Raw genomic sequence first — 124,576 nt, forward strand, 5'->3', positions numbered from 1 at the left:
AAACTCTGAAATTCCCTCCTTAAACCACTCCGCCTCTCTACCACTCTCTTCTCTTTCAAGACGCTTCTTAAAACCAACCTCTGTGACCAACTTGTCCCAATATCTCCTTCTTTGGCTAGGGGTAAATTGTTGTCTGGTTACACTCCTATGAAATGCCCTGGGACATTTTACTACATTGAAGGCGTTATATAAATGCAAGTTGTTGTTATTGTCTATTTAGCTAAGCCCTGAAAGCGCAGGTTGATAAGAGACAAGGTTAAGGGACCTCTAAGCTTGCCTTGAGGAGGACATTAATAAACTTGCAGAATGGGCATATAATTGGCAAATGAAGTTCAACACAGATAAATGTGAGGTATTACATTTTGGTAGGAAGAATAGGGAGGTCACTTATTACTTGGAGGGTGCGAGTCTAAGTGGGGTAGAGGAACAAAGGGATCTTGGAGTACAAATACACAAATCACTAAAAGTTGCGAAACAGGTTAGCAAGGCCATAAAAAAACAAACCAAACTGAGGGTTTATTTCTAGAGATACAGAATTGAAAAGTAGGGAAGTTCTGCTAAACCTGTATCGAACCTTGGTTAGACCACACTTAGAGTACTGCGTGCAGTTCTGGTCGCCATATTATAAAAAGGATATAGAGGCACTGGAGAGGGTGCAGAGAAGATTTACAAGGATGATACCAGAAATGTGAGGGTTTACATATCAGGAAAGGATGAACAGGCTGGGTCTCTTTTCTCTTGAAAAAAGGCTGAGGGGTGACCTAATAGAGGTCTATAAAATGATGAAAAATGTTGATAAGGGCCTTCCCCCTTGAACTGCTGCAGTCCTTCTGCTGATGGTGCTCCCACAGTGGTGTCAGGTAGGGAATTGAGTGGATAGAGAGAGAATGTTTCCACTTGTGGGGAAGAGCATAACGAGAGGCCATTAATATAAGATAGTCACCAAGAAATCAAATCGAGAATTCAGAAGAAACTTCTTTACCCAGAGAGTGGTGAGAATGTGGAACTCGCTACCACAGGGAGTGGTTGAAGTGAAAAGTATAGATGCATTTAAGGGGAGGCTAGACAAGCATATGAGGGAGAAGGGAATAGAGGGTTATGCTGACAGAGTTAGATGAGGAAAGACGGGAGGAGGCTCGAGTGGAGCATAAACACCAGCATGGACTGGTTGGGCCGAATGGCCTGTTTCTGTGCCGTATATCCTGTGTAACGCTGATGTCCTACTGGCTAAAACCGTGTAGCTTACCAGCACAGAGGATTGATGGGCTTCCTACTGCTTGTCTAGCTAGGACCACCTTATCCGGTGGGTATCTGGAGCTTAGTGAGAAGAACCCCAACCCCAGGTCTACCCGTTCAGATCTCTTGAATGAGCCACGCTGACTTGTCAATTATCAACTGTGCCCTGAAGTACTGTGAACATGACTGGCTGAGGTATTGGGTTACTGAGTCTAACACAGAGGATTGACACAGTTCCAATGCCCCATGTTAGGGACATCATCTTGTAACCAACTCAATCCCGAAGAAATGCGGTTTGCTAACAGAAAATAAAAGCAAGTTAAATTCCGAACTTTATTTCCCCGTGTGGTACAAAATAAAAACCAAACAAATTTAATCCAGTTTTCTTTCTACACAAAAAAATATTAATACTATATCATACACCTTAAAATAAGAATTTGTAAGTTTGTATTGTCTTTAAGACCGAGTCCAGATGTTATGATGTGGGTGCAGAAATACCACTACTTGTGCACCACCTGGTGGACTATTGGTAGAACTGCACATCCAAGATTTTTTCCCCCTGCTCCTTTAACAATAACTTGCATTTATATAGCGCCTTTAACGTAATAAAATATTCCAAGGCGCTTCACAGGAGCGATTATCAAACAAAATTTGACACACCGAGCTACATAAGGAGATATTAGGACGGGTGACCAAAAGCTTGGTTAAAGATAGGTTTTAAGGAGCGTCTTAAAGGAGGAGAGAGCGGTAGAGAGGCTGAGAGATTATAGGAAGGAATTCAGAACTTAGGGCCTAGGCAGCTGAGGCACAGCCGCCAATGGTGGAGCAATAAAAATTAGGGATGTGCGAGAGGCCAGAGATCTTGGAGGGTTGCAGGGCTGGAGGAGGTTACAGAGATAGGGAGGGGCGCAGAGGGATCTGAAAACAAAGATGAGAATTTTAAAATTGAGGCGTTGCTGGACTGCGGCCATTGCCAGCGAGCACAGGGGTGCTGGGTGAACGGGGCTTGGTGCGAGTTAGCATAGGGGCAGCAGAGTTTTGGATCACCTCAAGCTTACAGAGGGTGCAAGGTGGGAAAAATGCACTTTAAACTTTAAAATCAAAGGTGATCCAATCAGCACTTCACTGACATTAAAAAAACTAATGTTTATTCAGACTATGTACATCTGTATTAAGCAGTACCTGCACAGAGCTCCAATTTGCTGTAGTCATGGGCGCCTGGTGCTATCCGCTCCCACTACTCTGAAACTATAACTGCAACTATTTACGTGTTCACTAGTGTCCTTCAGGGAATGGGACCTGCCAACCCCTACATGTGACTCCAGTCCCACAATCTGTGGTGATCTCACTCAATTCTTAGGGATGAACAATAAATACGGCCTTGCCACTGTCACCCACATTTAACTAAAAGTATTTTCAGGATGTTGCAAGGTCCTATTTATTGTCTATCCTTAGTTGCTTTGAAATGATGGTGATGGGCCTTCCCCCTTGAACTGCTGTAGTCCTTCTGCTGATGGTGCTCCCACAATGGTGTCAGGTAGGGAATTCCAGGATAATGACCAAGTGACAATGAAGGAATGGTGATATATGTCTAATTCAGGACGGTGTGTGACTTGGAGCGAACTTGGAATATAGAAACAGGAGTAGGCCATCCAGCCCCTCAAGCCTGTTCTGCCATTCAATTAGCTCATGGTTGATCGGAGCCTCAACTCCATTCACCCACCTTTGATTCATATTCCTCTATACCTATACCAAATAAAAATGTCAATCTCAGTCTTGAAAATTTCAATTAACCCTGCATCCACTGCCTTTAGGGAGAATTTCACATTTCCAATAACCATTGGATGATAAACTGCTTCCTAATTTCACTCCTGAATGATCCAGCTCTAATTTTAAGATTGTGTCCCCTTGTATTGGATTCCCTCACCAGAGGAAATACCTCTGTATCTACTCTATCGAATCCTTTTATCATTTTAAACACCTCAATAAATTACCCTCAACCGTCTAAACTCAAGGGAATACAAATAACAGAAAATGCTGGAAATACTCAGCAGGTCAGGCAGCAGCGTGGAAAGAGAAACAGTTAACGTCTCAGGATGATCACCCTTCGCCAGAACTGATGAAAGGTCATCGACCTGAAACGTTGACTCTCTTTCTCTCTCCTCGGTGCTGCCTGACCTGCTGAGTGTTTCCAGCATTTTCTGTTATTTCAGATTTCCAGCATCCGCAGTATTTTGCTATTGTGTCAAGGGAATACAACTCAAGTTTATGCAACCTGTCCTCAATTTAACCCTTTATGTCCTGGTATCATTCTGGTGAAACTGTGTAATATCCACTCCAAGGCCAATATACTCTTCCTGAGGTGTGGAGCATAAACTTGGCTTGTATTCCCTTTAATTCCTAGTCCCTTGCCATTAAAAAAATATTCCAATTTGTCTTTCTTGTATCCAGAGGATGACCTCATACTTCCCCACATAGAAATCCATCTGCCATAGTTTTACCCATTCACTTAATCCATCTTGTCCTGTATTCATGCAGCTGGTATCGACCCACTACCCAGATGGAGGGAATCGTGGGACGCATTCAACATAAAGAACCAACACCTCAACACTGACCCAACAGTACAGGTCCCTGGCTCCGACCTCCCTCGGAGACAGTGGGCAGCGCTCAACCCAGCCCGCACAGGACATGGACGCTGCGGCCACCTGCTCCACAAGTGGAAGGTGAGAGATGGCCCGAAGTGCGACTGTGGCCGTGAGTCCCAGACCATGGAGCACATCACATCAACCTACCCACTGAGATCTGCTGCGGGAGGCACCTCATTTCTCCACTCGGCATCTCAGGACACCATCGAATGGATAACCAAACTAGACATCCCATTAGAAGCTTTTCCAGTCATTCAAAAAAACATCTGGTTCCTTTGGAGCTTCCTGCTCCCATCTACACAACTTACTGTGCCTCCTAACTTAGTGTCATCTGCAAACTTAGATATACAACTCTATATTCCTTCGATATATATGGTGAAATGCTAAGGCACATGGGGAACACCACTTGTCACATTCCACCAATCAGAGTGCATTCCTTTTATCCCTACTCTCTCTCCTATCTCCCAACCAATTATTACCCCATGTTATAAAGTTACCCTCAATTCCATGTGCTTTCATTTTTGCTAATAATCTCTTGTGCGGAGCCTTATCAAGGCCTCTGGAAGTCCATATAGACACTCCCCTGTCCACCATGTTTGTGGCCTCCTCAGAAAATTCAACTAGATTAGTCAGACATGACCTACACCTCACAAATCCATGCTCGCTCTGATCAGCTTATACTTGTTTAAATATTCAAGTCACTCTGTCCCTGATGATAGTTGCGAGGAATCTACTGGAATCTAACATGTCTGTAGTTTCCTGGTTTCTACCTCCCTCCTGTATTAAATAATGGGGTCATCTTTGCAATTTTCTAATCCAAATGGAAGTGACAGTGTTCCCACAACATTGTATCTCTTGTCCTTCTCAGTGGTAATGGGTCGGAGGAGGGGGAGGTGCTGGTGAGTTGCTGCAGTACATCCTATGGATCATACATACTACAGCCACAGTGCACCGGTGGTGGATCTTGAGTCTAGTGACATCCCAAGTGCAAATTAAAGTCCAATTTTCACTCACCTAGAGGACTGAAGGCAGCAGTATGGAGGAAGGCATCATTTCTTTATATATTTTCTTTGCATTGTTGGCTGTGACAAAAATGGACAGTAATTCGACTACATGGATTGACTCTAAACCTATTTTAAATTTTCCCAACTCCAACCTTGTGCTGATTTAAAAGATTGTCACTCCAATAAATTGCATGAAAGAGCCCCTCAAAGAACAAAATTCAAACACATTGGGGGCGATTGTGTGACTGGGGGCGCGTTGGGAGGCGGGACTGCTGCTTGTCGGGTCGATGTCCCGCCTCCATCGATTTGTGGCCAACCCATGCCATTTTCCCTTGATTGACCTTGGGGCGGGCTTAGCAGGCCAATTAAGGGGAAGCCGGTTGCAGAACACGTCAATGTATGACGTTTCATCTGTCAAAATGTTTTGACAGATGAATTGTTATCGTTTGACAGCTCTGTGAAGCTGTCAAACACTGACATTCTCTGCAGTTTGATGAAGTCTTGCATACAAGACCTCATCAACTTTCTTTCTTTTACAGAATGGAGATGGTTGTTGCATCTGTGAATGCAACGGCCATCTGTCATCTCCAACACAGAGGTCCGAGACTCTCCGCATACACACCGACTGAAGCCTGCAGGAAGAAACAAAGGTAAGTACACTTTTACTAACACTTTGCACTTACCTCAGATACTCACCTCCCCACTCTTGCACCCATCACTTACCTTGACACCACACTTTTGCACCCCCCTCCCCGACCCCCGCAGACCCAGTACTCGCCTCGCTGACCTGGCGGGTTTTGGAGCCTTTGGGAAGTCCGCACTTGAGGGCAAAAAGGGGATAATCCTATTTTCTGTCTGTTAACTGCCTGTTAACAGGCAGTTAATAGGCTTTAATCCCTTCCCGCCTCCAAGGAGACGGGACCCGGCGTGGGACGGCTACCCGCCTCCTGGGAAGATGGCATGGAGGCGGGTTGGGCACCCGCCCCCAAATTCTGTCATTTTCCCAGCAGTCCCGCCTCCATACCCACCTCCCCAGGGCTGGCAAAATCGCCCCCAATGTATTTTAATGGGATCACGGCTCCCCCGATTGCCTACTGGTTAAATGTACCACCCAATGTAGCTCTTAGCTATAGTGATTAGAAAGATCCCAAGTTCAACTCTTGGTCAGAGGCAAGTTAGCTAAATGTCAACTGAGATGGTAGTGGGGACAGGACAAATGGCTTCAGTGTCTGAGAGCTGGGGCGAGGGTGGCGGGTTTAAAACCCACCAGGGTTCCTGCCCTGCTAGCCGTCCTGTGACCCCTGCTCAAAGTGTCTATGTGTGGACATTGAGTGAGGACAGGGTTGGCTCAGCTGTAATACCTTCCATGGTCGAAAAGAATAAGCTGTCAACATTCACTGTCTCGGCTCACTCATATAGAATGGTCATTTGGGTGAGTTACCCAAACACCCACCGTACCTTCCCGGCATGAGTCACTGCCTTCACAAAAGGGAGAAAAGGATGGAAAAATAAATCAATTAAAAAGTGATCTCTGATAAATCTAAGCCCATAAAGAGCAGGTATCATCACTGTAGGTTTAGAAGTCGCAAATGGAGTTACAGTGTGTATATTTTTTTCTGATTTCTTGTTATATTTTGCACATTACTTTTTCAGGGTATTGACTGGGTCATGTTACTGAGCTGAATTAACATACATTAACCCAGAGTGTTTCAGTAACCTTACTGTTTTCACTGTACGCAAATTGAGCTTCCTTGGCTCTACAACTGCGTGTTTCCAATACCAGTATAATTCAATCAAGATAATTAATGGGAAATTAGGCCTCTTATCTTACCATTTGGTATGAATGATGGCTTACCATTGAGTATGAATGATGGCTTACCATTGAGTAAAATGGCACCTATCCGAATAACTCAAGAAGCCAAGATCTATACACGGGGGTCAAATTGAATTTGGAATAGATGCTAAAAAAGCAGATCCCTCGAGCATGATTAATCCTCAAACCCCACAGCCTGGAAGAGGTGCTAAGGAATGTGGTACAATGTTAGAAAAAAAAAGTCCATGAATATCAAGAGACGGTCAAGGAGAAGACTGCACAAGGCTGGCAGAAGGACCGGAGACTCTGAGACCCCCCCCCCCCGCCCCCAAGTCTATTAAGGGTTACTCGCCAGAATTTCCTTTTCATTAAGTTTTTGGAGGGGGTTGGTGGCTATAAGTTTGGTGATAACACCACTGATTCTGCCAAGCTGTTTTTAATATTATTCATTATATTGTGTCACCCAACAGTTTGAAAATACTGACCAAATGTACTTTAAACTAATGCAAATGGGTACCAATGTACAGCACATGAACAACTATTTGACTTTTTAATTTGTTCTTGAAATGTGGGTGAAACTTGAAGACCACATTTATTGCCTAATCCTATTTGCTCTAAGAAGGCCTTCTAATGAGAAGGTGCTAGTGGGGCTTCTGCTTCACAGCAATTGTTTGTACAACTGAATGACTTACTAAGCCACATTAAAAGTCAATGTAGAGTAGGACTCAAGTCACATGTAGGCCAGGTAGAGGTGGCCGGTTCCCTTCCCGGAAGGACATTAGTGAACCAGTTGTTTTTTTTTACAACAATCAAAGAGCTTCCATTTTTCTGGTGCTAGTCCACAAATTACCAGGATTTATTGAATTCGACTTCACAACTTGCCATGGCAGGATTTGAACTCACGACTTCTGGTGGTACCATAACCACTACACTACTGCACCTGTAATAATGTTCGTGCTCTTTGTCTGCACCGCAGAAAGCTTTATATGTAAACAGCAGAGTTCAGAATCAAAACAGCAGTCTTTTCCTGAAACAAGTGAACTTTGCAAATGATGCAATGGTCTAAAGTTACATGCTCATAAATCAAATGTTCGTATCTTCACAGTTAATTGATTTACATTCTTATCCATGGTGCATGCCTCTTAAAAAGAGCCCTTATCTTGTCTCAGAAAGCAGAGGATGAAAATAAGAGGGAAGAAGTGGGGGAGGCAGACACTAGTGGCACTAGGAAAGGCCAGCCAGAATTCATGTAGTGCAACGTAGGCAATGAGAAACAAAACCTGAGAGAGAAAGCTGCACTTGCAGGATCCTTCACTGCCCCTCTTCACAAAAGATAACGACATCTCAGTTGCTTGCACGTGGAAAATATGAAGTCATTTGTCAGCCACAGTCGTCTGCTCAATCTCTCCCCATCCTATGCCTCAAGACACTGGGAGACAAAGTTCCGCACAGCTCGAGGCACCAAAATGGCTCAAGGCCAGCAGCTCTCCATTTTGATGCTACATCCGTGTCTCATTGTGCAAAGGAGGTGGTTCTCTGTCAGTTTCATAACTACATTGGTCCATAACCTACCATTCTCCCCTGTACAGCTCAAGGCCGTTCGTTACCAGTTAGAGCTCGTTGATGTCATGTGATCGCCAATGTGACAGGTGGTTGGTCAGTTTATAATGACACTGCGGCTGATGTATTGTATCTTTATCCAGCTGACTGTGTTCACGCTCCTCAATGTGTGTAACAAGCAAAACCGTTAACAAGTACAACAATGATAACTAGTAACTATATATTGGCTTCTAATATTTATTTCTGGCTATGAAAAAATATCAAGAATGTATTTTTTTGTTGAAGGCTTATCCAGAAACTTTCTGCTTGATGCTGAAAAATTGGTTATGATTGTTTTCAATTCAATTCAATTTTTATTTGTCATATATGCAGTAGACGTGTGTACTGCACAATGAAATGTTGATTTTTACGAGTCCTCCCAACATTGGAATAAATATGGCATAACAATGATAAAATACTAATAGAAATACAGTAATAATAAAACAACAGTAATAAATAATAATAAATTATACGTTCATGAGTCTTATGGCCTGGGGGTAGAAGCTGTTTCGAAACCTGCTGGTACGAGACCGTATGCTTCGGTATCTCTTACCGGACGGGAGCAGGGCGAAGAGGTTGTGGCTGGGGTGGCTCGCGTCTTTAATGATTCTCAGGGCCTTCTCCCGGCACCTCTCGGTGTAGATATCCTGGACAGCAGGTAGTTTAATTCCTATAGTATGTTGTGCAGCTTTCACCACCATCTGTAGAGCCTTGCGGTCTGTGGCGGTGCAGTTGCCATACCAGGTAGTGATGCAGCCAGACAGGATACTCTCGATGGTGCACCGGTAGAAGTTGGTGAGAATCTGGGGGGGCCATTCCAAATTTCTTCAGTCTCCTAAGGAAGAACAGGCGTTGGCATGTGCCTTCTTTTTTTGATTTCAAATTAAATCAAAATGTAAAATAAACAAACTGAGATGGCCCTGCGTCCTGCACTTTCATTTTCTAGAATGTTCCAATACAGATGCTATGTCTTTTCCTTCTGGAATTCATTCCCTCACTGAATATATGTAGATGGTCACTTGCTTTGTGTCAGATATTTCACAGAAACAGTTGGATAGCTTGGAATGTCCATTTGTGCCATATTGGTTATTGCCCCTTTGGCTCTAACATAACTTCTTGTAGTTTTCATTCATAGTTTCAAAAAAACAGAAACTCCTTTGTTATTCATCTATGTTAACAAGTTCCTACAGATCTATAAACCATAGCTTTGTATGGATACAGATGGAAGATTTGGGACTCAGTATTGGTCTAACAACATGCGAGATTAACACCCCTACACATTTTAAGTGTGCAGAACAATTATGGGAAATGGAAGCTTGACTTACCTCAGCCAGGTCCACCGTCACTTGGTGGTTTAATTGTTAGTTCCCTGATTCTGTGGCAATCCAGTATGGCTGCATTTAATTCAATACAAAGATTGCAAACTTTTAATTACACCAAAAGCAAGATTTTACTGCCAGAATTAGCATACTGGTATGAGCAGTGACATTACCGCAGGCAGGAGAATTTGGCCTTGATTCTTAAGAGGGCGTAGTAATGGATGTCTGATCAGAGCCAACATTAACCCTCACAAAGCCCTTCTCCCGACAACAAATCGCCAAATGCTGCATAACACATTGTTAAAAGGCAACTCGGAAATTGTCACAAAGGTCAACAACTAAGCACAGTTTTCAAAATTTATTTTCATATATATACATATACAGGTTCATATGGCATCAAGTCCTGGACTTCAAAATGCAGCGCACAGATTCTGAAAACTTGTCACTGATTGCCATTAAAATACCCAGCCTGATGCTTGTTCCAACTCTGTACAGAAACCAACCCTACACCAGTTTCAGTAAACAGTTCATCTTCAATAAAAAGCAAAACTATGGAAATTTCAATAAAACTATATCTTATACTGTACAAGTAAATCCACAAGTCGATCAACACAGCAGCTCCAAAACTCCTTCTGATCATAAAATCCTTACCATATTGTGTAAAATCACCTGAGTTGAGATCAACATACACACAGTAAATTATTAGTCCTGAGAATAGACTGATTTAGTCTGTGAGTAGTTTATGTTTGGTTCCCAGGATTTTATTGGACAGTACTAGGTAGCAAACCACAGTTCATTCATTCCTGCATGTGGCACTTGTTTCCTGGTCCCCATTTTCATTGGCCATTATCTATCAGAATTGTATCCTGTGTCATTCCTTCATGCTGAATTGCAGCTGTTGCCATGCCAATAGCTTCCTCCAACGTCTGCTGTTCCTCCAACTAAAGAGACAAATAATAAAAAGAGGGGGGTCACAAAATCAGCAGCTGTGGTGAGGCACTGGGTTTCTGGTGATTTAAACAATACACTCGTGGTTAATCTTTCTAAACTGTACAAGTTATTTTATGAGAGAGGCTTAATGCCACTACTGTGTCAATCGGTCCTGACCAAATGTTCTTCCCTCAACTAACTGGCCACTGATCTCATTTACTGTTTGCGAGACCTTGCTGTGCACGAACGACAATGACTGCACTTCAAAAGTGATTCATGAGATGTGAAGCACTTTGTGACGTCCTGCGGATATGATTAAGCAATACGCAAGTGTTATGCTATCCACTATTATGGTACCAGATCATCTTCCTGGCTCTAAAATTAATTTATTTTAGAGATGAAAAATAATGACCGTGTACCTAATTGCTGTTATGACTGAAACTACTGGATTCAATGTTATGCAATAGCTTTGACAGCTGTATGTAGCTTTCTAAAATGTTCACCTGCTCCGATCAATCTGATCAATCAACCCTCCCTTTCGGTTTGGCTATCATTCAGGAAACTTGCCCGCAGCAGAAGGCAGCAATCTTTTCTGAACAGGGTTACCATTATCCCAGAGAAAACGTATACCCTCCACCTGCCTGTGACAATATTTACTTTAGTTACTGTAGAATCAACCAATGTGTTCAAATTAGCTTGTCCAAATTCTTCACATAGCAGTCAGTGAAGTCTGTGTGGTTATCGATAATCAGAAGGCAGTTCACCACCTATACGGTCACCTTCCTTGGGAGTTAAGGAACATATTGGTCCCAGCGACTGTTTCCCACACATAAATCGAGATAGATACCATGGGTGGATTGCATTAAACTCCCCTTTACCCTAGTTGGAATGTATACTTTGGTCTATGAACAAGCTGTTCAAGTATTTTCAATTCCATTGTTAAATATACTAATGTAACAGCACATCATCTCAACCAGCTGCTGTACATTTATTTTTTGATAGATTGAAGAACGCTTAAAAAAAATTAAAACAGGAAACTCAAGAATTAAAGGCAACCTTTCATATGCCATGCTTTCATATTCATTAAAATAAATGTTCTCATTTACATGTATTTTGAGTTATACATTATAGATACACAAGATTGGCAGCCCTGGTGTAATAAGGGATTCACTGCAAGTAAGAAAAATTCAACAAAGTCGTTTATGTCACTTTAACTTGCCAGGCCAAAAATGTAATAAGCAGGAAGTGAAGTAACAGGGATACACGTCCCAGAATGACGCACTGTTTTTGCACATGTTTCAAGACGAACCACTTTGCAACTAATCACTAGAAAAGAGACGACAATCCCAGATCTATCAGGATTTCCACATTTAATGGGAGCGGTGATTATCGGTAAGGTCATACCAAACCTTGCTGATCTTTATAGTTCTGTGCTACCTTCTTTTCAAAACTGAGGTCATGATAATTACTGCTCCCACTTCCAGCCGTTGTAAACCCACCTCATCGTCCGCCACAGTAAGTACCAGAATGGGTCTGGAGAGCACATGACAAAGAAATATAAAGAAGCTGAAGAAACAGCAGCAGATAGAAAAGAGCAGCAAGTGAAGTAACAGTAACAGAAGAAACAACATGACAGCACCAAGAGAAAAGCTCAATCCCAGTCAAGGGACAGACACATGGAGAGAAAAGGTAAACAACAAACAAAAGAGTGCAAAACAAATTCAAAGTATTGCACGCAATTTACTTCATCTGTACAAACTTATTCGCTCTACTTCCTTGATGATTTTTTCTGTCTATATACAACCCTGGATCAAAATATATTAAAACTTGTTTTATATTTCGCTTGGGACATTTCCACCTTCATGTGCACAAGCAGATCAGGAAGGAAAAAGAGCAGAAAAAGTACTTGGTCTACAGGAAAGGTCAAAGTGTGATCTGTGAACGCTTCTGCAAATGTCATTCTTTTTGTAGGAATAATTCTAGGATCAAATAATACTTGGGTTCAGTTCATCTTCCACAGAGAGGTAGAGGGGTTTAGGGAGGGAATTCCAGAGCTTAAGGCCAAGGCAGCTGAAAGTATAGCCGCACGATTAAAATCAGGGACGCCCAACATGCCAGAATTGGCGGAGTGCAGACATCTCAAAGGCTTGTTAGAGCTGGAGGAGGTTACAGAGATAGGGAGGGGCGAGGCCACAGAGGGATTTGAAAATGGAGGCGCTGTTGGACCAGGAGCCAGTGTAGGTCAGTGATGGGTGAACGGGACTTGGTGAGAGTTGACACGGCAGAATTCTGGATGAGCACAAGTTTATGTAGGGTGGAAAGCATTGGAATAGTCAAGTCGAGAGGTAACAAAGGCATGGATGAGGGTTTCAGCAGCAGATGAGCTGAGGCAGGTTCAGTGTCAGGTGATGTTACGGAGGTGGAAGTAGGCAGTCTTGGTGATGGAGCGGATGTGGTCAGAAGCTCATCTTGGGGGTCAAACACAACACCAAGGTTGCAAACGGTCTGGCTCAGCTACAGACAGTTGCCAGGGATGGAAATGGTGGCCAGTGAATGGAGTTTGTGGAGGGGACCAAAGACAATGGCTTCAGTCTTCCCAATATTTAGTTGGAGGAAATTTCAGCTTATCCAATACTGGATGTCAGTCTGACAAATCAGAGACAGTGGAGGGGTCAAGAGAGGTGGTGGTGATGAGATAAAACTGAGCGTCGTCAGCGTACATGTGGAACCTGACATTGTGTTTTCGGACGATGTCGCCGAGGGGCAGCATGTAGTTGAGAAATAGAAGGGGCCTTGGATAGATCCTTGGGGGACTTGAGAGATAATGGTGCAGGAGTGGGAAGAAAAGTCATTGCAGGTGATTCTCTGGCTATGATTCGATAGATAAGAATGGAACCGGGCAAGGGCAGTTCCACCCAGCTGGATGAGAGGAAAGGCATTGGAGGAGGAAGTTGTGGTCAACTGGGTCGAAGGCTGCAGATAGGTCAAGGATGAGGAGGGGTAGTTTACCACCGTCACAGTCACATAGAATGTCATTTGCTAATGAAATTGCCCCCAAAAACCTGGCTTACTACCACTAACATCATGAATAGAGTCTGATTCCCAAACCTTAACCAGAGTCAGACATTCAGTACACTAAACAAATACAGTAGATGTGAAAGAGGACGATCAGTTTGTTTTTACTTTCTGTTGTGTAACTGTGTCTCAGCAGTGTGGCCCAGAAATTCGGGTCTCCGCGGGTGAGTACGCACGGAGTACCAATGGAAGTGCCGGTTTCGTGCATGCACTGCGCATGCGCGGGAAACCGGAATTTCCGATCCATTAAAGGAAGGGGTTCAGAGGTCAAACATGTATGCCGGAGAGGCAGCGCATACGCATGGAACGTACGTTTTTTTTTTTTTTGCAGGTTTCTCCGGGAGGGTAAGTCTCCAGGAGTTACACATGTAAAAAGCAGGCGCAAGGCCTGCATTTAACAAGGTAAGTGGTGAATTAATTAAAATTAAAACATTTTTTCCCACAGGTTTATTATTTTTAAATACCTTAAAGGTAAGTTTATTTTTAGCCCTGTTAGAAAATGTAATTAATTTTTTCAAAAATTTAAATTATTGTTTAAAATAGTTATTTTATGTAATTTAGTTATTTTAAAAATGTGATTAAAAAAAAATTATTTGAAGTTTTAGTCATGTTTTGGGGCTTATGGTTTATAGTTTTGACAGCTCTGCCTGTCAAACTTATGAATGAAGCATTCCCTGCTACCATTGGCTCTCCATGGCCCACGTGATCCCAGGGGACGCATCGAACTAACTGCGCCCCTGGGATACGCAAGCACTGCGCGCCGGCAGTTGGAGGCCCAGGATCGGAATCCCACACAGGTCCACAGCTCAACGGCCGGCACGCTAGGTAAGTGCAGGTCGGGGGCTTGCACCCGCGGGAAGCCTCCAACCCGAATTTCAATTTATGGTAAAATTAACAAATTCCCATGTAGCATGTTAATATTCCCATAAATTGCATTCCCATGTCGTAGTTTGATTTATTCTGTTCTTCAAAATTATGTTAACTCTGCAGAAGACGATGGCCCCAGTCCTGCTGCAACCATGGAGATGTCCTCTGTGGACTATTAGGCTGAGGTTTGTTTGTTTTGTTGTTCAAATTCCCTTGGGGTCAAGGAACAACCTTGACCTTTTCTTGGAGCTTTCACCTGTAGTTGTTCATCTCCATCAGGAGATTAAAAGAAAGTTAGGGAGATACCATGGCAGTGCTAATCATACCTGGTCTCAGAGTGGATTCACTGGAAGAAATAGACTTCAATTGTTTTATGGTTTATGATGTCTGTGCTGTTTTTCACACATGGTCTTGCAGTCTTGGATACAGAAACATTATCCATTTTGAAGCATCACACTTACCCACCTGTACTGCTATCTGTGTACCATTCGCAGTTGCTACTAATGCTACTTGCTGATGGTGCTGCACCACTTCCGCTGCATGAAGAGCTGCTAAAGCCGAGTCCCCAGTTACCATCCCATCTGATGTCACTATAGCAACCTGGCAAAAAAAGGTTCACAAATGAAGGCAAGTAAAGCCTGTCCACTGTATAAACTTCATCAATCCATTAGTTTCATTCCATTTTATAGAAACAAGTTGTGCATACAGAATTAAAAAATCTTTTAGAAAATAAGCCAACACGTACTAAAGGAATGTGTTGTTTTGGCTAGTGACATTGTCCTAGTTGCCCCCATTTCCCCCCACCCCCAATTACACAACCTTTTTTGGTTGCGGGGTTCCAGCCCATGAGCATCTCCATGAAGGCCATCAGGACCCAATAGGAGATGTATTTGAGCAGTACAAGAAAGGCACCCCCTCAATTCAGCTACGCTGTCCGACCCCTCCAAGTTGACACAGCTGAAACCCACCTGCTAGAGACAGGACTGGGTGCGCACATCAGAATGGCCTACTGCTGTTCCTATGTTAGATGCAAAGTAAAGCTCCCACTACACAGCCTCAACAGTGTGGATCTTCCATTTTGCATCCCATGCAAGGCATCCTATAATTTGAGTAAAACTGCCAATTTACCACTGAACTGGGGTCACTTTTGAGCTATGAACTAAAGACTGGGTTAAGATATCCTAGACTCATTGGAAGGATTCTTACAGTTGGCAGTGAGTGTAGTCTTTCATCTCAATAGCCGGAGGTGGAATCAAACCCAATTCCCTGAAGTGAATGGGCAGAGTTCTTTTTCACCAACCCATCATTCCCTATTCATGCACCATATTGGACATCAAGTAAGTCAAATCACACTTTAGAAAATCTGAAATACAGCCTGCAGCACGGTGGCATAGTGGTTGGCACTGTTGCCTCACAGCACCAGGGACCCGGGTTCGAATCCAGCCTCGGGCGACTGTCTGTGTGGAGTTTGCACATTCTCCCCGCGTTTGCGTGGGTTTACTCCGGGTGCTCCGGTTTCCTCCCACAGTCCAAAGATGTGCCGGTTAGGTTGATTGGCTATGATAAATTGACCCTTAGTGTTAGGGGGATTAAATACGTGGGGTTACGGGGATAGGGTGGGATATGTGTTGGTGTAGGGGTTACGGGGATCGGGTGGGATATGTGTCGGTGCAGGCTCGATGGGCTGAAATGGCCTCTATCTGCACTGTGGGGTTTCTGTGATTCTGTGATTGTTAAATACTTAACAATAATATTGGCCCAGAACTTCGGGTCTCAACGGGTGAGTACGCACGGGGTACTCACCCGTAGGCCCAATGGAAGTGCTGGTTTCCTGCATGCACTGCGCATGCGCAGGAAACCGGCACTTCCGTTCCCCTGAACGAAGGGGTTCAGAGTTCGAATGCGTGTGCAGGAGAGGCTGCGCGTGCGCATCGAACTTACTTTTTTTTTGCAGGTTTTCCCGGGAGGGTAAGTCTCCAGAAATTACACATTTAAAAAGCAGGCGTAAGGTCTGCTTTTTACAAGGTAAGTGGTGAATTAATTAAAATTAAAACATTTTTTCCACAAGTTTATTATTTTTAAATACTTTAAAGCAAGGTAAGTTTATTTTTAGCCCCGTTAGAAAATAAAATTATTTTTTTCAAAAATTTAAATTGTTGTTTAAAATAGTTACTTCATGTAATTTATAGTTTATTTAAAAAATGTGATTTAAAAAAAAAATTATTTGAAGATTTAGTGATGTTTTGGGGCCCGTAGTATTTATAAGTTTTGACTTATGAATGGGCATTCCCTGCTCCGATTGGCTCCCCATGGCCCACGTGATCCCAGGGGACGCATCGAACTAACTGCGCCCCTGGGATACGCAAGCACTGCGCACCGGCAGCTGGAGCAGGCCCAGGATCGGAATTCCACGGGGGCCCACAGCTCAACGGCCGGCGCGCAAGGTAAGTGCAGGTCGGTGGCTTACACCCGCGGGAAGCCCCCGACCCTAATTTCTGGGCCAATTTCTTTTGATTCTGGAAAGTTAAGCTCTTACTAAGATCGATGTTAGTGACATTCACTCTTTTCATACTGCTTTCCTTAAGCTTTTTTTAACGCTTAGTGCTCTTCCCTTCTGCTGCCTCATTAAAAAGTTAATTCAAAAGATTTTTTTAAAAGATAAAATTGATTAGAAGGATTAGCAATTAATTACAATACATATTTGGAACATTTTTGATTATCTGCATTCTCAATTAACGATAGCAATGACGCAAGCCATGACATACCTGCTGTGCTTCTGTACCATCTGCCGTCACCATGGTAACTGTATGCGCACCCGGTGACCCTGTGAGGTCACCCTCGTGTGTGGGTACAGCAATTGTAGTACCATCCTGCGTTACCATGGTGATAGCTGTTCCCAGAGCCTGCAAGTCTTCATGCGATAGACTAACCTGCAATTAACAACATTATTCTTTTAGGAACATCCAGGATTGGTTACTGCTAAATGATAATAAACATTTTGAACTGACAAAAACATTTCCATACTGGCTCTACCCAGTAGTGTTAATGGTTAATCAGTTATCAAGTTGCTGACTGAAGTAATTGGTTGGAGGTTTAGAGGGGAGTTGAGGAGAAGCTTTTTCACCCAGAGGGTTGGTGGGGGTCTGGAACTCATTGCCTGAAAGGTCTAAGAGCATTAAAAAAACAAGCCTGAAGGCTTTGTGTCTTAATGTGAGGAGCATTCGTAATAAGGGATGAATTAGCTGCGCAAATAGAGGTAAACGAATATGATTTGATTGGGATTACGGAAACATGGCTCCAGGGTGGCCAAGGCTGGAAATTCAACATCCAGGGGTATTCAATATTCAGGAAAGATAGGCAAAAAGGAAAGGGAGGTGGGGTAGCATTGCTGGTTAAAGGGATTAACACAATTGTAAGGAAGGATATTAGCTCTGATGATGTGGAATCTGTATGGGTAGAACTGAGAAATACCAAGGGGCAGAAAACGTTAGTGGGAGTGGTATATAGACTTCCAAACAGTAATGCGGAGGTTGGGGATGGCATTAAAAGGGAAATTAGAGAAGCGTGCAATAAGGGCACAGCAATCATCATGGGTGACTTTAATCTACATATAGATTGGGCTAACCAAATTAGTAACAATACTGTGCAGGAGGAATTCCTGGACTGTTTACGAGATGGTTTCCTGGACCAATATGTCAAGGAACCAACTAGAGATCAGGCCATCTTAGACTGGGTATTATGTAACGAGAAAGGATTAATTAGCAATCTTGTTGTACGAGGCCCCTTGGGTCGGAGTGATCATATGATGATCGAATTCTTCATTAAGATGGAGAATGAAGTAGTTGACTCAGAGACTAGGGTCCTGGATTTAAATAAAGGAAACTACGATGGTCTGAGGCGCGAGTTGGGTAGGATTGATTGGGGAATGTCACTCAAATGGTTGACGGTGGATAGGCAATGGCAAACATTCAAAGACCGCATGGATGAACTACAGAATTTGTTCATCCCAGTTTGGCATAAAAATAAAACAAAAAAGGTGACTCAACCGTGGGTAACAAGGGAAATTAGGGATAGCATAAGATCCAAGGAGAGGACATATAAATTGGCCAGAAAAAGCAGTAAACCTGAGGATTGGGAGCAGTTTAGGATTCAACAAAGGAGGACAAAGGGATTAATTAAGAAGGGGAAAATAGAATATGAGAGTAAGCTTGCAGGGAACATAAAAACTGACTGTAAAAGCTTTTATAGATATGTGAAGAGAAGAAGATTGGTGAAGTCAAGCGTAGGTCCCTTGCAGTCAGAATCAGGGGAATTTATATTGGGGAACAAAGAAATGGCAGACAAATAACCTCCCAGAGATGTCGGGGAACATAGGGTCTGATGAAAGGGAGGAACTGAAAGAAATCAGTATTTGTAGGGAAATGGTGTTAGGGAAATTGATGGGATTAAAGGCCGATAAATCCCCAGGGCCTGATAATTTACATCCTAGGGTACTTAAGGAAGTGGCCCTAGAAATAGTAGATGCATTGCTGATCATCTTCCAACATTCGATGGAATCTGGAACAGTACCCATGGATTGGAGGGTAGCTAATGTTACCCCACTGTTCAAAAAAGGTGGTAGAGAGAAAACGGGGAATTACAGACCGGTAAGCCTGACATCGGTAGTGGGGAAAATGCTAGAGTCCATTATAAAAGATGTAATAGCAGAGCACTTCGAAAACAGTGACAGGATCGGACAAAGTCAACATGGATTTACAAAAGGTAAATCGTGCTTGACTAATCTACTGGAATTTTTTGAGGATGTAACTGGTAAAATAGATAAGGGAGAACCAGTGGATGTGGTGTATTTGGACTTTCAGAAGGCTTTCGATAAGAGATTAGCGTATAAAGTTAAGGCACATGGGATTGGGGGCAAGGTATTGACTTGGATAGAGAACTGGTTGGCAGACAGAGAGCAAAGAGTTGGAATAAACGGGTCTTTTTCCGAGTGGCAGGCAGTGACTAGTGGGGTACCACAGGGATCGGTCCTTGGACCCCAGCTATTCACAATATATATTAATGATCTAGACAAGGGAACTAGATATAATATCTCCAAATTTGCAGACGACACAAAGCTGGGTGGGCGTGTGTGCTGTGAGGAGGATGCCGAGAAACTCCAGGATGATTTGGACAGGTTGGGTGATTGGGCAGAAGCATGGCAGATGCAATACAACGTGGATAAATGTGAGGTTATCCACTTTGGTGTCAAAAACAGGAAGGCAGATTATCTGAATGGCAACAGATTAGGAGAAGGGGAAGTGCAACGAGACCTGGGTGTCCTTGTGCACCAGTCGCTGAAGGTAAGCATGCAGGTGCAGCAGGCGGTTAAGAAGGCAAATGGTATGTTGGCCTTCGTAGCGAGAGGGTTTGAGTACAGGAACAAGGATGTCTTGCTCCAGTTGTACAGGGCCTTGGTGAGACCACATCTTGAGTGTTGTGTGCAATTTTGGTCGCCTTATCTGAGGAAGGATGTTCTTGCCATGGAGGGAGTTCAGCGAAGATTCACTAGGCTGATACCTGGGATGGCAGGAATGACGTATGAGGAGAGATTGGGTCGATTGGGCTTGTACTCGCTGGAGTTTAGAAGAATGAGAGGAGATCTCATTGAAAATTATAAAATTCTGACAGGACTGGACAGACTAGATGCAGAAAGGATGTTCCCGATGGTCGGGGAGTCCAGAACCAGGGGTCACAGTCTAAGGATAAGGGGTAGGCCATTTAGGACTGAGATGAGGAGGAATTTCTTCACCCAGAGAGTAGTGAACCTGTGGAATTCTCTACCACAGAAGGCAGTAGAGGCCAATTCATTAAATATATTCAAGAAGGAGCTGGATATATTTCTTAAGGCAAAAGGGATCAAGGGGTATGGGGAGAAAGCAGGGACCAGGTACTGAATTTGGATGATCAGCCATGATCGCATTCAATGGCGGAGCAGGCTCGAGGGGCCGAATGGCCTACTCCTGCTCCTATCTTCTATGTTTCTATGAAAGTACTTGGATATACACTTGAAGTGCTGTAACCTACAAGGCTACAGACCAAGAGCTGGAAAGTGGGATTAGGCTGGAGAGCTCTTTTTTGGCTGGCATGGACACGACGGGCCGAATGGCCTCCTTCTGTGCCGTAATTTTCAATGATTCTTTGTGAAAGAAGGGTTTAACTATAGCGGCATAATACAATGTCTATTTTGTACCTCCCCCCAAAAAAGTAGGTATTTTAAAATCAATTTGCCTGATACAGGTACACTATCCCTTATCCGAAAGCCTTGGGACCGGCTGAGTTTCGGTTTTCGGATTTCAGAAGGTATTATTATAAGACTGGGAAATTTGTATTTAATATAAATTTTAAAAGTTCAGGCTACTTCTTGCGACTGTTCCGTGTCTCATTCCCCTTCCTGCTTCTCTGGAAAGCCGGATATCGGCTGACTCCTACTAAACTGGCCCGCAAATCAGGTCGGGGGTCGGGTCGGGTGGGTGGGGGGGGGGGGAGAAAAGAATATCGGACGGGCCGCGGTTCAGGTCGGGGGGGGGGGGGGTGGTGAAAAGAATATCGGATGGGCCGCGGTTCGGGTCGGGGGGGGGGGGGGGGGGGGAAGAATATCAGACGGTCCGCTGCAGCTATCGGACGGTCCGCTGTATTGTTGGGTTCACTCTCCCGGTATCTCCTTCACACTGCCCGGCTCGGCCTGCAATCTCCTACCCAGGAGGGAACTCTGTGACCCTCTGCCCTGCTCAGCGTAAGTCGTGCGCCACTCTGGTCATGTCGTGCGCACGACTTACGTTGAACGAAAAAACTTTCAGTTTTGAGAGGTTTTCGGAAGTTCGGATAAAGGATAGTCTACCTGTATTTCAATAATGATTTTACAACCCTATGCACAGTTCTGCTACTAATAGTATTGAGCATCTTTGGAAGACTTGCAATAGCACACCTCCAGATTTCTAACAGTGAACATGCAACCTTAAAACTGTTTATTTTTCTCCTTAGATGGCTTAGTGGGTATAGCCACTATCCGCTGTGGTACTGAGCTACACAGAGCAGGTCTCCGGGTCGATCCCCAGTCCTTGCTGAGTTGGTGAGATCAGTTGGAGAAACTGCTGGGGATACAATTGGTCTCAGACTGCTGGATTAAGGAGCAAAACATCAGCCAGCTTTCCTGCTCTTGAGTGCTATTAAATGGCACCTGGTGGAAAGTACAAGTGTGTTGGCATCAGATTTGGTTGTGATGCCTTCGTTGACCAAACAGCCTGTCAGTGCTCACCATTGGGGCTCACAGATGATGGATGGCTACCTGAGCAAGGTATCAGAGGACAGGCAGCACTAGCGGAAACATACTCCCTAAATAGGCAAAACCTTAGAGAAGGAAAGTTTGTAAAAAAAAAAAACTTTAAAGGAATGTTTATTTTGTATTCACTTTTCACCCGGCATCTTAAACACACTGAATTGATATTAGGGGTAGGAGAATAAATCACCATATAGCCCAACCATCCGGGCTTTATTCATACCTGCTGAGTGCCATCCTGTGATATAAGTGCTACCCGAGATCCCAGCCCATCTTGAGTTACCATGGTAACCTGGGTAGGAATTCCACCATCACCGTCAACCCCCGAGAGGTACGTGATGCGCGGCCTTTTCAATGCAGGTTCAATAACTGTGGCTAAGAATGAATGAAATATATGGGATGAGAGAGACCCGGTTAAACACAAATACAAAAACAGCACGTCATGAGCATATACATTCAGAAAATGTAAAGCTACAGTTAAAACTAGTGGCTACAAGATGTTAATTTTGTTGATTTTCATTCAAGATTTGACCACAGAATCTCAGTGTACCATTTCCAATCACGTCAATTAGACAGAGTTTGACCCAAGTGGGTGTACATGTCAGCGAAATAATAATCCTAAGAAGGATCTGAAGAAGAAGGAAAAATGTTGAGGGGGAAATGTCCTCAATGAGCTTAGCAAGTAAATTTGACTTCATTTTCAATTATCTTCCCACAACAAAGAGAAAATACTTAGTGACAAAAAGAAAAATCGTATGAAACAGGAACATTATAAAAGTAAACTAGCTCATTTAAACTGCTGTATCTTGACAGAGTCCTACTTGTGTACTTCAATTATCCGCTCTCGCTCTTGGCAACATTTGTCAACTTCCATTTATACGACACCCACCTCGAGGGGTGGCTGCATCAGGAGCCGAGACTGTGGCCAGGCACAGCCCGCGGGGCAGAAAGTATGGAATTATGCAGCAGCAGATGGAGGCACCGGGATCTATAATATCTTTGTATATTTATTATTAAGATTTAAGGCTAATGGTTGCGATTCCTTTGTCTTTAGTTAGGGGCTCTCAGCAAACTTTAGGTCTGGCCCCATTGTAATTAATAAGTCACGTAACGTTACCGTTACAGAGCCACCTACTGGTGCAATATTTTTAGGATCCTGAGACCACTCTCCATTTTCAGCATACAATAGCCTGCAATATAAATATACATTACAGACACTAGTAGGTCTCCCAATGCATTGCTTTCATGGAATCCTTTCCTCATCTGATCTTTGCGAATTGCTCATTCTGTCACCATGACTTCTTTGAGTGTCTCTCTCTTCCCTCCACATACTGTCTTTTGTCTCTCAAATCTCACTTTCCCACAATGATCTGAATCTACCCTGATGACTATATCTCTGTCTGTCACTTGATCTTTCACTCACTGTCGACACATTTACCTCTCCATGCTCTCCCGGTCACCCTAATCGACATACAAAATGCTGCCCAGCAAGCCTGTCCCAAACAGTAATGATGCAACTAAGCACCATGACCCTCAGTATTCACTCCCACCAGCAGCCATGTAATCTCCTCGGAGAGGTAAAGAAAGATTTTAAAAACCCTAGGCCAATTCAAAGAAAAATATCTGGGAAATCCCTCTCTAACTCCGTAAAGCAATCAAAACGAATTTAGGAAGCCACAGTGACCATGAGGTACAGACCCAATACCCCACCTACCCTTTGTATGCAGTGATATTAGCCACAGCAGGGATCTTGTCTAGCTTCTTTTTGCCTCACAGCGCCAGGGACCCGGGTTCAAATCCGGCCTCGGGCGACTGTCTGTGTGGAGTTTGCACATTCTCCCCGTGTCTGCGTGGGTTTCCTCCGGGTGCTCCGGTTTCCTCCCACAGTCCAAAGATGTGCGGGTTAGGTTGATTTGGCTATGATAAATTGACCCTTAGTGTTAGGGGATTAAATAAGTGGGGTTACGGGGATAGGGTGGGATATGTGTCGGTGCAGGCTCGATGGGCCAAAATGACCTCTATCTGCACTGTGGGGATTCTGTGATTCTGTGAGTTGCAGCAAATCCACTTATTCCAAGTGTCAATAACCCTCTGCGTAAAGAAAAACCTCCTGACATCTAACCTAGTTCTATGCTTACATAACTTATACGCATGAATGACCACTTGTTTTCCCTAACCTGTCTAATTCAAATAGTCAGTCCACACCGACACAGTCTCGTTCCTTCAACATTTTAAATACTTCAATTAAATCTCGACGAAGTCTAATTGTTTCTAGTGTAAAAAGCCCCAGCTCTCTAAGCCTATTGTGATAACTAAGGGTTATTAAACCAGGTCTTATTCTAATGGCCCTTGTTTGAATATTTTCCAGGCCCTCTATATCACCCACCATGCGAGATGACAAAAACTGGACTCAGCTCAGATTAGGATTAATCGGGGTCCAGTACAAGGACACTTGGTTATTTTAGTTTTATAATAGATCGTCCTCACTATACATCCTAGTACTCCATTTGTCTTCACAATACCCTCTTGGCACTGGTCGTGCACCTTCAGAGACTCATGTACTGTAACTCCTAGGTGCCTTTCCTACTCCACAGTCTTACTCAGCATGGTATATACCTGCTTGGCATTAGTTCTACCCATATGCATGACACTACACTTATCTAATTAAATGACATCCGCCAGATGCGGGCCCATTCCCCCTTAGGTTCTAGTCTCTTTTGCTCATTGAGGGTCCTAACACTGGCACAAATCTTCATGTCACTGCATGTGATCTAGATAATATAGCTCGAAGAGCAGTGGCCCTAACACAGATCCCTGCGGGACTCCATTAGTACTGGGGGCGGAATTCGTCTCCAGTACCACCTGGTGGCTCAAGCCTGCAACTGCATGCAGACGCAAAGCAATTTTTAACCTTGCAGGCCACTCACAGTGGGCGTTATGTGACAGGCAAGGTGCAACACTTATAACATTGAAGGTCCTTTTACATGGCCAACTACAGGAGTCACAGGTGACTGCAAAAACTGTGGATTCTTTTATTGTCCATTAGAGCAAAGACTGAGACCGGTCCAGTGATTCTCCAAGTGTTTAAACGCTCCATCGTTAGAGCTAATGGGCCACTTCAGTTGTAGTTATCACTCTTCATGGGAAGATTTCTTGAGCCATAAAAACACTACCAGAGAGAATGCACTGACTATACTTCAGGGACCTACCTTGCTGGTGTTGTTGCTGTTCGAACAAGGCCTGCTCACTTTCCTCTGTTGCTTCCATGTCACCATGGGCAGTGCGTTTGTGCGTAGCTAATGTGGAAGTCTGCCGGTACGTCTTTCCACAGTGGTTGCAGTTATATGGCTTGGAATGTGTGTGGACCACGTGGTGCTTATACAGGCTGGAGTATTCGGTGAAACGTTTCAAGCAGCCTGGTACTGTACAAACATAAGGCTTCTCTCCTGAGGGTAAGTAAAGTCAGGCAGGCAAGATGTAAACTTTCCAACCACAATCAAAACACAAGAGCCTTTATTTCTCGTCTTTTTAACAATTAACATTTTATTTGCTACAGATTGCAATGTGTCAAATTGCTTATAAATCACTCAAGCTCATTGAAGTTGACAAATAAAAATAAACTACGCAGCTCAATCCTAATTTAGAAAAAATGCTTCATGTTCAAATGCTAATTCCCTCCAAACTAGACTCACCTTTCTTCACCCCGGTTTCCTGTCCTTCTCTCCTGGAGATCCCAACTGTTGCTGGGTTGTGGTTCCACAGGTGCTCGGAGCTGAAATATGTGCACATATATGTACCCCTTGCAGCAAGAACGCTGGCTGATTCTCCATACCTCCCCCCTCGCCCCCCCCCCCACAATTGCTGACCCAATGTTAGTGCCTCAGCTGAGATTAGCCAACTCAGCGCACACTGGGCTCTGAACCTGGGGTCTTCTGGAGTGTATAGCTTAGTACTCCACCAGATGGTGCCTGCACTGAACTCAACTTCTAATACTTTGGGCAATGAATACCTCTTTCAACTATCAAACACAAGCAATTTATGTCCAATTCTAAAGCAGAATCAGAATGAAGGCCAGAGTATGTCTCAATTGGCAGAATCCTGACAATCTACAACAGTACTTGCTCAAAACTGGAGTAATGTTTATGGGAGGGACATTTGCTCTCGCTACTGTGATAAAATACCATCATATTTTAAAAGAGTTTAGTCAATCAACACCAAATTTTATACGGTATGTCCATGTGTTTATGAACATCTATAACCCAAGAAGGCAACCAACATTTTCTAGATACAGGAAACTCTTTTTTATCCGGCACCGACGGGACCGGCGTGCTGCCGGTTTATCAAAAAGTCCGGATTACAGAGAGGTATAGTAAAAAGGTACGAGAGCCCCATACACGGCCACAGATCCAGGCGTCCCTGTTGCATAGCAACAGGTGCAGGAACCCCGGCCACAGATCCAGGAACGGCCACTAATAGGAAGTAAAACTTACCTGAACCTACTCCTGAATTTTGCCGGTTAACAGAGATTCCCGGTTATTTAGGTGCCGGTAAATCGAGAGTTTCCTGTATTGCACAATAAAGGTTCAGTTACACAAACAAAAAGATGCTCATTAACACTTTTTGTTGTGCTCTCAGCCATGCTGGCATAACAACAGTTATACTAGTGGAAAGTATCATTGATGTCTCAAAACATAAATACTGTATTCCTCAAATTCTCTCTTTAAAAAAGACTTGCATTTATATAGCGCTTTTCACAACCACCGAATGTCCCAAAACGCTTTACAGCCAGTGAAGTCCATTTTGAAGTGCAGTCACTGTTGTAATGTAGGAAACACAGCAGCCAATTTGTGCACAGCAAGCTTCCACAAACAGCAATGTGATAATGACTGGTTAATTTGTTTTAGTGATGTTGATTGAGGGATGTGCAGTTTTGGTCGTCTTATCTGAGGAAGGATGTTCTTGCCATGGAGGGGGTGCAGCGAAGATTCACCAGACTGATACCTGGGATGGCAGGAATGACATACGAGGAGAGATGGGTCGATTGGGCTTATACTCGCTGGAGTTTAGAAAAATGAGAGGGGATCTCATTGAAACTTATAAAATTCTAACAGGACTAGACAGACTAGGTGCAGGAAGGCTGTTCCCGATGGCGGGGGAGTCCAGGACCAGGGGTCACAGTCTAAGGATAAGGGGTAAGCCATTTAGGACTGAAATGAGGAGGAATTTCTTCACCCAGAGTGGTGAACCTGTGGAATTCTCCACCACAGAAGACAGTTGAGGCCAATTCATTAAATATATTCAAGAAGGAGTTAGATATATTTCTTAAGGCTAAGGGGACCAAGGGATATGGGGAGAAAGCAGGGACAGGGTACTGAATTTGGATGATCAGCCATGATCGCATTGAATGGCGGAGCAGGCTCGAGGGGCCGAATGGCCTACTCCTGCTCCTATCTTCTATGTTTCTATAAATATTGGCCAGGACCTCGGGGATAACTCCCCTGATCGACTTCGAAATAGTGCCATGGGATTTTTTTTACATCCATTGAGAGAGCAGATGGGCCTTGGTTTAATGTCTCATCTGAAAAACGGCACCTCTGACAGTGCAGCACTCCCTCAGCACTGCACTGAAGTGTCAGCCTAGACTTTGGTGCTCAAGTCTCTGGAGTGGGACTTGAACCCACAACCTGATGTAAACATCAGGTTTGCAATGTTTTGTAGAATCTGAATCAAAACGCACAGCCTTTTCATATGAAACAAGCACAGATGCAAACACGCCACAAAAGCTTTCAAAATCCGTTGTGCAACATTAACATACCAACGTGCTAACACACTCATATGAAATTCCTTTGTCCCTTGTTCTAGCATAGATGCTAATCCACTTAAAACAGATTCCATTAATTATTCCATTAAAATAGAAGGAATTTCATACAAAAATGCATTAATGCAAATTGTGCGGTGTCGCACATTGCAATTTCACCCCTTACCGTAACAGTTTAATCGAAAATACAATCTCATGGGAAACAAGATATCTATTCACTCAATTCAATCTGCTACATGCTCCATCAGAGTTGGCTGTATAAATTACTTTAGCTTTACTGCTTTCAACACTGCAATTTACCTGTGTGAATTCTCATGTGGTTCTTGTAGTTAGTTGCACTAGCAAACCCTCGACCACAGCCTGGTTCACAGCAGATGTATGGCCTCTCTCCTGTATGCGTTCTGATGTGAACTTTACGGATATTAGAAGTGGTAAAAGAGCGGCCACAGCCCTCAAATGGACACTTGAAAGGTCGTTCGCCTGTTAGAAAAAGCACACATTATTACTTGGGCAAAAGAAAATCTAAAACTAAATGTTTTAATTTACTGCCAAATTACGTACGCAGCAGCCATTTTGGTGATTTACTCAGGGCACCCTGAAGGCTCTGAGTAAATGTACAGTATGCTATGGTACGGAATCATACACGGTCCCAGGTTTGATCCCTGAATTAGTTGATCTTAGCTGGGACACTGGAGGGGTACTGCAGTTGGCCTCAATGACTCCAGAGTAGGAATGGACAAGATCAAGCAAGGTTTTCCACTCCTGATCACCATGCAGTGTGACTCTTGCTCGAGGGTGCACATTTGTAGAATTAGGCGAGTGAATGACTGGGCTTGGCTGTGATCTCCACCTCCCTCCACCATGGCCACACAGCCAATGGTCAAAAATCCAGATTCACATGTGAAGAATGACTGCTTTGACAAGGCATATTAATGCTACTGGAGCCTGGGAATCAGCTAGGAGGAGGGGGTAAAGCTAAAATTAAAAAAACAAACAAGATGCGCTTCTAGCTATATTGTACTATTGTTAATTGTGATTGGATATACGGCTTCAAATACTGAACCACATTCAGTACCTAACATGCAACGGCACAGTACCTAGCCCTACCTTCCCGTTCTTTCCCAACAGTTTACAATTCCTGACTCCGTGTATTCGAGAATTATAGAATACGTAATTTTAACCCCAACGATTTCCCATATGGCGAGTTCACTGCCGCTTTAAGGAGATGCAGCAGAGGAGCTGGGTTCTTCCCCTTGAGGGTGGGAATGAAGGATGGACCAAGTCACAGTTAGTTGCTTTTGTGCATATCTAAGTAACATAACCACAGGCTGCCTTCCTGCCGGTCGGTTCAATGTTCAGGTCCAGTGTATGGACTCAGCGGGACCTGAAGACCAACTTCCGTTTATGTAGCGCCTTTCACAGCCTCAAGCTGTCCCAAAGTGCTCTGCAGCCAATTATGTGCTTTTGAAGGGTAGTCACTGCGTGTGAAAGGTGGAAAAGTGGGAAAATATCTCTGTAGAATTCCTAATTCAAGCAGAATCCTAATCCAGGTAAATAATATTCCTCAAGTATTTATATTTTCAATGGCCAGCACATTAATTGTTTGCAATAAAGTTATGGCAGCGGCAAATTTTAGAAGTGCAATTGCTTTTAAGCAGAATATTGGCTTTTGTTAGTACTGAGAGTTATTTTTGTTTATCTTGAATGGTTGAATAAATAATTAAAGGAGCTGCAACACAAGGATTTACAAATTGGTTATATTTTATCTGAAGTTTATACAAATGGCGATCCAAGGATAACATCTCTTGGCATTGGCTGTATCAGGATCCAACTCCAAATAATAATAAATAATGTCAAACAAAGCAATCATTTGCACCATCTTTCAGCACTGCATCTTAATTAATACCAGTAAGAAATGTGGACGTTATTAACACTGGGCACTTGGCCACCAGTTATAGATAGTCTGCTCCAGAAGTTGTGTAAGCTGTTTGCTGATCTGTGTCTAAACAAAGAGATGGCTTACAGCAAAACTCCCGCATAGTATCAAAATAATTTCTTTTGTTACCAAATGTCTCTTTTTAAATTCTTAACATTTCATATCCCACAAAGATATTCTCCCATTTTCTTTCCACTTCTCCAGGTGGTGATGATTGAGGGGGTGGTATGATTCTGTGCCTGCCCACAACCTTCCAGTACCTCCCATTAACTGGTCATTCTTTACACGTGAAGCTGCACAATGAGTGCTGGCAGGCTGTTCAGCTGTGGGAACCTCACCGTCAAACCGGACCCTGATCTCTCCTGATGTCCGCACTTACAGGTCTTTTCAACACGAAGTCACTGGGAAGTGATCAGGAGTGAGCCCTGCCCAGCCTAGGCACAGTAAGGCCAACTGTAACAAATGACTGATGGCAAATTATATGTTCTATTCTAAATCAAGTCAAAGCTACAAATACAAAAAGTACGACACATTGGGCAGGATTTTCATTGAGCCGTGGAAGCGGGATTGGAGGCGTGTGGGGGGTTAAAATCCTGAAATCAGGGGTCCCGAACCCATCCTGCACCCAACCCGCCTCCATGCCAGTTTCAAAGGAGGCGGGTACCCGACCCGCACTGGGACCCGCCTCCCTGATGGCAGGAATGACGTATGAGGAGAGATTGGGTCGATTGGGCTTATACTCACTGGAGTTTAGAAGATTGAGAGGGGATCTCATCGAAACCTATAAAATTCTGTCAGGCCTGGACAGACTAGATGCAGGAAGGATGTTTCTGATGGCCGGGGAGTCCAGAACCAGGGGTCATAGTCTAAGGATAAGGGGTAAGCCATTTAGGACTGAAATGAGGAGGAATTTCTTCACCCAGAGAGTGGTGAACCTGTGGAATTCTCTGCCACAGAGGGCGGTGGAGGCCAGTTCATTAAGTATGTTCAAGAAAGAGTTGGATATATTTCTTAAGGCTAAAGGGATCAAGGGATATGGGGAGAAGGCAGGGACCGGGTACTGAATTTGGATGATCAGCCATGATCTCATTGAATGGCGGAGCAGGCTCGAAGGGCCGAATGGCCTACTCCTATCTTCTATGTATCTATGAAGGGGATTAGTGCCAATTAACTGCCTGTTAACAGCTAATTAACAGGCAGCTTTTAGCCTAATCCCTATTTTTAATGCTGAAGTGTGGGATTCCCGACGGCTCCAAACCACGCCAAGTTAGAGGAGGTGGACCGTTGGGATGAAGGGCTTGGAGGGGTCGAGATGTCCGTTGTTCAGGTGAGTGGTGGGTGCATGAGTGCAAAGGTAAGTGTGTTTGGTGTGTGTAAAGTATTTAAAGAAGTTCTACTAACCTTTACTTACCTTTGCAGCCTTCCTTCCTTCAGGTCTCGGGAGTCCCTCATCTCACCGGCACAGAAAGCAGAATGGCTGCAAGCTGTCAAAAATTGCAGCATTCAGCTTTCTGTTCCGGGGAGATCTCTAAATCATCCTGAGAGGAAGGAATTAACCTGGAGTACAGATTGTCAGTGTTTGACAGCTTCAAACAGCTGTGAAACGCTGATATTTCATCTGTCAAAAGGTCTTGACAGATGAAATATCAATCTGTGACGTCATCTGTTGCCGGGTGGCCCTTAATTGGCCTGCTGAGCCCGCTGGGCGGGCTCAACAAGGTCAATCAAGTTAAAATCACGTGGGTTGGCTAGAACTCGATGGAGGCGGGACTACAACCCCAAAAGTTGTAGTCCCGCCTCTTACCGGACTCCTCAATGAAAATCCAGCCCATTATAATTCATATACTGAAAGTATAATGGTCTATGTAGGTGCTATAGAGCCATTACCCTACCTGTGTGAGTTCGAATATGTTTCTGTAAGTCTCCTGATGTTTTGAATGCTCTATTACATGTCTCTTCAGGGCATTTGTATGGCTTTTCTCCCGTATGCGTTCTGGTGTGACTTTTCAATCCATAACCTGGAATTGAACAAAAATCACACATCAAGTTTAAATTTCACAAATTATTTCTCGCCTGAACTAAAATTAAGTACCAGCTGAACATACAGAACATCCCACACAAAATGACCAATGGTGTAGCACCTCAGGTGGGATCATGGAAATAAGACAGAAGGAGAAAAAGGAAGTGCTCAAATGGGGAAGACAGTATGTCCAAAAGAGGGAATGCAACAGTGCGGAACCCAAAGGAGGAAAGCAAGCAAGGTTGTCTCATTCTCCTAAAATTCCAGGAGGTTCAGGGTCATATATATTAATGCAAATCACTAATTAATTAAAAAAGTCTCAGGTAGTCCTGTGACCTACTGTACCAACACATTTGTCCAAAATGTTGGGGTGCAGAATTTGAAATTCATCACAAATTATCCATCTGGGTCAAGATGTCAGAGGTGGTGACAAGTGGAGACAAGGCACTTGCTGATGGGAAGGGAGGGAGACAAAAAACTTAAGAGGGCAAGAATAGGCCTTTCCTCAGCATCCCTGGTGACAGGTGCAGCTAAATAATTTAAGCAATGGGTGGGGAAAAAATGTGGACATCTTAAAGCCCCTCCATCAATTTTGTTTCTTTCTGATTCCCCCCTCCCCAATCTCCTGATGGCGCTGACTCCCTGCTGAGGCGTGCTTCCACGGACACTGGTCACTCTCCAGCATCTCGTTCAAGTGGCTATCATCATGTGAGGGCCTCGACAGTGAGCATCTCCAGGCTAGTGAATCACAGGAACATCATAGCAGAGTCTGACCCTGTCCTCACCTAATGTCCACACATGCACAATTCCAGCAGGTGTCAGTCACCCAGTAGCCATCGAGAGCGGGAATGTGGATGACTTGTCCCTTTCTACCCCAGGGCACGGAGACCACTTGCAGTACCCCTACCATCACCCTGCTGAGATTAGCTAACTCAGCACAAACCAGTGATCGAACCTGCGATCTTCCTCATCTGCACAACTCAACTGCTCAATCGATAAACCTGCTGAGGCACGAGGGCAGTCAAAACCATCTCATTTTAACTGGAGATTAAGATCCACACCATATATGTCCCAATCTTATTATTTTCAATACTGAAAAATACAATTTACAACTCAACTAATTCGACACAATTTTCCCAGTGTATTGTTTGACTTTTTCCGTAATATAAACCTGACTTTCTATACAGTAAATGTTTCAGCCATTACCTGTAGCAAATGCTTTTCCACAGCCTGGCTGCTCACACCGGTACGGCCGATCGCCTGTATGGGCCCGTTCATGAACCTGCAATGAGGCACAAAGAAAGAGTGCTTTAAACTCACCACTCTTTTACACATCTTTCACTAGGTTATAAAAAAAAGTATTACAGATTATCAGTATTGCGCCGAATTGATATCAAATGCCCTTCTTATCTGACTGTATTTTGTGTTATGTACTATTCTCCACTATGTAGGATTCAATCAGATTACAACATACCCGTTACCATTTATGTTCATTATCTGAACCTTGAAATTACGGCACTGTGTTAAGAGTTACTGCATTTAAAAAAAAAATTCCGCTTAATTTTCTCACCTCTTCTCCCAAAGGTGTTTTCTCCTGCCTGGGCTACAGTTCCATGGGCACTCGTCACTACCTTGCTTAAGTGGCCATCATTCGTGTGTGGAGCTTGACAGCAAGTGTCAGTGAGCTGATGAAGCACAGAGGGCATCACAGCTGATCCCAGTCCTGTTCCCACCCAACAACCAACAAATACACGTACGCATTTCCATCAGAGCTCACCAGGCAGCAGTCTGGAGTGGAAGCCCTGGCTGATATTTTCCCCCATCCCAACCCAGAGACACTAAGGCAAAGTGCAGTGCCCTACGTGCCACATTTGCTGAGAGTGGATAAGCAACACAGACCAGGGATGGAACCTGGGACCTCCCGGTCTGAATGGCTCACCCACTCACTAAGCCAGTGGAGAAATTGGTCTAGTTATGGTACATTACGTGTAAATTATTATTGGTTTTTGGTACAATCCCTTCCTTTAGTGTTTCATTACTTCCTTCAAAAGTTTTGCTCAATGTTGAATCTGCAGTACTAGTTCTCCTGCCCTCCCACTCCAAACAAAACATCAAGTTAAGTAAAATTCACTACAGAAATTGGAGGTTGTAATTATACTAAATCCCCATTGTGGATGTGACAAAAATGTGGAATATTTTGTCCATGGGTTTTGTTTATTCTCTACTGGCTTCCTGAATATAAAATAGTTGAGCCATTCTCAACATGGTTGCTGTGCATTCATTTAAAAGCCATCTTATTGACCAAAGAGACAAGATGGCTACAGAAACTCTCTCCTGGGAACAATCTATTCTTAATATGCTAATATTTTGACTGAAAAGTCATTAAGAGTGCCTGCGTGTACCACCAGAAGCAGTCATAACTAATCAGGAAGGCCACTTGTTTTGAACCAGGTGTCATTCGAACGTATCAATGGCCTAACTGTAGACGACCTTCATTACAATTCTTATCAAACTGTACAGGTTGGTATCTTTGGGCCCTTTCTGCTTATTGGCGATGAAGATGGTGGGTATTGTGTAGCAATTGCCTTTGTCCCGTACATTGACTTTTAAAGTCATACATACACATATAGAACCAGTATATATTTCATATATCTCTGGGATGAGGCATTGAGACGAAGCACAACCCCAAGCCTACATAAACCCTGTAAAGGCTATAGAATCATTCTATTATCTCTCTCTTGGAAGAGAGTTTTTTTTATCCCCAAGTTCTGCAAGGAAGCTTTTAAAGGACCTTATCCGTCTGGTTTGTCTATTTAATTTTTCATGAACAGGCTCCAAGCTACTGATCTTTTGGACTGATTTCAATACTCCATTATTACTGCTTGGGTGGGAAGATTGGTCTGGAGTGAGATAGTGAGTTGGGAGCCCTTTCTACACCCCGCCCGATTCTCTTTTCCATTGCCCAATTTCACCCCTTCTAGCAAAAGGTGTCTGAAGTGACCAATATGAATGAAGTGTGGTGAAAGTCCTGCGTGTTATCCAGTAACAATGAAAAGGTTCAATGTTTGGTTTTTAGGACGCGAGGACTGGCCCATGGAAACAGAGGCACAAAAAAAACAAATTCTAGAATGATTTTAAATCGTGATAGAAGAGACTCCTTAAAAATTATGATGTCAGCCCCCCCTGGGTAAACATAGAAGATAGGAGCAGGAGTAGGCCATTCGGCCCTTCGAGCCTGCTCCGCCATTCAACGAGATCATGGCTGATCAACCAAACCCTAGCACCCGGTCCCTACACCGACAGCCATCCCACCCAAGCTCTATCCCCGTAACCCCACGTATTTAATCCCCCCTAACACTAAGGGTCAAATTTTTATCATGGCCAATCAACCTAACCCGCACATCTTTGGACTGTGGGAGGAAACCGGAGCACCCGGAGAAAACCCACGCAATGTTCTAGCTGGTGTGGGACTAAGACTTACAGGATAAAAGGGTCACAGGTTTAATCTCTGACCTTCTGGCACTCCCCAGCTCACATGGGATGAATGGCTGCTTGAATAGGATAGGTAGGGCAACAGATGCCTAACACGCCACACTGCAACATGTCATTGGCCTAGAAATTGGCCTGAGGCGCCAAGTTCGCCTGGGCGCTGGAATTTGCGCCGCAATCGCCGCATTAGCGATTGCCGCAAATTCAGTTGAAGTGCCCCTAGAGGGAGACGGGGCGCGGCTCGAGGCGCTCCGCATCCCTCTTAGGGCGCTGAAAGTGAATTTCGCAGCGCTACGTGCCGCAGCGCCACACGCTGCGGCACGGCACGCTGCGGTATTGCAGGCCTTCCTCCCACTGTTAAGGAGGGGGGGGCCTGCAACAGCGTGAGCCCCGATTGTGAGTGCCGGCAAAAGAGCCCGGCACCAAGGAGAAGTGCCGGGCTCTCGGGAAACAGCCGGCAATGCCGCGGGGGGGGGGGGGGGGGAAACCAGGAGGCCGGGGACGGAGGTGCTGGCAGGCGGCCGCCAAAAAAGCGGCCGCCCGGTGTTGTGTCTGTGTATAAGACACAGACTGCAGGAGAACGATATAACAGGTGTTTACTCAACGTGGCTCACACAGGAACTGATCTGTACAGATTACTACTCAGTGTTATATACAGGTGTGGTCACTGCCGGTACTGCAGTATACATGAGCTGTAAAAGATAGTTCCCCCCTTAAAAAGGTATATACATTACAATTCCTCCCCTTTTAGATTAACAGTACCATAACACTCATTTAACAATTAAATATCAAACTAATTACAATTAACACTTTTAACATGCAACATTAGCTGAAAATAGTCTATTTATATATTCAGTCTTTGGGGAGGCTTCCTGATCCTTTCTGGATAGTGCCTTTCCCGAGTGTCTTGCTCTTGGTGCGGCGGCGATTCTGGCCCCCTGTCGTCGGTTGGTTCATCAGCTTCCAATGCTACTGTTTCTGGGGTAGATGCGACCTGTACGTCGGGTTCATCACCAGGTACGTATGGGCGAGGCATGGGGTTGACTTGTTCCTGTGACTCTAGGATCTGGTCAGCATGGCGTCTCACGATGCTCTCCCCAACGTCCACTGTGTACATTAGTGGGCCCTGTCGTGTGCATATCGTTCCTGGCTGCCATTTTTCAGTTCGGTAGTCGCGGGCCAAGACTGGTTGCCCTACATTGAAGCTCCTTGTTGGCTTCTCATGGATGTGCTGGAATTGCTTACTCTCAACATCTTTTCGTACGTTTGGTCTGAGCAAATCCAGGCGAGATCTTAACCTTTGGTTAAAGAACATCATGGCTGGGGCCTGGTTGGTGACTGCATGTGTCGCATTCCGGTAGGCTAACAGGAAATTGTCCACCTTGTGCTGCAGCGGAATGTTGTCATTGTACATAGCCTTTATTGCCTTCTTAAAGGTTTGTACGAACCTCTCAGCCAATCCATTTGTGGCTGGATGATACGGGGCGGATGTGTAATGCCTTACCCCATTCTTTTTCCAAGAACCTCCGGAACTCTTCGGACACAAACTGTGGTCCGTTGTCGGAGCAAATCTATTCTGGCAAGCCATTCCTGGCAAAAATGGTCCGTAGGACTGCAATAGTTTTCTCCGTGGTGGTGGAGGACATTTTGATGACCTCAGGCCATTTCGAGTGCGCATCCACGGCTATTAAAAACATTGAGTCCATGAATGGACCAGCAAAATTAATATGCACCCGTTGCCATGGAGATGAGGGCCACTCCCATGGGTGTATAGGGGCCTGTGGTGGTGCATTTTGGACTTTCTGGCATCCTGAGCAGCTCTTGGTCAGGTCCTCGATTTGTTTATCGATTCCCGGCCACCACACATAAGCCCTGGCTAGGCTTTTCATTTTTACCCCTCCCAGATGACCCTCATGAAGCTCATTGAGCACTCTATCCCTTAACTTGGGTGGAATTACCACTCGGGATCCACACATCAAGGTCCCCCGGCACACTGACAGCTGTTCTCTCCTTGTCGAGAATGCTGGCAACAGTGAGTCGCCATGTGCCGGCCATCCCTTCACCGTCAAATCATATACCCGAGACAGTGTCGGGTCATTTCGGGTTTCCTTTTCGATACAAGCGTTAGTTACCGGTAGGTATTCAACTATAGTCGAATGGAATATTTCAACAGGATCCACTGCTGGTGCTTCCTCCGCAGTAGGCAGTGGCAGGCGTGATAGCCCATCAGCATTTCCATGCTGTTTCGTGCCCTTATATTCAATCTCATAGTGGTGCGCCCCTAGAAAAAGTGACCATCTTTGTAGTCATTGCGCAGTCATCACCGGAACGCCCTTCTTCGGATTAAAAATGGAGACAAGAGGCTGGTGATCAGTCAGCAAGGTGAATTTCTGCCCGTGCAGATAGTGATTGAACTTTTTCACTCCCCACACTAGGCTGAGGGCCTCCCTGTCAATCTGGGCGTAGTTACGCTCGGCTGAGGTTAGTGATCGTGACGCAAAGGCTATTGGCCTCTCTGAGCCGTTCGAGAATTTGTGCGACAGCACCGCTCCAATGCCGTAGGGTGACGCATCACATGCCAACCGAATTGGTAATGCTGGGTTGTAATGGGCCAATACCTCTTTCGATGTGATTAGTGTTTTGCTCTTCTGGAAAGCTCGTCTACATTCGTCACTCCACTTCCATGGCACCCCAGTTTACAGTAGGGTGTTCAGTGGGTGTAGTATTGTAGACAAATTTGGCAAGAACTTATGGTAGTAGTTTACCAGTCTGAGGAACGACCTCAGTTGTGACACATTTTCCGGTGCTGGAGCCTTGACTACTGCCTCAATCTTCTCTGGGGACTTATGTAACCCCTCTTTATCGATAACGTGGCCACAATACGAGATCTGTTTTCTAAAAAACTCGCATTTGGGGCGGTTAGCTCAGAGCCCATATTCCTGCAATCTAGTGAGCACCTGCTCCAGGTTGGCAAGGTGATCACTGTCATTTTCGCCCGTGACCAGGATGTTGTCCAAATAACACTGGGTCCCTGGGATCCCTTGCAGGACTTGTTCCATTGCCCTCTGCCAAATAGCCGGAGCTGATGCTACCCCGAATACCAGCCGGTTGTATTGGTAGAGACCTTTATGGGTGTTGATTGTGAGGTATTTTTTTGATGCTTCTTCTACCTCCATTTGCAGATACGCCTGGGCCAGATCAATCTTAGTGAAGCGTTTCCCTCCAGATAGCGAGGCGAAAATACCTTCAATCCGCGGAAGTGGATATTGTACGGTGTGAAGGACCGGGTTCACTGTTATCTTAAAGTCCCCACAGATGCGAACCTTCCTTGGTTCCCCAGGCGTGCTGCTCAACGACTTTTTCATCACAGGGACGATGGGTGTAGCCCACGCGCTCCAGTCTACCTTGGACAGTACACCTGAACATTCCAGACTCTCCAGCTCTGCTTCGACGGCTGGGCGAATCGCATAAGGTACCGGTCTGGCCTTAAAAAATTTTGGGCTTGCGTTTTCTTCAATTTTAATCGTCGCTGTCATGCCTTTTAGTGTTCCGAGTCCTTGCTGGAACACTTCTTTCGCGTCAGTTAGGATCTTTGACAGTCGCCCAGGTGTGACGTCGTCATCCTTTTTGTCAGCCACAGTCAGTGCCTGTATGGAATGCCAATCCAGTTGTATTTTCCGGATCCATTCACGTCCCAGTAATGGTGGTCCTCCATCTTGCAATACATACAGGTCTAGTTTTGGTGTTTCCTTACCGTTACATATAACGGTCACCCTTATTTTTCCTTTGGGGTAGACTTTTTGCCCCGTGTACGTCTTCAAAATAATTTTTGTGTCTCTCATAGGTTTGTGTGAGAATAGCCGCTCGTAGTCCCGTCGGTTTATGACTGTTAGGGCCGATCCTGTGTCCAATTCCATCTTTACCTGGACTCCTGCTATCTTGAGAGTGACCCAAATGGTTCGGTGATCCCCCGTTGTGATCACATTATGTAGTTTCAGACAACTCAGTTCCCTGCTTTCGGAGTCGTTATCACTCTTTTGTTCGTCTGAACTATTCTCCGTCATCTTATGTACCTTCTTGTACTTTCCTTTGGTAGGTTTCTTATTGCTGGTTTTCTTTCCCGACCTGCAGACTCGTGCTATGTGTCCTACTTTTCCACACTGTCTGCACACTTTGTCTTTGAACCAGCAATCATTCTGGTCATGTGTTGTTCTGCCGCAGCGATAGCACTTCTCTGTTCCATATGACATTTCGTTTGTGCCATATTCTTGCGGTCTCTGTTGTATCTCTGCAGCGCCCCGTGCTGCTGCTTCATATGATACCGCAATGCTGAAAGCCTTTTCCAGCGTAAGGTCCTTTTCAGATAAAAGCCGTTTCTGGGTTCCTTCACTTTGAAGCCCACACACAAACTTATCCCCTTAAGGTATCTGCCAGTCCCGCTCCAAACTGGCAGTGTTTCGATAGTTTGCGCAGTTCTGTTAAATAATCAGCATTGCTTTCATCCTTATGCTGGTTCCGTTTGTGAAACTTGAATCTTTCTGCTATCAGCAGCGGTGTGGGGTTTAAATGTTCCTGTAGTATCGTTACTATGTCTTCAAAACTCTTTTCCATTGGCTTCGTTGGGGTTACTAGATTTCGTAATAAACCATACGTCTTTGCACCCATTAAATTTAACAATACCGACGCTTTCTTGTCATCTGACACCTCATTTGCCTTGCAGTATACCTCTATTCGTTCGACATATGTAGTCGAATCTTCGACTTCATTGTCAAACGCGGTGATACTGCCACTCTTCGGCATTTTGGGTGTGGTTTAAAATGGCGTCTCCCGTGCTTTCCTTCCTCCCCCGCTGTTGCCAACGCCGCTCTCAGCGGTCCTCGTGGCAATGGCGGCGCCTCGCGGGTTTCTGCGCGTCTCTCTCTCCCTCTCTTCGACGCTGCTCGGCCCCTGAACACCGCCTGCGCCCTGTGCGTCCGTCTCTCTCTCTCTCTCCCTGGCCTTGACCTCCAATCCACTGATCTCCAGGAACGAATCCCCGGGAGGCGATGCAGAGTTGCAGGTAGGTTCGAACTTGCCTCGTCGCCAATGTTGCGTCTGTGTATAAGACACAGACTGCAGGAGAACGGTACAACAGGTGTTTACTCAACGTGGCTCACACGGGAACTGATCTGTACAGATTACTACTCAGTGGTATATACAGGTGTGGTCACTGCCGGTACTGCAGTATACATGAGCTGTAAAAGATAGTTCCCCCTTAAAGGTATATACATTACACCCGGCACCTCCACCTTAACTTGCACCTCTGCCGGCACAGCAAGGCCCAGTGAACCGGGCGCAGGTAGCAAACGGCGCTACAGCGGCGTTCTCTACCAAATATCGCGATCGGGGCGCTGTGCACACCGATGACGTCATCGGTGGCGGCGCAGCGCAAAAGGCTAACGTCACCATTAGCGCCCCTGCTGAATATCGCGGGAGGCGCAGCCAGTGGCGCTACAGCCACTGCCTGCCTCTTTAGGCGCTAACAGGTGGCGCTACTCACCCAATTTCTCCCCCATTGTACTTAGAAGAGAGGCAAAACAGGAAATTTGGACGGGGGGGGGCTTTAGCTGAGATATTGTTCCGCAGGCAGTGTCACTATCCAGAACTTGACCCAAGTGATCATTTTCTAAAAATAAAACACTCAGGATGTGGGCTTTGCTGGCAAGGCGGGCATTTATTGCCCATCCTTAGTTGGCTTGAGAAGCTGATGGTGGGCCTTCTTGAACCGCTGCAGTCCTTGTGGTGAAGGTACTCCCATTGTATTGTTAGCATGAACTATGATCACAACAAGGTTTAACTTTGTCTCCAAATGATAGCCACAGATAGCATGAGTTGCTGGATGATAATCGGAAGTGGGAACCTTCATTGTTTTTTCCCCCAGGAACACGAAGATCAGCTGCAACAACTCACTATTGTATTAGTTGAGATTGGCCAACTCAACACACAACTAGAATTGAAGCTGCAGCCTTCATAGACCGTACCACACAAGACTATCCATTTACATACTTAGCCATCATGGAACTCAGCAATTTCACTTCTTCATGATCGCTATTATCGATATATATAGGGAAAAACACATTTTGAAAGCTGTTCTCACTGAGAGATGCTCCATATAAAACGCTGATATAAAAGGCCGGGGGGGTGGGGGTGGATTGAGTGGGTTAGGCAGTGCAGCACCAACTCCAGCGGTTCAGTGTAAAAGTACAAAAATGACAGGAACATAGGAACGGGAGGAGGCCATTCAGCCCCTCGAGCCTGTGCTGCCATTCAATTCGATCATGGCTGACCTGTATCTTAATTCCATCTCCTCACTTTGGTCCCATATCCCTTGATACCTTTACCTAACAAAAATCTATCAATCTCAGTTTTGAAATTTTCAATTGACTCCCAGCCTCACCAGGTTTCTCTTTCGGGAGGGGGGGTAGAGAGTGTTCCAGATTTCCACTACCCTTTGTGTGAAGAAGTGCTTCCTGACATCCCTGATGGCTGTGATTGGGAAACAAGTCATGGGTAAAACTATTCTCATATTAATTTTTTTTTTGTTATTGAAGGGGTATAATCTTTAAAAGGAAACGGGTCATTCCTTTAACAATTTTAGACAATAAAGAAAACTGCTAAAAATTGTATCTGAGCAGACAGTACAATTACAGTACCTACTGCTGCCACTAGATGGTAACAACTGCCTACTTGGTGCTCCAATGCAACCTTGTGTCGGAACTCAAGTGAAGGAGAAGTACAAACACATATTTGGTTCAGTTACATATTGCTATTCTAGCCTACTGGAGGCTGATTTTCGGATTCCCACCGTCCCGTTTACGCTGGAAAATGGGGCAGTAGGCAAATGAAAATGTGAAAAGAAAAGACCCAGCCATTGGCCACCCGAGGCCCGCCTGATAATTTTCGAGCGAGCCTTGAAACAGGCAGGAGCCTTATCTAAATGCTTAAATCGGGGGGCCTCGGTCTTGTTAAACCCAACACAGCTTTTGTGGACCAGTGAGCGAAGGATGCTCTGTGCATGCTTTGCCCATTGGTCGCTTCCTTTAAGGGACCCTTGCAAGCCACACCAAACACAGCCCCAAAAATGTTATTTTGTTTTTGTAGGGCCACGAGGGCTATAAAAATACTGCGACCCGTTACCGGTCCTTCCCCTCGGATTGCCTACCTCCTCCCCATCATCCCATTTGTCATTTAATCTCTCCTGCCCTCCGCCCATCACAGATAATTCCCCCTTTGTTCTTTCCTCCCCTCCCCACTTTCCCTGCCTCTGCACTTGCTTAAAACCGGTTATATCTCTAACTTTTTCCAGTTCTGATGAAAGGTCATCGACCTGAAATGTTAACTCTGTTTCTCTCCACAGATGCTGCCTGACCTGCTGAGTGTGTCCAGTATTTACTGTTTTTGTCTTATAATCAGAGTTTCACGTAGCAGGACAAGTTTTCTTTTACTCGTTCATGGGATGTGGGCGTCACTGGCAAGGCCAGCATTTATTGCCCATCCATAGTTGTACTTGAGGTGGTGGTGGTGAGCCGCCTTCTTGAACCGCTGCAGTCTGTGTGGTGAAGGTACTCCCACAGTGCTGTTAGGGAGGGAGTTCCAGGATTTTGACCCAGCGATGATGAAGGATCGGCGATATACTTCCAAGTCAGGATGGTGTGTGACTTGGAGGGGAACTTGGAGGTGGTGGTGTTCCCATGCGCTGCAACAGTATTGCTGAAATCAGGGACGGGCAGACTTTTTTTTTAATGAAACGAATAAAAAGAAAAGGAAGAGCTATTTGGAAAAAGCTGAAGAGGCAACAGGAGGCAGGGGCAAGAAAATGTGAAGTTCAAGACAGTGTCTTGTAGTGAGACGGGGGAGATGGTGAAGAAAGGGTGGATGCTGGAACATCCTTTGGGTCTCAGTTGTCTCTATGAGCGGTTGTGATCGATTAGGAAGACTTGAAGAAAACTGCACACATCAAATATTGTTAGAATTTCTATCAAATTTGATCTTAAAATATGCACTTGTGAATTAAAAACTAGATTTTAAAAGTATGCAGGGCCGTAATTTGCAATCCCCTACGGGTGCGTACGAGGTGCGCATGCGCTAAAACCCGGAACTTGCGATCTGTCAAGAAGATCATCCACATCCCCGGGAAAGGGGCCTTCGTGAGTGGAGAGTTGCGCTATTTGCCCATCTTCTGCCCAGCGAACGCCCGTGAAATTCTTTTGCCTGGTAAAAGCAGGCGTAAGAGTTTTAATAAATAGAAAAATGAAATTTTATCACTCATTTATACATTAAAAACCCTGTCCAATAAGGTAAGTTTATTTTTAGCCCCATTAAAACATATTTAAAAATTCCCAAAATTAAATTTGTTTAAAATATTTAATTAAATGGCATTTTAATTTTAAATATGCAATTCCCCCCCCCCCCCCCCCTTATTTCATGTATTTTTTAAGTGATCCCCATTCATACTTATGGGAGTTCCGTACGTACGGAATCCCCACAAGCACCAATGGGGATTCCCTTCTTTCATTGGTTGGGCTGGCCCACGTGATCCCAGGGGCGTTTGTGAACCGCCTGCGCCCCGGGATACGTGGGCCTCTACCCGGACGGACCCGGAGAGGCCCAGGAGCATGAATCTCCGTATCTCCCGGACCACCAGGTAAATTCGTAGATTTTTTGCAGGTCGGAGGCAAACTTTGGGCCTTCTAACTTCTAAACACCCTATTTAGGCTGCAGTCTTTTGTATTATTTTATTGCATTTTCAATAAAATGAAAATCAAGGAGATAATAGGATGATACACAGATAAAGAATTACTGAGCACAAGGATATAGCTAGAGCAGACCATGGTAAAGGAAAGGAGAGAGGGGACAGACGATGTTACAATCAGACTTTCATATAGCTGCACATTCATAGCAACTCCACTTGAAGAGTTTGAATCCTATCCGAGGGCAATATTATTTCTTATAAACAATTTCCAATTGCAGAAAGACAGTGAGGTGTGTTATGTGAATACAGTAATGTTTTGCTGCAGCCCATGTGCCATTTTGGAGATTCAGAGAAGGAATGCTGCTAAAGATTTTTTACGAGTTTTTTTGTGCTCATGAAAGCGAGGGGTGTCAGTGGGGAATGGAATACTGTTTCACTTTTTATTACGCCTATTGCCAGCATTGAACATTTATCAGAAATAGCAACGCTCCCTCTACTACTCTGCTCAGCAATATGCCTTAACACCAAACTCAGAATCCCACTCTCTACTGCAGCAGTATGACATTTCCATTTCTCACCAGCCATTCTTATGGCCCTTCTGAATAAAACTTATGGACAGTTCCATGGACAAGTGTCCAGTAGGAGCAAGGCTGAGACTACCCAGAATCATTTCATGTTGGATCCCATCAGTCTACACTGGAATCAAATTCAGGTCCCAGAGGTCAAAGGCCAATGTACTGACCCAGTCTCCTATACTTTATTTTTCAAATTGAAACAACATGTATGCAAGTTAATTGGGTGAAGGGTAAACACTCAAGTGCCCAAAGCACCAACATGAAACACAAGCCGTGTCAACTCAGTTATTTACCTTTAAATGATGTGCAGTTGTATACAGTCGGCCACAGCCCTCAAACCCACAGCGGAATGCCTTTTCCCCTATCTGCTGGCCCTTAGCACTGACTCGCACTTCACCGTCAATCACCAGCTGTATACGAACAAAAGGGGGGGGGGGGGGAAATCTTTTAGTGTTAATTAAAGCAATTTGCTTGGCACGGCACGTTAATGCATATCGAGTATGCCTCAGATAACATTCCTGCTTCAGATAACATTCACTCCTCAGCTTTGGCCAGATGGTAAACTTCTGAACTCAGGATAGTGCTCAGATGGGACAACGCACCAGTGGGAAGCAAACTGAAATGGTGATCTGCCCCTTAGGATTGAAATACACACCTGGCAGCTAAGCAAAGGTAGTTTAGGTAAAACAATAGCAAATCTGACATTAAATAGTTAATTGTTAAGATATTACTACCATAAAGCAAATTATCTTTTGAACTGCACACAAAAAGATAAGTGAAATTATACAAATCAGATAATGGACATAGTCAGCAATACTGGGCACTGGAATAGTTCCATCAACAATAACAAGCACCTCATTAACTTTTAATTAAATGCAAATGTGAAGTACCTGCAGAGATAGTTAGTTGGACAACTAAAACTTGCAGTTCTGTTTATGCAATTTTAATTGAAATGTAACCATTGACCTGTTGACCCTAGAGAGTAAGTAAAGGATTCACTCAGTTAAATAACTTTTTCTTTTTTTTTTATAAAAAGACCTGCTCTCTGAAATGAATGAGAGTACACAAGTCTTGGAATATTTCAACCAGAACATTTTACAGATGTGTTTCTGTAAGTTTTCATTGAAACTCTAATCTTAAAGAAGACCGATTTATTGATCAGACTACCGGGAGCAAGGCTTTAATCTTGATAAATTAATGTATTTAAATCAAAGACTTTAGCTTTAGTTTTTAGAATGATGAGAGGTGCGTAATGTAGAGTAGAGTGTAGTACTGCAGTTAACTCAGTAGGATAAGTTGGTAGAAGTATATGAAATATAGAGTAACATATAAACATGTGCAATGTGTTAGCTAATAGTTAGGTGTCCCAGAGGGGAAACCAGTACCCTCAGAGGAAGGCTGAACTTGTTTCAATATCGCAGTTAAACTGCTCCCGATCAAAATCGTACACCAACATCATCCAAGTTACAGTTCAACAGGTTACCGATTCTGCTGTAATATCAACTGCAAAATGTCACCTTTGCCACAAATGAGTCAGGAAATGTGTGCCAAATTCATCACTTCCCAGGGACTTATTTGTGTAACCAAAGGAGTCTCTCACTGATCCTGCGTTGGTATGAAATTAAGAACAGAATAAAACGATACCTGCATAGGCTTGTCCTTGTTTATATCCGTGGGCAGTATAGTAGTGCTGCTGACCCCTTCATCTTCCTCAGACACCTGAAAAAACAAATGCATACAACTACTGCCATTTCACGGAAAAATGTCTTAATTCAATTATTTTAAAACCAAAAGGTGCAAATATAATCTTTATCTCAATTTGCATATATTTGAAAAATACTTTGCTGATCTCCTGTGACGTTGTTCAATGAGTCAGAGGATACATTGTTTTATGCAGGAAATGGCAGAGAAATTAAACAAATACTTTGTGTCTGTCTTCACAGAAGATGACGCAAAAAACTTCCCGGAAATAGTGGAGAACCAAGGCTCTAGCGAGAATGAGGAACAGAAAGAAATTGGTATTAGTAAAAAAAAAAAAATAGTACTGGAGAAATTAATGGGACTGTAAACCGATAAAGCCCCTGGACCTGATGGCCTACATCCTAGGGTTTTGAAAGAAGTGGCTATAGAGATTGTGGATGCATTGGTCGTCATTTTCCAAAATTCCATAGATTCTAGAATGGCTCCCGTGGATTGAAAGTTGGCAAATGTAACCCCGCTATTTAAGAAAGGAGGGAGAGAGAAAACGGGGAATTACAGACCAGTTAGCCTGACATCAGTAGTAGGGAAAATGCTAGAATCTATTATTAAGGACGTGGTAACAGGGCACTTAGAAAATAATAATAGGATTGGGCAGAGTCAACACAGATTTATGAAAGGGAAATCGTGTTTGACAAATCTGTTAAGAGTTTTTTGAGGTTGTAACTAGCAGAATAGTTAAGGGGGAACCAGTGGATGTGGTGTATTTGGATTTTCAGAAGGCATTCGGTAAGGTGCCACACAAGAGGTTATTAAACAAAATTATGGCTCATGGGATTGGGGGTAATATACTAGCATGGATTGAGGATTGGTTAACGAACAAAAAACAGAGAGTAGGAATAAATGGGTAATTTTCGGGTTGGCAGGCTGTAACTAGTGGGGTACCATAAGGATCAGTATTTGGGCCTCAGCTATTCACAATCTACATCAACGATTTGGATGAGGGGACCAAATGTAATATATCAAAGTTTGCTGATGATACAAGGCTAGGTGGGAATGCAAGTTGTGAGGAGGATGCAAGGAGGCTTCAAGGGGACATAGATAGGCCAAGGTGAGTGGGCAAGAACATGGCAAATGCAATATAATGTGGAGAATTGTGAAGTTATCCACTTTGGTAGGAAAACTAGAAAAGCAGAGTATTGTTTAAATGGTGAGAGATTGGGAAATGTTGGTGTTCAGGGGGACCTGGATGTCCTTGTACATGAATCACTGAAAGTTAACATGCAGGTACAGCAAGCAATTAGGAAAGCAAATGATATGTTGGCCTTTATTACAAAAGGATTCAAGTATAAGAGTAAAGACGTCTTACTGCAATTATATAGGGCCCTGGTGAGACCACACCCAGAGTATTGTGTACAGTTTTGGTCTCCTTACCTAAGGAAGGATATACTTGCCATAGAGGGAGTGCAACGAAGGTTCACCAGACTGGTTCCTGGGATGAGGGAATTGTCCTATGAGGAGAGATTGAGTAGACTAGGCCTGTATCCCCTAGAGTTTAGAAGAATGAGAGGTGATCTCATTGAAACATACAAAATTTTTACAGGGCTTGACAGGGTAGATGCAGGAAGGATGTTTCCCCTGGCTGGGGAGTCTAGAACCAGGGGTCACAGTCTCAGCATAAGGGGTCGGCCATTTAGAACGGAGATGAGGAGAAATTTCTTCACTCAGAGGGTGGTGAATCTTTGGAATTCTCTACCCCAGAGGGCTGTAGAGGCTCAAGTCATTGAGTATGTTCAAGACAGAGATTGATAGATTTTTGTATATTAAGGGAATCAAGGGATATGGGGATAGTGCAGGAAAGTGGAGATGAGGTAGATGATCAGCCATGGTCTTATTGAATGACGGAGCAGACTCGAGGGGCCGAATGGCCTACTCCTGCTCCTATTTCTTGTGTTATTATGCCATCTAGGGGTGTCCTCAGGACCATTGACTATTACAGAGAAATTGCATTTTTATTAAACCATATCTTGGGATATTTACTGGTGTTTTGGATTGAATTGCACAACTCTGTCCATTGTTCTGCAAACAGCATAAATGAATGGTCTTTATTTATTCACACCTTTAGCTATGTATTTAATTTTCATCCCTTACCACTTTAAAGCTAAGAATACACAGCAAAATAGCGTGTTGGTGGAAATGGATCTCTGATATTTAGCAGCACTGGGCAGAGGGATGGGGACTAGCTGAAATTTGGCTATCTTGCACCTTGGTAGCACAGAGGTCAATCATGGGCTTTGGTGGCGTTACATGATGTTCCTGGAGCTTGGCAGCACTGCGGTGGAATTGCGGGGGGTTGGCAGTATGGAGGATTCTTGGGTCTGACATCACCGTGATGGAGAACTTGCGGTTTGGCAGAGGGTGTGGAAGTTGGGGTATGACCTACTGGTGGAGTCTTGGTATCTGTCAGCAGTGAGGGGAAGGTATCCTAGTTATCCCAGCAATGGCTTGGAGCAGAGATCTCTGCAAACATTAAATTTGGCATTTGTGATTAGTTCTTAGTATGTGTCTATCTGGTCTCTTTTTCTGTCCACCTTGCCCTCTATATTTCACAGTAATTAGAATGTTTACATTTTCGAATTATCAACAAAACACAGGTGGTATTCACAGCTTCCTATTTGCTTCCAAAATTCAACACATTTATTTAAAAAAAAATCAAATTAGGTCAAGGAAAGAAACTGTGTCTCTCATGTCTATCTGTTTCTCTCCCTCTGTCTCACAGGCCTCAGCAATCAGAATGTTTGTATTTTCTAACCATCAACGAAAGACAGATGATACACAAGTTTGAGGCGGTTTGATTGACATTTATTTGTATTTCTTTTTGTTTAAAAAACTCCAATTATGTTGAGGAAAGACACGTTGTCTGTGTTGATCTTTCTCTCTCTCTCAACAACAACTTGCATTTATATGGCGCCTTTAACGTAGTTAAAAACGTCCCAAGGCGCTTCACAAAAGCGTTATTGAACAAAATTTGACACCGAACCACAGAGAGAGATATTAGGACAGATGACCAACAGTTTGGTCAGAGGTAGGTTTTAAGGAGCAATTTAAGAGGAGGAGGATAGCGAGATAGAGATGTGGAGAGGTATGAAAGGATTTCCAGAGCTTAGGGCCTAAGCAGCTGACTCATTTAATATGCTTTCTGAAGTTTCTGGAGTATAATTCGAACACCAACTAAATCTATAATTGGTTATTAATAGTCTATCATGCTTTTTCTCTCTCTCACTCGCACTTAAAAAATTCAATACAAATTTTATCTCAATAAAACTTTTGAAATGTCTTCAAGTTTTTCTTCAAATAATTTTGAAAACAACCAAATAAATTTTGCTAATGACCGAGAGAAAAGCATTCTTTTGATTATTCATTTGACTAGCTTAACTGCTACGGATGGATCGGAAATTATGTACACTGCACATCCTCAGAATGCAGGACCTTCCCTCAACTAGAGTCACAGCTATAGGCAAAAACAATAAGTCCAAGCACAGGCTTTTAAAAGAGTTTGAGGCCTTCAAGGAAAAACTTTAATGTAGGTATTAAAAGACACAAGAACGATCTAACTGATAAATTTAATCAAGTTTTTGATTTTTTAAATTTTGTTTGAAACCATATTTTGAGTGTTAGAAATTTCAGTTGGAGAAAAAGATGGCAGATGATGATTTTATTAAAAAAGCATTTTGATTAATTCGATTGGTTCATCAACTAACTGTGACAGTGAAAGTTGACACGGGAAAATTGAACCGAGAAATTTACAATGGGAAAAGCGAGATAAAATGTGACCAAAAAAAATCTGACAACATGAAGGTAGGTTTGTAGACGGGAAATATGTGCAGATGTAAGATCTTTTATTTAATGCTAATTGATATCCTGTGGTGCTGCATACAGGGATTGAAGACCAAGTGAAGTCTTCAGGTATAAGGGAGTTAGAGGGCAGGGGAATAATTGGACCAGTGCATGCAGATTCAATTCTCATTTTAAAGTCATGTATTTATTTTTATATATTTTGTTAAAGTTTACCTCAGTCTAAGAAGTAGAGCAGTAGAGATGGTTGCCGCATTAGGAGTTTCTTTGCAGTATCAGCTGAGGAGCTGGTTGATGCAATACTAACGCACTACAGGTAGACTATCCTTTATCCGAAAACCTCGGGACCAGCCGAGTTTCGGATAAAGGAGAATTTCGGATTTCGGAAGGTGGGTCGGCGGGGGGTCGTGCGCACGACTTACACTGACGCTCAGCGTAAGTCAGTCGGGGTCGGGGCCGGCGGGGTACGCGGGGTCGGCGGTTGTCGGGGTCGGCGGGGGGGTCGGCGGTTGTCGGGGCCGGCGGGGTCCGCGGGGGGGTCGGCGGCTGGCGGGGTCCGCGGGGGGGTCGGCGGTTGTCGGGGCTGGCGGGGTCGGCGGTTGTCGGGGTCCGCGGGGGGGGGGGGTCGGCGGTTGTCGGGGCTGGCGGGGTCCGCGGGGGGGTCGGCGGCTGGCGGGGTCCGCGGGGGTCGGCGGTTGTCGGGGCCGGCGGGGGGGTCGGCGGTTGTCGGGGCTGGTGGGGTCGGCGGTTGTCGGGGCTGGCGGGGTCCGCGGGGGGGTCGGCGGTTGTCGGGGGGGTCGGCGGCTGGCGGGGTCCGTGGGGGGGGGGGGGTCGGCGGTTGTCGGGGCTGGCGGGGTCCGCGGGGGGGTCGGCAGCTGGTGGGGTCGGCGGTTGTCGGGGCCGGCGGGGGGGTCGGCGGCTGGCGGGGTCCGCGGGGGGGTCGGCGGTTGTCGGGGCTGGCGGGGTCCGCGGTTGTCGGGGCCGCGGGGGGGTCGGCGGTTGTCGGGGCCGGCGGGGGGGTCGGCGGCTGGCGGGGTCCGCGGTTGTCGGGGTCCGCGGGGGGGGTCGGCGGTTGTCGGGGCCGGCGGGTCCGCGGGGGGGTCGGCGGCTGGCGGGGTCGGCGGTTGTCGGGGTCGGCGGTTGTCGGGGCCGGCGGGGGCTGGCGGGGTCCGCGGGGGCGTCGGCGGCTGGCGGGGTCCGCGGGGGCGTCGGCGGCTGGCGGGGTCCGCGGTCGTCGGGGCTGGCGGGGGGTCGTGCGCACGACTTACCCTTTATCTGAACTTCCGCAACCGGAACCCTCTAAAAACTGAAGGTTTTTTTGTTCAGCGTAAGTCGTACGCACGACTTACGCTGAACGAAAAAACCTTCGGTTTTTAGAGGGTTTCGGTTTTCGGAAGTCCGGATAAAGGGTAGTCTACCTGTATAATGAATCTTTATGGTCTAAGTTGTTTTTTTTTTTTTTTTAAAAACAGCATTGTAAATCTCCCAGCTGCAGAAACACCTTCCCAGGTCTGGATTGTGAATCACTGACCAATTAACGCAGTCGGAGCAATTTTTTAATTGAATGAGCCAAATGTTGTCCCAGGTCACGGGCAAAAGCCTACCTTGTTGGCATAATGCTCAAGAACACTAATGGTCTCATGATCAACGGTGCCATCGGTTGTTGCATGTAGTGCTTCCAAGCCGGCTTCTGTCTGCACAGCCAGGATAGTGTTGGAGCCCTGCATGGAGACTGGGTGGTGAATATAAGCTGTTGTACCATCTTCCAGTTGTACGGCTTGTACTGCATCCGGGTCAAATTCATCTGGGGGAAAAAATTCGACAGGTGTCACTGTCAAGGTAAAGTAACAGCCAGCTTTGCAGGACTATTTTTGTACAATTACAGTAACTGCACCACAAGACAGCATGGAAACATGACAAGCCTAAACAATTTCCAGCAAGGTCTATTATTGATAGCTATCTTTATTTAGAGTCAGAAGTAAATGATGATGTAGCAATCTCAGTCCAATCATTTCCCAACTTCAGTACCAACAGACGTGGGATTGACATATCATTTGGTATATGGTGTTACCCTAAAGGTTCAGAGGGTTATTTAAAGGAAGGATATACTTGCATTGGAGGCAGTTTAGAGAAGGTTCACGAGGTTGATTCCGGAGATGAAGGGGTTATCTTATGAAGAAAGGTTGGGCCTGTACTCATTGGAGTTTAGAAGAATGAGAGGGGATCTTATTGAAGCATAAAAGATTCTGAAGGGACTTAACAGGGTAGATGCAGAGAGGATGTTTCCCCTCGTGGGGGAATCTAGAACTAGGGGGCATAGTTTCAGAATAAGGGGGCACCCTTTTAAATCGGAAATGAGGAGGAATTTCTTCTCTCAAAGGGTCGTGAATCTTTGGAATTCTCTTCCCCAGAGAGCTGTGGAGGCTGGGTCATTGAATATATTTAAGGTGGAGATAGACAGATTTTTGAACGATAAGGGAGTCGAGGGTTATGGGGAGCGGGCAGGGAAGTGGAGTTGAGGCCAAGATCAGATCAGCCATGATCTTATTGAATGGCGGAGCAGGCTCAAGGGGCCAAACAGAAACATAGAAGATAGGAGCAGGAGTAGGCCATTCGGCCCCTCGAGCCTGCTCCGCCATTCAATGTGATCATGGCTGATCATCCAAAATCAGTACCATGTCCCTGCTTTCTCTCCATATCCCTTGATCCCTTTAGACTTAAGAAATATATCTAACTCCTTCTAGAATATATTTAATAAATTGGCCTCTACTGCCTTCTGTGGTAGAGAATTCCACAGGTTCACCACTCTCTGGGTGAAGAAATTCCTCCTCATCTCTGTCCTAAATGGCCTACCCCTTATCCTTAGACTGTGACCCCTGGTTCTGGACACCCCGGCCATCGGGAACATCCTTCCTGCATCTAGTCTGTCTAGTCCTGTTAGAATTTTATATGTCTCAATGAGATCCCCTCTCATTCTTCTAAACTCCAGCAAGTATAAGCCCAATCGACCCAATCTCTCCTCATATGTCATTTCTGCCATCCCAGGTATCAGCCTGGTGAATCTTTGCTGCACTCCCTCCATGGCAAGAACATCCTTCCTCAGATAAGGCGACCAAAACTGCACACAATACTCAAGGTGTGGTCTCACCAAGGCCCTGTACAACTGCAGCAAGACATCCTGGTTCCTGTACTCAAACCCTCTCGCTACGAAGGCCAACATACCATTTGCCTTCTTAACTGCCTGCTGCACCTACTCCTGCGTCTTATGTTCTTATGTTTCATAAGGTACACGTCCCTGGGCTCACCATCCACTCCTCCGACATGAGCTCATTTCTTGTTCTGCATGCCCTCCACTCTACTCAGCAGTTATTCCTTCAGCCACTATGCTGACACTCTCTGCAACTCCTTCCCTCAGCATTAGCACCAGATCACCTCCCTCCCCACTTTCAAAAGCTTCCTAAAGCTCCTTCTCTTCCGCTTTTGCTCGCTCCTAACCACACTCTCCTTCCTGCTCAGTATCTACTCAGTGTTCGTTACCTTGTGGAGTGCTGAAATGTCTCCCTGTCCACAAAGGTGCTATACAAGTTGTGAGTTTCCCTTTCTTAAGTAGGATCCTCAAGTAGCATTTGAACTCTCAAATGTCAAAAGTCAAACATCAATATGTTGACATGCAGATGTAATTCACAGGTTTCTATTGTCCTAAATGACGAACTAGCGTCCATCAGTCATACTACGCCTGTGGGTTCCACATACACTGAATATATTTTAAAAGATTGGCCCCAAAAAACCATTAGGAGTTCGCTCTCCAACTTAAGTGCCAAGATGTACCTACCTGCGGTCACCACTGGAAGGCAGCGCAGAGTTGGGGCAACCCTCAGCAGCAGGTGCCACATATAGTGTAAATGGCTGGTCTGGAAAAAGGCAGGGGGAGGGCGTGTTGTCCCCCCTCTTCACCCCACCCCCCAGAAACAAAAATAACACATCCCTTTGTAAAGGGGCTGTTATAAAATATTTAAAGAATTGGAGCTCACCTTGTCGGAGGTCCAGGCTTCAACCCTGGTTGGATCTCACTTCTGCCAGGATTACCTCTACCGAAGCTGTATCAGGTCTTGATCGAGTACCAGGGCATGTAAACCCCAACCTCCCAGGGTCTCTCTCCCTCACCCCCCCACCCCCCCCCCCCCATGTCAATGTCCTTGTAGTGGCAGGTGGACACCCCACCCTTACTAGAACAACCTAGAATCCCCGACTTAAGGCTGGGGCCCAGCAGATCTGGCCCCAGCCAACTTTGCACCATACTGGCGGACTCCCACCAGACTGAGGGCAAGAATATGACAGAAAGACGGCAGATTTTGGGGCCATTGTGTTTGCAATGTCACTGCACACCATGACCAAAACAATTCTGCCTCCAGGGTTGGCAATCCTGCCTTTCTGTTTTCCTACAAGACTCTGCAGTTGTGTACTTTCAGTTCCGTGCACGCGATTTCATTTGAGCCGCTTCAGCAAGTGTGAAAAATATATTCTTTCAAAATGAAATCAACATAGAAACGTCTCAACTACAGCTGCTTCTGTGATGCCACATTAAGAGTCGCTGCCACCAACACTATAACTAGAATCGATCTATCTATTTAAAATTCTTGCATCTAGCACATATGGGAAAGAGACCATCATGTGAAAGAGCAAAGTCTTGAGGAGCTCAAATATCATATTGGTTAAAATAAAACCAATATTATTAAATGAAAGGCACTGATTGCTTCAAATATAAAGAAGAACGTACATTTATACATTTATCTGGCACCAACGGGACCGGCGTGGTGCCGGTTTATCAAAAAGTCCGGATTACAGAGAGGTATAGTTAAAAGGTACGAGAGCTCCGTACACAGCAACAAATCCAGGCTTCCCTGTTGCTTAGCAACAGGTGCAGGAACCCCGGCCACAGACCAAGCGTCCCTGTTGCTTAGCAACAAGTGCAGGAACCCCGATTACACAGCCACAGATCCAGGAACGGCCACTAATATGAAGTAAAACTTACCTGAACCGACTCCTGAATTTTGCCGGTTAACAGAGGTTTCCAGTTATTTAGGTGCCGGTAAATCGAGAGTTTCCTGTATAGTGCATTTCACGAGCTCAGAATGTCTCAAAGCACTTCACAGCCAATTACTGTAAGTACTTTTGAATTGTAGGCACTGTCACAATGTAGGGAAACAACCAATAAACAAACGCTGCAAAATCTAACAATCAAGCTGTTTTAATTGCTTAACCAGGACATCCTGGTTTCTCACTGACTATAGGATAAATTATATATTAGAACAGTATAATCACTTCAAGCGCAGTTTCCCTCCATGATAGAATTTGTTGCCACCCACAATTATGTGAAAGGTAAAAAACAATGAAAGTCTGCTTAACGGAAGTTAAGACACTTGGTGAGTTAATACCAGATATTTGTATAGCATTTGTACTGTACTTGCATTAAGTGAGCTCCAGTTGGAAAGGGGGGGTGGGTGTTGGTAAGAGTGTAGGTTGTGGGATCAGGAGGGTGCAGGGTCAGGAGCCCAAGGTGGTAGGCTCAAGTCTGTACCACGAATAACAAGAATATGAAACCAGGGTGCAGGAAGGAGCCCAAACGCCAATCTGAATGCTAGAATCAGGTCAGGGCAAGTGAGCCCAAGACCAACCCACTAATAGAAAGGAAACCGAGTGGGTAGGCTGCAGCCTGAAATCAAAATTGAGTAACTGAATATGGGTTTGGGCAGGTAGGGGAGTGAAACCTGACTGCCTTGGGGAGAATCACAAAATTGTGTTAAATAAACAAAATGGTGGGTAGAGTTGGGCATCCCATGCAACAGTGCCACCTAGTGGCAGGAGGCCTGCAATTACAGGACAGCCAAATGTTGACGGCCATAAAATGCTGACATTAGATTTTCTTATGATAAATGTTGCCATAACAAGCGCAACTCAAAAATTGAGATACAGGAAGTAAGGGAATAGTTATAGCTGTTTACAGGAAACTTTCGATTAACCGGCCCCTAAATAACCGGAAATGTCGGTTAACCGGCAAAATTCAGGAGTAGGTTCAGGTAACTTTTATTACTTTTTTTACTCCATTTGTTGCTGTGCAAGGGTGTAGCTGCAGCTGTTGCCAAGCTACAGAGACGCTTGCAACTTGTGCCGATTGTTAGGGTTTGTTGCTTTATACGGAGCTCTCAGCTCCGTATCTTTTACTATAGCGCTCGGTTATCCGGAATTTTTGATGAACCGGCACCACGTCGGTCCCGTCCGTGCCGGATAAAAAAAAGTTTCCTGTATTAAGTACAGAAGGTGCTTGGGACTATTGCAGACAAGTGATACATAATCAGGTCCAGTTAGAACTTTCAGGCCTCACAAAAAATGGCCTTATCGTTATAACATCACTGCTAATGATCCAGCAAAGTGTAATTTAATGGATGAAACAATCTATTATATATAAACTAATAGTATTATTTCCCCAATCAACTATAGATTAGAAGGTGAAAAGTTTGGAGCATTAATTTCCCAAGTGTTCTTTCTCCAAGGTGACCATCACATAGCAGCATGCGACATACTGAGCACCAGTATCCACAATGACACCCGAGATAATGCTGAATATTCTGGTGAAAAGGATCTGTTGAGAGTTTTAATTACAGTACCTTCTACTTACAGTAGTTACATCTGCCTTTTCACCATTCCTTTCTCTCTAAATATAACTACAGCAAGATGCAAAAACTATTTAATGTGCATAAAATATCTGCCTTCATATTGACCAAACCTACTTATTACCACCAGTTCTGATGAAAGGTCATCGACCTGAAACGTTAACTCAGTTTCTCTCTCCACAGATGCTGCCCGACTTGCTGAGTATTTCCAGCATTTGCTGTTTTTGTGTTTGTTTTATCGCGCTTGTTTGATTTTTTGAAGTAAATGATCAAAATCCTGTCTAACATCAGACAGGATGGGACAGCACAGCAGAGCACAGCAAATAATTTTTCAAGAATCAAATGCCAAAACTACAGAAACAAACTCAATGGAGTACTTAATGATTCACTCTTTCAGTGCTTGGTGCTCTTCCCTTTCACTGAGAAATAATAGACCAAATGCAGAACCTTCAATTATTTATCTAATGTAATTGAAATATGTGCTGGATTATTAACTACAATAGGGAGTCATTAAATCCATCCCTTAGTCTCCAATTTTGTCATTACATAATTGATACTGGATATCTGCATCTGTTCCAGTTTGATGCTGTCCTGCATAGAAATAAGATTTTAAAGTGCACTATGAGAATCCCAGCTACCTTTCGGAGTGTGATGGATGTATGCAGTGCTGCCATCTTCAAGCTGTACAGCCTGGCCATCTTCAAAAGGCAGCGAATCACCTGTAGATTTAAATACATTAAAATGTTTGAAATGCAGGAACAAGAGAAGGACTTGAAGCTTACAGTTTCAAAAGTGCACACTAAACACTTTCAATGTACCTCATTAAAGTGTTTTTCTCCCCTGAGGTTCTCCTTCCCCCGATCCCCCCAACCCCACATCCCTTCACTGAAAGATTGGGCAAATAACCCTTTCCCTCCACTTTCCCCAGTGATGTTCTGGAACAAACAACTAAGTGAATCATGAAAACAGTCAAGCACATTTATCTGTTGATTATCCTTCCCTCGGAATAGGGTGGCCACTGTTCAACTGACTAACTGTTCAAGAGCTATATTGCTTATCTGTTAAAGCTTGGTGGCATAAGAGCAGACCAATGTGATGGTGCCCTGGATATACACCATAGCAGGATTTAAATACACCTGGGATAAACAGAGAGATGTGATAGGGTGCTATATAAATATAAGTTTGTTCTTCTTGCTTTACACTGTCCACTATATAATAGTCTGCTTGTTAAAAATGTGCTAATTACTACAACTTTGGCACTAACTGTATGGTGCTTCTGTGTATTCAGCTAAAATTCAAGGACTTGGTTTAATTTTTTTTTGTTATCATAATCTCACCATCGTACTTTATTGGCACTGCAGATTATATCTACTTAAATTGTGACTTTTGTTTAAAAGAAAGCCATTTTCTTCTGATTTGTCCACAGGTCTTTCCTTACCATACAACACCCATGGACAAAAGCATGGGTTGAACGGATGCTGGTTACAAGGCCTCTTGTCAATGAACCTCTATAGCCAGTTGCTAGGAACTGCATTAGAATCACTCAGATATCTCTCCCTAGGACTGCCTTACCCTTTCTGTAGGGAAGTGCCTGGTCTCTATTCAGCACCTCCCTATAGCAAAGTGACTGGGATTAAAATTCAGCAGCATGGGAGATCATACACACATGCCTGCTTGCATCATGTTGTTTGTTGGTGCTTCAAATAGCTCCATCCCTGTACTACTTCTTTAACACACTACCATTTCAGGAAGTTTCATCAATGTGCTACTTATATATAAAAAGTAGCCCCACTTAGAGTCAGAACGGCACAGAAGGGGGCCATTCGGCCCATCGAGTCCGTGCCGGCTCTCTGTAGAGCAATCCAGTCAATCCCATTCCCCCGCTCTATCCCTGTAGCCCTGCAAGTTTATTTCCCTCAAGTGTCTATCCAGTCTCCCCTTGAAAACATTGAGTGTCTCCGCCTCCACCACTTCCGTCAGCAGTGAATACCAAGTCATCACCACTCGCTGCGTAAAAAAGTTTTTCCTCGCATCCCCCTGTATCTCTTGCCCAAAACCTTAAATCTGTGTCCCCTAGTCCTTGTACCATCAACTACTGGGAACAACCTTTCCCCATCTAGCCTACCCAAACCGGTCATAATCTTGTACACCTCTATCAAATCACCCCTCAACCTCCTTTGCTCTAATGAAAACAAATCCAGCTTCTCCAACCTGTCCTTGTAGCTAAGATCCCCCATCCCCGGAACCATTCTGGTAAATCTCCTCTGCACCCTCTCAAGGGCCTTCACATCCTTCCTAAAGTGTGGTGATCAGAACTGGATGATATACTCCCGTTGTGGCCTAACCAGCGCTTTATAAAGGATCAGCATAACTTCTCTACTTTTGTACTCAATATCTCTATTTATGAAGCCCAAGATCCCATATGCTTTGTTAACCACTCTCTCAATATGTCCTACCACCTTCAGGGACCTATGCACATTAACTCCCAGGTCCCTCTGTCCCCGCACACTCTTTAAAACTGTGCCATTAAGTGCATATTGCCTCTCCCCGTTCCTTCTGCCAAAATGCATCACCTCACACTTCTCTGTATTAAATTCCATCTGCCACTTGTCTGCCCATTCTGCTAGCCTTTCTATGTCCTGTTGCAGTCGATTGGTATCATCACTGTTTGCCACACCCCCAAGTTTGGTGTCATCAGCAAATTTAGAAATTCTACTCTGTATTCCAATATCCAGGTCATTTAAATATATCAAAAAAAGCAGTGGCCCCAGCACTGACCCTTGGGGAACACCACTGTCTACCATCCTCCAGTCTGAAAAACAGCCATTTACCACAACTCGCTGTTTTCTGTCCTTAAGCCAATTCCTTATCCAAACTGTCACTGACCCACCTATTCCATGAGCCTCAATTTTGTTAACCAGCCTTCTACAGTATGTGGTACTTTGTCAAACGCCTTCCTAAAATCCATGTAGACAACATCCATTGCAATCTCTTCAACAATCCTCCCTGTTACTTCATCAATTCAATTAGATTAGTCAAGCACAATCTGCCTTTTACAAATTCGTGTTGGCTCTCCTTAATTAACTTAAACCTTTCCCAGTGCCTGTTCATTTTTCCCCTGATTATTGTTTCTAAAACTATAACCACCACTGATGTTAAACTGACCAGCCTGTAGTTACTAGAATTGTCCTTACACACTTTCTTGAAATAGGGGTCACATTTGTCACTTTCCAATCCTCAGGCACCTCCCCCGCATCTAGGGAAGACTGGAAGATTATGGTAAGCCCTTCTGCTATCTCCTCCCCCAATTCCCTTAGCAACCTGGGATGCAAGCCATCTGGACCAGGCGACTTATCCACTCTAAGCATACCCAGCCTTTCTAGTACATCCTGTTTTATCAATTTTCACCCCTTCCATTGCTTCTATCTTTTCCACTTCTACCGATATTTTGTCAACATCCATCTCCTTAGTAAACACCAATACAAAGTACTCTGAGTATTCTAGCCTGCGCCTCTAAGCATATAACATCTTCTTTGTCGCTAATAGGCCCCACCCCGCCTCTTACTACCCGCGTACTGTTTACATGCCAGTAGAAGATTTTTGGGTTCCCTTTTATGTTAACCGCCATTCTACCCTCATACTCTCTCTTTGCCAATCTTATTTTCATCTTCACTTTCCCTCTCAACTTATTGTATTTGGTCTGGTTCTCCCTTGAAGAATTCACCTGACATGCATCATACGCCCTCTTTTTTTGTTTCATCATCTTCTCTATTTCCCTTGTCATCCAAGGAGCCCTTGCTTTGGTTCCCTTACCCTTCCCTCTTGTTGGAATGTACCTAGCCTGTACTTGGAACATCTCCTCCTTAAAGATCACCCATTGTTCCGTTAAGAGTTTTTCCTGTCAGTCTTTGGTTCCATTTTACCCTGGTAGAGCCTTTTGCATCCTATTGAAGTTAGCCCTATTCCAGTTTAGAAGTTCTACTCTAGATTGTTCCTTGCTCCTCTTTGTGGGGATAATCTTGGTTGAACTCCCTCTGTGGTGTCGAACATTATTAGGTTCCAGAATATAAACCTGATCTCTATACATTTGTCAGTAACTTATTAAAACCAATGCAAACATATTAGCAATTGCTTCAGGCAGAAGGAGGACAATGACAGATTGGTACAAACCTACTGTAAACACAAAGTAGCTTTTACCGTGTAGAAAATACAACTGTACTCTTCCATATCAGGCTGACTCTCATCCATTCTTTGGACATAGACAGAACTTCCATTTATGCTAAACCTATGATTACCAGTTACCTTTTTGCACTGTAACTTGTTGGATGTAGGCTGTCGTACCATCTTCCAGCTGAATAGTTTGCCCCTCAACCAACTTTGCATCTGTTAAATATGTTCAGAAATCAACACACTGTCAGGATTAAAAAAATTGGGAAATAATGCACTCATAACACATTCATCGTAAACACTAATGTATTGAAATTGGATTATGCAATATTCGTACTGAACATGTTCATATAAGCTTGCTCTGCCTGCTATTTTAAGAAATGGGTTAACGCCTTTTTTTTAATTTTTTTTTTTTTTTTTTAAAGTGAAATCATTTTGTATGACCGCGTTAATACATTTATTGTTAATATTGCACAGTGCAGTTTCTATCCCTAAAAGTGTATCTATATATTACAGATTATACACACTATGACATATGGTAATTTGGTTTGATGTCTACCTCCAGGACCTAAACCCAAATCCACATACAGCAGTATGAAATAAGCATAATAACAATCCTATAAAAGCTTATCGTCTGTATGGATTTAAGCAAAAAATATGCTACAATGGAACTAATGTAATACAGGGCAACAGTATTTTGTTACAGGAAATTTTCGTTTAACCAGAGGTTAAAAGTCCGGAAAGCTCTATCTACCGGCAATTTTCAGGAGCAGTTTTCTATAAGTTTTTTTTACTTCTCGTTGTTTTTTTTCCCCCCCAGTCAGGCTCTGCAAGGTCTGTAGCTAAGCAACAGCTTCAGCTAGAGACGCTTGCAGCTGCAGCCGACTGTTTTGAAGCTGTTGCTAAACAACAGGGTTTGTTGATTCACACGGAGCTGAAAAGCTCTATGTTTTAACATTAGGGCTGGATTATACGGCAGTTTTGATCGAACGGCACCAGCTCGGTCCCGTCAGTGCCGGATACCAGAAAGTTTCCTGTATATTAAAAGTGGAATTTGGAATACATCAGAATGGACAAAAAAGTGGCTTCCAAATCAGACTTGCACACAACAGATCTGGCGATACAAGTATTCCCTACAAAACAAACATATTTAATGTTAATAATTAGTTTATATCAGGAATGAATTTGACCTCATCGTTAAAAGTCTAATTTACCATGGCACTTGACAAAATATTTAAAAATCCATCAACTTCACCTAGTCTAATGCAATTTTTAAAATAATGAGAGACATTTTACATTAAAAGTTGCAAAGAAGTACAGTACTGTATTATAGAAGATATGATAGGGAAGATGTATGTGGAAACATTCCAGCCAATAATATGTTTATTTTCTCTTATTCCGAGAGATTGATTACAGAATTTTCTTTTGGCTTAGTCATTTTCTACATCCCAGTTACCATGGAAACAAAGTATGTAAATGTTATTACATTTAATAAACAAATAAATGATTAAACAATAGTTGCAGATGTCAGAACTCAGTATGTTCTGCTGGGAGATGTAATTAAGTGAATCAAGTGTGGCAGTGTGACGTCGCCAGTCCACCTCTTTGCCCATTCTACAGCATTCAACATGGCAGATCTTGTAAAATGTGACCCAGAACTTACTGTCGGAAAGTAAGATTAAAACAAAGGGGCTGCAGAAGACTTTTTTTTTTAAGTCATGCTACTTGCTTTAACAACTCTGTTTAAATGTTAGGATGGGACTGTTCCATACATTTCAAATTAGAATTAGACTTCCCACGTGGATGGGCACGCATGCAGGTAGAATCTGAAATAGATTTTAATTAAAGGACTTTTGACTAATTTCAGGTACTGTCCAATGTTCATTTTTCCCCATTTTCATCTGTTTATTTTTCTCTGGAAGAAATGGCACAACTTAAATGTAATTAACGTATGCACTTTGGAAAATGTATATCCAGTATATATGAATGTTGATTCCCCATTATATATATGCTCCACCCTGGCTTGGCGGCCTTGGCCATGCGTATCTTATGAATGGTTAAGCCACTCCAGGTCTGCATCGATGACACTCTTTAGCCGGGGATGAATCTCCATCTGAGTCACTCTGCTATGGAGAAATGCCCAGTCTCCACTTAGTGCCTTCCAAGAAGGACTGATATTAACAATTTAGAGGAGTGAGAAATCGAATCTCCATCCCAACACTTCATAGTGGCAGATGTTTGACCGCTGTCATTTAAATTCAAATTTATCACTGGGTGCTCACCTTTCAGTGCATGTTGGATGTAGGCTGTAGAGCCATCTGTAAGGGTCACTGCCTGCAGGCTCAGGCTCTCCATCATCTAGTGTAATCTAAAACAATGACAAAACACGAGTATCAATTACTACTGAATGTGAACAGCTTGCATTTACATCGTGCCTTTAGCATAACAAATCATCCCAAGATCTCTCACTGCAATTCCATGAGAAAGTACAGACAAGGTACTTAAACTATATAAAACAATAAATAGCGACACAATATATAGAAATCAGAAACATAATGTTGGTTATGATTGAAACATAAGATCCTGAGGGGGTCTGGACAGATTGGATGTGGAGAGGATGTTTCCTCTTGTGGGAGAATCTAGAACTAGGGGTCACTGTTTAAAAATAAGGGGTCGCCCATTTAAGACAGAGATGAGGAGAATTTTTTTCTCAGAGGGTCGTGAGTCTTTGGAACTCTTTTCCTCAGAGGGCAGTGAAGTAGAGTCTTTGAATGTTTTTACGGCAGAGGTAGATTCTTGGTAAGCAAGGGGGTGAAAATTTATCGGGGGTAGGCGGGAATGTGGAGTAATCGGATCAGCCATGATCTTATTGAATGGCGGAGCAGGCTCGAGGGGCCGAGTGGCCTACTCCTGCTCCTAATTCGTATGTTCGTATGCATATCTAGTGTTGAGGGTCTGCTTGTTATCCCTCTAGGGGTTCATATTATAGATTCTGTACTGCAAGAATAACATGTACAGGAAACTTTGTGCTATCCGGAGGTGAGCTATCCAGCAATCTGGAGCCACCGGCAAAAATCAGCAGCCGTTTTTTATTCTTTTTTGTTTGTTTTTTTTTGCTTTGTTTGAACAGTCAAGCTGTGCAAGGTCTGTAGCTATAGCAACAGCTTCAGCTACAGAGCTTTAGGGCCACACCCGACTGTTTAGAAGCTGTTGCTAAGCAAGTGTTTGTTGTCAAATACAGAGATAAGAATCTCCGTATCTCTCAAAATTAACTCTGGAGTGTACGGCAGTTTTGAGGCAACGGCAGCAGCTCGGTCCCGTGGGTGCCGGATAGCACAAAGTTTCCTGTATTTATATTTCACATATACAATACATCTAGTGCAATGAATGCTAAATAAAAATGGCACCATACATTTAAATATGATGAAAAGGACTGAACACTGATACACTGGCATCTTTATTTGTGAAAAGCAATTGGGATCCAGTTTTTAAGCTTTCCAATGTGTTAGTGGCATAAAGAAAGAGAGAGGAAATGTGGTTTGGAATTGAGGCTTGAAACTCCCATGCAAACAAGAAACTAATTCTAGAGTGTCTGGCATTCAGTGGTTTAGCGCTCTGTCATCACTCTTACAATCTTCTTTTCGGATTCTAAAGGACACATCTTTGAAATCGTTTCATCATTATCATGAAATGTTACAGTGAACTCCATGGTCATTGCTGCATCAATACTTACAAATGTGCCCATGGTTACATGCAGTCTTACAGATAATTTTTTGGTATGTTATTTTATATTTTCCCCATTTCACCTCATTAGATGTCCCTGGACCATACTCTGGTTGAGAAAGGGCTAGTGAAAATATTGCCAATTTGTGCATAAACCATTCAGACCCTACATTCAATTCATTTGTACAGATTTCTCTGGGAGTGATTATGGACCCTGATTGCAATAGAACTCTCTCTAAAGTTCTCCAATATCTTCTCTGAATAATAATCATCTAGGATGTCAGTTTATTAGGAATAGCAGCACCTTTGTATATTGCAGGCAGAGTTACTGGTTTTCCTTTTTCACAAAACAAAATTACAGAACACAATCTCCAAAACCCCGGTAAGAATGTTGGCATCTCATTAAGTTAAAAACAGAATTTGACTTCACTATAAACCAGTGCCCTGGTCAATAAAAATAATGTCAGTTATCAAACTCATTTTATATTCATGAAGGTTTACAATTCAAAGCACTGGAAAATGCACAACATTTTGCAAGCAATGCCAATCCTACACCCTCTCGAAAAAGCACCACAGTTGGAATCTTTCAATATTCTCCATTAGGTCTTTCACTCCTCACTCCAGCTGCCATGTCTCCTCCTGGGGTCGGGGGACAACAGTTGAGATCAGAACCGAAGACTTAATTGCAGCCGTCATTGCTGTCCATGATTGGCCGGCATCAGTTTCCTGTGGGTTGACCGGAGCTGCCAATCTTTCCTGCCCTGAAATTCTTCCCACATATCCAACAAGTCAGTTTAGATTTACATAGTCAATTGGACAATTACTTTTCCACACAACTACTGTCTGGTTAAGCTTTGACAAGATCTGGCACCCAGCCCAAGAAATGATCAAACAGATGCCAATGCACACTGTCCCAAAACGGTGCTTTACTAACAGTGGAAATGCAATCCTCTCACCTATTAATGAAATATTTTCTTTATCTAGACAATTCCCATTTTTATTGTTAAAGCTCTCAGTTGTAACATTAGAATGATTACATTTGACATACTCCATCAGCTACATCAACAGCTTAAGTGCTGTATTGTTGATTTATAATTCCCTAATAACTGGATTAAAACTGTGAAGTGTGTTTCAATAAGGACTTCTCACATCCTTTACACACCCAAGCCAGGCCAACAGGATAAAGTTATGAACCCAGCTCCTCCCATCCCACACAAGCTGCAATAGAACAAACAGTCAGTGCCCTTCAACAACTTACAATTAATATTCATGTATAAACATCTTCCAATGTTTTGTCCTAATTTGCAATTGATTACCTAATTGCAGTCTGTATAATACAAGTACTCTTACCTGTTATTATACAAGTATTGTATTGCTAATAGTAAGGATATTACAGTAGTTTGAGTGAAACTGATAAGTGCTAACCTAAATTACTGATGTGGAAACAGAAGTCAAATAGCAGCAGGATTGATGTTATCTGTGTGTGATGACAGATGCTATATAAATTTTTCAAACCATAACATATTAGCCTAGAAATTACTGTTTGTGATGTTTGCTTAATAGGGTCATATAACACTCCTCGGTTATTTTAATGTAGGCATCAACCCATTTATTTTAACACTTAAGAGCACGAAAGGAATGTCATTAATCTGAATGTGTTAAGCAATCATACGCTAATATCAGTCATTTCTAGGCTTTTCAAAGTGGGAAAACTGTTAACATTCAAAACAAAAAACTCTGCTTCAAAGAGCTTGTAAAACATTACATTATTAAAATCATATCAATTATGTATTTTTGCCTCACTTCATAATTATACATTGTACTCTGCTAGAAGAGACATCACTAATATGTTATATGGGACATAAGTGAATGCACAGAATGTGAAAATGCAGATGCACTAGTAATGTTTCTGAACAATATCGAGGAGCAATGAGCTGTGCGTCTTCTATTTTCCTCATATTAAACATTCTTCACGCGCTGTTCACTGTTCTGTTATTTAAACAAATGATCTCAGTAACATGAAACAACAATATTTTTGTTCATCTTGCAAAGGGAAAAAATATAATTGAAGAGTTAAATTCCATGTACATAAAATGCCCCTGCACGTTTTAAACACTTGAACCCAATATTTGAAAGTGTACAGTAAAGCCAAAACTACAAATTATGTTTTAACTATTGCAGGTCCTAGGCAAAGACAATATACCTCTAGGTTCACATTGTTGTAGTAGCATCTATTGAAACTCTATAAATCCTGGGTTTAAGTAAACTACAAACAAATTTTAAAATGCAAAGCTCAGCTTGAAAACATTAAGCACAAAACCAGTCTAGATGTGACATGATATTTGAAGTGAACACACAAGGAGGAAATCTCAAATCTATGAAAGAGCACATTACAAATATTAATAGAGATTAAATCTATTAAATCTTCTTGTGTCTCAGACAAATGATCGTGTCCAGACATAACTGGCCGCCAGCTTTGCAGACGAGATAACTCATCTTGCAACAGTAGGTTTCCATTTAATGTTAGAAAATCACATCAAGGATTGATCTGGTCAAGCTTATGATTAGGAAATGTCCATCTGCAGAGTTTTAGGTCGCAATTAATTGAAAAACAAACCTCCAGAACACATTTTCAGTTAAACAGAGGCAGATTTTTTTTTCCTTTTCAAAATGGCCAGTGGGGCCCAGCAAACATTAAATAAAAGATTGAAAAGAATCTTAAGGAAACAAAAAGCTGAAACAGTTTCTATTAATTAGCGGGGGTGGGGGGGGGGGACTATCTTACATAAAAAGAGAGAGAAGTCAGGGTAAGCAGAAGTAAAGTACTGTATTTCAATTTTAAAATAATGTTGAATTAGTCACATCAGTTTATTACAGTAATAAAGCTACACCTTTATTAGTGCTTGCTTCGGTATCATAGTTTGTGAGCTGTAATTTTTATTTATTTATTTATTTATTGATTGATTTTTTTTTTTTTTTTATAAAAAGGCCTGGCCTGGCAAGACTGGAATTTCCCTGTGCCAGTCAGCAATCACAAAGGCTATGTGGGTAAATGCACCAGCTAGCAAGACACTGAGCCACACAGCCCAAGAAGGTTCCAGGTTCAATCCTCAATTTGTACTGACAAAAACCGGATCGAACCAAAGATAACAGTGGGGACCGTACTACTGGCCTTTTTTTTTGGTCCCCAGGCTAAGGTGGGGAACATCGGCCAAAGTTCCCACTGTTGACTGTTACCTAGTGACCCCTGCTGGAAAGTGTGCGCGTGCCAGGTGAAGGCAGGTGAAGGTTCATTCGATTAGGCATTCTATAGCCCTCTGACAACATAGAATTCAACAATTTCAGATCATAATCTCGGCTCCCATCACATATATATATATTTTTTTATCCACATTTTTTGTTTTTTCTTCCCTCCCTTCAGCTGTCGTTCATTCTGCCAGCGCAATTCACACCCCATCTAGAGCCAGCCTTTGTTCCTTAACCTGTCCCATTTCCACCTCCCCTTGCCTTGAATATCTCTTAATGTCTCTTAATCTCTCCTGCTTTCCATCCTATCACTGACCTTCCCTTTTGTTCTTTCACCCCCCCCCTTTTCCCAGCCCCCAAACTTGCTTTCCATTTCCTGCTTCTTTCCCAGTTCTGACGAAGGGTCTTCGACCTGAAACGTTAACTCTGTTTCTCTCTCCACCGATGCTGCCTGGCCTGCAGAGTTTTTCCAGCGTTTCCTGTTGTTATTACAGGATTGGGTTCGCCTGTGCTGCAAACCCCCTCACCTGTCCTGGTATCACATGAAGGCTGGTCATTGAGGCAATCTGCGGGAGGACTTTCAATGCTCATGGAACCATATCCCAGTATGAGTCAACACCGTCAGGAGAGAAAAAAGATAGTAAGAAAATAGAAAAGGGTCCAGCTTGAAATTCAGCCGGCATTAAATTTCCTCTTAAAGAATAAGAACGGGTCCTGCAGCAATGTCAGTGTCCCATTCTCAGTCAATGTTCAAAATTTGTAGATGACACCAAATTGGGGGGTATAGTTAATACTAAGGAAAACTACGACAAAATACAAGGCGTTAATAAACTTGCAGAATGGGCATGTAAATGGCAAATGAATTTCAATATAGATAAGTGTGAGGTGGTGCATTTTGATAGTAGGAAGGGGGTCACATACTCCTTGGAAAAGAGTCTAAATGGGGTAGAGGAGCAAAGGCATCTAGGGGTACAGATACACAAATCATTAAAAGTAGCAACACCAGTTAACAAGGCCATAAAAAATGCAAACAAAGCACTGGGGTTCATTTCTAGAGGAATAGAATTGAAAAGCAGGGTAGTTATGTTAAACTTGTACAAAACCTTGGTTAGACCACACTTGCGAGTGCTGTGAACAGTTCTGGTTCCATATTGCAAAAAGGATATAGAGGCACTGGTGAAGATACAAAAAAGATTTACAAGGATAATACCAGAACTGAGAGGTTATAATTATCAGAAAGACTGAACAGGCTGGGGCGCTTATCTAGAGAAGAGAAGGCGGGGGGTGGGTTGACCTAATAGAGGTCTTTAAAATTATAAATGGGTTTGATAGGGTAGACGCGGATAAGATGTTTCCACTTGTGGGGGGAGTCTAAAACTAGGGGTCATAAGTATAAGATAGTCACTAATAAATCCAATAAGGAATTCAGGAGAAACTTCATACTCAGAGTGGTTAGAATGTGGAACTTGCTACCACATGGAGCAGTTGAGGTGAATAGCATAGATACCTTTCAGGGAAGCTAGATAAGCACGAGGGAGAAAGGAACAGAAAGATATGCAGATAGGGCAAGATGAAGTAGGGTGGGAGGAGGCTCGTGTGGAGCATAAACACCCGCATGGACCAGTTGGGCCGAATGGCCTGTTTCTGTGCTGTAAATTCAATGTCATTCTGTCTCAGCATAATTTCATAGATCCAGCTTCACTTTACTTCACTGAAGTTTCAACTGTACCAGAATCAAAATAACCAGCTGTCTGCCTGCTCAGGTGAAGCACGTACATGTTGGGATTGGAATAGCTTGTGATGCTTATCCCTGATTCACACAGGCCAAGTTTTCCTCATCTGCCTTGAAGTGATATCTGCATTGACAGACAGTACTGTTCAAAAATGCCACCAAAAATACAGCCGTACATTTTTACAGCGATGTTTTAACTTCAGTACATCAAAATACGTCTATTTAAATATGAATATGCGTACAAAACCCAACCAAAAAGACAATCGCTCACGTTTTATGGGCATGTTAAAATCGAGAGCCCAGCGTGGATAAACCACAGCAATCAAATGATTTGCCTTTAAACTCTTGATCAACAAACTGGTCTTTTCCCCAAAAAACTTGTTTCAAATAATTTTTTCTATCTGCAAATTCCAGTGAAATGAATTCGAGGGACTCCTCCCCTCACAACATTTGAACCTTCAGATACGTGCAAGGTATGTTCAAAGAAATAAAAACTACATTTAAACACAAAAATTAACAAAGTTAGTTGCTTCCAGAACTAACTTGTGTGCAGCACCCATTTCTAGAATAAATGCCCGTAACATTAATACTTTATTATTGTATTAGTATAATTCAAAAGGCATGCATAAATGTATTTCCAGACAATCCAGTTGTGACACAGAGAGAAGATCAAGGTTTGAATCACTGCCTCAGCTGACATTAAGGCTTCCTTCAGATGGCAATTTATAGGTCACGGCTGAATCGACAGAGAAAACAGGTGAGCATGGATAAGGAGTTAAGCCAACAAGAGAAAGAGAAATTCCCAGGGACTTCAACATTAGATCACATTTTCATATTCCCTACCAACTAGCCACAGAACACTACAGGTGGAGACCATCGAGAGCGCTGATTACTCACTTGTTTTGTAAACCAAAGCCCAGTATACACAAATACTACAAAGGGGAAATTAAAAAAAAAATATTTCCAATAACTTTGAAAATATGATTTAATAGGCATATAACAATTTTCTCTATCAAAACTCAAAAAACAATCATCGTCCTACTCACCAAATAGGGACATTAGGCTAAATGTTCCACCCATTGACTTTGAATGGTTGGTCCCTTTCCCAGCTGTTGCTTTTTCTTATGGACTCCGAATGTTACAGCACAGGAACAGGCCATTTGGCCCATCAGGTCTGCACCTGTTTTTCTCCACATGAGCCATCTGTCTAATCCCACCCCCTCGCTCACGTCCCATACCCTTTAACATTTATCCTCTTCAGGCAACTATCTAATTTCCTTTTTAAATTATCTATGGTCTCTGCTTTAACTCAGCTTGCGGCAGAGTTCCACATTCTAACCACCCTGTGTAAAAGATATTTTTTTTAAATAGCTTGCAAAATTGTGAGAATAATCAAACAAATTAAATAACTACCTGAAGATTGCACCACAAATGTAATCAAAAGTGCTGTAGTAGAGGTCGGCTTGAGATGGTGACTATTCCGTCTGTTCTTAAATGGTTCTGTGCATCTGATGTGACTTCAGTTGTATCTGGGAAGAGGTAGAATTTAATTGGGATAAAAATGCTTCCTACTACCTGTTCCTGTTCCCAAGGACAAACAAGATTTTGCAAATTACTTCTATGCCTACAGCATGGTACTCTGTTGGGAGTCACACTAACCGTGTTTGTCACCCTGAACAGTTAAAATGCAATACTGTTGAATACTGATCAATGCACAAGGCGCGGTTTTGAATGAATTTTAAAATACGGCGTTAGTCTCCTAGATATAGGGTTTTATTTAAAAAGGAATGCTGAATATTCAAACAGAATATTTCAAAAATTCAGAGGCCAGAGAAACAATTGGTGGCTTTCAATACCTTCTGTCCACTTGGTAGAACACCAATCCTTACTACAAGCAAAAGTGGGTGAATTGCTGTACACTAATAAAATTCACCACCAATTTTCCAATAGCATTTTATCTGAACATTCAGAAAGAAGCTTTACTAGAAAAATCACATGGTTTGAACCCTTCCAACTGAATGGGCATTGAAAAGATCAAAGTGACAATGAAACGGGATTGTTTACAGTGACAATGCACCCAGTAGTTTTACTGTATTTGAAAATACAGCAATGTTATAGTGAAGCACTGGGTGAAAAACCTATTTCTCCCTACTGCTAATTTTGGTAGCTGTGCTCCAATGCCACAAGGGTATTTACATGAAGCATCGCTCTCGTAACAGGCTTCCGTGCTGAAACTCTGGCTGCCAGGCTCCCATTGAACCCAATGATTAAAAGGATATATTTGTTTAAAACTACCATATTTTGGATGAGTAAAATGAGCCAATTATCGGAAACTTTTTCTATTGCATACAAAACCAACAAACAACAATTGGCATGTTATTTTCTGCCCCTTACAGAGTAACAAAAAAGAGACAATGAAGGTATTGGATAGGGTCTGTGTTAAAAGCAGAGCGAAGACAATACAACATACAAGGGTATTTGACAATTAGGAAGGACAGACAGGAAGGAAAGGGAGGTGGGGTTGCTATGTTAATCAAGGATGGAATCACTGCAATAGTCAGAAATGATATTGGGTCAAAGGATCAGGATAGTGAAACAGTTTGGGTGGAGATAAGGAATAATAAGAGGAAAAAGTCACTAGTGGGCATAGTCTATAGGCTTCCTAACAGTTGCAACTCTGTTGGTCGGAGTATAAATCAGGAAATAGTTGGGGCTTGTAATAAGGGAACAGCTATAATCATGGGGGATTTTAACTTTCATATTGACTGGACTAATCAAATTGGGCATGGCAGCCTTGAGGAAGAGTTCATAGAGTGTATTAGGGACGGGTTCCTTGAGCAGTATGTAACTGAACAAACCAGGGGGCAGGCAATCTTAGATCTGGTCCTGTGTAATGAGACAGGATTAATAAAAAATGTCCTAGTAAAGGATCCCCTTGGAATGAGTGACCATAATATGGTTGAATTCCAAATTCAGTTTGAGGATGAGAGAGTTGGATCTCAAACCAGCGTACTGAGCTTAAATAAAGGAGACTATGAAGGTATGAGAGTAGAATTGACTAAAGTGGACTGGGAAAACAGATTAAAGTGTAAAACGGTACAAGGGCAGTGGTCTACATTCAAGGAGATATTTCACATCTTTCAAGATAAATATATTCCACAGAGGAAAAAGGGGAATAAAAGAAAAGACAACCATCCGTGGCTTAGTAAAGTAATAAAGGATAGTATCCGACTGAAAACAAGGGCATATAAAGTAGCCAAATCTAGTGGGAGGATAGAAGATTGGGAAGCACTTAAAAGCCAGCAAACAATAACTAAAAGATTAATTAAGAAAGGGAAGACAGATTATTAAAGTAAACTAGCAAAAAATATAAAAACAGATAGCAAGTGTTTCTACAGCTATATAAAAAGAAAAAGGGTGGCTAAAGTGAACGTTGGTCCCTTAGAGGATGGGACCAGGAAACTAGTGGTGGGGAACATGGAGATGGCAAAGATGCTGAACAAATATTTTGTATCAGTCTTTACAGTAGAGGACACTAAAAATATCCCAACACTGGACAAACAGGGGGCAATGGGGGGGGGGGGAGGAGCTAAAGACGATTAAAATCACTAAGGAGATGGTACTCAGTAAAATAATGGGACTTAAGGCGGATAAATCCCCCGGACCTGATGGCCTACATCCTAGGGTCTTGAGAGAAGTGGCGGTAGGGATTGTGGATGCATTGGTGATTATTTTCCAGAACTCCCTGGACTCAGGAAAGGTCCTGGCAGATTGGAAAACTGCTAATGTAACACCCTTATTTAAGAAGGGAAGTAGACAAAAAGCTGGAAACTATAGACCAGTTAGCCTAACATCTGTGGTTGGCAAAATGTTGGAGTCCATTATTAAGGAAACAGTAACAGAGCATTTGGATAAACATAATTTAATAGGGCAGAGTCAGCATGGTTTTACGAAGGGGAAGTCATGTTTGACAAATTTGCTCGAATTCTTTGAGGATGTAACATACAGGGTGGATAAAGGGGAACCAGTGGATGTAGTGTATTTGGACTTCCAAAAGGCATTTGACAAGGTTCCACACAAAAGATTACTAATCAAGATAAGAAATCACGGGATTGGGGGTAATATACTGGCATGGGTGGAAGATTGGCTATCCAACAGAAAACAAAGAGTTGGGATAAATGGTTCATTCTCGGGCTGGCAATCAGTAACTAGTGGTGTTCCGCAGGGGTCAGTGCTGGGACCCAACTCTTTACAATCTACATTAACGATTTGGAGGAAGGGACCGAGTGCAACATATCCAAGTTTGCCAACGATACAAAGATGGGAAAGCAGTGAGTGAGGAGGACATAAAAAACCTCCAAAAGGACATAGACAGGCTAAGTGAGTGGGCAGAGATTTGGCAGATGCAATATAATGTTGGAAAGTGTGAGGTTATGCACTTTGGCAGAAAAAATCAAAGAGCAAGTTATTATCTAAATGGAGAGAAACTGCAAAGTGCTACAGTACAAAGGGATCTGGGGGTCCTGGTGCATGAAACACAAAAAGTTAGTATGCAGGTGCAGCAGGTGATCAGGAAGGCCAATGGAATCTTGGCTTTTATTGCGAGGGGGATGGAGTATAAAAACAGGGAAGTCTTGCTGCAGTTATACAGGGTATTGGTGAGGCCACACCTGGAATACTGCGTGCAGTTTTGGTTTCCATATTTAAGAAACGATAGACTTGCTCTCGAGGCGGTTCAGAGAAGGTTCACTCGGTTGATTCCGGAGATGAGGGGGTTGACGTATGAGGAAAGGTTGAGTAGGTTGGGACTCTACTCATTGGAGTTCAGAAGAATGAGAGGCGATCTTATCGAAACATATAAGATTGTGAGGGGGCTTGATCGGGTGGATGCGGTGAGGATGTTTCCACTGATGGGTGAAACTAGAACTAGGGGGCATAATCTAAGAATAAGGGGCTGCCCTTTCACAACTGAGATGAGGAGAAACTTCTTCAGTCAGAGGGTAGTAAATCTATGGAATTTGCTACCCCAGAAAGCTGCGGAAGCTGCAACATTAAATAAATTTAAAATGGAGATAGACAGTTTCCTAGCAGATAAGGGAATTAGGGGTTACGGGGAGAGGGCAGGGAAGTGGACGTGAGTCTAGATTCGGATCAGCCATGATCCTATTGAATGGCGGAGCAGGCCCGAGGGGTCGTATGGCCTACTCCTGCTCCTACTTCTTATGTTCTTATGTAAGTTGTTTTACAAAGCACTCCATTCTCAGTCACATAGCAGGTATTTAGCAACTGAATGTGAAACCAACAAGTTTTTAAATTTCAGCAATTCTTATGAAATAAAATGTTTAAAACCCATAAGATTCATCTTTTTGCCAATGTCATAACTGCTCTCACTTAGAATTGCTAACAATGCAATAAAACTCACAATACAAATTAACAGGTGATAATTCTGATCACAGTATGTCATTGCTATGATGGAGACGTTTATTACATTTTGCACAATTTACATACCATCAACAATTTCAACTATCTACCCTTTTTTAAATGTGTTTGGCAAGTCCCTTTTTGTTCTTATTTACAAAACTTTAAATGCAGTTACATAAATTGTGTTGAAATGTAATTTTGCATCATGTGATTGCAATGTTGTCCGGCCTGCGAAACAAATCCGAACCTATCTCCAGGCCGCCAGGCTGCGGAGAGTTCCTGTCTCGGGCCTCCAGGCGGACATCAGCGTAAAGGCCCACGGATCCCAGGGACGCAAGCGGTTCGGAAGCGTCCCAGGGATCACGTGGGCCTGGTCCGCCAAGCACAAAGGAGGATTCCATTGCAATCATTTCCACAGGGAATCCCCTAATGAGATGCAATGGATTCCCCAAATAATTATACTGTACAATTTATGCAATTTTAATAATTATAAATACTGAATTTCAATTTTATTCATAAGTCCCTTCATCGCACCAACCTCAATAAAAATTTAATTTTTTGATAAATAATTTTGAACAATATTTGCATGATCAATTTAAAGTGTACGTGCATCATTTTTTATTTGAAAATGTTTAATTTAAGGCTAAGATATACCCTTACGCTGATGAAAGCAGGCCCTATGTCTGCTTTTACCAGCTGTAAGAATTTTGTGGGCAATTGCTGGGCAAATAGCCCAACTCTGCGCCAGCAATACTGATTTTCCATGCGGTTCGGATGGTCTGTCAAGGTGTACCTTGACAGATCGCAAGTTCTGGATTTTTTACATGGGCAAGAGTACGCCATCAGGGAGACCGCAATTTCAGGGTCAATGAATGGTTCTCTACGATCAAATAAAAGAGAGTCTTTTAACACTTTGTAATGAAAATAGGCACAGCGGTAAGAGCTACTTGTCAAAAGATCAGAAATGACCATAGGTGTTTTATTTTATAAATGACTTTGATTCTTCTCCTCCCCCCTCTGCAAGAGTTTTTCATCAGTTTGAGAATAGAGTGTGTACTTTTAATGTAAATCGACATGTGTTCCACATCAACAATCTATCATGGAAAAATGTTCAGCAGTTGAAGAGCTGCTCCATGGACACATCCAAGCAATCCACTCACATCAGAGCAAACAGTGTGGAACTCACTGGCATGTTCCATTATAACTCAACATGTCTTACAACAGAACTACAACAAGGACACACTGTTTGGCCCAACCAGTGGTCCTAATTCCATATGCCTGCCCTGTTCCCATATCTCTTTAACCACCTGTCTAACATATTCTTAAACGTTGACATGGGCTGAGATTTTCCTTACCTCAGTGGGTCCGGGGCGGGCGACGTTGGTGGCGTGTCTCGACCCCGCTGCTGGCTCCATTCCATTCTGGAAAATGATTTTCCGTTGATAGGGCTTGTTAAGCCCACCCAGCGCGTTTCCCGGGCCAATTAGAGGAAGCGGGGCTGGTGACATCATTCATGCTGCGTCATCAGCCATTATTTTTATTGAAGTGCTGCAAACACTGACAATGACTGCACACAGGTTCTTCCATGACTCTCTCCATATGCTTATGGAGGGAGTCAGAGCACGCAGGGAGGTCCTCTTCCCTTCCCATGGGCGGAAGACACCTCCCCAGCAGACCAACACAGCCTGGTTGCATATTACAAAGGTCACAAGCAGGGATGTCGTCAGGAGGACCTGGGTGCAGTGGTGCAAACCTTTCAATGATCTCATTAGATCACGAAACATTAGTACAAAGCCACACTCACCTTCATCCTGCTGTGCCTCTCATCACATCCCCATCACTCTGCCTTCCCTATCCCACTCCTGCACATCCTTACTCACACCAACTTACCTTGCACCTCCACCCATCCCTCTCTATCTATATTATATCACATCCCCATCTCACTAGCCAGCCCTCACACTCACCCTCATCCTAGTGCCAGCATACCAACTAACAACACACAAAGGTAGCCACTTGGGTCTTTTATCCAATGTTCATGTAAAGTTTCTGTTAATGTGCTGTCAAACATTGAAATGTTTATTTTCAACACTTTCCATTCTTGGACAGATTTGTGTGCACCTTTGGAAGTGGCTTAGTGAATGGTGAGACATAACGGTACCCCCCGCAATGGTGGTGAGTGTGGAGTGGAATGGCTTGGACATTGTAGGGATACTTTATGATGTTGGTGTAGGGTGGTGCCAACCTGGCCCATCATGTGGCAGCCAGGGTGTACAGCATCAAGTGGAGTAAATCTGGCCATGGTGAGGCCATCCCTGGCCTCCCGGACAGCAATGTGCTCGAATGCTGATGTCCTCTGTCCTGTGCAGTATCAGGTGATTGCGGAGAAGGTCGGTGTTGGGGCTCATCATGGTCTGATTCTGAGGACCAAGGTGAGACAGTATAAAGGGCACCCATGTTGATGGAATAGATGGCAAGTGAAGTCGAGATGACAGAAGCATTCTGTCAATGGCGAAAGTTCTTCCAATGAGGTAAGAGTGGATGGAGAGTGGAAACTGGAAAGCCTGCAGAATCTGTGCTGTAAATGGACCGAGAAACAGCTTGTGGCTGAGGAAAGTGATGATGTCAAGTGAGAGCTTTTACTGTACATTGAAGCCGTCAAGTAATCAGCTGGAGCAATGGCCACTGAACTCCCGCCTCAGGTTGACAGCCGTGATCCCCGAACAGCGTGGCTCCCATGGCCATGAAGTTAAAGTGAAAAGGTAAGTTAAAAAAGCCTGTTAATGATCTGGCAACTAGATGCTAATGAGTTTAATTGGGTCGCCCGCCGGGTCTGCTCAGCGCTGACAGACCCGACATTGGGAAAGGCGCACTGCGGCAGCTTGACAGCGGGTTCCCAACCTGCGGTCAAAAAAATCAAATTTCCCACCCGACCCGCCACCGATCCTGCCCACCCCCCGGAAAATTCCAGCCTTGGTCTCTGGTTCAATCACCACCTCTGGTAGTGCATTTGAACCTCATAATCCTCTGTGTAAAGAAACTTCTTCTGCTCTCTGTCCTAACTCTTACATTTAATCTCATATCTATCGCCCCTCATTCTAGACCCCCTCAATCACTGTAAACAGAAAAATCAGTTTGGGCAGTTAACAAACGTACAAGTTCCAAAAGACATTCAGTACGCAAAAGGGTTAATCCGCGCCGTTTCATTTCAGTGATGTGTGCCAGTGGCAAAACACTTGCTTTGGGTGGTTTTTTTAATTGCAGTTCACTGCTGTTGCGACTAGTTCACTTTGAACATTCGCCCTTTTTGTGACTCTGATTGCACATTAACAAATCAAGAAATCGAACTTGGATAGCCTTCACCTTTTCAATTACTCTAAATTCTAATCAAAACTCTGCCCCATCCCTTCATATCTTTAAACACCCCTATCATAGTACCTTTAATATCCTCTGTTCTAATGAAAACAGCCCCAATTGTTCAAATCTTTCTTAGTATTTGTATTTTCTCATACCAGGCAACATCTGAATGAAGCTGCACTTACACCTTTTCTTTTGCCGCAACATCCTTCCTATAGAGCTCAAAACTGCACACAGCATTCCAACTGGGGTCTTAAGGTTTTATATAGTTCACCATTACATCTTACCTTTTATATTCTATATATCTCTTGCTGTAAAACCCAGTATTCCATTAGCTTTCTTTATGGCCTTAGCCACTTGAGGTTCTGCTTTAAAGGTCTTATGAACCTGACCCCAATTTTGTCTGTTCTTCCACATCACCCAGCTTTCCCTCAAAGTATAATTATTTATTTTTACAAAAGCGTGCCACTTTGCATTTACTGACACTGAATTCCATTTGCCAATTTTTTGTCCATTTCACCCTCATTAATATTCCCTTACAGCTTCCTTTGGTCCACAGAATTATTTATTATGCCTCCTATTTTAGTATCAGCTGCAAATTTGGACACCGCTTTCTCTAACCCTACAGCAAATCATTGATGTACAGTGAACAGAAGCAGTCACATAACATAACCTCCCGAGACACTGCTAAGCACCTCTAACCGCTGAGAAACGGCCCTTAACTCCGACACTCTGTTTCCTCACATCTATGCAGTTTTTAATCCAACTTGCTACCCTTACCCTAATTCCATACCTCTTAAATCTCCTCCAAGTCTCCAATGTCAGCCTTGTCAAACACTTTCTGAAAGTCCATGCACACCACATCCACTGCATTTACCCCAGCCACCATATCTATCAATCACTTACTTTTGTCTCCTTCTTTGAAAATGGGTGTTATATTGGCCACTCTCCAATCTTCCAGCACACGTTCACCGTCAATAGAACCCTGAAATATAATTTCTATTTCTTCCCCCTTTCTCTCAAGATCCAAGGACAGATCCGATTAGGTCCTGGCACTTTGTCCTCTATCTTAGCTAACTTCTCGAATACCTTCCTTTTATTGATTAGGCCACATTTTGCTCTCAAAATAACGGTGAAGCTAATGGCGCTAGCCGTTATTTATGCACAAACAGTACAGCAACTTCAGGCGAGGAGATGTGCAGTTAAATGCAGATATTAAAAAATTGCTGTCCAAGTGTCGCTGCTCCATCATTAGCTTTGCGAAAATGGCATCTCGCTGTTCAGTCTTGTCATTTCATGTCTACGCACCCTTTTAACACTACCTGACCTGCTGAGTATTTCTAGCATTTTCTGTTTTTATTTCAGGCTTCCAGCATCCACAGTATTTCGCTTTTTGTACCCTTTTAACACAAGTGTTAATTACTGCTAATCAACTTCTCTGACACATGAAAATTAACTATTACGAGTGTGGAGTCGCATTCCTTCAGGCAGTAATTGTTATGGAGGTTTTTTAAATGTAAAAAACAATGCTTAAATGTTTACTTTTCCTTTCTCTCGCTCTCTTAATCCGGTCTTTCTATCCCCCTTTATTTCTCTTCCTGTACCTGATTTGACATTGAATTCACCCACTTTAATTTACACTTCCGTCTCAGTCCTTGTGCTGTTAATTTCAGAATGCTTCACTCTGATTGGGTAAGGAGATACGCAGTTGCTTGTCCAGTTCACTCAGGTCCCAGAGGCCCCGTTATCAGCTTGCACTTTCAGCAACTTGCCACACAAAATGGTTTTAAAAACCTAAACGTGCAGGGGCAAGTCTAACTAAGGGCAGACGCCATTAGATGCCCTGCACAGCAAATTCTGGCCCATTATAATATTTCTCATCTTGCTTTCAACCATCTGAAACACTGGATCATCTGAAACACTGGATCTCTTTGCTTTGGACTAGAATTACAATGATCAGGTGCACATCTTCAGTCAGCTGTATACCAATTAAGTGTAAAACAGATCTGGAGGGTTGTTTGTAGTTGGCGGTATAATGTCCCAACAGGGAAATAATTACACCCATGCACAAAACAAGCTAAATGCAGGTATTAAGGAAATATTTTCTTGCATTCTAATTTATATATTATTATTTATGAACACGTGTGGCTATGTTTTTGATGGTTTATTTTTAATGGAATATTTTCCTATCAACCTAATTTCCAATGCTTGTGTGCATCTCCTCCGATTGCAGCACAAGACCCAACACATCCAAGAAAAGTTACTGAATCCTAATTACAGTACTGAATAGCTCTCTCCCGTCCTCTTTTCCCAACTGTGTCTATCTCTCCACCTCCACTACATCTTTGTTGTTCCTGTTGCCCTGTTTCAGATTATTTCATTCCCATTCTGTTGTTTGCCACCACTTTGTCCCTTTTCATCCTTATCAGTATGTTTCCCATTCATCCCTTACACTCCTGATTTTTCCACTGCTCATTATAGGGGAGCGAGCTCAGATTTTTTCCAAATTTAACAGCATTCACACTAGACTTTTGTTACCAGAATGGCACGGAACTCAAAAAATTCTGCACCAAAAACTGCAGTGTAACAACCTTGGAACACACAGAATTAGAACAAAATATGCATAATGTGACAGTTCCACTTTTGTGCCTAGGGGGCCTGACTGCAGTGCAACTGCAAACTAATGGATTTTGATGTAGATAAATGTAAAGTAATACATACTATGTATACATGATGAAGGCTCGCCCATTAGAAAAGGCTCTAGATATGATCATTACTTACTGAGTTTCCAGTCAATGTGAAGCGGTTAACAAAACTAATCAGATACAGGAAACTTTGTGTTATCCGGAGGCTAAATGTCCGGCAAGCTCGAGCCACCAGCAAAAATCAGGAGCCGTTTCGTTAGGTTTTTTTTTCCGTTGCTTTTTTCTCAGTCAAGCTCTGCAAGGTCTCGCTGAAGCTGTTGCTAAGCTACAGAGACGCTTGCAAGGTACGGCCGACTGTTTAGAAGCTGTAGGGTTTGTTGCCAGATACGGAGCTCAAAATCTCCGTATGTTTCAACATTAGCGCTGGTTTGTCCGGCAGTTTTGATGGGACGGCAACAGCTCGGTCCCATCGGTGCCGGATAGCACAAAGTTTCCTGTACCAAGATGCATCTCAAGAAAAGATGAAAGACGTTATTCAAAATTTGTATAGATCACGACTGAGTTGACATTTGGAACATGGTGAGGGGCTTGGACTACCTACCTTCAACTGGATATTGATTGCTAGAGGGGCATCATGGAGGGCAAGGTGATGATTCTGGGGCTGGCTACTTTTAAGGGTGCATTCATACTGCAATAGTAGCATTGGTGCAAAGCAGTTTCACTCTGCACTGACGCTGCAGTTTTAATATAAAAGCAACCGAATCCGGTGTGAGGACTCAACCTTACCAGAACAGAGTGAAATGAGACGTCCTGGAGGAAGGTGTCTCACTCTGCTTCATTCCAGAGCAGGTTTGGGCCTTAACACCTCTTTTAAACTACACAAGTTCAAAACCACTTCGCACCAACACTCAACTTTAAATGCACCCTACGTCAGGGGTGTCCTACCTGTGGTACCTGAACCACATGATTCCAGCCCCGCCAATCTGGCCCCTGAAGTCCCACTTGAACTTACATGTTTTATTTACTAGCTGGTCCTGTTTGAATTGTGGGGGCCTGGAGGTTTTTAGTGGATAAAAACAGAATTAGCAATTTGAGATATATGTAAATGAATGCAAACATGGATTATAAACTTTACAAGTTACCCCCAAGGCTCCATGATATACACCCACATGGCCATGAGATAAAAGCTTGGTGGCCCCTATCCTAAGTTGTAAGAAGAGTCTCACAGAGATTTTTTTTTATTGGACCAGTAGAGGGATATAGCCCAGAAATAAATTAAAGGCAACATTAACTTCATCAAAGTCATTACCGAAATACTTGAAGAAAGATTTTCAATATTATACCATCCTTATTCAGCTATCTCGTTTGAGAATACAACTGTCCTGCTTTCCTGTTTTGAAAAGAGTGGAAAGCTACAGGATCAGAAAGGCATCCAGGGTTCTGCCACCTAATTAACTGATGTAAAATGTTTAATCAATTACAGCACAAATGAAAATGACCAATTAGATGCCTTGTCACTGAACCGGTTAGCATTGGAACATTACTGCACAATACACATACAGTACTGACGCAGTCAATCTGACCCTGTTCTATAAAAGGCAACTGACATTATGATTGGAACAAAACTAACATCAAAAATGTATTAAATACTTGGAATGAAAAACTAGAGGAAAAGTAGAGGCAGCCGGATTCAATGTGGCACTGGCAAAAGTCTAGAAGCACATAGCGTGTGGTGTAGCGTGGAAAAAGGGACAGGAAGAACCAAGGAAGGCAAAAAATGAAACAGAAATAATGTTTTTATCCTCATCCTCAATTAATTAAATTTAAATGGAAAACTTGCTTGTCTTGCAATGTGCCAGAACTGTGTGCTAAAAACTTAGCCAATTACAAGTATGGTTGCAAAGTACAATACAAAATAGTAGTACAACATAAAGCTTCAATGGGAAATCTTTGACGGAGTAAGGAAAGCTGCAAAATTGACAGCATAAGAAAATAAAGATAAACTGGAAATGTGTTACAACACTCTCAAGGTTGGGATTACTTGTAAATTGCTTAAATTTTGATTCCTGTTTGTGATCCAAATACTTTTGAATGTTATAGTCTTGTAACACGTTTACCATTCATTCTCCACATACTTCATGGAAAGGAACATAGTAAAACACAATCTATTACTTGTCGGTAAAGCAGTTCCTGCCTGTCCAGACTACACATTTTATTTTCTTGTTAAAAGTCCTGTCGGTGGCAAGCAGTCAGCAAACAAAACACAGCAACCATTACAGTGGCTGCGCAGGGTAATAAAAACCAACAGTGGTAACGTGATGCAAACTTGTACTGGAAAGCTCGACAATGACAAACCACAATTCTATATGTATTTCTTTCAAATCATAGCTAGCGCACGGACAGAAGTAGTAATCAAAAAGGCTAATGGCCATTATCTCAAGAGGGTTCAAATACAAAGAGGAGGAAGTTATGCTTTAGTTGTACAGTGTATTGGTCAGTCCCCATCTGGAGTATTGCATTCAGTTCTGGGCACCGCTCCTCAGGAAGGAGGTATTGGCCTTAGAGGGGTAGAGTGCAGATTTACCCAACTGATAACTTGGGCTGTATTCCCTTGAGTTTAGAAGATTGATGGGGTGATCTGATCGAGGTGTTTAAATGATTAAAAATGATTCGATACAGAGAAGCTACTTCCTCTTGTGGGGAAATCCAGAACAAGGGGGCGCAATCTTAAAATTAGAGCCAGGCCATTCAGGAGTGAAATCAGGAGGCGGCACTTCACACAAAGAGCAGAAGTGTGAAATTCTCGCCCCAAAATGTTATGGATGCTGGCCCAATTGAAATTTCCAAGACTAAGATCGACAGATTTGTGTTAGGTAGGGGTATCAAGGGATATGGATCAAAGGCAGGTAAATGTCAGAACAGGCTCAGGGGGGTACATGGCCTATGTTCCATCATGCAAAGGCTGTAAAATTAATCCAGGGTTTTAGTGACTATATAAACTACTCAAAGTTCACTTTTCTAGTTTGCTAAAGCCTCTCTTGCAGTTTATATTACAAGCCTATAGTTGTGCGCTACTGCTTTGTAACAGCTCAGCACTCACCATTGGCTTGGATATTAAAGTCTGAGACTGATCCATGATGTGCAGGCCTCTTGGCTTTTCTGCTACAGTGATGAAAAAAAAATCCTTCTTCAAATGCTGTATCCAGGTGCAATGTTTATAAATTGGTTTATTGTACAATTGGTATGATAAATGGTTCTAACAATTTTTTGCAAGGTCCCAGCTCATTGCCAGCATTTGTTTTATTAAAGGAAAATAAGTTAATTACTTTTATCTTAAATGGCAGCGAGAGATTTATTTTAACAATCATGTACACCAACTAAAAAAAACACTAGATCTTCTAACTATAGAAACGAACAATTTTCTGGGACAGGATTAGTCTATTAGTGCAGGGTCATTTTGGTGCATGCACTTTTGTGCAGAGAGAATCTGGCAGCTAATCCACTTTTCCATGAAGAAATTACAGTCCAAAAATATATGCAGGAAAATTACAAGAATGTTAGATGAATAGACGGAGCAAAAATGGAGAATTGCTGATTTTTCACATTTTCCTTTTGATCTTAGTTTATATGGGCAGCATGGCTTTGTCTGAACAGCAAACTCTATGGAGGGATTAAGTACTGTCTACACAACCCGTTGTATACTTTAGTTTGAAACCTTCCTATTTACTCACTTGGACAGTGAAGAGTGTGTTTCTTCTCCCTTCCTCTACTTTCTCCCTCTATTTTGCTCTCCATCTTTCCTTACTTGATCGGGCAAACAACCAGCTCCCAAACACGTGACGACGTCATTCTGTAAATAGCCACTTAGAGATGCTTAGCACAAGTCTGGAATCTCCACCCCACTGCTTTTTCATCCTTTTCCTCTGCCTCTGCAGCCAGTTTCTTGTCTCCTCTCAGCAGTCCATTCAAGATCGAAAATCTGCCGTGTGGAAAAAGTTGCAAGTGCAAACACGTGCTGCCATGACATCTCGGCACTAACATATTGTTTTGTATTGACTGCCCCACTCTTGGTTTAGCAGACCTTTGTGTAACCGTGCACCCTACGTCTTTCGGATGACACGTTAAACCGAGGCCCCGTCTGTTCTCTCAGGTGGATTATGGTACTATTTTGAAGGGCAGGGGAGTTATCCCCGATGCCCTGGCCAATATTTATCCCTCAATCAACATCTAAAACAGATTATCTGGTCGTTATCATATTGCTGTTTGTGGGAGCTTGCTGTGCACAAATTGGCTGCCATGTTTCCTACATTACAACAGTGACTACACTTTAAAAAAAAGTATTTAATTGGCTGTAAAGCACTTTGGGAAGTCCGGTGGTCGTGAAAGGTGCTGTATGAGTGCAAGTCTTTTTTTTCTACAGACGCAGTCATTCTCTACCATTAAGAAATTAGCAGCTATTCTAGTATTGTTGGTATCTACTGGTGAGCATACACTCAGCCTTGGAGTTTACTCATTAAAGTTTTCTAAGCATTTACTTTCATTGTGATGTCTGAGCAGTTGATGGCATTTTATTTTGCCAGAAACTTCACAATTTAGCTTCCAACTCCAGCCCCTTTCCCAGCTGCTCATTCAATGCACAACCTTGGTGCCATTTGACAGAGTTGAGCTTCAAACCCCACGTGCAGTCCATTACCAAGTCTGCCTAGTTCCAACTTGCCTGTCTTTGGCCCTGGTACCACTGAAATCATCATCCATACCCTGCAGGTTTTTCTTCTCTACACTCCTAGTCGGTCTATTGAGCTCCACCCTACGCCAACTCCAACACACGCAGAAATCCAACGCACCCCACCCCCATCCTGACATGCTAAAGGTGCTGTATACGTGCAAGTTGTACTTTTTCCAATTTAAATATAAATTTCAGGACATAACAGAACAAGTAGGAGTAGGAGTAGGCCATATGGCCCCTCGAGCCTACTCCGCCATTTAATAAGATCCTGGCTGATCTTCGACCTCAACTCTACTTTCCTGCCCATTCTCCGTGGTTTTTTATATTTTCCTAAATTTGGAGAAAACGTCCAAGATACTAATTTGACAATCGTGCTTTTATCGGATTGAATCCTTACCCTCCTACACTGAACAGATTCCAATATAATCTGTCGCAAGTTTCTTTTTTGATATTTAAGTTTCTGCACTTACCAACATCTCCACTTTCTATCAACTGCAGAACCAGTCAGGAGTAACAACTATCTTGCCAAATCATGCAGATGCATGGCAAATGCAGTATAATGTGGATAAATGCGAGGTTATCCACTTCGGTGGCAAAAACAGGAGGACAGATTATCTAAATGGCAATAGATTGGGGAAAGGGAAAGTGCAACGAGACCTGGGGGTCCTTGTGCACCAGTCGCTGAAGGTAAACATGCAGGTGCAGCAGGCGGTTAAGAAGGCAAATGGTCTGTTGGCCTGCATAGCGAGACGATTCGAGTACAGGAGCAAGGATGTCTTGCTGCAGTTGAACAGGGCCTTGGTGAGACCACACCTTGAGTATTGTGTGCAGTTTTGGTCACCTTATCTGAGGAAGGATGTTCTTGTCATGGAGAATGCAGTGAAGATTCACCAGACCGATACCTGGGATGGCAGGTATGACGTATGAGGAGAGATTGGGTCGATTAGGCTTATATTCACTAAAGTTTAGAAGAATGAGAGGGGATCTCATTGAAACTTATAAAATTCTTAACAAGACTAGACAGACTAGATGCAGGAAGGATGTTCCCGATGGTGGGGGAGTCCAGAACCAGGGGTCACAGACTAAAGATACGGGGTAAGCCATTTAGGACTGAGATGAGGAGGAATTTCTTCACCCAGAGAGTGGTGAACCTGTGGAATTCTCTACCACACAAGGCAGTTGAGGCCAATTCATTAAATATATTCAAGAAGGAGTTAGATATATTTCTTATGGCTAAAGGGATCAAGGGATATGGGAGAAAGCAGGGACAAGGTACTGAATTTGGACGATCAGCCATGATCTCATTAAATGGCGGAACAGGCTCGAGGGGCCGAATGGCCTACTCCTGCTCCTATCTTCTATGTTTCTATGTCTCACTCACTGGGAATGGCAATCAATTTGGTTTAGAAATATGACCTATTTAGATACTAATTACTCTTAAAACAGTTTCATTTTTAAATATGATTTGCAATCTACATTGCCTTGTGATTCGAAATGTTACTCTAACAATTACCAAATTTTAAGATCACTGGATAATTAGCATCAGGACAAACATTAAACTTGGCTATTAGAACAATCACAATGAATGTTTTATATATTACACTTTTTAGTTCCAATCTATAAAGATCTATACTATATATGCAGTAAAGTGTAGGTATTGCAATTTTAATTATTGCAAATAAAATTTTACAGTATGGACACAGGCAGGTTCACTTGAATTTATTCTACAAGGGACATATTTTCAAATTCTAGCCTCTTACAGAAGGCCAAGAAACGTACGCTAACAAAGTCTGAGCAAAATACTAAAAGAATAAAGGTTAAAGCAGAGGGGGGGGGGGGAAATTGAGAAATATACATGAAAAAGTCTGTGATGGAGCAAAGTAGGCACACATTGCAATAGCCCAAACCAGCTCCAAAAAGTGGATCAGCACCATAAAAACACCTTTACTGGTTATAAACAACCACGTCAATAGATGATTAACAAACAAGTGTGCATTTTGAAAGTTAGAGAGATCGGCACGCAAATCTCACAACAATCAAATCACTTTGGCTGAAAATATGATGTATTTTTGATTAGGTATACAATATGAAAACGCTTATTTCACTGGTATCAAGAGTCCAGGGAGATATTTTTAAAAACCAGCGGAGTACTGAAAATACACGAGCAAGGAAACGGTTAAGGTTTAGAGACCACCCACTCCCTCCTCCCCACTGCATCAGGTACAGGCTGCACCCTCCAAACACCGAGGCTCCCCCTTCTCCTCACAGCCGCTGAGCGACCTGCTGTGCATTCGCAGCACTCGCTGTATGTGTCTCAGATCTCCAGCGTGTCCCCATGGCTCGGTGCGGCCCCGGAACACTGCGGGAGTGTGTCTTTGATATATATTCTCTGACCCAGGCCCGGTGACGCAGTTTACTTGCTGTGCGGCAGAGGAAAGGAGGAGGTGGTGGAGGGGACATGTTGGAAGATTTCATCCATCCGCGCAGGAGCACGGGGGCGAGGTTGGGTGGGGGTAGACCGGCGAACTAAAAGCCTGCGGTAGGCCGAGATCAGCCCGCTGTTTGGTGAAAAGGCGAGAGGGAGGTAGGAGGGGAAGCAGGCTGTCCCGCCGAGTTGCCCCCGCCGCGCCTCTCCCGCCTTTCATTCGGACGCCTCTTCGAGTCGGCGACTGCTGCAACGCAGACTGGGAAAAAAAATTTTTTACTAACCTTTTTTTCCAACAATTCCTCCGTGCGACCGCCATGCACCAGGGCAGGAAGCGCTGTGGCGGGAATCGCCGCCCCCGAACCGGCATTGGCGAATGTCAGCCGCGCTGCGGCAATGCCGGAGAGCATTAGTATTCAGAGTCCCGGGCTCGGCCCCTCCCCCACCCGCCGGCCGAGGCGCGCTCCAACACCCGCCCGCCGAACATGCGTGAAGCGACCGTTGGCTGCCAAACTGAAGCGATATTCAGGGTCGCGGGCTCCCCCACACGCCGCTGCTTCGCCCCTCAACCAGCATTTCGTAAACGTTACAGGCGCTGCGGCGGTTCTGGTGACCGGGCGTATTCAGGGTCCTGGGCACCGAAGCCGCCACAAAGCCTCAGACTTGAAATACTCCGCCCCCTTGAACGTGTATACATAAATCAATTTTCTCGCCTGCCTGATAATCAGAGGCCGGGATGGAACTGATTTTCCCTGAGGGAGGATTTAAAAAGTTGCATGAAATGCGCGATTGGGCAGGGACAATGGTATATTTGCAAAGTGGTGCTCTGCGGACCCCGGAACAGGTATAAAATACAATAGAGGGTTGTCAATACTGGTAGTTTGGGGGATGTGGAAAAAGCACCTTAGCTGGGCCGCTTCTAATTGTCCACTACTAAAGGGCACAAGAGACCCTGTGGGAAATGGCTGGAATTCCACTGTTTGCTTTGCTGATGACAATTCATTAAAAAGTTCGCTGTTAACATCAATTATAATCACTCCACAGCCTAAGACACAGGAAAAAAAGGAACTTGCATTTCTATAGTGCCTTTCACAACCTCAGCTCGTCCCAAAGTGCTTTACAACCAGTGAAGACCTTTCGAAGTGTAGTTACTGTTGTATTGAAAGAAAAAGAAAGACTTGCATTTATATAACGCCTTTCACGATCACTGGACGTCTCAAAGCGCTTTACAACCAATGAAGTACTTTTGAAGTGGAGTCACTATTGTAAGAAAATTATTAAGTGCAGGGTTGGTGTTGGAACTGCGACCTGTACAATTGCGAAGTGGCCCAAATTTAAGCATCAATCTTAAAATCATAGAAACTTACAGCACAGAAGGAGGCCCTTTGACCTGTTGTGTCTGTGCTTGCTCTTTGAGAGAGTGGTTATGCTGAGTCCCACACCCCTGCTTTTTGTCCGTAACACTGTAAGGTTCTCCTCAAGTACCTTTCCCAGCTCCCTTTTAATATTATCTATGGAATCTACTTTCACCACCTTTTCAGGTAGAGCGTTCCAGATCCCGACAACTCTCTGAAAAAATTTCTCCTCATCTCCCCTCTAGATCTTTTGCCAATGATTTTGAATCTATGGCCTCTAGTTAATGACCCACTCACCAGAGGGAGTAATTTTTTCCTATTTATTGACAACAACAACTTGTATTTTATATAGTGCCTTTAACGTAGTAAAACATCCCAAGGCGCTTCATAGGAATATTATAAGATTTAAAAAATGACAGTAGATGTATATATGAACTTTCGGAAGGCATTCGACAAAAAACCTCATTAACTTGAAATCCTCTATTAGGCCACCTCTTAACCGTATCTGTTCCAAGGAGAACAGTCCTAACTTAGAAACATAGAAAAATAGGAGCAGGAGTAGGCCATTCGGCCCTTTGAGCCTGCTCCACCATTCAATATAATCATGGTTGATCCTCTATCTCAATACCATATTCCCGGTCTCTTCCCATACCCCTTGACGCCTTTTGCATCTAGAAATCTATCTACTTCTTAAATAAATTCAGTGACTTGGCCTCCATAGCCTTCTGCGGTAGAGAATTCCACAGGTTCACCACCCTCTGAGTGAAGAAATTTCTCCTCATCTCAGTCCTAAATGTCCTACCCCATACCCTGAGACTGTGACCCCTCGTTCTAGACCCCCCAGCCAGGGGAAACATCCTCCCTGCATCCAGTCTGTCTAGCCCTGTCAGAATTTTATACGTTTCCACGAGATCCCTCTCATTCTTCTAAACTCTAGTGAATACAGGCCCAGTTGACCCAATCTCTCCTCATACGACAGTCCTGCCATCACGGGAATCAGTCTGGTGAACCTTCGCTGCACTCCCTCTATGGCAAGTATATCCTTTCTTAAGTAAGGAGACCAAAACTGCACACAATACTCCAGGTGCGGTCTCAGCAAGGCCCTATATAACTGTAGTAAGACATCCTTGCTCCTGTACTCAAATCCTGTTGCAATGAAGGCCAACAAACCATTTGCCTTCCTAACTGCTTGCTGCACCTGCATGTTTGCTTTCAGTTACTGGTGTACAAGGACACCCAGGTCCCTTTGTACATCAACATTTCCCAATCTATCACCATTTAAATAATACTCTGCCTTTCTGTTTTTCCTACCGAAGTGGATAACTTCACATTTATCCACGTTATACTGCATCTGCCATGTATTTGCCCACTCACTCAACTTGTCTAAATCACCTTGAAGCCTCTTTGCATCCTCCTCACAACTCAATCCCACCTAGTTTCGTGTCGTCAGCAAACTTGGAAATATTACATTTGGTTCCCTCATCCAAATAATTGATATATATTGTGAATAACTCTCCAACCTCTCCTCATAACTGAAGTCCCTCGTTCCTGGTAAACCTCCTCTGTACCCTTTCTAATGTCTTTACATCGTTCCTGATGTGTGGTGCCTAGAATTGTCCACAATACTCGAGCTGAGGCCTAACCAGTGTTTTATAAAGTTCTAGCATGATCTCTTTGCTTCTTTATTCTATTCCTCTATTTATAAACCCAAGTAACCCATATGCTTTTTTAACTACCTTATCAACTTGCCCTGGCACCTTTAAGGATTTGTGTATATGTACACCAAGATCTCTCTGCTCAGCTACACTTTTCAAAATTGTCCTATTTATAGTGTACTGTGGCGGAGCCACTGAATGACTCTGGGCAACTGTATATAATTCCCTTTAACGATGTTCTAACACCAGCCTAAGCCTGTACCATGGTGTTAGACATTACTTTGTTTTGTATGTAGTGTTTTGTATGTACGGGGCGTGGCCCTTTAAAGAGCACGGGAAAATGCAGGTAAACGCGATGACGTCACGTCGCAAACCACGTGACTGCCCAAGCAGTCCTCGTGGAATTTCCATCTTGTTAAGACCTGTTTTCGTGGTTCTCCTGTATCGATCTCAACAAACTGTTTGAACTCGTTTAGTCTTACATTAAAGACCTGTTTGATCGATCTCCTGAGTCGACCTCAGTTATTAGTTAGGAATTCGTCAATTCCTACATTGGTGACCCCGTTTTTTTGTGAACGTTTTTCACAAAAAGGACACAACATGGAGGCCAACGCCGTTTTGCTGAAGCTACCACAGTTCTGGGAGCAGCAAGCGACCTCGTGGTTCATTCAGGTCGAGGCCCAGTTCGCCCTGAGGGACATCGTTGTGGATCAGTCCAAATATCTCTATGTGGTCTCCGCACTCGACAGCTCTACCACCTCGCGGATCGTTAGCCTCCTCGAGAACCCTCCAACGGAGCGCAAGTATGAAACCCTCAAGGCGCGGTTGCTGCAAGTTTTCGGGCTCACTAAATCGGAGCGCGCCCGTCGATTGCTCACTATGCTCGGGCTCAGGGACTCCAAGCCTTCGGAGTTAATTAGCCAAATGCTCACACTCCTTGGCTCAGAACCGGAATGCTTCCTATTCCGTGAACTATTCCTCAGCCAGCTGCCGGAACAGGTGCAAGCTGCCCTGGCCAGATCCAAAGTTGAGGACTGCGCAGCACTCGCGGCAGAGGCGGACAAAATTTTCGCGGTTACTCAGCAGTACTGCGCCGCCACGAGGCACCCATCCCCCACAGACGCCGCCCCAGCTCGTCAGCCTGCTGGGCTGTGTTGCTACCACGCGCAGTTCGGCGCAAAGGCGAGACGTTGCCGCCCTCCCTGCAGCTTTCCCCAAGAAAAAAACCAACTATGACCACCGAGGAACGGGTCTAATGGGCGCCCCGCAGCCGCGATGGCGATCGGCAATGCGGGCAAGTTGCTTGTTTATCACTGATACTCTCTCCGGTCGTCGTTTTCTGTGCGACACTGGAGCGTAATGCAGCATTTTACCCGTGTCCGCCCTCGATGTGCAGACCGGGATTCACGGCCTCGCCCTTGAAGCGGCCAATGGCGGAGCAATTCGGACCTTCGGCAGACGGCGAGTGCAGGTGTGTTTCGGGGGCCAACGTTTTCACTGGGAGTTTGTTACGGCTAAGGTTTCGCAACCCATTCTCGGTGCGGATTTCCTGTGCGCCAACAGCCTCCTGGTCGACGTGCGGAACCGGCGGTTGATCAACGCGGCAACTTTTCATTCTATCCCTTGTTACCGCAGTAACACTACGTCGCGCACCGCCACCTGTGCTTTCCCGACTCCGGATGAGTTCGCTCGCCTGCTCGGCGAATTCCCCGACCTGACAAGACCCACGTTCTACTCCACGGCCACAAAACATGGTGTGGAACACCACATCACCACCAACAGCCCCCCGGTCTACGCGCGGGCCCGGCGCCTGGAACCTAGCAAGCTGGCGGTTGCAAAAGCGGAGTTCGCGACCATGGAACGGTTAGGGATTATTCGCCGGTCGAATAGACCTTGGTCTTCACCCCTCCACATCGTCCCGAAGCCTGGCGGCGGATGGCGGCGACTATCGACGCCTAAACGACGCCACCACTCCCGATCGGTACCCGGTCCCCCACATCCAGGATTTCTCCACCCATTTGGCAGGGAACACTGTCTTCTCGAAAGTCGACCTCGTCCGGTGCTACCACCAGGTCCCAGTTCATCCCCAAGACATCCAGAAGACCGCAGTCATCACCCCATTTGGCCTTCGAGTTTTTACGAATGCCGTTTGGGTTAAAGAACGCCGCCCAGGCTTTCCAACGCCTGATGGACTCCGTGCTGTGGGACCTCAAGTTCCTCTTCGTCTACCTGGACGATATTCTCATTGCCAGTCCCACTAAAGAAGAACATATCTGTCACCTATGCACCCTTTTTCGACGTCTCAGCCAACACGGCCTGATTATCAACCCGGCCAAGTGTCAGTTTGGCCTGCACCAAATTGATTTCCTGGGGCATCGCATCACTTCAGAGGGAGCGGTTCCTTTACAAGCGAAGGTAGAGGCGGTGACATCCTTTCCACGCCCGCAAAACATTAAGGCCTAGAAATTCAGTTGGGCGCGGCAGCCGTTAGCGCCTTAGGAGGAGTAGATTTCGAGCGCTAGGCGCTTAGCGGCCGGGCGCAGCGCGATCTGCGCCTCGCCCCAACTTCAGTACACATTTAGCGCCGGTGCAAAGTCTTAGCGCGCGCCCTGCTGCGCGCGCACATCATGACGTCATTTGCTAGTGCAACGCCTTTTGTGCGCCCCGAACCGGAACTTCACTCGCGCCGGCCCATTGTGCGCCGGGCGGCCCGAGCGACTGTGAAGTGGAACGGTACACAGCCCAGCCGGGCCGCGGGGAGCGCAAATTAAAGGGCACTTACCCAGCAGTATAAAGGCCAGCCATTTTGCAGCATTCACTCTTGTGCAACGGTTTTTTGGACAGAGACCAAGGAGGAGAGTTTACTGGTTTGGACCAACACTTGGACAGATATTTTTGGCTCAGGCCAGAGCTTACCAATTATCTTAGCCTTCATTCAGAGCTCAGTGTTTGCCAGCATATAATGGGGGCTGCATTGGGTGGCAACGCTGAATTTCAGCCTTATGCCAGAAGGGCTTACAGACGCCGTGAGAGAGTGGCAGCCCTGGCTAGACGCAGAGGGGGCAACAGGCGTCGCCAACTGAGGCCTTACCCACGCAGGGTATACCGCCAGCAGACCTCCTATCTGACCATGTCTGCCGCGATGTGTGTTAGGAGGCTGCGATTCCGAAGGGAGGTGGTTGCAGACATCTGCCGGCTGCTTCAGAGAGATCTGCAGCCACAGCTGATGCGCAGGACGTCTCTGTCGGTGGCAGTGAAGGTGACGGTGGCTCTCAACTTCTGTGCCTCCGGCTCCTTCCAATCCGCTACTGGGGACATCACTAACATCTCCCAGTTCGCCGTGCATTGCTGCATCCGCCAGGTGACCGAAGCCCTTTTCACAAGGAGACATCAATTCATCTCCTTCCCCATGACCCTGGACAAGCAGCAGCAGCGTGCAGTGGGGTTTGCAAGAATAGCGGGCTTCCCCATGGTGCAGGGCGCCATTGACTGCACGCATGTGGCTTTGCGGGCACCTCTTGAGCATGCCGAGGATTACCGCAACCGGAAGGGCTACCATTCCCTCAATGTACAGCTGGTGTGTGACCACAGGCAGCGCATCCTAGCTGTCAATGCCCGCTTTCCAGGCAGCAGCCACGATGCCTTTATCCTGCGACAGCCAACTGTGGCTGACATGTTCCAGGCACAGCCTCCCCCAAGAGGATGGCTTATTGGGGACAAAGGCTATCCTTTGTGTACCTGGCTCATGACCCCGCTCCGCGCGCCCACGACCCCTGCTGAAGAGGCATACAACGAGAGCCATCAAGCGACGAGGAACCTCATAGAACAAACAATCGGCATGCTCAAGCAACGGTTCCGCTGTCTCGAGTGCTCCGGGGGAGCCCTCCAGTATTCGCAGGATCGAGTCTCCCAATTCGTCGTCGTTTGCTGCATGCTGCACAACCTGGCTATCCGCAGGACTCAGGCACTACCACCTCACGTTGGACCACCACCTCAGGAGGAGGAGCAGGAGGAGCATGAGGACGACGAGGACGAGGAGTACCAGCCCAGGAGGGACGCACAAGGTCCAAGGGCCGCCCGTCGGCGGCTTATTGAACGTCACTTCTAGGCCCCCTGTCAGGGAATGGCTTGTGCCAATGATAGAACATGATTGCAGCCGCTCCGCAAGCCCTCAGCCGGTTAAGGCAACAAACACTTCAAAGATCAAACATGGACAATGTGAATAAATAAAATGGTTTATTGTACAAACTCTGGGCCCTTCCCACATGAAAACCAAAAACAGACGAAACCCCCAAAAAACACTCAAACACATTACTCGCTCCCACAACCTGGAGAGGATTAACAAAATAGGGCAACTAAAATGGCCGTCATTCTCGGCCTTCGTCAAAAACAAACATCACATCATCAGCCTTCAAAAAACAAACATCCAATTCTCGACCTCAAGAAACAAACACAAATGGCCACACATTCGACTATTTGGCCCGCTAGGGCGATGCCTTGGCCATCTTTGGGTGGCCCCTGCCCGCCCTGCTGCTCCGCCTCAAAGTAAGGCCATTGGCTGCTGCAAGGCTGGGGGCAGGCTCCTGAGGGGCACATGTCGTGACGGCAGATGCCCTTGGGGGTCGGCCTAGTCGAGGTCTGGCTGTCGAGCGGGCGGCTGTTGATTGCTGCAGCTGTGGCTGGCCAGCATCAGTCGCTGCAGCAGCTCCTGGCAGCTCCACTGGGGGACTGGCAGTGGCGGCTGGAGGAATGGCGGCAAGCTGGCGGATGGCAGGCGCTCGCTGGTCGCCTGAGACACTGGCACTCGCCCGGGCCAGCACTGCAGCATGCGCACCAATCTGCCGAGGGACAGACCGCTGTGCTGCTGCAGCGTGCCGGGTGCCCTGGCGATGCCTGGCTGACACAGCGAGTGTGGCAGCAGTGAGTGCCCGTGTTGACCTGTTCACTGACCGCATCAGAGCAGCCAGTGACTGGACGGCACCACTGATCACCTGGCCAGTCGCTGACAGAGCTGCCCCGAATTCCGCCCAACTCGCTGCCTGATCTGCCCGGTATTCCGCCCGACTGGTGGCCTCTGAGGGCCCGAACTCGGCCACACTCCGAGAGAGGGAATCGATGGACTCAGGCAACCGTGCCACTGCCGCCATGAGCTCCGTGTGCCGGCGCTCCGAGTCCGCGGACAAGTCTTCGAGGCGTTCCATCTCCTCGGCGAAGAGCATCTCCTGACTGGAGGCCGGACTCTCCCTCTGGGGAGAAGGCCGCTGAGCTGGCCGACCCTTCCTGCGTTGCTGGAGGCCGCTGGGCCCAGCAATTGGACTCCCCTCCGACGCTTCCCCCCTCTGGGGAGAAGGCCGCCGAGCTTCCACCCCCCTCCCGCCTTTCTGCAGGCCGCAGGTCCCAGGAGCTCCCCTCCCCTTCGACACTTCCGCCACGCTACCCTCCAGGGAAGACGTGTCCCCTACATTGGCCTGGGTGGCCGCGGCTGAGGGTTCCCCTGATGGGCCGCCTTCCTCTTGCTCCTCCTCCTGCTCCTCTTCGGAGGGTCTGTCACTGGCAAGTTCAGGGACCTCCTCTTCACCATCTGAAAGCAGGAAGGCACAAGAGTAGCTTTAGAGTGAGGAGAGGGCGTCAGTGTGGGATGCATGAGTGGTGGCATTCAGCGCATTGGTCGGACAGTGGCAAAGGATGTAGATCTGATGCGCAAGTGGGACGAGAGAGGTGCAAAAGGTGATGTCCTTACCATTGCTGCCCAGAACAGGGTCGGCATCTCCACATGCAACGGGCCCAATCACCCGGCCACCCATGAGGCGCTCCACGCGATGTTGCAGGTCGATGAGTGGCTGGATGTGGGGTCGGCCTCCCCCGGTCGCAGTCCAGCTCTTGCGATTATTCGCCAGCTTGGCCTGCAAGAGAAAGGACGGCCTCTAAGTACAGTGTGTCGCCGTGATCTTGTGTGCACTGCCTCCCATGGTGGAATAGCTTGGCCAGTGTGTCGCCATGATCTGGTGTGCACTGCCTCCCATGGTGGAATAGCCTGGCCAGTGTGTCGCCATGATCTGGTGTGCACTGCCTCCCATGGTGGAATAGCCTGGCCAGTGTGTCGCCATGATCTGGTGTGCACTGCCTCCCATGGTGGAATAGCCTGGCCAGTGTGTCGCCATGATCTGGTGTGCAATGCCTCCCATGGTGGAATAGCTTGGCCAGTGTGTTAAGTGCAGAATGTGCAATTGATGCTCATGCCTGTCCCATAGCTGCTGGATGAAGGCTGGCCATTAGAGCTTTCAGGTCCCTTTGCCCATAATGTGAGGTGCACATGCAAGGATGAGGAGGTCACTGGAAAGGGTACTCACCCTGACAATGCGTGTGAGGTCATTTAACTTTTTGCGGCATCGGGCACCGCTCCTGGGGACGTCGCTGTTGGCTGACAGCTTGGTGGCGACATGCCTCCAGGCTCTCCTGTAGACGCGGACCGTCGCCTTCTTGCCATTGTCCGGGTACAAAACATGGCGCCTCTTCTCCACAGTAGCAATCAGCACACTCAGATCACGCTCTGAGAAGCGCTGCGCACGTTCACGGGCCTTCTCCATGTCTTCAGGCGCTATTTGGGTCCAGCAGCAGTGTTCAGGCCTAGCTGGAGGGCTCCACTATCCAGGGCGTGGCAGCAGACACAGTCGACCCTTCCCCCTTAAGAGCTGGCCGGCGCCAGGGTGTCTGCTGTCAATCACGAGATGGCCGCACCTGCGCTGCGCCCGGCCTCGGCGCTATCGATCACCACCTCCGGCTTAGCGCCCAAAGAGAGGCGTCCAGCAGCAGTTTTAGCGCTCGCCCGAACTCCTAGGGCGAAGCTAATGAATATCGGAGAAGTGGCATCGATTTGGCGGCGGCCGCAAACTTTAGCGGACGCCCCACTTTAGCGCCCCAAAAGTGGCGTCAATGGATTTCTAGGCCTAAGTCCCTGCAGGAATTCCTAGGCATGGTAAACTTTTACCACCATTTTGTGCCTAAGGCAGCACTACTCATGCAGCCCCTGTACGAGGCCCTCAAGGGCAAGACTGGCAAGAATACGGTAGACTGGATGGATGACATGGTCCGGGCGTTCGCCGACACCAAAAGCGCTTTGGCCAACGCGACTATGCTGGCGCACCCGCTACCAGGAGCCACCATCGCCGTCACCACCGACGCGTCAGACTACGCAATCGGCGCCGTGCAAGAGCAGTGGCCGAACGGGACGTGGCAGCCGTTGGTATTCTTCAGCCGTCAATTACGGCGGAACGAGAGAGCATATAGCACGTTCGGGAGTTGCTCGCCCTTTTTCTGGCCATCCACCATTTTCGCTTCCTCCTGGAAGGATGTCCCTTCACCGCTTTTGTGGACCATAAGCCGCTCACCTTCGCCATGGCCAAGACCGCCGAACCGTGGTCATCCCGACAGCAACGTCAACTGACCTACATATCCGAATTCACCACGGATATACAGCACATGGCCAGTAAGGACAACCTGGTGGCCGGCTGCCTCTGCCGCGTGACCGTCAATATGGTTCATTTAGGCATCGATTACGCCCTCATGGCAGCGGATCAAGCCTCAGACCCAGAAGTCCAAGCCTACAGAATGACCGTCACTGGCCTCCAGTTGGCCGACGTCAAGTTCCATTCGGCAGGTACCACGCTCTTGTGTGACGTCTCCGTACGGGACCCTTGCCCTGTCGTACCAGTCGTCTGGCGCCGCAAAGTGTTCGACGTCATACATGGGTTCTCACACCCAGGAATGAAGGCCTCTCAGAAACTGATGTCAGCGAAATTCGTATGGCACGGCATGCACAAGGATGTCCGCGACTGGACCAACACCTGCATGGTCTGCCAAAAGGCCAAAGTACAGCGCCACATCAAAGCTCCGTTGGCCACCTTCACAGTTCCGGAGCGACGTTTTGACCATGTCAATGTGGACGTGGTGGGTCCACTCCCACCCTCCCATGGTTTTTCACACATCCTGACCATGGTTGACCGCACCACCAGATGGCCGGAGGCGGTTCCCCTATCATCCACTACTTCGGCGGACGTGGCCAGGGCATTTATTTCCACCTGGGTCGCCCGTTTCGGAGTGCCCACAGATATTTCTTCAGACAGGGGCCCGCAGTTTTCCTCCGAACTCTGGAATGCAGTGGCCCAAGGACTCGGTGTCAAATTACACCGCACCACAGCCTATCACCCACAGGCGAATGGTCTCTGTGAATGTTTCCACCGGTCACTGAAAGCCGCCCTGAGGGCCAGCCTCCAGGACGCTGGATGGGCAGACAAGCTTCCGTGGGTCCTGTTGGGCCTTCGCACGGCCCCCAAAGAAGTCCTTCACTCTTCATCAGCGGAGCTGGTGTACGGTCAACTGCTGCGAGTCCCAGGGGATTTCCTACCAGCATCGACGAAGCCTTGGTCTGCGTCTGACCAGCTTACTAGTCACCAGGAGGCGGCCAGATGTTTCGCGCCGGTGCCCACTTCGCACCACGGGCTGCAGAGTTCGCACGTTTCCACGGAGCTTCACAAGGCGGAATACATCTTTATTCGCCAGGATGCTCATAGGGATCCACTCAAGGCCCCATACACTGGTCCCTTCCGCGTGTTGGAGGCAGGGGACAAAACCTTCACGGTAGATGTCGGTGGTAAACCAGACCACATTTCAGTCGATCGCTTAAAGCCAGCACATCTGGACCTCGACCGCCCCATCGAGACAGCACAACCGCCGAGACGAGGCCGGCCACCCATCGCCGTTACGGCAGACCAAGCGCAACCGCCCGCCAGACCACCAGCCGTCCAACAGCCTCCACCTCAGGAGTATAGGAGTCGTTCCGACAGGCTCATCGGAGCCCCTCACCGTTTAACTTTGTCCGTTAAAGCGAATTCTGGGGGGGCGCATGTGGCGGAGCCACTGAATGACTCTGGGCAACTGTATATAATTCCCTTTAACGAAGTTCTAACACCAGCCTAAGCCTGTACCATGGTGTTAGACATTACTTTGTTTTGTATATAGTGTTTGTATGTACGGGGCGTGGCCCCTTTAAGAGCGCGGGAAAACACGATGACGTCACGTCGCAAACCACGTGACTGCCCAAGCAGTCCTCGTGGAATTTCCATCTTGTTAAGACCTGTTTTCGTGGTTCTCCTGTATCGATCTCAACAAACTGTTTGAACTCGTTTAGTCTTACATTAAAGACCTGTTTGATCGATCTCCTGAGTCGACCTCAGTTATTAGTTAGGAATTCGTCAATTCCTACAATACTGTCTTTCCATATTAGTCCTCCCAAAGTGCAGACTTGTGCTCCAGAACTAGCTGTGCCTCTAGCCAAGCTGTTCCAGTACAGCTACAACACTGGCATCTATCCGACAATGTGGAAAACTGCCCAGGTATGTCCTGTCCACAAAAAGCAGGACAAACCCAATCCGGCCAATTACCGCCCCATCAGTCTACTCTCAATCATCAGCAAAGTGATGGAAGGTGTCATCGACAGTGCTATCAAGCGGCACTTACTCACCGATAACCTATTCACTGATGCCCAGTTTGGGTTCCACCAAGACCACTCAGCTCCCGACCTCATTACAGCCTTGGTCCAAACATGGACAAAAGAGCTGAATTCCAGAGGTGAGGTGAGAGTGACTGCCCTTGACATCAAGACAGCATTTGACCTAGTGTGACATCAAGGAGCCCTAGTAGAACTGAAGTTAATGGGAATCGGGTGGAAAACTCTCCACTGACTGGAGTCATACCTAGCACAAAGGAAGGTGGTTGTGGTGGTTGAAGGTCAATCATCACAGCCCCAGGACATCGCTGCAGGAGTTCCTCAGGGCAGTGTCCTAGGCCCAACCATCTTCAGCTGCTTCATCAATGACCTTCCCTCCAACATAAGGTCAGAAGTGGGCATGTTCGCTGATGACTGCACAGTGTTCAGCGCTATTCAGAACTCCTCAGATAATGAAGCAGTCCATGCCCGCATGCAACAAGACCTGGACAACGTTCAAGCTTGGGTTGATAAGTGGCAGGTAACATTCGCGCCACACAAGTTCCAGGCAATAACTAACCCTATGAGCATAACCTTCTATACCTTTCTCCCTCATGTGTTTATCTAGCTTTCCCTTAAATGCCTCAACTACTCCTTGTGGTAGCGAGTTCCACATTCTAACCACTATCTGGGAAAAGAAGTTTCTGCTGAATTCCTTCTAGGATTTATTAGTAACTATCTTCTATTTATGGCCCCTAGTTTTCATCTCCCCTGCAAGTGGAAACATCTTCTCTACATCTACCCTATCAAACCCTTTTCATTATCTTAAAGACCTCTATCAGGTCCATCTCAGCCTTCTCTTTTTCAGAGAATAGTGCCCCAGCCTTTTCAATCTTTCCTGATAGCTATAACCTCTCAATTCTGGTATCATCCTTGTAAATCTTTATTGCACCATCTCCAGTGCCTCTGTATCATTTTTATAGTATGGAGACCAGACTATGCACAGTACTCTAAGTGTGGTCTAACCAAGGTTCTATGCAAGTTTAACATAACTTCTGTTTTCAATTCTCTCCCTCTAGAAATCAACCCCAGTGCCTTGTTTGCTTTTTAATGGCCTTATTAACCTGCATCGCTACTTTCAGTGATTTGTGTATCTGTACCCCTAGATCCTTTTGCTCCTCTACCCTATTTAGACTCTTAGGCCTAGAAATTTAGTATAGCCACGTTTGGGGCGCTACAGTCGGGCGGCCGCTAAAGTTTGCGCCCGGCGCAAGTTCGCGCCACCTTCGCCGATATTCAGTCGCATCGCCCCAAGAGGTTGCTGCTGCGCTAAAACAGGCGATGCACGACTATCTTTAGGCGCTAAGCCGGCGGTGCTGAGCGATACCCCCGAGGCCGGGCGCAGCGCAGGTGCGGCGAGTTGCTGATTGACGGCAGACACTCTGGCGCCGGTCAGCTCTTAAAGGGGGAGGGTGGATTTGTTTGCCTGCCACGCCCTGCACACTGCAGCCCTCAAGCTAGGCCTGACCACTTCTGCTTCATCTGCACAATGCCCAGGGCTATGGAGAAGGCCAGGGAGAGAGCGCAGCGCTTCAGCGACGGTGACCTGAGGGTGCTGGTTGGCGGAGTGGAGCGCAGGCGCCATGTTCTGTTCCCAGAAGGTGGCAGGAGGCCGCTGCCCAGCGCCTACCGGAAAGCCTGGAGGGAGGTCTCAAACAGGGTGACTTCCAACAGCGTGGTTGCCAGGACTCCTGTGCAATGCCGGAAAAAGTTCAACGACCTCACTCGGGTTGTCAGGGTGAGTACCCTTTCCAGTGTCCTCCTCATCCCTGCATGTGCACCTCAGTTTATGGGCAAAGGGACCTGAAAGCCCTAATGGCCAGTCCTCATCCAGCAGCTATGGGACTGTCATGAAAATCACTTGCACATTCAGCACTTTACACACTGTACAAGATATTCGACCATGGGAGGCAGTGCAGACAAGATCAGGACTTCACACTGTCAGGGCCAGTCCACCATGGGAGGCAGTGCAGACAAGATCAGGGCTTCACACTGTACTTAGAGGCCGTCCTTTCTCTTGCAGGCCAAGGTGGCGCACAACCGGAGGAAGCTACGTGAGACCGGGGGAGGCCGTCCTGACGTCAAAGAGCTCTCCGACCTTGACCAGCGTGTGGAGCGCATTATGGCAGGGCGTCTGATTGGCCCCGTCGCCAGTGGAGATGCCGACCCTGTTCTGGGCACCAATGGTAAGGGCATCACCTTTTTGACCTCTCTCTTTCCACTTGCACCTCAGATCAGCATCCTTTGCCACTGTCCGACCAATGCAGTGCATGGCAGCACTCATGCCTCCCTCGCTGCCGCCCTGTCCTCACTCTAAAGCTACTCTTGTGCCTCCCTGCTTTCAGATGGTGAATCGCCAGGTGAGGAGGCGGGCCCTCAAGCTGCCACTGTCAGCGATTCCGAATTCGAAGAGGAGGAAGAGGAAGCCGGCCCATCAGTGCCACCCTCAGCCGCGCCAGCCCATGGTGATGAAGGGGACACATCTTCCCTGGAGGGGAGCCGGGGGGAAGGGTCGGAGGAGAGTGAAGCTCCGGGGCCCAGCGGCCTGCAGCAACGCGGGAGGGGTGGTGAAGCTCGGCGGACTTCTTCCCAGAGGGTGAGTGCGGCCTCCAGTCCTGCGACGGTGAGCGCAGAGGAGGTCCGGCTCCTGGAGGAAATGGCCGTCCAGGCTGAGCGCAGGCACACTGAGCTCATGGCTGCAGTGGCAAGGATGCCTGACTCCATTGAGTCTCTGTCAAGGAGTGTGCAGGAATTTGGAGCAGCACAGGCCAGGAGTCTGCAACAATTCAGTGCAGCACAGGCCAGGAGTCTGCAACAATTCAGTGCAGCACAGGCCAGGAGTCTGCAGGACTTTGCGGCAGCACAGGCGGCTTCGAGCCAAGTGCTCAGTCGTGCCGTTCATTCACTGGCTGGTGTCATGCGGACACAGACCAGGGCCACACGGGCACTAACTGCTGCCACCCTCGCTGGATCGGCCAGGCATCGCCAGGGCACTCGCCACGCAGCAGCAGCCCAGCAGTCTGTTCTTCAGCTGTTTGCTGCGCATGCTGCAGTGCTGGCCCGTGCGAGTGCCAATGTATCAGGCGACCAGGGAGTACCTGCGATCTGTCAGGTTGGCACCATTCCTGCAGCCGACACTGCCACTCCGCCATTGCAGCTGCCACGAGCCGCTGGACAGACTGCTGCCGCCCAAGCAGAGTTGGAGCAGTCAGCAGCCGGACCCTCCAGGGCCAGAGCTGGTGCAGGCCGACCCCCAAGGGCATCTGCCGTCTCGCCATCTGACCCTCAGCAGCCTTCCCCCAGCCTTGCTGCAGCCACTGGGGTCCCATTGAGGAGGAGCTGCAGGGCGGGCAGGGGCCAGTCACGGATGCGAAAGGCATCGCCCTCGCAGGGCAAAAAGTAGAAGGTCTGCACAAATGCTTTGTGTTTTTGTAAGGCCGAGACTGGTGTCTTTCTTTGTTTTTGTAAGGCCGAGACTGGTGTCTTTCTTTGTTTTGTAAGGCCGAGACTGTTAGTTTGGTGTTTTTGGAGGGGGCTTCTCTCCATGAGGTTGTAATGTGGGAAGGGCAGAGGTTTGCAATAAATTAATGTTCTTAAATCGCACTGTGCATGCTTTTTTTTGCAAGTCCTGGTTGCCCTGCTCGGCTGAGGGCTTGTGGAGCGGCTACATTCATCTGGTGACATTGGCACAAGCCATTCCCTGAGAGGGGGCCTAGAACCGACGCTCAATAAGCCGGCGACGGGCGGCCCTTGCACTTTCTGCCTCCCTCCTGTGCTGGTCCTCCTCCTCCTCCTCCTCCTCCTCCTCCTCCTCAGGTGGTCCTCCAATCTCTGGTGGTAGTGGCTGAGTCCTGCGGATAGCCAGGTTGTGCAGCATGCAGCACACGACCACGAAATGGGAGACTCGCTCCGGGGAATATTGTAGGGCTCCACCGGAACGATCCAGACAGCGGAACCGTTGCTTCAGGACGCCGATTGTTTGCTCAATGATGTTCCTGGTCGCTTGATGGCTGTCATTGTATCCCTCTTCAGCAGGGGTGCTGGGCGCACGGAGCGGGGTCATCAGCCAGGTACACAAAGGATAGCCTTTGTCCCCGAGAAGCCATCCTCGTGGGTGAGGCTGGGCCTGGAACATGTCTGCCACAGAAGTCTGGCGCAGGATGAAGGCATCGTGGCTGCTGCCTGGAAAGCGGGCATTGACAGCTAGGATGAGCTGCCTGTGGTCACACACCAGCTGAACGTTGAGCGAATGGTAGCCCTTCCGGTTGCGGTAATCCTCGGCATTCTCCAGAGGTGCCCGCAAAGCCACATGCGTGCAGTCAATGGCGCCCTGCACCATGGGGAAGCCCGCGAATGCTGCAAAGCCCATTGCACGCTGTTGCTGTTTGACAAGGGCCATGGAGAAGGAGATGAACTGACGTCTCCTTTTGAAAAGGGCATTGGTCACCTGGCGGATGCAGCAATGCACGGCGAACTGGGAGATGTTGGAAATGTCCCCAGTAGCGGATTGGAAGGAGCCGGTGGCATAGAAGTTGAGAGCCACCGTCACCTTCACTGCCACCGACAGAGACATCCTGCTCCTCAGATGTGGCTGCAGATCACCGCCAAGCAGGTGGCAGATCTCAGTGACCACCTCCCTTCGGAATCGCAGCCTCCGAACACACTGCTCGTCAGACATGTTCAGATAGGAGAACTGCTGGCGGTATACCCTGGGTGGGTAAGGCCTCCTTTCCCGACACCTGTTGCCCCCTCTCCGTCTAGCCAGGACTGCCACTCTCTCACGGCGTCTGTGAGCCCTTTGGATGCAATGGAGAAAGCCAGCGTTTGCACCCATTGCAGCCCCCATTATATGTTAGCAAACAATGATATGTCACTGAAGGCAAAGACAAGTGGAAAGCTGTGGCCTGAAGCCACAAGTACCTGTCCGAGTGTTGAGCCAAAGCAGAAAGCTCTCTACCTTGGTCTCTCTGCAAAGATCCGTCTCTCAAAAAGAAGGAGTGCTGCCAAATGGCAGCCTTTTCTACTGCAGGAGGTGTGCCCTTTAATTTGCGCCCCCCGCGCCCCGCTTCGACTGAGAACCGTTCCCCTTTACCAGTCACTAGGGGCGCCAGGCGCACAATAGAGTGTCGCGACTGAATTTCCGGTTTGGGGCGCACAAAGGGCGTTGCACGAGGAAATGACGTCAGGATCTGCGCGCGCAGCTGAGCGCGCGCAAAGACTTTGCGCCACCGCTAAATCGTGAGTGAAGTTGGGGAGAGGCGCAGATCGCGCTGCGCCCGGCCGCTAGCCGCCTAGCGCCCAACATCTCCTCCTCCTAAGGCGCTACCGGCTGGCGCAAGCAACTGAATTTCTAGGCCTTATTTTCCTACTCTTCCCACCAAAATGCATCACCTCACACTTACCTATATTGAATTTCATTTGCCAATTACGCATCCATTCTGTAAGTTTATTAATGTCTTTTATTTTGTCACAGTCCTCAGTATTATCTATACCCCCTAATTTGGTGTCGTCCGCAAATTTAGAAATTGTCCTTCCGATTCTCAAGTCCAAATCATTTATGTAAATGGTGAACAACAGTGGTCCCAGCACCAATCCCTGTGGAACACCACTTCCCAACTTTTATCAGTCTGAGTAACTACCTTTAACCCCTACTGTCTGTTTTCTGTTTTGTAGCCAGCTTGCTATCCATTATCTCCTCCCTTTCTATCTTAAATGTTTTTATATCTTTTTTGACCTCTTCTTCTAATATCATGTCCACCTTGTTAGTCTCCCTGGTAATTGCTGCTACTTTTGTCACCTGGCTCTGCATGCACTGACCTTAGTCACGAGGCCTTTTGAAAATGCAAATATATTACATCTACTGCATTACCCTTGTCTACTCTTTCTGTTACTTCTTCAAAGAATTAAATTAAGTTGGTTAAGCATGACCTTCCCTTTTGAAATCCGTACTGACTACTCGTTATTATATTTTCAGTTTCTGGATCTATTACATCTTTGAGTAAAGATTCCATTATCCTTCCTACCACCGATGTTAAGCTAACTGGTATATAGTTCCCTGGATAACAACAGAAAATGCTGGAAAAACTCAGCAAGTCAGGCAACATCCGTGGAGAGAAATTTGAGTTGACGTTTCGGGTTTGACCCTTCTTCAAAACTGGAGAGAAAAGGAACTAGATCGAAGGCAGGGCTGCGATCGGACAAAAGAATAAAAGAACCAAAAGAAGTAAAAGAGATTAGAAGCTAGACGAGATGGTAATAGGCTGTGATTGGGTGTAAAGTGTACTAGCAGGGCAAAAGATAGCTGCCAGGTGTGAGAGAGAAACAAAAACTCCCTTTTTAAATATAGGAATAATATTAGCTGTCTGCCAGTCCTCTGGCACTATTCCTTCGGGCTGGGTCAGTGATGAATGATGGTTGCCCTGTGTTAACTTGATGCCATGTTCTTACTTAATAAAAGCCTTTAGTTTTAAGTTTTAATCTCATGGATTCTGGCAGTTATTTGGCACATCACCAGGCCAATATGAAACTGATTTTGCTCGAAGAGCAGTATTGAAAATGTGTTTTGATAAGGTTCGTCACTGTTGTTTGTCACCTGGCTTTCTATGGGAAAACAGATAAGCATCTTGATGCTCATAACGGAAACTTTTCTGGCTAGATTGAATTGCTAGCTAAAACAAAAGCAAAATACTGCAGATGCTGGAAATCTGAAATAAAAATAGGAAGTGCTGGAAATACTCAGCAGGTAAGGCAGCATGTGTAGAGAGAGAAAAACAGAGTTAGGGCTAGAAATTCAGCTCCATTGCGCCTGCTGTTAGAACTCCGGGGGGGGGGGGGGCGGCGTTAATGGGGCGCAAAGAGCTTATTGCCTGGGGGGAGGCGAAAAAGCGCCTCCCAAGAAATTCGGCGGGGCATTGTTGAGGCACTACCTGATAGCGCCACGCCCCTGCTGGTAGTGCCCCGGGCCGCTGCCAATGACGTCATCGCCGCCCCGCCGCTTCTCTTTACCATCCAACGGCAGAAATTCGGCTGCGCCCCGCGAGGCTACCACGGGCTGTGTCAACTCCAGCCTCGTGGGGCGCGAGCCAGGCTGATCCACCATTTTACCTTTGTTGGCCGACATCCAGGTCGGCCCTCTGTGGTGTGCCATGGCGTGGTCCTGGCTGCCATTGTGTAGCCCGGCACTGCGTCTCGGCGACGGGCTGCTGCCATGGCTCCACGCCACCCTGGTGGCCTAGTGTGGGCCATCGGAGGCCCTGCAGTGTGCGCAGCAGCTCTCCCTTTAACTGAAGGGGAGAGGTGTTGAAATGCGGCAGAGCTCCGCGGAGCGCTGCTGATCGCGCCCTGACATTGCCTCGGTTACTGCCCCACCCGGAAGTGGAGTGCCTGAGATTGCACTTTACTTCCTGTGCGGGGAGGTAAGCCGAATTTAGCGGCTGGGGTGGTACTTCTGCGCCGTGCACTAAATGTCTGGCCTTAACTCGATTACCGCTCCCAAACGGTTCGTAACCGAATTTCGCATCCTTAATGTTTCCAGTTGATGACCTTTCATCAGAACTGGAAGAAGTTAGAGATGTAAAAGGTTTTAAGCAAGTACGGAGGCAGGGAAAGGGCGGGGAGGAGGAAAAAACAAAAGGGAAAATCTCTGATAGTGTGGAAGGCAGGAGTGATTTAAGTGACCAAAGGGATGATGTTGCAAGGCAAAAGGGGTGGTAATGGGACTAGAGGTGCTGTAAATAGCAACAGCAGAACCATTACCAGCACCTGCTGTTTGAAAAAATAGGAGCAGTGATTATGGTCCAAAGTAATTGAAAGCAATGTTGAGTCCGGAAGTGTCCAGCCTTGGCATATTACAACCAATGTTTCCCCTAAGGTGCACGGCCTGTGGCTGAGTGAGCATCGTTGATGTATCAAGAGGAAGGAGATTGCTGACCATTATCTGAGCAAGGAAATTCAGAACAAATTGATTGAGCTCATTTGAAATCACTTCCTTCAAGCTATAATCAAACAGGTCAATAGTGCAAGATATTTGGGTGATTATGGACTGCCCTCCAGATGATAATCACACTGACAGTGTCTCTGCCTTTGTGTATAGTTACCTGCGAGCTATCTATAAAGTATGTGTCTATACTTAATCCAATAATGAAGAGACAGCTTGGAAGATTCAACATAGGTCTTTACTTAATACCAACAGGGGGAACTGAGGGGAGATCAGTACCCACAGTACTATTTATACCCCTATGGCCAGGAGTGGTACTACTGCATCACTACGCCCTACAAAGTAGTGCTGCCCTGGCCATAGGTTTAAAGTAACATACCTATTACATACACAACATTCCTCCCCTTTTAATTAAAATGTACCCGTGCAATTAAGTCAATAGATGCCCCATAACTAGGGCTAATAACATTTGGTAACACAATATACATAACATATTTACATCAAGAGTTGTCTACTTATATATATAAACAGAAACATGCTATAGATTCAGTCTCTGAGGAGGCCTCCTATCTCGACTAGGATAACGTCTTTCTCTAGTCGGTCTCGGTGTAGGCGGCGGTACTTCCGTCACCCCTTCATCGCTGGACTCGTCGGTGTCTGATGGCACATCCTGTGCCGTGGAGATCACTGGAGTGCTGAACTCCTCGCAATCCTGAGACCTCTGTAACGACGAGCTGGGCCGTGATTCCGCTGTAACAATGTGCTGAGACGTTTGAGGTAGTGAATCAGTTGGGTTTCTGGACTCCACAAGTTGATCAGCATGTCGTCTGATTATGCCTTCCCCTGTCTCAACTGTGTACATCAAGGGTCCCTGGCGGGCCTTTATCGTACCAGACCGCCACTTTTCATTCCGATAATCACGGGCCAACACTTGCTGCCCCACCTCGAAGCTCCGTGTCTGTCTGTCAGGAGCCCTACGAAATACTCGGTTTTCCACATCTCTCCGAATGTTTGGTCTGAGCAATTCAAGGCGAGACCTTAACCTTCTATTAAAGAACATGACGGCGGGGGCCTGGTTGGTCACCGTATGTGCAGCATTATGGTATGCGAATAGGAAGTTGTCCACCTTGTGTTGTAGTGGCAACCTTTCCTCCCCCATCGCCTTGATGGCCTTTTTAAAAGTCTGTACAAAGCGCTCTGCCAGCCCATTTGTAGCCGGATGATATGGTGCGGACGTATAATGTCGCACTCCATTCCTTTTTAGGAATGCTTGAAATTCTTCTGCCACAAATTGTGGCCCATTGTCCGAACAGACTTGCTCGGGCACCCCATTTCGGGCAAAAATGGTCCTTAAGACTGCGACCGTCTTTTCGGCTGTCGTTGATGACATCTTTATGACCTCCGGCCATTTTGAATGGGCGTCCACTACAATAAGGAACATCGCATCCAGGAAGGGGCCAGCGAAGTCCACGTGGATCCTTTGCCACGGCGTTGAGGGCCACTCCCACGGATGTAGTGGGGCTTGTGGTGGTACGTTCTGTACCATCTGGCACCCTTGGCATGCTTTTGCTACTTCCTCAATGTCCCTGTCAATGCCGGGCCACCAGACGTAGGCTCTGGCGAGGCTTTTCATTTTGACACCCCCCAGATGACCTTCGTGTAAGTCCTGCAACACTTTATGTTGTAATTTTTGAGGGACCACCACCCTGGCTCCGCACATCAATGTGCCCCGGCAGACGGACAACTGGTCCTTCCTTGCCGAAAACGCCGGCAATGATGCGTCACCCTGCGCCGGCCAGCCTTTCACGGTTAACTCGTAAACCCTTGCCAATGTCGGGTCGTTCCGTGTTTCCCGCTCGATACATTGGCTGGTGATGGGCAAGTGTTCCATAACAGCCGTATGATATATTTCCACGGGGTCCTGTACTATCTCTTCGATCTCGGCAGGCAAGGGTAGCCGCGACAGGCCATCCGCATTGCCATGCTGTTTGGTACCCTTATATTCGATAAGGTACTGGTGTGCTCCTAAGAACAGTGACCATCTCTGTAGCCTTTGGGCCGTCATCAGGGGCACCCCTTTTGTTGGATTAAATATCGACACCAACGGTTGATGATCCGTCAGTAGTGTGAGACGTTGCCCATACAGGTAGTGGTGGAATTTTTTTACACCCCATACCAGACTGAGGGCCTCCCTGTCGATTTGCGCATAGTTTCTTTCGGCTGTAGTTAACGACCTTGAGGCAAATGCTATTGGCCTCTCCGTCCCGTTGGGAAATTTGTGTGACAACACTGCCCCTATACCGTACGGGGAGGCGTCACATGCCAACCTCATTGGCATTTTTGGGTCAAAGTGTGCGAGCACTTCCTTTGATGTAATGAGTTGTTTACCCTTTTTAAAAGCAGCCTCACACGCTTCGTCCCAATTCCAGGAGACTCCCTTTTGCAACAAGGAATTTAGTGGATGTAAAATGGACGATAAGTTCGGGAGGAACTTATGGTAATAGTTTATAAGGCCTAAGAATGATCGTAACTGAGATACATTCTCAGGGGGCGGGGCCTTCACTACTGCCTCGATCTTTTCCGGGGACTTATGCAGGCCTTCCTTATCTATAATGTGACCACAGTATGAGACACGTTCCTGGAAAAACTCACATTTCTGCTTGTTCGCCCTGAGTCCGTATTGTTGCAACCGCAGAAGTACTCGCTCCAGGTTAGCGAGGTGGTCGTTATCCGTTTGTCCTGTCACCAGGATGTCATCCAGGTAGTACTGCGTTCCTGGAATGCCCTGTAGGACCTGTTCCATGGTCCTCTGCCATATTGCCGGGGCGGACGCCACACCAAATACCAGGCGATTGTACTGGTACAATCCCTTGTGTGTGTTAATCGTTAGGAGCTTTTTCGAGTCCTGTTCCACCTCCATCTGTAAATAAGCTTGACAAAGGTCAATCTTCGTAAAGTGTCTACCCCCAGCTAACGATGCGAATATGTCCTCTATCCACGGCAGCGGATACTGTACCGTGTGCAGGACTGGGTTAATAGTTATCTTAAAATCCCCGCAAATGCGAACCTTCTTTGGTTCCCCCGGTGTGTTATTTGCAGATTTCTTTATAACTGGGACGATGGGCGTGGCCCACTCACTCCACTCAATCTTTGTAAGGACACCTGCACTCTCTAAGGCATCCAGTTCTGCTTCCATAGCTGGCCGAATGTTTTGCTCTAATGTCCTTTAAGGTCCCCAGCCCTTGTTGGAACATCTCTGGCATTTTTGCCAATATTTTCGACAGCCTGCTTGTAATGGTTGTATCATCCTTGGTGGTCTCTACTTTTAACTCGTGTATCGACTTCCAGTCGAAATGGATTTTTCTTATCCATTCCCTACCCAAAAGTGGTGGTCCACCGTTTGGTAGAACGTATAAATAAAGTCCTGGCACGTTCCTGCCGTTGTATTTAACTGTTACTTGCATTTTTCCCTTCGGGTAAACTTTTTGTCCCGTATATGTTTTTAATTTAATTTCCGTATCCTTTAAGGGAATGCGTTTGAACAGCCTGTTATAATCTTGTTCATTAATTACTGATAGGGCCGAACCCGTGTCCAGCTCCATATTAACTTCGACGCCTGCTACCTTCATTTTAACCCACATTGCGCTGTGGTCCTCCGTTTTGTCTACGCCATATAACTTGAGACATCCCAGACCTTTAGGCTCTGCTTTTGTGCCTTCCTGTGACTCGTCTGAGCTACTGTCAGACACCTTATGTATTTTTGTCCTTGCCTTGGTACTGCTCGGACTGCCCCCACTATTGGGTTTCGTACCCGACCGACAAACTTTCGCTATATGCCCCTTTTTTCCACACTGCCGGCATATTTTATCACGAAACCAACAATTACTTTGGTCGTGGGTGGTTTTGCCACAACGGTAGCATTTACCTTTGTGAAATGTCACCTCATGGGTGTCATAGCAGGTTGTGTTTTGTCGCATTTGAGCAGCACCCTGTGCTGCTGCTTCGTGGACCGATGCTATTTCAATCGCCTGATCTAGGCTGAGCTGTTTCTTGGCTAGCAACCATTTTCGTGTACTCTCATTTAACATGCCACAGACAAATCTGTCTCTGATCGCGTCCGCCAAAAAGGCTCCAAACTGGCAATGTTTTGACAACCTTCTGAGCTCAGCTAAATAGGCTGCCTGCGACTCATCATTCCTTTGGTCGCGTCTGTAGAAGCGGTACCTTTCCGCTATAAATGGTGGCTTAGGGTTTAAATGTTCCTTTAACGTATCAACAATTTGGGCATACGTTTTGTCTGCTGGCTTTTCTGGAGTAAGAAGATTCCTCAGCAGACCATATGTTTTTGCCCCCATACAATTTAATAAGGTTGCTACCTTTTTGTCATCTTCCACCTTGTTTACTATGCAATAAAGTTCATGCCTTTCGATATAGGCATCCCACTCTTCTGTGTCCTCAACAAATGCTGACAACCAGCCTTCTTTAGACATTTTAAACTGCTGAAGAGCTTTTCCCGCCTCTCTCCACTAGATGGCGTTTTTGGTTGTTTTTATTTTAAACTGCTGAAGAGAAAAAAAAACTTTTCCCCTTTGTCCACTAGATGGCGTTTTTCCCGCCTTTTCTCCTGCTGCGGCTAACGACCTTTCTCCAGCTTCGTTATTTTTGTCCCTTGCAGCTCCCGTTATTGCCACCGCCGCTATTAACAAAGACCTTCCCCTCTCGTGGCTTGCTAGTCCTCGTGGCTCCGTTTGTTCCCCAGATCGCCTGCCCGTTCTGGCCCTTGCAGCTCCCGTTCCCCGGGAAGGATTTCAGTTTACCTGGCCCTGGGTGGACTTTTGCCCCGTGGCTGGAGCACCCGTTCAGCCTCTTCTCTCAGCTGCTGCAGCCTCCGCTGGAAACCTCTCTCTCTCGCTCCGTTGCTGCCGCTCCTCCCGAACCCGGAGTGCTGGGCGGCCTCCTTCGGTTGACGCTGGACTCTGCAGGCTGGCTGGTAAGAAGCCTCTCTCCTTCTCTCGCCATACTGCTGCCGTTCCTTTGTTGCACCGTGTACTGGTGAGTTCGAACCTTACTCGTCGCCAGTATAAAGTATGTGTCTATACTTAATCCAATAATGAAGAGACAGCTTGGAAGATTCAACGTAGGTCTTTACTTAATACCAACAGGCGGGAACTGAGGGGAGATCAGTACCCACAGTACTATTTATACCCCTATGGCCAGGAGTGGTACTACGGTATCACTACGCCCTACAAAGTAGTGCTGCCCTAGCCATAGGTTTAAAGTAACATACCTATTACATACACAACACTATCCATTGGTGCTTTTGTAACAGAGCACTTTGTCGGATTTCTCGCTGCTCAGGGCACCACTGGCTTGGGTCTGTGCTATGCCCTACCAGGTCATCTCAAAAAGCTGAATATTGATATCGCAGACTGCAATTGTGTGACAACGGAAGTAACATGAAAGGCAGCCAGCAGGGGGTACAATAAAGAGTGCTGGCTATTAATGAGAAGGCTTTGTGGCCTTCACAGTCTGAGGGCTGAATTTTGCCGGTGCTCAGAGGGCGGGTTTGGAGGCGGGCCTGCTGTCAAAATCACAAAGATTGACAGCGGGTTGGTATCCTGCTGTAAACCCACCTCCTTGTCAGTTTCCCAAGTGTCAGGTCTGTCATCCCTAAATAGACCTGACACCAAGCGGCCGGTCAGCTAATTTAGATAGTTAAAAGCTTACTAAAAGGTAGTTAAGAACCATTTTCCCATTTACTTACCAGATTTTCAACAAGGTTCCTGGAGAGCAGCAATCACGTCAGGTAAAGTATGTCGGGTTCTCAATGACTGTGGATTGCTGGGAATAGGTGAAAGCTGCAAAAGTGGTCTAAAATCTACCATTTCACAGCTGTTCACTTCCCAATCTTAGAAGCTGGAGCATTAATGATTTAGAACCCACTTTTGAGCTTTATGCACTTTTGAAATGTTTGGAGTAATCTCTCTATCCACTGTCACCCCCTTGGAACAACCTATCTCAACATTGACATTACTTCTGTCATCTCAAGCTCACCTGCCATCTATTCCATCAGCATCGGTGCCTTTGAAAAAATCTCACCTTGGTCCTCAGAATCCCAACATGATCAGCCCCAACACCAGCATCACCGGGCACTCCAGCAGCACCAACATCCACATCAACCTTCCCCGCAATCAACTGATGCTGCACTGGACACAGGACAATCACCCATGCACATTGCTGCTCAGGACGCCAGCGATGGCCTCACCATGTCCAGATTTGCTTCACTTAACACTGAACACCCTGGCTGCCACATGATGCACCAGGTTGGCACCACCCCACACCAGCACCATAAAGTATCCCTACAATGTCCAAGCCATTCCTTTCACACTCATCACCATTGGGTGGGGGGGGACGTTATGTCTCACCATTCACTGGAACTCACAAAGACACTTTCAAAGGTACACACGGATCTGTCCAAGAAGGCAAAGTGGTGACTAAGGATTTCAATGCTTGACAACACATTAACAGAAAGTTTACACAAAAATTGGCTAAAACACCCAAGTGCCTACCCTTGTGTGTTGTTAGTTGGTATGATTACACTAGGATGAGAGTGAGTGTGAGGGGTGGCTAGTGAGATGGGGAAGTGTTAATGTAGATAGCGAGGGATAGGTGGAGGTGCAAGGTAAGTTGGTGTTAGTAAGGCTGTGCAGGAGTAGGGTAGGGAAGGCAGAGTGATGGGGATGTGATGAGTGGCACAGGAGGATGAGGTTAAGTGTGGCTTTGCAGTAACATTTTGTGATCTACAGAGATCATTGAAAGGTTTTTGCCACTGCAGCCAAGGACTCCCGACGACATCCCTGTTTGTGTCCTCCTGTGCAATGTGCAACCAGGCTGCGTTGGTGTCCTGGGGAGGTGTCCTCCGCCCCTTGGAAGGGAAGAGAACCTTCCTGCGGCTATGGAGGGAGTCATGGGAGAGTCTGCGGCAGCTGTGCACCTTTGTGCAGCGCTTGTCAGTGTTTGCAGCACCTCAATGCTGCAGAATACTGACAGTACAACTGTCAAAATCAATGTGAACATTGCCCTTTTAAGGAAACCGGTTGATAACGCGTCATCAAATGATGTCATCAGACCCACTTCCTATTAATTGGCCGGGGACCTCGCAGGGCGGGCTTAAGAAGCCCCATCAACGTAAAATCATGTTGGAGGCTGGGATCGAGACAGATGCGGGGTCCCCACACACCACGGACGTCGCCCGCCACGGACCTGCCGAGGTTGGAAAAATCCAACCCTGAATCTGGTTCTTCTGGACGGTGCAAAGTCATCAACTTTGTGACGTTTTTCAGCAACCTGCAGTGCATCTACATGCTTCTCTTCTCAGTGCTGGTCTATATTAAGGGAGCATGTCACACAATTTATTCTGAGAGAGCTCTTAGATACCTGGTGAGAAAGTAACATCGATGGTGCAAAGCCGCTTGGTTTTCAACTAAAAGAAGTGCTCAAATACCCTTGCCATTCATGCAGTCGAGAAGAAAAATGGCATGACCGCATGAGAGCCTTGCCAAAGCGAATGGCTTATGGCAATTCATTCTGTGCCTTATTATATGCTACAACACCCTGTGCCAGATTAATCGTGCAGGCAAGGTCTTTCAAAGCCCCAGCAGCAATGTCATTGTTGTCAGGAATGAAGTAGAAGCAGTGTGAAGGAATCTGCAGGTATGTAGGGGGAAAGGGGCTTGCAATCTGGAAAAGTCAATCTGCGAGAAATAGCAGAATAGATCGGAGCAGCAATGAAACCTCCCTCAGGAAAGGCAATGACAAAAGAGGCGCATCAGCTATGAGGAACAAGACAACCCCGCAAAAACATCCAAAGACAGGTTCCAAAGGGACTCCTTTCTTCCTGTAACGAACTGTTGTCCAGCCTCATCGAACAGTTTAGTCGGATTGAGTGTTTCTACGCTTTATGTGGTTTTATGAAAACCACCGAAGAAATGAAGAGGTTATCAAAGGATGCACACTGGAAGAACAATGCAATAATCTGGTGCTCACAAGGGGCAATTTTGATCTGTCCAACGTGACACTTGAAATTCGCACAACCGTTGACGCTTTTCTGGTAAAGCCACTGGATATGCTTGATTATATTTACAAAGAAAGACTCCTATGTGGCGTACCGATCACAGAAAGGACACAATCCGCTTTCCGGTCCGTAGACTATATATCAGGTGTCATGCCTTTAAGAAGGATCACACCATTAAGAAACTCGATCTGCAACATAGTTAAGCCCAGAGCGGGGTAGGAGCAGTCGAAGCTGTGCACTGATGAAAGGCAGTCGTACTTTGTGTAGTCTCTGACTCCATTTTGTGTTCAGCATGCAGCCTCAACAATTAAACCTTTTCTGTTGAACCTCTCCGAGTTCAGTATTTTTTGCTAGGAGTACGTAGACTCCTACATTGGTGACCCCGACGCTCAGGACGACTCCTAAGCGTAACCATGGCTGACACAAACGCAGTTTCTGTGAAGCTGCCAGAGTTCTGGGAGAACCTGGCCACCACCTGGTTCCTTCAAGCCGAATCGCAATTCCGACTCCGCGGCATCACCGCCGACGCAACGATGTACGACTACCTCCTCGCCTCCCTGGGCAGCTCCACAATCACGAAAGTCTGGACAACACTACAAAACCCTCCGGAGGAAGGCAAGTACGCACATCTCAAGGCCGCGCTCATTAAAAAATTCACAGCCTCCCAATTCTTGCGCAACTGCCACCTCCTCGACCTCCCGGACCTCGGTGACTCCACGCCGTCAGACTTGCTCTCACATATGCTTGCTCTGACCGACGAGAAACCACCCGGCTCCCTCTTCCGCACGCTCTTTATCTGCCAACTACCGCCCAGCATCCGCCTGGCGATCGTGGCGTCCAGCCTCACGAACCTCGAGGCCCTGGCCGACGAAGCTGATAAGCTCCTGTCCGCCAGCTCCAACCACGCCGTCACCCCCGACCTGGCCTCCGCAGCGTCGGTGCACGCTCCACCCTCTATCGCGCGGCCACACAGCTCGGCCACGAGGCCCCCCAGGCCCCCACATCCCCCAAGCCCTCCGACCCAGGGCTACTGCTACTTCCATACCCAGTTCGGCGCACGGGCACGCCGCTGCAGCCATCCCTGCATGTTGCCAACCGCCCCCACACCGGCCTACACGATGGCCGTGGGGCAAGCAGGCGTGCTGCTGTACGTTACGGACAGCGCCTCCGGGCGCTGTTTCCTATGCGACACGGGCGCGCAGCGCAGCATCATCCCCGCGTCCGCCCTCGAGATCCAGCAAGACGGCCGCGGCCCTGCGCTGGCTGCCACCAACGGCACCGACATCCGGACGTACGGCACCCGCACCGTCACCATCGACCTCGCAGGCCGCCGCTACCACTGGGAGTTTATCACTGCCATGGTGCTCTCCCCGCTCCTCGGTGCGGATTTCCTGTGCGCCCACGGCCTGTTGGTCGACATGCCTCGGCACCGCCTCGTGGACATGAACACCATGTCACCTATCCCGGGCGCCATGGCCCCCCCCAACCCGCCGAAATGGCGTGGCAGTGCCGCGCCTACTCAACGGACGACTACTCAGCACTCCTGGCTGAGTTCCCAGCCCTCACGGCTGAATTCCCAGCCCTCACCAACCCGACCTTCTCCGTGAAGGTTGCTAAGCACGGGGTAGAACACTTCATCCCCACCACAGGCCCACCGGTGTATGCCCACACCCGCAGGCTGGACCCGGCCAAGCTAGAGATCGCGCGGGCCGAGTTCGCCACAATGGAACAGCTCGGCGTCATCCGCCGCTCCAACAGCCCCTGGGCCTCCCCACTCCACATCGTCACCAAACCCGAAGGGGGATGGTGCCCCTGCGGGGACTACCGGCGCCTAAACGACGCCACCACGCCGGATCGGTACCCCATACCGCACATTCAAGACTTCTTGGCTAGACTGGCCGGCCGCTCAGTCTTCTCCAAAGTCGACCTGGTGCACGGTTACCATCAGGTGCCAGTCCACCCCACGGACGTTCCCAAGACGGCCATAATCACCCCTTTTGGGCTATTCGAGTTTCTCCGAATGCCCTTCGGCCTCAAAAACGCGGCCCAGGCCTTGCAGCAGCTCATGGACTCGGTCCTCCGGGACCTGAAGTTCCTCTTTGTCTACCTGGATGACATCCTGGTAGCTAGTTCCTCCAAGCAGGAACACATCGAGCACCTCCGCACCCTGTTCCAGCGGCTCAGTGAGCACGGGCTCATCATCAGCCCAGCCAAGTGCCAATTTGGCCTCAGCAGGATCGAATTCCTCGGCCACCACATCACGCAGGACGGAGCCATTCCCCTGCCCGCCAAGGTGCAAGCCGTCCAGCAGTTCCCCCGGCCTACCACCATCAAAGGCCTCCAGGAGTTCTTGGGGATGATCAACTTTTACAACCGCTTCATTCCCGGAGCGGCCTCCCTCATGCGGCCCCTATACGAAGCCCTCTGGGGTAAGACAGAATGGCGATCGAGTGGTCGGCGGATATGTTGACCGCTTTCGACTCGACCAAAAAGGCGCTCGCCGACGCCACCATGCTCGCTCACCCAGAGCCCAACGCCAGGGTGGCCCTCACCACGGACGCCTCCGACCACGTGGTCGGCGCCGTGTACGAACAGTGGGTCGACGGGGCCTGGCAACCGCTGGCCTTTTTCAGCCGCCAACTGCGCCCCCCGGAGGCCAAATACAGCGCCTTTGACCGCGAGCTCCTCGCACTGTACCTGGCAGTCCGCCATTTTAGATTTCTTCTGGAGGGCCGCCCCTTCACCGCGTTTGTCGACCACAAACCCCTGACATTCACGATGGCGAAATCTGCGGACCCGTGGTCAGCCAGGCAACAACGCCAGCTCGCCACGGTGTCCGAATTCACCACGGACATCCGGCACGTCTCCGGTCGAGACAATGTGGTGGCCGACTGCCTATCCCGCCCCGCCGTCCATGGCGCCCACCTGGCAGTGGACTATGCTCAACTGGCAGCGGAGCAACGCACCGACCCCGATCTGCTCTCCGCGCCCACAACCCTCCCAGGGCTGCGACTGACCGATGTCGCCTGCGGCCCGTCCGCCGTCACAGTCAAATGCGACACCTCCTTGGCGCAACCCCGCCCCGTAGTCCCGGCGTCCTGGCGAAAACGGGTGTTCGACATCGTCCACGGCCTCTCACACCCCGGCACCCGCGCATCCATTATACTGGTGGCCAACCGATTTGTCTGGCGCAGCCTGCGCAAAGATGTGCGCGTCTGGTCCAGATCCTGCATAGTTTGCCAGCGTGCCAAAATCCACCAGCACGTCAAAGCCCCACTCGAGGAGTTCACCGTGCCAGAAAGAAGGTTTGACCGCGTCCACATCGACCTCGTCGGCCCCCTGCCACCATCACAAGGTCACACGCACCTGCTGACAATCGCGGACCGTACCACCCGCTGGCCCGAGGCCACTCCACTGACATCCACCACCACCGCCGACATCGCGAGGGCGTTCATCGGTACCTGGGTCGCTCGGTTCGGCGTCCCCTCCGACATGACCTCGGATAGAGGCCCGCAGTTCACCTCTGATCTGTGGGCCGCCATCGCCCGAAACCTCGGGGTGGCCGTTCACCGCACCACGGCTTACCACCCCCAAGCCAACGGACTGTGCGAGCGATTCCACAGGTCCATGAAGGCGTCCCTCCGCGCCAGCCTCGAGGACGAGGCTTGGATCGACCGCCTCCCGTGGGTGCTACTCGGCCTACGCTCCGCGGTCAAGGAAGACCTGCAAGCCTCGGCAGCAGAACTCAACAATTAAACCTTTTCTGTTGAACCTCTCCGAGTTCAGTATTTTTTGCTAGGAGTACGTAGACTCCTACGCCTAGATCTTTATCCTAACCTTTGTATTGCGCTCAGATTGCTGTTGACGTGCTTGTCTGTGACAGTTGCATTGGGCGAAAGAAGCTTTTCCCAACTGAAATTGATAAAGAACTTTGTACAGTCGACTATGTCACAAGAGCCTCTAAACAGCCTGGCAGAGATCTCAACTGAACTTGAAATTTGTCGGAAGCTCAACTACTCAGATATTATAAAGACTTCGCTGCAGCTAAAACACGAGAAGCTAATTTCTGAGTTCTAAATATGGCTCATATACTGATATAACACTGATGTTTCAAGACCTATATAATTGTTCAATGTCATTTACTCTTGTGCTATTTATCACTTAACATTTTGTCAACATCAGTCCCTACAGTTTATAGCGGGCACGGTGTAGTTAACGTGATTTGCTCCCTAAATGGAGTGATGTTAATGTGATTTGCCCAATATATGCTGTGATGGGAACACGATTTGCTCGCTATACATGGTGATGTTAACGTGATTTGCTCCCTATACGCGGTGATGTTAACGTGATTTGCTCCCTATACGCGGTGATGTTAACGTGATTTGCTCCCTATACGCGGTGATGTTAACGTGATTTGCTCGCTATACACGGTGATGTTAACGTGATTTGCCCGCTATACACGGTGATGTTAACGTGATTTGCTCGCTATACGCGGTGATGTTAACGTGATTTGCCCGCTATACGCGGTGATGTTAACGTGATTTGCTCGCTATACGTGGTGATGTTAACGTGATTTGCCCGCTATACACGGTGATGTTAACGTGATTTGCTCGCTATACGCGGTGATGTTAACGTGATTTGCTCACTATACGCGGTGATGTTAACGTGATTTGCTCGCTATACGCGGTGATGTTAACGTGATTTGCCCGCTATACGCGGTGATGTTAACGTGATTTGCTCGCTATACGCGGTGATGTTAACGTGATTTGCCCGCTATACGCGGTGATGTTAACGTGATTTGCTCGCTATACGCGGTGATGTTAACGTGATTTGCCCGCTATACGCGGTGATGTTAACGTGATTTGCCCGCTATACGCGGTGATGTTAACGTGATTTGCTCGCTGTACGCGGTGATGTTAACGTGATTTGCTCGCTATACGCGGTGATGTTAACGTGATTTGCTCGCTATACGCGGTGATGTTAACGTGATTTGCTCGCTGTACGCGGTGATGTTAACGTGATTTGCTCGCTATACGCGGTGATGTTAACGTGATTTGCTCGCTATACGCGGTGATGTTAACGTGATTTGCTCGCTATACGCGGTGATGTTAACGTGATTTGCTCGCTATACGCGGTGATGTTAACGTGATTTGCTCGCTATACGCGGTGTTGTTAACATGATTTGCTCGCTATACGTGGTGATGTTAACGTGATTTGCCCGCTATAAGCGGTGATGTTAACGTGATTTGCCCGCTATACGCGGTGATGTTAACGTGATTTGCCCGCTATACGCGGTGATGTTAACGTGATTTGCTCGCTGTACGCGGTGATGTTAACGTGATTTGCTCGCTATACGCGGTGATGTTAACGTGATTTGCTCGCTGTACGCGGTGATGTTAACGTGATTTGCTCGCTATACGCGGTGATGTTAACGTGATTTGCTCGCTATACGCGGTGATGTTAACGTGATTTGCTCGCTATACGCGGTGATGTTAACGTGATTTGCTCGCTATACGCGGTGATGTTAACGTGATTTGCTCGCTATACGCGGTGATGTTAACGTGATTTGCTCACTATACACGGTGATGTTAACGTGATTTGCTCGCTATACGCGGTGATGTTAACGTGATTTGCTCGCTATACGCGGTGTTGTTAACATGATTTGCTCGCTATACGCGGTGATGTTAACGTGATTTGCTCGCTATACGCGGTGATGTTAACGTGATTTGCTCGCTATACGCGGTGTTGTTAACGTGATTTGCCCGCTATACGCGGTGATGTTAACGTGATTTGCTCGCTATACGCGGTGATGTTAACGTGATTTGCTCGCTATACGCGGTGATGTTAACGTGATTTGCTCGCTATACGCGGTGATGTTAACGTGATTTGCTCGCTATACGCGGTGATGTTAACGTGATTTGCTCACTATACGCGGTGATGTTAACGTGATTTGCTCGCTATACGCGGTGATGTTAACGTGATTTGCTCGCTATACACGGTGATGTTAACATGATTTGCTCACTATACGCGGTGTTGTTAACATGATTTGCTCGCTATACACGGTGATGTTATCATGATTTGCTCACTATACGCGGTGATGTTAACGTGATTTGCTCGCTATACGCGGTGATGTTAACGTGATTTGCTCGCTATACGCGGTGTTGTTAACGTGATTTGCCCGCTATACGCGGTGATGTTAACGTGATTTGCTCACTATACGCGGTGATGTTAACGTGATTTGCTCGCTATACGCGGTGATGTTAACGTGATTTGCCCGCTATACGCGGTGATGTTAACGTGATTTGCTCGCTATACGCGGTGATGTTAACGTGATTTGCTCGCTATACGCGGTGTTGTTAACATGATTTGCTCGCTATACGCGGTGATGTTAACGTGATTTGCTCGCTATACACGGTGATGTTAACATGATTTGCTCACTATACGCGGTGTTGTTAACATGATTTGCTCGCTATACACGGTGATGTTAACATGATTTGCTCACTATACACGGTGATGTTAACATGATTTGCTCGCTATACACGGTGATGTTAACATGATTTGCTCGCTATACACGGTGATGTTAACATGATTTGCTCGCTATACACGGTGATGTTAACATGATTTGCTCGCTATACACGGTGATGTTAACGTGATTTGCTCGCTATACACAGTGATGTTAACGTGATTTGCTCGCTATACGCGGTGATGTTAACGTGATTTGCTCGCTATACGCGGTGTTGTTAACGTGATTTGCCCGCTATACGCGGTGATGTTAACGTGATTTGCTCGCTATACGCGGTGTTGTTAACGTGATTTGCTCGCTATACGCGGTGATGTTAACGTGATTTGCTCGCTATACACGGTGATGTTAACATGATTTGCTCGCTATACACGGTGATGTTAACGTGATTTGCTCGCTATACACGGTGATGTTAACATGATTTGCTCGCTATACACGGTGATGTTAACGTGATTTGCTCGCTATATGAAGAATACAGTAAAACCAAAAAGGTAAGTAATGAACATTTTATTGAAATAACGGGAAATCTCATTTCGCTACTGCCTGTGTAATTGTTAGCAGTTGCATCCTGAATCTCATCACTGAGGTAATCACATTTTAATGAGATGCAAACAGCTGATTGAAACTGCTCGAAGACCTGGCCTTAGCTGAAATGAGCAGAGCCTTTTAAATGGTAAGTATAGGGTTAGAACTTATTGAACTGCCTGAAATAGTCGACGTGCTTAATACGTTATAAGCGGCACTTTTGTAATTGACTCCTATGGTAATGCTTAACGCCATTTGCCCTCTATAGGTGGCTACCTGTGATAAACGTGGGGCCTTTTCACGGTTGTGCATGTGTGGATTTGACATCAGATTAAGTCGGTTGTATTTAATATCATTGTCTCGTAAAATGTATGGGCCCCAAACCGAACCTTTGCACAGGGCCCCCACAAGGCAGTGTAAAACTGGCTTCTGTGTAATGAATTAATTTAATACATTTTTGGTGATCAGTTTTTATTTTAGAAATTTTCAGATGAACCACTCAAAAACTGGACTGGTCTAAGAATTGGACAGTGGTGATGTTTAGTATTACATCAAAACATCTGCTGAGTGCTTCACTTTTCAAGTGCAGTAACTGTTATAACAACAACAATAACTTGTATTTATATAACGCCTTTAGCGTAGAAAAACGTCCCAAGGCGCTGCACAGGAGTATTATAAGACAAAATTTGACACCGAGCCACGTAAGGAGATATTAGGGCAGATAACCAAAAGCCTGGTCAAAGAGCGTCTTAAAGGAGGAAAGAGAGGCAGAGAGGTTTAGGGAGGGAATTCCAGAGCTTAGGACCTTGGCACCTGAAATCACAGCCACCAATGGTGGAGCGATTAAATCGTAGGTAAACATACAGAAAAATGTATTGCGATAGAAAAAATTGTTTAGTATTTATAGCAAATTGTCTGCCCTGTTTGTCTAC

The 124,576-nt window shown here is 45.8% G+C and overlaps 1 protein-coding gene across 9 annotated transcripts; it reads right to left on the reverse strand.

Moving 5' to 3' along the window:
* Positions 1–9,959: 9,959 nt before the first annotated feature.
* On the reverse strand, positions 9,960–88,424 carry LOC147105285 (zinc finger protein 76-like). 9 transcript variants are annotated; one of them, XM_086011483.1, is made up of 17 exons: positions 84,616–85,844; positions 83,985–84,046; positions 70,878–70,993; positions 63,046–63,131; positions 60,899–60,979; positions 57,235–57,315; positions 51,530–51,729; positions 46,017–46,091; positions 44,666–44,782; positions 32,784–32,859; positions 31,450–31,575; positions 27,922–28,101; positions 25,013–25,249; positions 22,027–22,178; positions 17,254–17,418; positions 14,954–15,088; positions 9,960–10,557 (listed from the first exon to the last, which is right to left on the reverse strand). In XM_086011483.1, exons 4-17 carry the CDS (start codon positions 63,119–63,121, stop codon positions 10,453–10,455), a joined length of 1,806 nt encoding a protein of 601 aa, XP_085867609.1. In that variant the 5' UTR covers positions 63,122–63,131; positions 70,878–70,993; positions 83,985–84,046; positions 84,616–85,844; the 3' UTR covers positions 9,960–10,452. The 9 variants fall into 9 exon arrangements, with proteins under 9 accessions (XP_085867609.1, XP_085867608.1, XP_085867611.1 ...); XM_086011482.1 differs by lacking the exons at positions 83,985–84,046; positions 84,616–85,844 and adding an exon at positions 88,320–88,424; XM_086011485.1 differs by lacking the exon at positions 83,985–84,046.
* Positions 88,425–124,576: the final 36,152 nt, after the last annotated feature.

Source organism: Somniosus microcephalus, chromosome 18 (assembly GCF_052327205.1).
Source record: "Somniosus microcephalus isolate GS21.2 chromosome 18, FLI_Smic_1.0, whole genome shotgun sequence".
In the NCBI taxonomy this organism is placed as follows: domain Eukaryota; kingdom Metazoa; phylum Chordata; class Chondrichthyes; order Squaliformes; family Somniosidae; genus Somniosus; species Somniosus microcephalus.

Coding starts and splice junctions, on each gene's coding strand:
- LOC147105285 (XM_086011482.1), bottom strand. CDS start 63,121: ATGATGGAGAGCCTGAGCCTGCAGGCAGTGACCCTTACAGATGGCTCT. Junction 57,316..60,898: donor ACAAGTTACAGTGCAAAAAG/GTAACTGGTAAT, acceptor TTAAATCTACAG/GTGATTCGCTGCCTTTTGAA. Junction 31,576..32,783: donor TGGAAAAGCATTTGCTACAG/GTAATGGCTGAA, acceptor GTTCAATTCCAG/GTTATGGATTGAAAAGTCAC.